The sequence below is a fragment of the Pristiophorus japonicus genome, chromosome 6 (genome assembly GCF_044704955.1).
Source record: "Pristiophorus japonicus isolate sPriJap1 chromosome 6, sPriJap1.hap1, whole genome shotgun sequence".
Taxonomy (NCBI): domain Eukaryota; kingdom Metazoa; phylum Chordata; class Chondrichthyes; family Pristiophoridae; genus Pristiophorus; species Pristiophorus japonicus.
In genome coordinates, this window is record NC_091982.1 from 83,206,432 (window position 1) to 83,350,610 (window position 144,179).

A 144,179-nucleotide genomic window follows, 5' to 3' on the forward strand; every position below is an offset into this window, starting at 1 on the left:
GATCTGGGAGAGGGTGGCATATCAATACCTGTCAGGATTGACGAGTGGCACAGAGAACAAATAACTGAATAGGAACAACAATACTTTGGCAATAGTTGAGGAGAAAATGGTCTTAGCTTTTGTGTTGCTTGAATCCTAACTCTGCTCATGATCCTGATCCGGTGTTCTTTTTTTCCCCCTTGACATAGTGGATGTGAAGCTGTCAGCCAGTCAGATTGTCAGTTTAGATGCTTTGGATAGACATCATCTCACGTTGATTCCACATCATGTTCAGTCTAATTACAAACTGCTGCACTTGGGCTCAGAAAGTTCAGGAGCCAATAAGGTGAGTTTGCTTCTGACTTGTTGATTTAAAGGGAAATATCTTATTGAGAAATGTTATCACATTTATACTCAGAGGAAGGAACATGAGGCATGATTTTACATTTTGTTTCAGTAGCACCTTCCACAGCTCATTGAGCCACGAAGCCCAACATGGTGTCTCTGCATGCAGATTTTCAGAACAGTTTGTTCTTGGGGCTGATTTTCTAATATAATAAAATGGTCCATCCTGAGATTGAGACAAAGCCACATTGGGGGCAATATAATGCTGGGCACTATACCTGACCTAGGTGTGCTCAATGTCCCAGAGAGGAATTACTTTTACTCTGCATTGAGTCTGTGCTATAGCTGTGGCTTGATCTTAACTCTGGGTGGGAAAAAACAGAAAAATGTTCCATTCTTTCATTTCATCACCCTAACCTTAAGTATGCACAAAATTTAACTCAAATACACAATTCTTTTTTCTTGTAATCATTTTGCAATGGACACCGTGGCAGAGAATGAGCAACTTGAGCTCATCTTTTGCTACATGGAGATAAATGAAGTTGATGGGGCGGGGGGGGGGGGGCAAGTGGAGGGGTTCGTGGAGGGGTTTGTGGGTGGGTTCATGAAGGGGTTTGTGGAATGGAGGTGCTAGAGAGCACTCTGTGCAGCAACTGTTTTGATTTTTCCCATCAAAATTGATGTTTGTGGTTTGCAAGTACCCTGAAGACTTCTATCCTATGTTACCTGAGCTCTGGTGCTGTACTAACCAGGAGCCAGAAACAACAGTAGATGGGAATAAATCGTTACTCAAATTGATCTCCATGTCAAAAAGGTGAACTATAGAATTTCAGGCAGAGCTTGTACAATTCTATGACAGAAACCTGATCTGAACTGTATACTCATTAATATCTGATTAAAGAGCAGAGTGTAGGTGGTACAACGACACTGCTTGTTGATGCAACAATGGAGAGCACCACATGCTCAATCCTCTCTAAGTGCACTAGACCTTGGAAGGTAGAGGGAAAGTTAAATGGTGAAGTAGCTGCAAAGTGCTACTGTGCTGCTGCTGCCTGTTAAGCAAAAGTGAGCATTGGCAGAAGTTTGGAAGCGGACGAATGGGACCGAGAGTTACAACAGGGTTATAATTACAACTGAGAGATTGTGCCTTTGTTGGAGGGCAAATACTCTCGAGCAGAAAAATCTAATTTTGGGATGAATGTCAGCTTTGATTAGGCACAGTGACCGATCATTCGAGGAACTCATGAACAGTATCATTATTATAGACATCGTATTTATTTTGCGACCCTGATTTTTGGCCCAATTTGAGTAATCGATTGGTTACAAATATCTATGCACTTTTCCATCTCTCCTTCAGGAATGTCACTCTGCTGATCCTAGGACTGAATAATGCAGGGAAAACTGCAATATTGAAAGGAATACAAAAAGGTAAAGGAACTGTTACACAAAGGCCTCATCAGGAGCATAGACACAATAGTTGTTTTTTTATTTATTATTTTATTTTGAAAGAGAGAGTGTCACTGTCAGAAACCTGGATTCATGGGAAGGCAGGGAGAATTATTTGACAACTCTAAGGCAGAATTATAAGGAAATGAGAGCCACTCATGTGCTCGCATTGAATGAATAAACTCCTCAAGAATAGGCGTCTAGGGACTTGGATTTTATATCGTAGGAAGATGGGTGTGGGCTATCTAATTTAGTAATGGATGAATAAAACTCTTGGAGAAGAGAGCTGAGATATGGAGATTCTCTGCCAGGGGAGATTTCCTACTGAATACTTGTTCTGTATCCAATCTCTCCCTCAAGTTCAGGAAGCATAAGGGGGCAATGCTGGAGTATTGCAGGATTCGAGCATCTCTTTTTGTGCTTACTGGATTATTTATAAGGGAGTGGGATGCAGGCGTATAATAGGAGTTTTATTGGAATACTAATTAATAGCCTTTAGCGTTGCACATGGGAAGTCAAAACTAAGTGCAATTTTGAGATGAATTAGGGTTAAAGGCTAGGGGATAATTGGACCAGGGTGTGCAGATATAATTAAGTCTTCATTATAAAAGCAGCAGTGCCTCAACTCGTGGGGCATGTAATGGCAGTGTGATAACTTTACATAGGCCCTTTCCATTTTGAGTATGGATATCGAAATTTATAATGAAAAGAGTTGACAAGTAGTGCATACAAATGTAGGATTTTTCATGTATATCAAATACATTTGTACCATGCACCTCCACTGGCAGAAGAATATAATTGCACTGTCACAAGTTTTCATAGGCACTTCCCATTATAAATGTGGACATAGGAATTTATAATGGAAAAAAAGGACAGGAAATGCATTGAGATGTAAGATTTTAATATATTATAGAGAGATTTCTACCATTTATGCTAAATGCTTATGTTTTGGGCTAGATATTATCTTATGTTCAAACAGATACATAGGGGAAATTTTAACCCAAAAAAAAGGTGACATTGGGTAGGAAGTTAAAGGGGTAGAAATTTCCCCACACCCTAAACGGGGCGCACGCAACCCGTTTGAATGGTTTGTACCACAGCTACAGTTTAGGTTGCCTCTTGAGCGACATTCCGCTCTTTGTTGATTTTTTTCCCTTGGATCCGGAAGTCGTTCTGAATGGGGGCGGTGACTACACGAGAGGGGCGGATACTCGGCAGTGGCAACATCTGAGGGGCGGAAGTGGGGGCGGTGCGGAGTGACTGCCAGGATGACGTCATCACGGCGCTGCGTCACCACAGCTCTCCCCTTCATTTAAAGGGGAGAGTCTCCACGATTTTAAAACTTCGGCCCACTGGGCCACCAGACAGGGTTTTGGCCTGTTGGTGGCCTGGCCGAACCTGGCGGCATAAATGTTGGGCCGACAGGGCATTGGCCGACAAAAAAAACATGGCGGCAGTGGCAGTGCATCCTCCCCTTTAAGGGAAGCCGCACTGCCATTGCAGAAGGCCACAGCCTCACTGGACCACCGGAAAAATACAGATTTTGGCACTGCCGGGTGGGCCGAAGATTTTCAGAGGGGATTGTCGCCATCAGGGGGTTAAATCGGCGGTGTGAACGGTGATGATGCGATTACCATGGATCGGCAGCAGCGGAGCAGTGGGGGGGGGGATCGGGGCACCACCGGGAAACCTCGGGAGGGAGGGCAATTGGGCTATCAGCGGCCATTCCATGAAAAATCGGCGGCCACTCCACTCTGCAGCGTGGCCGCTGATTTGCGGTGGTAACAGGCCTTAAGGAGAGGGGCAATTTAGGCCACACAGTGTTAAAAATCTGAATCCCAACCCGAACCCACTTCCACCCCACCCACTTCCGGTTTTAATGGAGGCCTATTTAATAGGCCTATTTAATAGATGAGGAAGCTTCCCGGCTCACCCAGGGGTCCAAGCAAATTCCTGCACCCACAGTCCAGGCTGAGGCCGGTGTCTAGTAAGAGCGGAACTGGAAAAAAAAACCTGGTGAAGGCCTCAGGTCCCGTGTCTGAACCGCGGGGACAGGCCCGGGGGAGCGGGGTCACTGGCTGCCATCTTGCTAATGGCTTCATACGTGAGGACAGGCCCAGGTTATGGCGACTGCGTGGCCATCTTGGTGCAGGAACAGGGTGGGCGGGGCTTCAGAGTCCCAGTGACTGGGAGAGAAACAACAACAACTTGTAATTATAAAGTGCCTTTCAGGATCACCGGATGTCTCAAAGTGCAATACAGCCAATGAAGTACTTTTGGAGTACTTCATTTTGGTCTGCGCAGCCCCCGGCCTGCAAGCACCATCGGAGCAGGCCGGGGAGCGGAAGGAGCAGCGTGGCAGCACACCACTCCAGGGAGCAGCATGTGGTGGAGCAGGAGAGCAACGGCAGTGAAAAGGGAAGTCACCAAGGTCCAGGTCGGTGATTGGAACGTGGGCAGGTACATCAGGAGCGGCGAGGTTGGAGCGAAGGAGCAGCGAGAGATTGTAGAGGGACGTGATCGGGGCCCAGGAGAGGCGAGAGTTCGGGGCCCAGAAGAGGCGAAGGCCCAGGGGCAGCACGGGCCAGCCCACACTGCGATATGTGTGCGCGCTAAGTCTGTGCAGCAGAGCTGGTCTCCAGTCGTCTTCGTTAATCCTTGCCATTGGAACAAGACCTAGCTCTGTCAAGCCCGTGTGGTGGCTGGTGTGCAACGGTCACCACACGTTAAAAAAATCCAAGCACAGGCATCTTCCACCCTTGACGATGTAGTTCGGACCTGGAATTTTAGGTCCATCATTGAAACCACCTGTGAACTTTTTGACGTGGAAGCAAGTCATCCTCGATTCGAGGGATTGCCTATGATGATGATGATTAAAATATTATAATGAGGCTCTGTGCCTCAGATTTAACCACCATTTTAAATTTACAGTGGCTGGTCGGGTTTTGCAGGCCTTATGAAACCTGCCAGCTAACGCAAGGTGTGGATTGCTGGATCCCGGAGGTAAGTGCCTTTACCTGCTGGACCCAGCATCCCTGCCTAACCCACCACCCGCGATCAGAGATCCCCAGGAGGCCTCCGATTCCCCCACATTCTCGGCAACCTAACCAGCACCCCCCCCAACCCCAACCCCACACCCGACTGATGCTTTCCAGCTCTCCGATGTCTTCTGTCTTACCCCCCCACCATCCTCCTCTGGCGATGTGCCCCTGAACAGCATCTGCCCCTCTCCCCATTGAACTCCTCTGTCCCCTAAATCATGCTGCTCCACCCACCCCACCGATGTGCTCCTAACCCCTGCTCAGGTGATCCGGCCCTCTGATCTGCTCCTAGCAGCCCCCCGAATCAACCACTCATGGCCACCAATCAGCAGCTCCGCCACCCCCCTCCCCACCGGTGCACTCCTGACCTCCCGATCAACCACTCCGACCCTCCAATCAGCTGTTCCAGGCTCCCAATGTGCTCCTGGCAGCTCCCCACTCCCCCCCCACGCCGCCGATCAGCCACTCCGGTATCCCTGACCTGCTCCTGCGCGCCTCCTTCCCGCCCCCCCCCCCCCCCCCCCCCACAATCTGCCGCTCTGGGCACGGGATCTGCTCCTGACACCCTGCACCCCCCTTATGCTCCTCTGCTCTCCCTCGACGACCCTCCCCCTCCCCCCACCCCCACCCCGCCCCGATCCCTCCCTCCTCTCTGCGATCTAGTGCTGCAAAGCCAGCCAGGCTCTCCATCTGGCTGGCTGCAGGTGGGAAACAGAGGTCTCAAATGCAAATTAGTTAAGTTCGGCTGGGCCTGCGGGAACTGCATTCTCCTGGATTTCCCGACCACTTCCAAACATCCCTTCATCTCGCTCCCAACCAGCCAAAGTATTAAAATTCAGGCCATGGTTCTGCTTGTAGTTTTGGTTTAATCTAAAAATGACATTTTATTCATTACAAAAAAGACCGGCATTATGGGGCTGAAATTGCCCCTCCCAATAATGGCTCTAGCCGCCTGAAAGCAGCGGCCACGTTGCGGCGCAAAATGGCCGCCTTCTTCGCTCCACGAAGGAGCCGCCATTTTATGAATTGCTCTACCTCAGGTTTGGAGCAGTATCCGGGGCCGTCCTGCCTGTTTCCCGCCACGGTGTGCACGCACCGACCCTTTTCCGACAGGTGGGGACCCCCTCGCGAAATTGCCCCTAGGGAAATTGCCCCTTTCCAAAATTGCCCCACGGGAGTGGCCCTGCCGCAGGTTGGTGTCCCCGACAGCTTTTGCTGTCAGTACACAAGCTGTAGCATGGCGGCTCGGCTGCCCTAAAAGGGGAAAGCGCACTGCCGCGGCTGCCATGTTAATTTTTTGTCGGCCGACTACCAGTTTGGCCTGACAGTTATGCCCATGGGTTCGGCTGGGCCACCAACAGGCAGCCTGGCACCCGCTCTTGGCCTGGCCGAAACCCTGTCTGGTGGCCCAGTGGACCTAACTTAAAAGTATGCAGAGCTCGCAGCAGCTCTCGCCTTTAACTGAAAGGATGAGACGTTATGACTTGTCAGCGGGGTGCTGATGACTGGTCAGGGCAGCCAACCCCTGCAAGGGCACTCCCGCCATGACATCCGCCCCGAGCAAAAAAAACCTTACAAGTCCCGAATATCGACTGAATCTCCACCGCAACCCAACTTTAAAAAATGGAATGTGTGCGCCCTGTTTCGGGTGGCGGTCACTTTCTACCTCTATGAGTACGGAGGTTGTCTCTGTACCATCTCTGTAAATAATGCATTTATGATTTTGCTACACATAGTGCATGTAGGAAATATTTCCAAGTAATATACTTCATTATATTATATCTTACTGTAATCCATTAAAAGTGAATCCATTCTGTATAACAATGTATGTTATGTAGGTGGCACATGTACTGGAACCAAATGGTAAGATGTCTACATAGCTTGATTTCCCCCTTTTGTCCTGTGCTGGGAAGTTCCTTGGGGATTCTCCCAAGCGGCCACCATAACTCCTATGGTAGACTGGTGTAAGCCCCAGATATACCATATAAACAGGGTTTCCCCCAATCTTTCCCCAAGGTTTCAGCAGTTGATCAGGAGAACCCGAATCGGGAAATTCCCAGTGTGGATCTCCATTGCTTTTGTATTGGTGAATAAAACTCTCCCATTAACTTGATGATGTTATGTCAAGAAAAAACAGATAAATGGGAGTGATTTCAAGACTACCATCCCATGTCCCGTTTGGATAGTTCTAAAATGCTGTTGTAGTTTATCAGATCATTAGAACCCCTCAATCAGATTATTTTCTATAGTAACAGTGTAGAATTGTAGAATTTTTTACAACCCACTTGACCTCTATCTTACAGTAAAATGCATTGTTTGTTTTCAGCTGAGGCTATAATCATCCCTGTGCTGCAATCATTAAATTAAAAGGTTCCTTGTTGCCCATAATTCATATTGTTAGCAGTTATTACAATGAGGAAAAAAGGTTTCAACAGTTCCACTCCATTTGTATTGTGCTTGGGGTTACATAAGAAATAGGAGCAGGAGTAGGCCATTTGGCCCCTCGAGCCTGCTCCGCCATTCAATAAGATCATGGCTGATCTGATCTTGCCTCAACTCCACGTCCCTGCCCGCTCCCCATAACCCTTGACTCCCTTATCATTCAAAAATCTGTCTATCTCTACCTTAAATATATTTAATGACCCAGCCTCCATTGCTTCCTGGGGTAGAGAATTCCAAAGAATCACGACCCTCTGAGAGACGAAATTCTTCCTCATCTCTATTTTAAATGCCCAACCCCTTATTCTGAAACTGTGCCCCCTGGTTCTAGATTCCTCCACGAGGGAAACATCCGCTCTGCATCTACCCTGTTAAGCCCCTCAGAATCTTATATGTTTCAATAATATCGCCTCTCATTCTGCTAAACTCCAATGAGTATAGGCCCAACCTGTTCAACCTTTCTTCATAAGACAAATCCTTCATCTCAGGAATCAACCTAGTGAACCTTCTCGGAACTGCCTCAATGCAAGTATATCACTCCTTAAATAAGGAGACCAAAACTACGCAGTACTCCAGGTGTGGTCTCACCAATTCCCTGTACAGTTGAAGGAGGACTTTCCTACTTTTATACTCCATCCTCCTTGCAATAAAGGCAAACATTCCATTTGCCTTCCTAATTACTTGCTGTACCTAGAAACATAGAAACATAGAAAATAAGTGCAGGAGTAGGCCATTCAACCCTTCGAGCCTGCACCAACATTCAATAAGATCATGGCTGATTATTCACCTCAGTATCCCTTTCCTGTTTTCTCTCCATACCCTTTGATCCCTTTAGCCGTAAGGGCCATATTCAACTCCCTCTTGAATATATCTAATGAACTGGTATCAACAACTCTCTGCAGAAGAGAATTTCACAGGTTAACAACTCTCTGAGTGAAGAAGTTTCTCCTCATCTCGGTCCTAAATGGCTTACCCCTTATCCTTAGACTGTGACCCCTGGTTCTGGACTCCCCCAACATCGGGAACATTCTTCCTACATCTAACCTGTCCAGTCCCGTCAGAATTTTATATGTTTCTATGAGATCCCCTCTCATTCTTCTAAACTCCAGTGACTACAGGCCCAGTCGATTAGTCCTGCCATCCTAGGAATCAGTCTGGTGAACCTTCGCTGCACTCCCTCAATAGCAAGAACGCCCTTCCTCAGATTAGGAGACCAAAACTGAACACAATATTCCAGGTGAGGCCTCACCAAGGCCCTGTACAGCTGCAGCAAGACCTCCCTGCTCCTATACTCAAATCCCCTAGCTATAAAGGCCAATATACCATTTGCCTTCTTCACCGCCTGCTGTACCTGCATGCCAACCTTCAATGACTGATGAACCATGACACCCAGGTCTCGTTGCACCTCCCCTTTTCCTAATCTGCCGCCATTCAGATAATATTCTGCCTTCGTGTTTTTGCCACCAAAGTGGACAACCTCACATTTATCCACATTATACTGCATCTGCCATGCATTTGCCCACTCACCTAACCTGTCCAAGTCACCCTGCAGCCTCTTAGCATCCTCCTCACAGCTCACACCACCACCCAGCTTAGTGTCATCTGCAAACTGGATATATTACTCTCAATTCCTTCATCTAAATCATTGATGTATATTGATGTATATTACTGATGTAAATAGCTGGGGTCCCAGCACTGAGCCCTGTGACACCCCACTAGTCACTGCCTGCCATTCTGAAAAGGACCCGTTTATCCCAATTCTCTGCTTCCTGTCTGTCAACTAGTTCTCTATCCACGTCAATACATTACCCCCAATACCATGTGCTTTACTTTTGAACACCAATCTCTTGTCAAAAACCTTTTGAAAGTCCAAATACACCAAATCCACTGGTTCTCCCTTGTTCATTCTACGAGTTACATCCTCAAAAAATTCTCGAAGATTTGTCAAGCATGATTTCCTTTTCATAAATCCATGCTGACTTGGACCGATCCTGTCACTGCTTTCCAAATGCGCTGCTATTTCATCTTTAATAATTGATTCCAACATTTTCCCCACTACTGATGTCAGGCTAACCAGTCTATAATTACCCATTTTCTCTTTCCCTCCTTTTTTAAAAAGTGGTGTTACATTAGCTATCCTCCAGTCCATAGGAATTGACCCAGAGTCGATAGACTATTGGAAAATGATCACCAATGCATCCACTATTTCTAGGGCCACTTCCTTAAGTACTCTGGGATGCAGGCTATCAGGCCCTGCGGATTTATCGGCCTTCAATCCCATCAATTTCCCTAACACAATTTCCTGACTAATAAGGATTTCCTTCAGTTCCTCCTTCTCGCTAGACCCTTGGTCCCCGAGTATTTCCAGAACATTATTTGTGTCTTCCTTCGTGAAGGCAGAACCAAAGTATTTGTTCAATTGGTCTGCCATTTGGTACCTGCATGCTAACTTTTTGTGTTTCATATACAAGGGCCCCAGATCCCTCTGTACCTCAGCATTTTGTAATCTCTCCCATTTAAACAATAATTAGCTTTTTCATTTTCCTACCAAAGTGGATAACCTCACATTTTCCCATATTATACTCCATCTGCCAATTTTTTTCCCACTCACTTAGCCTATCTATAGCCCTTTGTAGGTTCTTTGCGTCCTCCTCACAACTTGCTTTCCCACCTATCTTTGTATCATCAGCAAATTTGGCCATGTCCCTTCATCCAAGTCATTAATATAGGTTGTAAATAGTTGAGGCCCCAGCACTGATCCCTGTGGCACCCCACTAGTTACAGTTTGCAAGCCTGAAAATGACCCATTTATCCGTGCTAATATATTATCCCCAACCCCGTGAACTTGTATCTTGTGCAGTAACCTTTTATGTGGCACCTTATCGAATGTTGAGGCACATTGTTGTGACAATGTAGAAAGCATTTCCCCCAATATCTAACCCCTGCTATAAATGACCTGACACAGACAAAGTGGAAAAAGTGTTCCAATTCTCAGAATCTTCACAATGACAAAAATTCACCAATTCTTTTGTGTTATTGTTACTGTTTATCCCACCAGAATCTCCTTACTTAATTCGTCCAAATGGTGGATTTTCCAAGGCTAATCTCATGGTAGATCGGTTTAACGTGACTATATTTGACCTTGGTGGTAGAGAGAAAATCCGAAGTACTTGGAAGAATTATTATCCTGCAGCACATGGCATTATTTTCATTGTTGACTCTACGGATGTGAAGAGATTGGGGGAAGCTGGAAATGTCCTGTCAGAAGTACTAAAGCATCAAAAGATGTCTGGGAAGCCTGTCCTCGTGTAAGTCCTGAAAACTATAAGATCATAAATTTGATAGTAAATATGGTTGGATGATTAAAGGGGCACAGGATTGATAGTAAAGTGTTTGGCAAAGCTTTCGTTGTTTTGTTTATATGTGACTTAACGAAGTAAATGGCATCAACATGTAAAGCCACCGTATCATTTGTGTGTGATACCATTGAAGTTTATATAGAGGACAGTTTTTACGGCCTGTCTCCTCCAAATACACTCCAGTTTCTCCTCCATCTCGCCATCAGCTTATAGCACACTTATATTGTCCACAAGGCCTACCACCTGCTCCTCTGACTTTCCTTCCACATAAGCACCTGCTAAACTCCCCTCCTAAGCCCCCTGCTTCTCCTCAGCCCCATGCGCACTGTATTAACCTTCTCTGTTCTCTATCAGCGATCCTACCTCTTTCAGAACTACTATTATCAGCCCCCGCCATCAAAAATCCCTGGGGAGCTGAAATTGCCCTCAGCGAGAAATTGGGTTGGGCACTTCGATGTATCAGGAAATTTAGTACCTGGCAGGAGTTGGAAGAAAGAGCTGCAAAATTTCGCTCTTTAACTCTGGCGCCGCCTCCCAGCGCTTTGGGGTGCTGTTGGAGGCGGTATCGGGGCAGGATCGGGTCAGGAATGGGGCGGTGTCCATCACCGCCATGCTGAGCATGTCAACACGGCGGCGCTAATGCGTCGCAATGTCCCTCCCCTTCACTTAAAGGGGAGGGATGCTGCGAGGCCTACTTGGACCTCACTGGGCCACTAGTGAGGGTTTCAGCTGAGCAAGCGGCCCGGCACCCAAGAGGCCGCCATTGTCGGGCTGACTCAGGAGTCAACCGACAATGAAAACTAAATGGCGGCCGCGACGGTGCGCTCTCCCCTTTAAGGGTGGCCACACCGCCCAGCCACTGACAGATTCCTGTCGCGCAAAGTTGTCGGGTGCATTGACCGGTGGTGGCTGCACTCCCGCGGGGCAACTTCCCTCGCGGGGCGTAAAATGTGTCGTCACAGGGCAGTAATGGATCGGAGTGCCAGCGGGGCAGAAACGTGGTGCGCAGCAGAAACCCCTTTCTGTCGTCCCTGGCCCGGGGGCAATTGCGGATGGGTTGGCCCTGCCGCCTGCCTCTGGTCGGAAAGGCCTTAGCCCCCGTTACCACTTCTTAGAGACGCTAACAGGCCTTTTTCTGAAGGGCAATTTTCCCCTCCTGATCTCTATACCTGTCACTGTATTAACAATTTTCGCGTTCTTTCCAAAGCTCTGGAATGTGTTGCCTAACAACTGTGCTCTCACTTTTCCCAACACTCCCTCTTCAAGACCTTCCAATTCAACTCTTGCCTTTGCCACAGCACTGAGAATGATCTCCTGTCCAATTGCTGTTTCTCTTTATACTCATTGACCTCTCGGTTGCCTTCAATATCATTCCATTCTTCTCCAATACCTCTACTCTGCATCCATGGTATAGCTTAATTCTGCCAATACCCATTGCATTAATAACATTACATCATCTCCAGTGGCTTCTCTCCACAATCATCTCCATAGGGCTCCAGCCTCAGTCCCTTCCTCTTCCTCATTTACATGCTAAACCTTGGTAACATTATTAAGAAAACATCCGCCTCTACCTCCCTGCCTCATCCTTACTCACCATGCTATTGCTGCATTCCTCAGCTGCATTTCTGCCAGTAAGCCTGGATGATCCAAAATTTCCTCCAATTTAACACCAGCAAAACCAATGTAATTCTGTTTGGTTCCTATCAACATATATACCGGAATTCTATCAACCTTCCCAGCTATCACCTCAGGCTGGTGTGGAACTTTGACATCTTGTTCAACCGCAAGCTATGTTTCCTCCACGACGTCTACTCTATCACCAAGATCGTTTTCTTTCAGCACCGTGTGACTCTTCCCCAATGCTGCTGAGACCCCATTTCATGCCTTCATCTTCTCTAATGTGACCTCCCTGCTTCCACCCTGTACAAAATGCAACTCATTCAAAACATCACAGTCTGAGTTCTCATTAGCACCAAGTCCTGTCTCCTCCATCATCTCTATCGTCTGCAAGTTCCACTGGCTTTCTATGCCCCACTACATTGACTTTAAGTTGCTTGTCCTCACTTTTAGATCATCGTATTGCCTTGTTCCACTCTGCCACACTGACCTCTTCCATCCATACAACTCCACATGCACCCTTCACATCTCTGATATTGGGTTACTCTAATCCTTGTGTCCAGCATTGGTGCCTGCTCGTTCAGTCACTGCACCCTGATCCTCTGGAACTCCCTCCCAGATCCTTCCATCTTGCCAACTCCCTCCCTGCCTTCAAAAACTTACTAAAAATCCTTCTCTTTAACCATGCTTTATCCCACCCGTCACTAAATGTTTTCATTCTTCCTCACTTTTTCCTTCTGCTAGCAATGTGAAGTGCCTTAAAATGTCTCTCTATATGTGAGAAACACTATAGAAATGTAAGTATTCTAGATGTTGAAATTTTAGTGTACAGTAAGTGTACTGAATCGCAATAATTTATTCCAAGTTACAACCCTTTCTCTTTTCAATTTTGGTGTGGAAATAGATGATGTACTGAGGTTGGGATGAAAGCAGATTGAGGTATACTTTCAACTGGTCACTAATTTTAATGGAAAAGGAGATAAGAGAATAAAGGAGGAACATTGCTTTATACTCATGTCTACTTTTAGCTAAGCTTAGCAGACAAGAGGTCAATATTCCCATTGTTAGGGCTGTGTAGAGGGAGTTTTACTTTGCATCTAATCTGACTTGTGCTTGTTTGATGAGACAGTGTAGAAGGAGATTTACTCTGTATCTAATCTATGCTATAATAGAAGAAACAGAATAATGGATGCTTTCCCTGTATATTTAACCCATGGTTTAGCTGATGTGGCCGTCCGTGATCCTAATGCTGACTGCTAAAAATAGAAAAATATTCCAATTCCACTGAAATCCCTGAATCTTGATAAACACATGAATATAAATTGTTTAGGCTTCCTGCATGTAGTTCACTTTTTGAAAACCCAGTTCATATTGATGTGTCAAAGACATTCCATGTGAATGGAAATAATCTGTGGCAATCGGCTTTGCAATTTGGACCAAAAATCTCTCATCTAATTGGAAAGTCAACTATCATTCAATAGTGGAGTTAGAACTAATGGTAGCTCTGACAACTCATCCACTGCCAGACACAACATGCCCTACGGCAATTATCTTCTGATACTGTGAATGTGAAACTTATGCAGCTAAGGTAGATAAGGTGATTAAGAAGACATACAGAATGCTTGCCTTTATTAGCCAAGGCATAGAATACAAGAGCAGGGGGGTTATGCTTGAAATGAATAAAACACTGGTTAGGCCACAGCTGGAGTACTGCGTGCAGTTCTGGTCACCGCATTACAGGAAGGATGTGATTGCACTGGAGAGGGTACAGAGGAGATTTACGAGGATGTTGCCGGGAGTGGAGAATCTAAGCTATGAGGACAGATTAGATAGGCTGGACTTGTTTTCATTGGAAAAGAGGAGGCTGAGGGGAGACCTCATTGAGGTGTATAAAATTATGAGGGGCCTAGTTATAGTGGATAGAAAGGGCCTATTTCCCTTAGCAGAGGGGTCAACAACCAGGGGGCATAAATTGAAAGTAATTTGTAGAAGGATTTGAGGGGAAATTTCTTCACTCAGAGGGTAGTGGAACTCGCTGCCTGAAAGGATGGTAGAGGCAGGAACCCTCACCACATTTAAAAAGCACTTGGATGTGCACCTGAAGTGCCATAACCTGCAGGGTTACGAGCCTAGAGCTGGAAAGTGGGATTAGGCTGGATAGCCTCTTGTTAGCCAGCATGGACACGATGGGCCGAAATGGCCTCCTTCCATGCTGTAAACTTCTATGATTCTTGTATGCATGTGCTAAATTTGACACTCTAATAGGAGTCAGAATGAATCAGCAGTCTTTAATTTGTATGTACAAGCAGAGGTTTGCTACAAGGTTTTTTTCCAACATGTACAGCAACAGATACTGTCAGTCCATTGAAATACTCTTATTTCCCTAAATCTTCACATGTTTTTCTCATTCTGAATGTTTTGTATTTTACTTTTTATTAGACTTGCGAACAAGCAGGATAAAGCTGAGGCACTACCAGAGTTTGACATTGTTGAGCAGATGTCCCTGGGGAAACTGGCCAATGAAAATAAATCCAACTGCCACATTGTAAGTTTCATAAAGTTCCTGTATTACTGAGATGCTACTCCCTTTACTATCACCTTGCAACTTCTATTAATATCTTCTCCAAAAATGTTCGAGTAGAATTTCCTTTGGATGACCCATTGGGTGCCCCTCAGGTACAGCATATCTGAGATGCACTGCAGCCAACTTTACTCACTCAGCCTTTAGTATGGCCTGGCACGTTCCTAAGTCAGGTCGTCCCCTTGGCTGGGCCTAGTGCTTGAAAGCAGGACAGGAAACAGGAGTGCAGCTGCTGACCTGAGAGGCCATGAGCATTGGTACCTTCTGTCTGCCCCAAGACCCCTGTGGACCATCCAGTCTGCAGTGGTTCTGGCGCCAGCCCTATCTCCTGGTGTCTTCAGGCACCCCTCCATTGAGGTGCCTAATGGTCCCATGAAGTATAAAGTGAGGCACTAGGTCAGCAATATCCCCTTCAGCCTCACTAGCATCATTACACTGCGTCTGCACCTACTTCTAGTGCATGTCCCCTGACATAATTTTAGGGAGTCCCAGGATATCCCACAGCAGCACTGTGGGGCAGAGATCTGATATAACAGGTCTCCGCCACTTTCTCCTAAGCATTCCCCAGGCACAATGGATAGGAAAATATACACTTTCTTCTCTGCTTGGGGAATCCCAGGCATAAACACATCAACGTACTGAGCTACTTTGCTGCTGGAGCTATTTCTGGGCACAGTCTTTTTCATTTGATAATAAAGTAATGTGAGGAGGCACGGTCTCTGTGGTGTATTCTTTATGACATCATAACACACAGACTTTACAAGATGGCTCTTAACATAGGAACTTATCAGGTGACCTCTCATCTGATGCCATTATTGTATTTACAGCAATGGCTGCATTACTACAGTAGTCCACTAGATGGAGCTATATATCACACTTCTCCCTCCTTAAAGAAGAAGTAATTATAACAAAATAATCATCATACATAACTTGCATGGTTATACATAACAAAATATATGGATTTATTTTGCCATATTTATAAATCAAACTTAACCACTTGTTTTCTGTTTTGAAGAGGATATCTTTGCTCTCAAACAGAACTTTCCAAACATGGTGTCGAACTTAGACTTATTCTAGGCTGATCCTGAGGAAAGTTTTCCTTCAAGGGATGCCCTTGATCTACATTTGAACTCTTTACAACTTCACACCTTTTGTCTGCCTGACTCGGACTCAGAGTTAAATTCTGACTTTCTCTTGGACTTGTTTCTAGTAAATTTGATGTAGGATATGCTACTGGTACTGTACTTGTAACAAGACTATCTGATAAGTCAGAAATAATCGAATCATTCCAACTTTCAACTCCTTCCACATCTGTAGGTAAAATATGATCAATGTGAACAAACCTAACCGTTCCATGATCAAACCTCCTGACCAAATATGTGCGAGGACCACATATATTCACCACTCTTCCTGGTAACCACTTTACCCATTTATGGTGATGGTTCTTTACTCTCACCTTCTGATTCAATTTCACACTTCTCTCTCTTACTCTACCTCTATCATGATTCTCTTTCTGTCTTCATTGTTTCTCTTCTACTGACTGTGCCAAGTTTTAACAATGAGAATCTGGTTCATGGCTACCCTTTGAGAAACAACTCTGCTGGTCTTCTACCAGTAGTTATATGAGGAGTATTATGATACGTAATTAGAAAATTAGCCAATTTGTCATCCAATGACAACTGCCGTTTCTTTGGATTTGGATCCAATATTTGTTTGATGAGAGCACGTTTTACAAGTTGTACTGCGCGTGCACCATTTGAAGCAGGGTGGTATGGTGGAACCTTGGTATGTTTCACACCATTTCTGCTCGTGAACTGTACAAATTTTTCCGAATAAAATTGTGGTTCATTATCAGACACAATTTCTTCTGAGAGGACATATGAAGAAAGTAATCTTTGCAAATTGTCTACTGTTTTATTATTGTTAATTTCCACATCGGAAACACCTCTACCCACTTTGAATGGCTATCAATCACAATGAACAATTGCTGTCCTTCTAGCTCAGCAAAATCGATATGTAACTTTTGCCACAACTTAGGAGGCCATTTCCATGGCTGTAACGGTACTGATGGTGGTTTCTTGCTTACCGATTGACATGTTGTACACTGACTAATGATGTACTCTATATCTTTATCTGGACCTTGCCACCATAAGTAACTGCGTACAAAACTCGTAGTCAAGCACATTCCCAGGTGCTGGTCATAAAGAACTCCTAATAATTTGGATCTGAATTTTATTTGGGATAATCATTCTTGCACCCCACATGATACAATCTTTATCCACTGATAATGTATTCCTACGAACAAAGTATAGATGAATATCTTCCTCTGTTACCTGGTTTGACCAGCCATTTGCTATGTGATCATACACCTTTGACATCACTGCATCACGTTTGGTTGCTCTACCAATCTCTTCAGCTGTGACTGGCAGTTCATCAATGTATGAAAAATAGAAGACTTCTTCCTTATTGGGTGTAACTTATGATGGGGAAGGCAACCTGTACATAGCATCAGAATTACTGTGATCAGCTGATCATCTGTACTCAATATGATACGTGCATGCTGAAAAATCAAAGCCCATCTCTGCATTCGGGCTGCAGCTAAAGTTGGAACTGGGGACTTTGGATGAAGGCTTACAGTCAGGGGCTTATGGTCTGTAAACTTACAACCATACAACTTTTTGTGGAACTTATTCACCCCAAAAATTAATGCCAAAGCTTAACTTTTGATTTGCGCAAAATTACGCCCGCTGGCACTGAGAGCGCGTGAAGCAAAAGCAATTGGTCTCTCCTTCCCACTACGTAGTACATGAGAGATCACTGCCCCAACTCCATATGTAGAGGCATCACATGCTAGCTTGATCTCCTTAGATACATCATAGTGAACTAACATGGTGCTCTCTACCAACTGGCTTTTACACTCCTTGAATTCTGTGTCGCATTCTTCTGACCACTTCCAATGGACCTGTTTTTTTCAACAATTCATTTAGTGGATGTAACACTGTAGCCAAATTTGGTAGGAACTTCCCATAATAGTTCAAAAGTGTCAAAAATGTTCGAAGTTCAGTGACATTCTTGGGAGTGGGTGCATTTCTAATTGCATCCAGCTTTCCTTTGGTTGGATATAAACCATCTTTGTCTAATCTGAGCCCTAAGTACTCTACTGAGTTTTCAAATAACTCACACTTGCGAGCAGTCACTCATACTCTGTGCTTCTCTAGCCGTTTGAGGATTTCATTCAATATATTATTATGAATTTGCCTGTTTGTTGCGGAAATGAGTATGTCATGAATAACATACTACACCTTCAATGCCTTGCAAAATCTGGTTCATCATCCCTTGGAATATGGCGGGGGCGGAAGACACTCCAAATGGTAGCCTATTAAATTGATATAGGCCTAGATGAGTATTTATAGTCAGGTATGACTTGGACTCCTGATCTAGTTCAAGTTGTAAAAAGGCATTTGTGAGATCCAACTTTGAGAAGATGTGTTTAAAACAAATCTTACACATTTGGTATTGTATTGGGGAGATTACCCTCTAGAACCTGGTTTACAGTTACTTTATAATCACCACACAATCTTACCTTACCATCTGACTTAGGTACAACAACAATGGGTGTAGCCCAATTACATATATCTATCATGGAGATAAAGTTCTCAGTCTCTAGTCTTTGAATTCTTGTTCAACTTTCTCCTTGAGTGCATGTGATATGGGACGTGACTTGCAGTAAACTGGTCTAGCATCCTTCTGTTCTCTGACACTCGCCTTGAAGCCTTGGATCAGACTGCCTGTTTCACAGAACACCTTCAGATACTTCTTGATGACATCATCCTTCGAAGCAAATCTTGTTTCAACACGAAAAATCTCACTCCAATCCAGCTTCAGTGATCCCAACCAATTTATTCCTCGTAAGACAGGCTTGTCTCCTGCCACTACTAAGAGAGGCAAGCTCTGAAATTGATCCTTGTATTTCACCGGTACAGTGATACGACCTACCACAGGACTGTTTTCTCCTGAATAGCCTCGCAGCTCTATCTTGGATTTCTCCATTGGGAAATCATGCAATTTGTCGAGATGTAGTGATTCCAGTACTAAGCTCACAGATGCATCAGTGTCGATTTCCATGGGTATCCTGGTTCCTGCAACATCTACTTGGACGACGATATTTTTCGAATTGCTGTTAGATATCCTCGTGCTCCTAATGATGTGTATCTCTTTGTCCCGTTGCTTTTCTTTCACACTATGTAGTCTCTGGCGATTTCCACTTATAGCCTTGAAAGTTGGTTTACTCTTCAGTCGGCATGCCTTTGCAAGATGCCCAGTTTTCTTGCAGAAGAAACACTCTGCCTTCACATATGGGCAACTTTGAGCAATGTGTTGTCTCAGGCACCGATAGCATGACTTCAATGCTCTGATACCTAGGCCAGTTGCTGAGGCCTTGGGGCCCAATCTCCTTTTTCTTTTAACCTGCAGGCAATTCACCTCAGCTGTCTGACGACTGGAAATGGTATGAAATTCTCAGAAATATTAGCTAAATCAAAAGTCAAGTTAGGAGTTGTCAACAACTTTCTTGTGATCATTTCATTTTTCATCCCATAAAACAAAGCGGTCACGCAATGCTCGGTCCTGATAGTCTCCGAAATTATTGTGAATGGATAGTTTTTTTAATGCTACAATGTACTCACTGATATTCTCGTCAGGTAATTGATTTCATATTCTAAAATTATAACTTTCCGCGATTTCCAAGGGCTCAGGACTATAGCGCTGTTCTAACTTGCTTAGAATCTCTGTAAGTGATGTGTCCTTTGTCTTGTGGGAACAAGCACGTTTTTCAGGGTTTCATGCCCCTCGGGGTCTGCTTCAGTCAGGAAAATAGCCTGTTTTCTTTGTAAAACCACCTGATTACTGCTTTCACCATTGGGGATTTCAATAATACTATTTGTGGTGAAAAACATTTCTAGCCGCTTCACATATGCTCTGAAAGTCTCACGGTCGCATTGGAATTCACCCAAGTGCCCTATTATTCCCATAGGCGCAACCATCTGGACTCTGGCAGTTCAGCCAAGTGTGCTTGCAATTTACCTTGGTTTTTTAGCTGTTCTGCAACACAAAGGACCTCTCTAGTCTCTCTATTGTTTGGCTGGAATCATCCACCAACTAAAATTTCAGCTCGGGAATCCGACTACCCTATCCTCGTTGCCAACTATGGTACATTCTCTATGACATCACACCACATAGACTTTACAAGATGGCTTTTAACACAGGAATGTATCAGGTGACCTGTCACCTGATGCCTTTATTGACAGCAATGGTTGCATTACCACAGTAGTCCACTACGTGTAGCAGTAGTCCACTAGATGGAGCTATATATTACAGTCTCTACATTCAAACACCATATGGGGTACAGTCAGGAGGAAAAAATATGGGCAATAATTGAGGAATCAGCAATTTAATACAGTTGTACCTCTCCAGTCCGGCACCCTTGGGATCTGACCGGTGCTGGAACAGAGAATTTCCCGAACCAAAGAATGTCTTGCTTACCGGTACCAGTGGACAGCGCCCGGGCTCCTTTGTCTGTGTGAGTTCATGCTGGCACCCTGTGGGCGCCTCCCTCAGCACCCGCGCACACACTCACTGACTGACAACTGCTCCCAGCTGATTGCCGAACACACTGATGGCAGCCATTGTAGCCGATGAAAACGTAAAAAAAAATAAACCCGCCATTCTCTCTGACCCAACTAATGCCGAACCACGGATGTTTCAGGATGAGAGAGTCCTGGACTGGAGAGGTACAACCTATACTCAGCAAACTGCAGTGTCCAGTTCAATAATGCTGTGACTGGGCAGCACGCTCACTGAAGGTCATTGATGCTCTGAACAGAATACAGTTTGTACAGGAGGGTGATATCTGCTGTATTTGATGACCATTTCTACTGCTGTGGTAGAATTTCCTTCCCTGTTTCCAGGCACTAGGCCATGCCAGGGCATTGTCTTACAGTGGGGGCACATTAGGACCATACAAGTTACCTAAACCTTCCAATCCAGGCGGGTTCAGGTCTGGTAAGATAAGGGGCCACGGGAAATTCAGCCATACAATGTGTTATCATATGATATGGGCTAGATTGTTGTAATTAGTAACTCATAATGTGCTGTTTTATACTGGGAACAAGCCACTAATAATAAAGAACATCAAGGTTACTGTAAACTTCACATGTTGTGCTTAAATAAGGATCTGTTCCAATATCAATGTAATAAACCTTTCATTTCACTTCACATATTCTGATGCAGTTAACACAGCACAAATCCAAACTCCAAGGCAGAAAAAAAAATTCTCAGCGAATACTAGATATTAATTATTTACAGTGTACATACCTACGTTTGCATTAACATGATTTATTGGCTCAAAAACTTGTAGAGCAATTCGTGATTTGCTTGCCTCCTTTCCCTGTAACCCTTGTGTATCCAGCAGCTCACTCGGATTGGATTTGGTTCACAGTCTTCTCATTATAGCTATGTGCCAGAGGGGCAAAACTAGTATCCTTGCAAAGACCGCAGCCAAGTTTTAAATGTATAGGATGTTCTGGTGACATCTGTGCTTGAAGGCACTAGGCTGTGAAGGGGGACATCTCATGTGTTTTTCATCTATTGTGTCATCTGGGAGAAAGATGCTCAGGGAGACTTAGGGAGAGGAGTGCCACCCCAGGCCAATCTTGTTAATAGCTTGTTTCAGCGAGGCAGTGGCAGAGTCCGAGGAAATAGCTATCCACCATAACAACATGGCTCTTGATCATTACCTGGGGCATTGCATAAATTATAGTCGGCCATGATTCGAGAGCATCTGGAGAATCATCCAATATTAAGGTCAGTCAGACATTCACATTCCAAGTGCACCATTATGGGGCTGTTGGTTCATCAGGTACAGCATCAGGTTAAGAAAGCAAATGGCATGTTGGCCTTCATAGCGAGGGAATTTGAGTACAGGGGCAGGGAGGTATGACTACAGTTGTACAGGGCCTTGGTGAGGCAACACCTGGAGTATTGTGTACAGTTTTGGTCTCCTAACTTGAGGAAGGACATTCTTGCTATTGAGGGAGTGCAGCGAAGGTTCACCAGACTGATTCCTGGGATGGCGGGATTGACAGATCAAGAAAGACTGGATCAACTGGGCTTGTATTCACTGGAGTTCAGAAGAATGAAAGGGGATCTCATAGAAACGTTTAAAATTATGATGGGTTTAGACAGGTTAGATGCAGGAAGAATGTTCCCAATGTTGGGGAAGTCCAGAACCAGGGATCACAGTCTAAGGATAAGAGGTAAGCCATTTAGGACCAAGATGAGGAGAAACTTCTTCACCCAGAGAGTGGTGAACCTGTGGAATTCTCTACCACAGAAAGTTCTTGAGGCCAATATATTCAAAAAGGAGTTAGATGTAGTCCTTACTACTAGGAGGATCAAGGGGTATGGCGAGAAAGCAGGAATGGGGTACTGAAGTTGCATGTTCAGCCATGAACTCATTGAATGGCGGTGCAGGCTCGAAGGGCCGAATGGCCTACTCCTGCACCTAGTTTCTATGTTTCTATGTTTCTATAACAATGAAAGCTGAGGAACTGTATGGCAAAATTTAAAACAAAATTATGAAGATAAAGAATAGGAAGTCATTTTTACAGACAAAAGCTACAACTTAGCACACAGGGAACTCCTCTCAGTTATGGGTATGGCCTGTTTATAAAGTGGAACATGCAACAGCTTGGTGTTGTTATTCTGATGGTAAGCTCTCACCCAACCCTAAACTACTATACCAAACCAGAAGTATATGAATTCTCAGTGCCGACAATCTTTTTTTTTTAAGGAACCATGCTCAGCTACTTTGGACTACGCTGAAAAGAAACTAGACAAGACCATTTTGAAGGGGCTGCGATGGCTCCTGCGTGCTATAGCCAAGGACTATACCGATCTGTGCACACGAGTGCTCCATGATAGCATGACACCAAAGAGCAAAGAACAGGAAAAACCAGAGGGAGCACAGCAAATACGCAGGATACAAGGAGAAAGGTAAAAATATTTTGTGTCAGCCGTGGCTCAGTGGTAGCTCTCTTGCCTCAGAGTCGGGAGGCTGTGGGTTCAATCCACTTCAGAGATTTGAGCACATCATTTAGGATAACACTTCAGTGCAGTATTGAGGGAGGTGCACTGTCAAAGGTGTTGTCTTTCAGACGAGATCTTAAACCAAGATCCCATGTGGTTTCTCGAATGTATATAAAAGATCCCATGGCGCTATTCAAAGAAGAGCAGAGGAGTTCTTCTGGTGTCCTGGCCAAAAGTGCAACATCCCCATCGACAACTTGGGAATCCCTGGCCCAAGACCACCCAAAGTGATAGAAAAGCATCCAGGAAGGCGCTGAACCCTCGAATCTCTTCGCTGAGAACAAGCTGAAGTTCAAGGGTCAACAGCGGAAGGAGCATGTGGCAACCCAGACACCCCAACCTCCTGTTCCTCTAACCACCATCTGCCCCACCTGTGACAGAGACTGTGGGCCCAAGTTTCCCCCCCGCCCCCTGTAAAAACGGCTAAAAAGGGCGCCGAAAAGTTACCTTCCAATTCTCCCCGCTCCTCAGGACGTTTTCAGCCTTGGCATGGCACAGCACATCCAGTGGGGGTGGAATCAGGTCCCGGTGCTGAAAACAGTGCCGGGACCTCTGCACATGCGAGCTAGAGTTTGCGCGCATGTTCAATAGCTCCTCGCAGCCCGAATCCCTGCGACGCTCTGCAGGCTGTGTGGGAGGGGCCCGAAGCATGCCACCCCTAGCCCTGGCCGAATGGGCTCCCTCATCGATGGCCTGCTGCGTTCCCTAAGACTGCCGGGGCTGTGGAGTTGCGTGTTTTGAGCTACCCAGGAATATCCGACATATCCCTCTGCTCAAGCAGAGCCTACAAAGCGGCTGACTTTTTGCATGTCAGATCTGAGCTGCCGACAACCTTCATCACTTGGATGGCTTTGCCAATGGCAGTCAGGCTCATCGAAGATCTGATGTGCCTCGGCCTAATTCCCAAGCTGCCACGTGGGACATCTGCAACAAGTCAGTTCACAGAGACGTGAAGTTGGTTACTGGTGTGAATGGGGCTGAAGCGGAGGATGGCTACTGAGACAAGCAACTTCATCACTTCCCCCCTGGAAAGCCAGCAGCAGAATGAAAGGGCATAGCGTTTATTTTTCCTCTCTGGCCACTCTTCCCCTCCTTGGTCACCAACAGCTTCGGGATGTGGATCGGGAGGAGAGCCGCCAACTCAGCCCGCATCCGGGCAACTTTAGTTGGTTTGACAGAGAGTCGGAGAGCCTTGATGTGCTGCAGCAGTAACGAGCCTCCTGCCCCTAGCCCTAGCCGAAGGGCTTGCCGGTGCACTGCAGTCAGCGAGGAAGGACTTTTTATTTTTTAGTAATTGATTTATTTTTCATTTATTATTGACGATGTTGTGAAGATGTTGTGCTGAAGATGTTGTGATGTTGTGAAGGTGTTTAGTGCTTTGCAGAATCCTCTCACTTTCCTCCCTGCTGCACCCCCCAACCCCCGCCATCTCTGGCTATCTGCGCTGATTTCTTAATTCATCGCAAGATTTTTCTGAGCGGACACAAGTGGCCTCATATGCTGGGCTAAATTAGTTTGGAGTAACCTTTGGCTGGCTAAACTTGCTTAAATGGCCAAAACAGGCGTAGGTGGCTGGTAACTTTTGGAAAAAAAAACGAAACTAAAAAAAACCTAACTAACTCACTTACACTGGAGCAAATTAAATGGGGAGAATTGCGATTTTTAAGTTACTCCAAAAAAATCTAGTTGCTCCAAAAAAAACGGAGCAACTCCTGGGGAAATTTAAGCCCCATTAAGTCCCACATTGGACTCTTCAGTCACCTGAGAACTCATTTTAAGTGTGGAAGTAAGTCACCCTTGACTCTGAGGGAATGCCTATGATGATAATGATGATGATAATTATCCCTCAACCAACAGCTAAAAAACCCCAAATGATTTGGTCATTTATTTAATTTGTGTTTGTGGGGACCTTGCTGTGCACCAACTATCTGCTGCATTTCCTCTGTTACCATAGTGATTACATTTAAAGTCTTCATCGGCTGTTAAGTGTTTGGGACATTATATTAATGCAAGTTCTTTATTCTTTCTTTCTATTTGAGAAAAAAAAATCAAGATTGTATATTCCCACTGACTCAGCACAGTCTCTCTCCCCTCACACAACAATTACTTGCATTTATAGAGCACATTTAATGCAGTTGATTAACAGCACAAAGCCTTCACAGAAAGGGAATGGATAGCAAGCAGTAATATAAAGGTTAGGGATGGTGACTGGAAACATGGTGAAATCATTTTTTTTTAGGCTTTTGAAGGTGGGGAGAGAGGTAGCAAGCAAAGGGATTCATGGAGGGAGTTCCTAAGAGTAGAGCCCAGATAGCTGACGGCACTACCATTGATGTTAGAACAAAGGTTGGAGAAAGTTCAAGCTCATCCATGTGGTAGCTATGAAATCCAGGATGGTGGCAGAGGGGGATAGCTGGGTGTAATCAGACAAACTGTGCAAGCTGCAACCATGTCTACAGATAATATTGCTAAGAGGAAACATATAGATGAGGAAAAGGAGGGGATCAAACATAGAACCCTTAGGTACTCCTAGTCCTACTGTGACTTCCTGAGGGCAGAAAGAGAAGCTAATGCTAGAAATATGTTGCCAATATTGGGCTAGGTAGGAGTGGAAGCAAGTGAGTATAGTTTCACAGAGGTAGACCCTGTAGGGAGGTTCTAGTCGATGATGGACTGATCAACATCTCCTACAGCATAGAGACGATGAGGAGCACAAGAAGGAATAGTGGATGTTGGTCAAAGTCACTGTGGATCTTGTTGATAACCAGCATGGTCTTGGTGTTGTAGATGGAAGACCGACTAAAGGGACTCGAGGAGGGGTAATGGTTACATGCTCAAGGACCACAGAGACTAAAAGGGGGTTTAAGAGGGGGCAATAATTGGAGAGGGTAGAAAGGTTGAGGGTGGACATTTTGAGGAGCAAGATTAGAACAGCAGTTTTGAAGGGGAGAGCAAGAGTTTCTGTGCAAAAGTTGCTATCAACAAATTGGAACATAGGAACAGGAATAGGCCACTTAGCCACTTGAGCCTGTACCGTCATTCAAGGAGATCATGGCTGACCTATGACCTGGCTCCATATACCTGCCTTTGCCCCTTATCCCTTAATATCTTTGGTTAACAAAAATCTATCAATCTCAGATTTAAAATTAACAAGTGACCTCACATCAATTGCCATTTACAGAAGAGAGTTCCAAACTTCTACCACCCTTTGTGTTAAAATGTTCCCTAACCTCTCTCCTGAAATGCTTGGCTCTAATGACCCCTAGTCCTCGACTCCCCAACCAGCAGAATAAACACAAACTGGAGAGAAATAGGTATTGAGTGCTGTATTAGTTCTTTAAAACTCATAACCGTCCTGCTCTTTTAAGATAATTAAGGCTGGGAAAAGTCAATGTGTGGATTCTGTTGCAGTCAATACTCTTCCTGGACAGAGTGGTTAGACAACCCCATCTAGTGGTCAGCACTCTAAGCAGGTCTCCATGTCACTGAGGTGTAATTAAGAAAATGGATAAAGGATTGCCTAATGGCTCAATAAATACTTTACTTGAATGGATGACAAATGTTATTAGCTTTTTCAGGGATGTCAGTCCTGTGCTGTGCAGTAAAAACCTTGGTTAATGGGCTATTATTAGCAAAAGTATGTTTTTATGTATTGACCATGCGACTCAAAAGTATGGGTTCCTAGGAATTGAGGAAGGTTTTTTTTCTGCTCTCTGTTTTCTAATCTTCTTGTGTCATGACTTTTCCTCGACAGACGATCTGCTCCTAGGCCCCAAAAAGATGCTATTCTGTAAGCTGCCACTAGGAGGTGTATAAAAAGACCTCTGAAAGGGGTGACTACAATTTATCCTCCATCCCTGTGGATAAATCCACTGTTCGTTCATTGGCACTTCCGTGCAGTAACCACAGCTAAAATGAGAACTTCTGTAAACCGAGTGTGTGGACGATAGATTTGCCAACTCTGATTGGACATATTTCTGGAGGTTTCATCACATGACCTGCTGTCCCGCCCAATCAAACAGCCTTTCTTTCCATCTCTAATATTTTTATAACTAACAAAGAAAGTAATAAAAACGCACAATTCTTTTAATGCCCCTATCTTTTTTTTCCCTCGGTTAGTCGAAGCAGTGTCCAGAAGATTAATGTTTAATTTCTGGAGACTCCGGGACAATCCTGGTGTGTTGGCAACCCTGAGGGAGGATCATGTTCTATCATTGCATGGTGTACTGCGCACTGTACGCTGAAGTTCAGAGTTACTGTTAAGGAATACTTAGCGTAAGGTCACATTGTCCAGAATATGTCGAAAACCTTAGTTCTAAGCACAATTCTTTTTTAAATTCCCTGGCCACTATGTGCTTGTCATTTCTGAGACCAGGCACTAAAGCATAATTCATGCTGGCAGCTTCATGCTCAGCATCCAGCCATGAAGGTTAGCTGCTGGATTTGTGTGTAAATGCACTGTGTGGATTGAAACCATACAGACTAGCAGGATCCCACATTCAAACCCTGCTCGACATTGAGATAACTGATGTCAGCCAAAGCAACAGCGAGGGTGCTATTATTGACCTTAGTGTCCCTGTGCTGCTTTTAGTGAGGAAAGGGTTTAGTTGAAATTACATTATGGAAAAATAGCCCAATAGCACTAATTTTCCAGGTTCAAACGGGAAGTAGGCCATTTGAGGTACTGGAGGGGAACTGGAATCTGTGGGATCATACTGAACATCAGTTGCTACATTCAGAAGAGAGAGAAAATTGGCGAGGGTGGGATGGGGGGTGGGATGTGAAGAAATCATTTTTTTTTCACAGAATAGCTATAGAGAAGGGCTGTATTTAGCATGTACTCAATAATGGTCCCAGTGGCAGAGATGAGAACTCGTGTCTCTAAATCCTAGGTTGACATCCAGCGAGGTGCTGGTACCTTATGGGAGTAGAGTTACAATCCCCCCACACCCCTCCGACCGCCCAACCACCACCACAACCACATCCCACCTAATGTATCTAGCCAGTCTTCTTGGTAGTGGGTTGAGTCAGACTACTGACTTGTCCACATAAAAACAGCCCAGAGGGCGATCTACTCCCTCATAAAAACAGTGGAAGAAATGGTTTTCCTCATGTGCCGCTTGGTGCAGAAGAGAAAAGCAGAAGAAGAGATAAACCCATCACATGATTTTATCCTTGGGCAGTCATTTAATTGTGCATAGACATTTTGTGTAAGAACTTAATATAGTGTTTAATTCAGAACACTTGTCAGCTTGGATTATGCTCCTGGCTTTAAGGAACATTCTGCAGAATATCCAGTAAGACATTAGCTCTTTTATTTTGCAGGAAAAGACAGACCAGAGTTGGATTGGAGAAGCAAAAGATGCAACATCTTAAAGACCTTGAAGCCACACCTCACACAAAGACCGACCCTTTTAAGCGTATAAATAATGCCATCAGTGCTCAGGTATGAAGGTAAAGGTAGATTATCAGCTAGGTGCTGCACTGCAGGGTTTAAGTTTTTCACATAGCACATTTGTTAATTTATTAACATAATGTTTATGTAAAATTCCTTCATGTGCTATTTTAATGCAATAGTTAACCAGGTTACGTACAATGTACAGAAACAGGCCATTCAGCCCAATAGGTCCATGTTGGTGCTGTGCTCCACACGAGCCTCCTCCCAGTCTTCTTCATCTAACATTATCTATTCCTTTCTCCCTTGTGTGTTTATCTAGGCTCCCCTTAATTGCATCTATGCTATTCACCTCAACTACTCCTGTGGTCGCCAGTTCCACATTCTAACCACTCTCTGGGTAAAGGTGTTTCTCCTGAATTCCCTATTGGAGTTATTAGTAACTATCTTGTATTTATGGCTCCTAGTTTTGATCTTGCCTACAATCATTGAATCACAGAAAGTTACTCCATGTAAGGAGGCCATTTGGCCCACCGTGCTTGTGCTGGCTCTTTGAAAGAACTATCCAGTTAATCTCATTCCACTGCTCTTTCTCCATAGCTCTGAAAATGTTCCCCTTTAAGTACTTATCCAATTCCCTTTTGAAAGTTATTATTGAATCTGCTTCTATCAACCTTTCACACAGTGCATTCTAGATCATAGCAACTTGCTATGTAAAAAAATGTCTCCTCATCCCGCCTCTGGTTCTCTTGCCAAGTGGACACATCTACTCTACGTCTACCCTATCAAATCTTTCATAATATTAAAGACCTACATCAGATCACCTCCCCAGGGCATTAAAAAGTACACATTGGGGCTTTGTGCAAGGGTGGCTGATGGTGAGTTGAATAATGAGGTAACACACAGGTACCACTGAATATTTTTATATTCTGATGCCAAAATCTCAAGGTAGATACAGATGAAGAAACCCACATACAGATGAGGACAGTCAGCATAGATTTGTTCAGGGAAGGTCGTGTCTGACTAACTTGATTGAGTTCTTTGGGGAGGGAACAAGAAGGGTCGATGAGAGCAGTGCGTTTGATGTAGTTTACATGGATATTGTTGTGTATGGAGAAAGAATTAGACTGAACACTGTGAACTCAAAGTAAAGTGTGATCTTAGTCTTTTATTGCAGGTCTCCAGAGTGTCTCTCCTACCTGTGAAGCCTTCTTAAGTACCTGTGCTCCCAAGGGATTATAGGATCCCTTGGGACTCTGGGGGATGAGCCCTCTGGTGGCTGTACAGAGTAAATACAAGTCCAGATATATAACAACATTCACCCCCAAAGTCAACAGTGTAACTATTTACAACGTGAGTCGATCTGGGGCCCTTCTTACCCTGGTTGATTGTCTCGGTGTGAAAGCTGATGTTGTTGAATCATTTGTTGGGCCCTCGCTGGGCTGCTGTGCAGCTGGCCTTGCTGGGCTGCCTGGTGTGTTGGGCCCTGCAGGGCTGCTGTGAATGATGGGTTCTGCTTCGTGGTCAACCGTGGTGCCGGTGGGCGGATCAAAAAAGGTGGGGTCTAAGGTGGGTTGCTCAGGATAGTCCGTAAATCTGAGTTTGATTTGGTCCAAGTGTTTCTGGTGAATGAGTCCATTTGAAAGTTTGACCCGAAACACCCTGCTCCCCTCTTTGGCGACGACAGTGCCGGGAAGCCACTTGGAACCTTGTCCATAACTTAATACAAATACAGGATCATTGACTTCAATCTCGCGTGACACATTTGGGCTATCATGTATAAGAACATAAGAACATAAGAACATAAGAATTAGGAACAGGAGTAGGCCATCTAGCCCCTCGAGCCTGCTCCGCCATTCAACAAGATCATGGCTGATCTGGCCGTGGACTCAGCCCCACTTACCCACCCGCTCCCCGTTACCCTTAATTCCCTTATTGGTTAAAAATCTATCTATCTGTGATTTGAATACATTCAATGAGCTAGCCTCAACTGCTTCCTTGGGCAGAGAAGTCCACAGATTCACAACCCTCTGGGAGAAGAAATTCCTTCTCAACTCGGTTTTAAATTGGTTCCCCCGTATTTTGAGGCTGTGCCCCCTAGTTCTAGTCTCTCCGACAAGTGGAAACAACCTCTCTGCCTCTATCTTGTCTATCCCTTTCATTATTTTAAATGTTTCTATAAGATCACCCCTCATCCTTCTGAACTCCAACGAATAAAGACCCAGTCTACTCAATCTATCATCATAAGGTAACCCCCTCATTTCTGGAATCAGCCGAGTGAATTGTCTCTGTACCCCCTCCAAAGCTAGTATATCCTTCCTTAAGAAAGTTGACCAAAACTGCACGCAGTACTCCAGGTGTGGCCTCACCAATACCCTATACAGTTGCAGCAGGACCTCCCTGCTTTTGTACTCCATCCCTCTCGCAATGAAGGCCAACATTCCATTCACCTTCCTGATTACCTGCTGCACCTGCAAACTAACTTTTTGGGATTCATGCACAAGGACCCCCAGGTCCCTCTGCACCGCAGCATGTTGTAATTTCTCCCCATTCAAATAATATTCCCTTTTACTGTTTTTTTTTCCAAGGTGGATGACCTCACACTTTCCGACATTGTATTCCATCTGCCAAACCTTAGCCCATTCGCTTAACCTATCTAAATCTCTTTGCAGCCTCTCTGTGTCCTCTACACACCCGTTTTCCCACTAATCTTTGTGTCATCTGCAAATTTTGTTACACTACACTCTGTCCCCTCTTCCAGGTCATCTATGTATATTGTAAACAGTTGTTGTCCCAGCACCGATCCCTGTGGCACATCACTAACCACCGATTTCCAACCCGAAAAGGACTCATTTATCCCGACTCTCTGCTTTCTGTTAGCCAGCCAATTCTCTATCCATGCTAATACATTTCCTCTGACTCCGCGTACCTTTATCTTCTGCAGTAACTTTTTGTGTGGCACCTTATCGAATGCCTTTTGGAAATCTAAATACACCACATCCATCGGTACACCTCTATCCATCATGCTCGTTATATCCTCAAAGAATTCCAGTAAATTAGTTAAACATGATTTCCTCTTCATGAATCCATGTTGCGTCTGCTTGATTGCACTATTCCTATCTAGATGTCCCGCTATTTCTTCCTTAATGATAGCTTCAAGCACTTTGTTGAAGCCGCCTGCTTTCTACCTGTTCATGTAGATCAGGGTGAACTAACGAGAGCTTGACTTAAGTGCTCTTTTCATGAGCAGTTCAGCAGGTGGGATCCCAGTGAATGAGTGGGGTCTCGTGCGGTAGCTAAGCAGGACTCGGGATAGGTGAGTCTGCAGTGAGCCTTCAGTTACCCTCTTCAAGCATTGCTTGGTGGTTTGCACTGCTCTCTCTGCCTGACCATTGGACGCTGGTTTAAATGGGGCAGATGTGACATGTTTGATCCCGTTATGGGTCATGAATTCTTTGAACTCAGCACTGGTAAAACATGGCCCGTTGTCGCTCACCAGGACATCGGGTAAGCCGTGAGTGGCAAACATGGCCCGCAGGCTTTCAGTAGTGGCAGTGGATGTGCTAGTCGACATTATCTCACATTCAATCCACTTGGAGTACGCATCTACAACCACATTTTACCCAAGAATGGGCCTGCAGAGTCGACGTGTACCCTAGACCACAGTTTGGAGGGCCAAGACCATAAACTTAGCAACACCGCCCTGGGTACATTGCTTAACTGTGAGCATGTATAAAATCTGTGAACGCAGGACTCTAAGTCCGCATCGATACCGGGCCACCATACATGGGATCTGACTATCGCTTTCATCATTACGATACATGGGTGCTGGGTGGGTACTATGGAGATCATTGATGAAGGTGTTTCTGCCCTTCTTGGGTACCACTACTCGATTGCCCCACAGAAGGCAGTCTGCCTGCATAGACATTTCATCTTTGCGCCGCTAGAACGGCTTTATCTCTTCCTGCATTTCCACTGGGACACTGGACCAGTTCCTGTGAAGCACACAGCTTTTGACTAGAGATAATAAGAGGTCCTGACTTGTCCAGGTTTTGATCTGCCGGGCAGTGACGGGTGATTGCTCACTCTCAAATGCTTCTATGGCTAGATCTGCGGGCTGCGCCATTTCCACCCCATGGTGGGCAATGGCAGCCTACTGAGAGCATCGGTGCAGTTTTCTGTGCCTGGCCTGTGGCGGATGGCGTAGTTGTATGCGGAGAACGTGAGCACCCATCTCTGGATGCCGGCCGATGCATTGGTATTTATCCCTTTATAAGTGGCTTATAGTCAGTTTCCAATTCGAATTTTAGCCCAAAAAGGTATTGATGCATTTTCTTTACCCCATAGACACACGCTAATGCTTCTTTTTCAATCATGCTGTCGGCTCTCTTGGCCTTAGACAGACTCCTGGATGCATAAGCAACCGGTTGCAGTTTCCCGAAATCATTAGCTTGTTGCAATACACACCCGACGCCATATGACGATGCATCACATGCTAATACCAAACACTTACATGGATCATACAACACAAGCAATTTGTTTTGAGCATAACAATTTTCTCGCTTTTACAAAGGCATTTTCTTGGCTTTTGCCCCAAACCCATTCGCCCCCTTTTCGTAGTAAGATATGTAGTGGTTCTAGCAGGGTACTGAGACCCGGTAAGAAGTTACCAAATTTGTTCAAGAGTCCCAGAAACGACCGCAGCTCCATCACATTCCGTGGCCTTGGTGCGTTCTCGATTGCCTCTGTCTTCGCGTTGGTGGGCCTGATGCCATCCGCCGCAATCCTCCTTCCCAGGAACTCCACTTCAGGTGACAGGAAAATGCACTTCGAGCGTTTTAACCTGAGCCCCACGCGGTTGAGTCGACTAAGAACCTCCTCCAGATTCTGCAGGTGCTCCACTGTGTTCCGACCTGTGACCAAGATGTCGTCCTGGAAGACGACAGACTTCAGTAAACTTTCCATGTTTCTCTGGAATATCGTCACGGCTGATCGGATTCCAAACAGGCATCTGTTATAAACAAAAAGACCTTTGTGTGTGTTGATGCAGATGAGGGCCTTCAATGATTCCTCCAGTTTCTGTGTCATGTAGGCTGAAGTCAGATCCAGCTTCGTGAACGTCTTTCCTCCCACCAGCGTTGCAAAGAGGTCGTAGGCTTTTGGTAGTGGGTTTTGGTCCTGCAGGGAGAAACGATTAATAGTTACTTTGTAATCGCCACAGATTCTGACGGTGCCGTCTCCCTTGAGGACTGGGACAATAGGACTGACCCACTCGCTGAACTCGATCGGTAAAATGATGCCCTCACTTTGTAGCCGGTCTAGCTCAATCTCTACCCTTTCTCTCATCGTGTACGGTACTGCTCTCGCCTTGTGATGAATGGGTCGCGCCCCCAGAATTAGGTAGATCTGCACTTTTGCTCCTTGGAATTTCCCGATGCCTGGTTTGAACAGCGAAGGAAATTTATTTAAGACCTGGGCACACGAAGTATTGTAAGCGGGCAATAGCGCTCGGATGCCGTCCCAGTTCCAACGTATCTTTCCCAGCCAGCTCCTGCCGAGCAGTGTGGGACCATCGCCGGTACCACCTAGAGTAGTAGCTTGTGCACCGCTCCATCATAGGAGACCTTTACGGTAGCACTGCCGATTACAGGAATCAGTTCTTTTATGTAAGTTCTTAGTTTCGTGCGAATTGGAGTTAAGAGTGGCCTTGAGGCCTTGTTGCACCATAACCTTTCAAAAGTCTTTTTGCCGATGATGGACTGGCTTGCGCCCGTCTCCAGCTCCATTGACACCAGGAGTCCATTTAATTCAACTTTCAGCATTATCGGGGGACAATTCGTGGTGAATGTGTGTACCCCATGTACCTCTGCCTCCTGTATCTGAGGCTCTGTTTCGTCGTGATCCTCCTCTGCAACATGGTGGTTGGTGGTGTCCCATTGTTCCACAGTCCTTGCAAACGTATCCTTTGAATTGGCATGAATGGAAACGATGATCAAGGTGTTAATGGTCTTGCATTCATCACCCTTGATGGTGGACTCTGAGACATCTGCGGATGTGCAGCTGCAGGCATGTGTGACCTGTCCTGTACATTACGATTCGAAAACAACATCACTTTGTTCAAGTACTTGTAGCAGCACTTGTATGTTGAGAGATTTGCTTCGTGTTGTCACTGGTGGCTATGAACGCTATGGCCTTACTCAAGGTTGGGGTCTCTACATGAAAAGTTTGCGAAGTATGGTTTCGTGGCCAATGCCAAGTACGAAAAAGTCTCTGAGCATGTGCTCCAAATGTCCATCAAATTCGCAATGTCCTGCAAGGCGTCTTAGCTCGGCGACATACTCTCCACTTCCTGGCCTTCAGACCTTTTGTACATGTAGAACCGGTACCTCGCCATCAGAACGCTTTCCTTCGGGTTCAAATGCTCTTGGACCAGTGTGCACAAATCGTCGTACGATTTCTCCGTGGGTTTTGCTGGAGTGAGTCAATTCTTCATGAGGCCATATGTTGGAGCCCCACAGACGGTGAGGAGGATTGCCCTTTGTTTGGCAGTGCTCTCTTCCTCATCTAGCTCATTGGCCATGACGTATTGGTCGAGTCACTCCACAAAAGTTTCCCAATCATCTCCTTCCGAAAATTTCTCCAGGATGCCCACTGTTCTCTGCATCTTTGGCTTCGCTATCTGTATCTCGTCACCAGTTGTTGTGTATGGAGAAAGAGTCAGACTGAATACTGTGAGCTCAAAATCAAGTGTGACCTTAGTCTTTTATTGCAGGTCTCCAGAGTGCCTCTCCAACCTGTGAAGCCTTCTTAAGTACCTGTGCTCCCAAGGGATTATGGGATCCCTTGGGACTCCGGGGGATGAGCCCTCTGGTGGCTGTACAGAGTAAATACAAGTCCACACATATAACAAATATTAGCAAGACTTTTGACAAGGTCCCACATGGTAAGCTAATCAAAAAAGTATAAGCCCATGGGATCCAAGGGAGAGTGGCAAATTGGATCCAAAATTGGCTCAGAGGCAGGAAGCAAAGGGTAATGGTTGAGGGGAGTTTTTGTGACTGGAAGGCTGTTTCCAGTGGGGTTCCACAGGGCTCAGTCCTCGATCCCTTACTTTTTGTAGTATATATTAACAATTTAAACTTAAATGTAGGGGGCATGATAAAAAAAATTGCAGGTGATACAAAAATTGACTGTGTGGTTGACAGTGAGGTGGAAAGCTTTAGACTGCAGGAAGATATCGATGAAATGGTCAGTTCGGCAGAAAAGTGGCAAATGGTATTCAATCCAGAAAAGTGAAATGGGAAGAGGCAACAAGGCAAGAGAATACACAATAAATGGGAGGATACTGAGTGGTGTGGAGGAACAGAGGAACCTTGGAATCTATGTCCACAGATCCTTAAAGATAGCAGGACAGGTCGATAAGGTAGTTAAAAAGGCATACGGAATGCTTTCCTTTATTAGCCGAGGCATAGAAGGCAAAGAGCAGGGAAGTTATGCTAGAACTGTATACAACACTAGTTAGACCACAGCTTGAGTACTGCGTGCAGTTCTGGTCACCGCATTACAGGAAGGATGTGATTGCACCTGAAAGGGTGCAGAGGAGATTTACGAGGATGTTGCCAGACTGGAAAACTTTGGCTATGGGGAAAGATTGGACAGGCTGGGGTTGTTTTCCTTGGAACAGAGGCGGCTGAGGGGAAATTTAATTGAGGTGTATAAAATTATGAGGGGCCTAGATTGATGGGATAGGAAGAACCTATTTCCTTTAGCAGAAGGGTCAATAACCAAGGGCATAGATTTAAAGTAGTTGGTAGAAGGATTAGAGGGGAGATGAGGGGACATTTCTTCACACAGAGGATGGTGGGGGGTCAGCATCTCACTGCCTGAAAGGGTGGTAGAGGCAAGAATCCTCATCACATTTAAAAAGTACTTGGATGTGCACTTCAAGTGCTGTAGCCTAAAGGGCAACAGACTTAGTGCTGGGAGGTGGGATTAAGCTGGGTAGCTCTTTTTTGACTGGCACGGACATGATGGGCTGAATGGCCTCCTTCTGTGTCGTAATTTTTCTATGATTCTATGATTCTATGGGCTCAAGTTTCGAGCCGCGCCTAGAACGGCGCAGTCCCGACCTGGACGCCGTTTTTCGCGCCACAAAGTGCGCCTAAAAAAAAACTCCATATTCTCCACCTCCCTGCAGGTCCTCTGGCCCTCGGCACAGCGCAGCAGGAGCTGTAGGGGCGGAGCCAGGTCCCTGCGCCGAAAACAGTGCCGGGACCTCTGCACATGCGCGCTACAGTGGGCACACAAGTGCAGTAGCTCCAGGCGCCGAACTGTGTGGGAGGGGCCCGAAGCACGCAGCCCCTAGCCCTGGCCGAATGGCCTCACTGGGGCTGCATGAATAAGGCTCCTCCCACGCTCAGCTCCTGCTTCCTCCCGACCCGACTCGACTCTCGCTTCCCGCCTCCGGACCGGACCCGACACCCGCTCCCCCCACCACCCCACCCCCCGCCTCCGGACCAGACCCGACACCCGCTCCCCCCCCCCCGCCCCGCCTCCGGACTGGATCCGACCTGACCTCCCTCCCCCCGACCTGACCTCCCTCTCCCTCCCTCCCTCCCCCCAACCCGAACCGAACCGACCTCCCTCCCACCACCCCCCCCCAACCCAACCCAACGCCACCTACCTGTAAATCTGGTGCTGGGGACGGGCCCTGCCCAAAGTCTCGGGCCTGGCCCGTTCAGCCTCCCTCCCCCTTCTCCTTCCCCCCCACCCCCCCCAATCTCCTTCCCCCCCACCCCCTCCAATCTCCTTCCCCCCCCAATCTCCTTCCCCCCCAATCTCCTTCCCCCCCAATCTCCTTCCCCCCCAATCTCCTTCCCCCCCCACAATCTCCTCCCCCCCAATCTCCTTCCCCCCCAATCTCCTTCCCCCCCCTCAATCTCCTTCCCCCCCAATCTCCTTCCCCCCCCACCAATCTCCTTCCCCCCGCCAATCTCCTTCCCCCCCAATCTCCTTCCCCCCCATCATCTTTCTCCCCCACAATCTCCTTCCCCCATCTCCTTTCTCCCCCTTCTCCCCTTTATCCCCTTCTCCCCTCCCTCTCCCCCCTCCGCCTTCTCCCCGATCCCTCCCCCCTCCCCGTTCTCCCCATCCCTCCCCCTTCCCTCCCTCTGCTCCCCCCCTCTCCCCCTCTACCCACCTCCTCCCCTTCCCCTCGCTGTCAGAAACACAGACACTGACAGACAGAGAATGAGAGACACACAGACAGACAGAGAGATAGAGACACTGACAGAGACACAATGAGGGGGGCATCCCAGCACGCTGTTGGAGGGCTCCCGGTGCTGCAGTCGGTAAGTAGAAAATGTTTTATTTATTGATTTAAAAAAAAAATAATTTCTTATTAATTTTTTTTGATTGATTTATTAGTTGATTTATTGATGTATTTATCATTTATTATTGATGATGGCTCTTTATTTGTAAAACTGAAGTGTTTAATGTTTGTAAACTTCTCTTTAAACCCCCCCCCCCCATTCCCTACGCCTGATTTGTAACCTACGCCTGATTTTCTAAAGTGTAGACAAGGTTTTTTCGAGCGTACAAAAACCTTCACTTACTCCATTCTAAGTTAGTTTGGAGTAAGTTTTCACTGACGAAACTTCGAAATCAGGCGTAAGTGGCCGGACACGCCCCCTTTTGAAAAAAAAATTCTGTTCCAAAGTGAAACTGTTCTAACTGACTCGAACTGGCGCAAACTAAATGACGAGAATTCCGATTTCTAAGATGCTCCGTTCTACACCAGTTGCTCCAAAAAATCAGGAGCAAATCATTTGGAAACTTGGGGCCTATGAACCTACATGGCCCAACTTAGCTCCTCCACCCAGAAAGCTCTTACAGTCACTCCATCACAGCATCCAACTATTTCAAATGATTCCATGGTTTTCATCTCAACCGCCTTATCCAGATGTCGATTCCACCTATTGATTGCTGTGCGAAGAAGAACTTTCCAAATCTACCTTTAACCAGTTTGAACCTGTGCCCCCTTGATCTACTATCATGGTTTGAAATAGTGTTCCTTATTTATACTTTTATTCCATCAGCTATCTATAATATCACATCTCAGTCACCTCCTTTCAAAGCTGAAAAATCCGGATTTCCTCAGAACTCAGTCATCTGATGGTCAGGATCAGCCTGTCTGGCTATTTTCTATTTTCTCCAAGACTTGAACATTCTATATATAACAGCCTTATCATCACTTATTCCCCAGGTATTTTGAGAGATGATTGGGTGAATAGAAACATAGAAACATAGAAAATTGGTGCAGGAGTAGGCCATTCGACCCTTCGAGCCTGCACCACCATTCAATAAGATCATGGCTGATCATTCACCTCAGTACTCCTTTCTTGCTTTCTCTCCATTCCCCTTGATCCCTTTAGCTGCAAGGGCCATATCTAACTCCCTCTTGAATATATCTAACGAACTGGCATCAACAACTCTTTGCGGTCGAGAATTCCACAGGTTAACACTCTCTGAGTGAAGAAGTTTCTCCTCACCTTGATCCTAAATGTCTTACCCCTTTATCCTTAGACTGTGAACCCTGATCCTGGACTTCCCCAACATCGGGAACATTCTTCCTGCATCTAACCTGTCCAGTCCCGTCAGAATTTTATATGTTTCTATGAGATCCCCTCTCATCCTTCTAAACTCCAGTGAATACAGGCCCAGTCGATCCAGTCTCTCCTCATATGTCAGTCCTGCCATCCCGGGAATCAGTCTGCTGAACCTTCGCTGCACTCCCTCAAAGCAAGAACGTCCTTCCTCAGATTAGGAGACCAAAACTGAACACAAATATTCCATAATGAATGTCTTATATCCAGAAACTAGCAGCAGCAATGAATACCTAGTTCCAAAGGTTAAATTTGCAATATCTCAGTGTAAATGAAAGGGTTAGGTTTTATTGCAAACTTAACACTTAGTCTGTTGTAAACCCACACTGCGATATGTGTGCGCACTCAGTCCGTGCAGCAGGGCTGGTCTCCAGTTAGTCTTGGGTAATCCTTGCCACTGGACCAAGACCAAGCTCTGCCAAGCCCGTGTGTGGCTGGTGTGCAATGGCCACCATACATTAAAAAAAAATCCAAGCACAGGCACCTTCCACCCTTCACGATCCAGTTCGAGATCTGGAATATTAGGTCCTTCATTGAAACACCTGTGAACTCATCCCTTTTTGGCGTGGAAGCGGGTCATCCTCGCTTCGAGGGACTGCCTATGATGACTTATATTGTGTGAGGCATTTTTACACTATGTATCAGGAATGCACCACTGGAAGGTGTGGTGGAAGCAGATTTAATAGTGACTTTCAAAAGGGAATTAGATATATACTTGAAAAGGAAACATTCGCAGATCTATGTGGAAAGAGCAGGGCAATGAGACCAATTGGATAGCTCTTTCAAAGAGGCTGCATAGGCACGATGGGCTGAATAGCCTTAGTCTGTGCTGTAAGATTCTATGATATTCGCCATTAGGATTCCTTACAGAAATCACACAGTTGCATGCTGCTACACTGGGTTGTAGCTTTGCTCTTGTGCTTCCGTCAATCTGTTGAAAGGAGGAACTGAGTGGAACACAAGAGCTTTCCTTTGGAATGGGAGGAAAATCAGTAAAGCAAGATCCCATTCTTGCACATCTTCTGGCAGGAAATCAGGATGACAAAGGGATTCATCATAGGCAGTCCCTCGAAATCGAGGAAGACTTGCTTCCACTCTAAAAATGAGTTCTTAGGTGACTGAGCAGTCCAATACGGGAATTACAGTCTCTGTCACAAGTGGGACAGACAGTCGTTGAAGGAAAGGGTGGGTGGGACTGGTTTGCCGCACGCTCCTTCCGCTGCCTGCGCTTGTTTTCTGCATGCTCTCGGCGACGAGACTCAAGATGCTCAGCGCCCTCCTGGATGCTCTTCCTCCACTTAGGGCGGTCTTTGGACAGGGACTCCCAAGTGTCAAGGAGGCTTTGAGGTTGTTAAGGATTGGGAGGAGGCTGCCCATCCATTGCAAGGGCTGACCTATGTTATATGATACAGGGGACCTCAAAAAGTGAGAAAATGTAAAATCTGCCAAAAATTAAAATAGACTGATGTTTATAAATTTCTGGTACAAGTGTTTAATTTTCACTTCAGGTGATGGTGATATTTTCACCAGTCCCTTTGGTGATAAATTCTTTGGATGGGGTACAATGATGCCATTCACATTCAGCTCTCAGCTGTACACTGAGGGATATACACTGCTGAGGCCACAGTGAATGCGCATCACACTGTGAAATTGTAATTCTGAATAATTCTCCTCACTGTTATTGTAACAGAATGAAGAAAAAGTCAAGAATGCATTTGTCACTAAGAAGAGAAAGAAGAAATTCAAGTTTGGTGGAAGCAATTTGAGTTTGACCGCAAGTACTGGACTGCCCGGTGAAAGCAATTCCTCCTCAGACATGAGTAACAATGCACTTGTATCCTACAAAGGGAGGAGTGAGAGAGGTGATGGAAGTGTCCCATGGCCTACTCAGCCAGACAATTCTCAGCAAGCAGAAAAGACGCTGATGCCAAGCTCTGCGAACACAGAAGCCACCACAGGTATAATAGCATTCCCTGCTTGCTGCACACCCGGAATCTAGACAAAAGGCCTTTTGTAAAACACAAGGAGAATGACTCTCCCTCTGCTATGTAATGGCACTGGGTTCACTACATTCAAATTTTATAAAATTGCTTCAAACCTGAAGAAGTTTGGTCCTTAGAAATTTTATATGGGAAGGACTGAGAAATGGTTTGCTCTTCCTTTGGAGTTTTCCAGAATGGACAGGAGCTTGATTAGTTGATAATAACTTCATCAATTGGGAAGATATGAATTTATATTGAATTTTATTGTGTCTTTCACAAGCATTTCGAACAGGACTGTTATGTAGGAAAATGCAGAGCAGCCATTTTGCACACAACAAGATTTCTCAAACAGCATGGAGATGAATGACCAGTTAATCTGTTTTTGCTGGTGTTCGTTAGGGAAAAATAATTTTCCAGGATACAAAAATAACTCTCTGCTCTTCTTTAAATAGTGTCATGGAATCTTTAACACTTTGACCCAAAATTGTTTCTGCTCACTGCTGACTTATTGAATTTATTGTAGCATTTTCTGGAAAGCCTTCAATTCTGTATGTTGCCGCATTTTATTTGAAGATCACTTACATTTGCTTATACCTTTAATATTCACCTAATTGCGGCCTTGTTTTAATTCTCATCTGAAGGTCAACACCTTAAACAATGCAGTACTCACAGTGTTGCCCTGAGTGTCAGACTAGATTATGTACTTAAGTCTTAGAGTGGGGACAAGACAGTAATACCCACTGGGCCAAACTGACATATGTCAAATCAGGTGTGCACTTGCCTGGTGTAATCTCTATAGATGTATTCAATCCACAGAAGACTTCAGTACAATATGAACTTCCTCTGCATTGTTGCTGTACACCAGAGGGTGTCCTCATTAGTGAGTCAGTTTGTTATAGCTACCTACCTGGATACCGACTTATCTAAATACAGTTTCTTTAGTTTTCATTTTCTTGCTTAGAGATATAATTAACACAGCCCTAATCAAAGTCACAAATGACATCCTCTGTGATTTTTGAACTTGGTGCACTATTCCTCTTCTGCTTCTCGACCTCTCTGCAGCCTTTGACACAATTGATCACACCATCCTCCTCCAATACCTCTCTTCCATTGTTCGGCGAGGGTGACTGCCCTCGCCTGGTTCCACTCTTATCTATCAAGTCATAGCCAGAGAATCTCATGGAATGACTTCCCTTCCTGCCTGCACATTGTTACCTCTGGAATCCCCCAAGGATCTATCCTTCCCCCCTCCTTTTTCTCATCTACATGCTGCCCCTCGACAATATCATCCGAAGACATGTCATTAGGTTCCACATGTACACTGACTCTACCTCATCACCACCTCTCTCAAACCCTCCACTATCTCGGTATTGTCAGACTGCTTGTCCATTTCTGGATGAGCCTCAATTTTCTCCAATTAAACATTGGGAAGACCAACTCCATTGTCTACTCCCATCCAAACTCTGTTCCCACACCATTGATTTCATCCCTGTCCCTGACCACTGTTTCAGGCTGAACCATACTGTTTGCAACTTTGGCATACAATTTGATCCTGAGCTGAGCTCCCAACCCAATATCCTGTCCAGCACAAAGAACACCTACTTCCACCTCAATAACATCCACGGTCTCTGCCTCAACTCACCTGCTGCTGAAATCCTCATTCATATTTTTGTTACCTCCAGACTCAACTATTCCAATGCTGTCCTGGCCGGCCTCCCACCTTCTACCCTTCATAAACTTGAGTGCATCCAAAACTCTGCTGCCCATATTTTACCTGACACCAAGTTCTGTTTACTTATCACCTATGTGCTCGCTGACTTACATTGCCTCCTGGTCCACCAAAGCCTTCATTTTAACATTCTCATCCTCGTCTTCAAATCCCTCACTAGCCTTGCCCTATCCTATCTCTATAACCTCCTCCAGACCTCTACGTTCCTCCAAGTCTGGCCTCTTGTGCATCCTCCATTCCCTTCATGCCACCATTGGCGGCCATGCCTTCAGCCGTCTAGTTCCTAAGCTCTGGAATTCTCTCCTTAAACCTCACTTTCTCCATCTCTCTCTCACGCTTTAAGACCCTCCTTAAAACCTGCCTCTTTGACCAAGCTTTTAGTCACCCGTCCTAATATCTCCTTCTTTGGCTCGGTGTCAGAATTTGTCTGATTCCGTTCCTGTGAAGTGTCTTGGGATATTTTCCTACGTTGAAGGTGTTATACAAATACAAGTTGTTGTTGAAATCAAATCATTAAAATGACCACTCAATTAAAATAACTGATTAGATGTAATGGCAGAGCTGGAAGCAGTCAACAGATAGGCGCAGCATATTTTTGATGCACATCCTAGTGATCACTCTCATTTACTTTTAAGATGTGCCTATTCACTGTCATCTTTCTAAATTTATTGAAGCCTTATATCACGCCCCCGATTCTGTATGTTGTAAAAAAAATTGTTTAAAAACCAGTTCCATTTCTTTATAAAGATTCCTGCTTGTCATTTGTCCTCTATTTAAAGTACAGTTTAGGGAGTGGAGGTAGATCAGCACAATAAATGAGAACTTATATCGACATTATAAATCAGAATACTTCAAGTTTAATAGCGTCAGCTAATTCAAAGTTCATCCACACAAATCCCATAACTCACTCTTTGAACTCCATCAGGGACTCATAAGCAATTTACAACAAAGAAGGTTTGTTTATACTGTCACTGAGTTATGTGTCAGGGGCCCAGATAACATCAGAGAAGGGGAATGCATTGTAAATTAAATTAGGTCCTGAAAGCTGAGGTTTGTTTGGGATTACTAGATGATGAGATTTAATTATTATAATGTTGTCTGACAGTATTTGAGAAGTCAGAGTAAACAACAATGTGCTTTGTTGAAATTTGGATTTAAGATCATGGTCAAATTTCATAATTTCATCTCTTTAAAAAAAATCTGGTTTAGATTCGGAAAAGAAAAACAAAAGGAAGAAATTAAAGAAGAAAAGCACAAATAAAATCAATTCAGCTGACACCAAAGATGATTTTTCCAGAACTGTGGACTTAACTGCACCTCTGGGTAAGGATGCAGCACATGCTCAACACTCCAGCAATTGATTTAAATGGCTGATATATACAGAGAATGACATAGAATTACAAAGAATATACAGCACAGAAACAGGCCCTTTGTCCCAAACAGTCCATGCCGACATCAATGTATTTTTCTTTTTTATGCTCCACTCGAGCATCCTTCCATCTTCCCTCATCAAACTCTATCAGCATAACCCTCTATTCCCTTCTCCCTCATATGTTTATCTCATAGGCAGTCCCTCGGAATCGAGGAAGACTTGCTTCCACTCTAAAAATGAGTCCTTTGGTGGCTGAACAGTCCAATATGAGAACCATAGTCCCTGTCACAGGTGGGACAGATAGTCGTTGAGGGAAAGGGTGGGTGGGACTGGTTTGCTGCACGCTCTTTCCGCTGCATGCGCTTGATTTCTACATGCTCTCGGCGTTGAGACTCAAGGTGCTCAGCGTCCTCCCGGATGCACTTCCTCCACTTAGGGTGGTCTTTGGCCAGGGACTCAAGGTGTCAGTGGGGATATAGCACTTTATCAGGGAGGCTTTGAGGGTTTCCTTGTAACGTTTCCTCTGCCCACCTTTGGCTCGTTTGCCACGAAGGAGTTCCGAGCAGAGTGCTTGCTTTGGGAGTCTCGTGTCTGGCATGCGAACAATGTGGCCTGCCCAGCGGAACTGATCAAGTGTGGTCAGTGCTTCAAGGCTGGGGATGTTGGCCTGCTCGAGGACACTAATGTTGGTGCGTCTGTCCTCCCAGGGGATTTGCAGGAGGCATTGTTGATGGTATTTCTCCAGCAACTTGAGGTGTCTACTGTACATGGTCCATGTCTCTGATCCATACAGAAGGGTGGGTATTACTACAGCCCTGTAGATGATGAGCTTGGTGGCAGATTTGAGGGCCTGGCCTTCAAACACTCTTTTTCTCAGGCGGCCGAATGCTGCACTGGTGCATCTAGCCTCCCCTTAAATGCATTCATACAGTTTGTCTCAACTACTCCCTGTAGTAGTGAGTTACATATTCTCACCAGTTTCTGGATAAAGAAGTTTCATCTGAATTCCCTATTTGATTTCTTGGTGACTATCTTATATTGACAGTTTGTAGTTTTGCTCTACTCTGACCGGAATCTTCCCAGCCCTGCGAGTGCAGGTTTGGAGACTGGCCCGCTGTCAAAATGGCCCTGACTGACAGTGGTTCAGAAGTCTGCTCTGAACTCACCTCCGTGTCAGTTTCTCAAGTGACGGATCTGCATACAGATCGCAGACCTGACAGCAAGCGGCGGGCCAGTTAACTAAGATGCTTAATAGGTACTTTAAAGGTATTTAAAAGGACTTTAACCAGGCACTTACCATTTTACCAAGTTTTCACTGAGTTTGACATCCCTTGGGTTTCACGCCAGTTAAGTGTATCGGGTTCTCAGTAACTCTTTATTGCTTTGACTAGTTGACAGCTGCAGAGGTGGTATAAAAGCTACCATTTCACAGCTGTTCACTTTCCAATGTCAAAAGCTGACACCTTCAGGATTTGGAAGTAACTTTTGAACTGTATGCAGTTTGGAAGTATTTGCAGTGGACTCTCTATCCACTATCACTTTCTTGCAGCAACCTCGCTCACCATTGACTGATCACTTCTGTCATCTCACCCTCACCTGCCATTTATTCCAGCAGCATGGTGCCCTTGCAAAACTCTCACCTTGGTCCTCAGAATCACACCACGATCAGCCCCAACACCGACATCACTAAACAAATCAGCATCACCAACAACCACACCAACCTTCTCCACAATCACCTGATGCTGCACAGGACACAGGGCATCAGCACCCGACCACATTGCTGCCCAAGATATCAGGGATGACCTCACCATGGCCACCTTCATTTCACTTGACGCTGTACATCCTGGCTGCCACATGATGCGCCAGGTTGGCACCACACCACACCAGCTTCATAAAGCATCCTTGCATTGCCCAAGCCATTCCTTTCACATTCAGTACCATTGTTGGGTAGCCTTATGTCTCACCATTCACTACAACTCACTAAGCCACTTCCAAAGGTGCACACAAATCTGTCCAAGAACATAAAGTGTTGAAAATAAAGATTTCAATGTTTGACAACACATCAACCTAAACTTTACATGAACATTGGCTAAAGGAGCCTTGTGTGTTGTTAGTTGGATTGATTGGGCAAGGATGAGGGTGAGTGTGAAGGCTGGCTAGTGAGATGGGGATGTGATAATGTAGATAGAGAGGGAGGGATGGGTGGAAGTGCAAGGTAGGTTGATGTGAGTAAGGATGTGCAGGAGTAGGGTAGGGAAGGCAGAGTGATGGGGATGTGATGAATAGCACAGCAGAATGAGGTTGAGTGCGGCTTTGCAGTAACGTTTCGTGATCTACTGAGATCATTGAAAGGTTTGCGCCACTGCAGCCAGATCCTGCTGATGACATCCTGCTTGTGCCCTCCTATGCACTGTGCAACCAGGCTGTGTTGGTGACCTGGGAAGGTCTCTGCTGCCCATTGGATGGGAAGAGGACCTCCCTGTGTGCTGTGTCTCCCTCCATAAGCATCCAAAGGGAGTGATGGGAGAGCCTGGGTGCAGCCATGCCCATCTGTGCAGTGCTTGTCAGTGTTTGCAGCACCTCAATGCTGCAGAACACTAACAGAACAACTCTCAAAATGAATGTGGGTACGGTCCCTTTAAGGAAACTGGCAAATTACGTCATCAGACCCGCTTCCTGGTAATTGGCCGGGAACCCCGCAGGGCTGGCTTAACAAGTCCAATCTAGGAAAAATTGTTTCGAGAGGGTGGGCTGCAGAGAGGAGCAGGTTCCCCACATGCCACCGATGCCGGCCGCATCGGACTCACCATGGTTGGTGAAATCGCGGCCTCTGTGTCTACTCTATCAAAACCTTTCAAATTTTAAAGACCTCTATTAGGTCAACCTCAGCCTTCTATTTTCAAGAGAAAAGAGACACAGCCTGGTCATCCTTTCCTAATAGGTATAACCTTGCATTTTTGGTATCATTGTTGTACATGATTTTTGCACCCTCTCTGGGTGGCCTAATAGAGTGCCTCTATTAGGTCACCCATCACTCTCATCTTTTCAAGCGAATAGAGACCCAGAGATTAGCAGGACAAGGTGAATCAAGCTTGTCTGTTGGAACTGTAGTCATAATAGATAGGTCTGCTGGGACCTAAGAGTTTCGTTAGTGCTTCCCTAATGGCTTAAAATGAGCAAAAGCCCTGCCCATGGTGGAAATAAGCCATACCAACCAGGAAATCCCAAAGTTCATTCTCCAGTTTTTCCCGGAGGTAGCTAATCTCAGGCAAAGTGGGGGTCATGGTCCTGTAATTGGCTTTAGCTCCCCTGGGCTAAGGAGTAAAATAATCAGCCACAGTTCAAGCTCCTAATCACTATCTTGTGACTCTTGCTGAACAATGAATGTGCAGGGAATTTAGGTGAGGAGAAGATCAGGCTCATCTACGAATCTGTCCATGGTTGAATAGCTTGTTGGCACTCAGTCTAGATCTGTACTGGGATGATGGATACTTTGGTGGGGTTCCATAGTGCTATCAGCCAACACCTTCGGAGGAAAGAAAAGATTTTCATGGAATGGATAATTTAAGAAAAAGATTAGTAGGACTATAAACATCTCAGATTTGGATTTTAGCACTTAATCATCAGTAATGTGAACTGATAAATCAGAAATGACTGTGTCTAGTCTTCAAGGTTAGAGAAATGAGAAGTTATGTGTACCAACTGATAGTTCAAATAGCAGCTGGAGCCCTACATGAAATGAATTGGGCAGGTCAGCCCAGTGGTTTTAAGCCCAGACCACAAAGCTGCTCCTAATTAACATTCAATTAGCAATTTCATTCAGAAGAGCCAAAATGATGGCTGGTGTAGAAATGGAAATATTCATACTGGTACAACTGAGTTGCTCTTGCCGATGGGATTTGGGCAAATTATTAGGAATAATAGGAATTTTACTTGAATTATATCTCTTGTGGTATATCTCACCTCGTAGTGTTGATGCTGGCACCAGGTGACAAAAGTGTGAAAGTACTTCAGCAACTCTCTCCTAATGAACAAAAGCTTTTAGCAAAACTTTTTAAAGAACTGTAAAGAAAAAGATGTAGATGATTTTCAGTTAGGGCTCTGAGCTATTTAAAGGGATAATAAATCTTGTAAGACAGGGTGAGCAATGTAACATTGAGCTGATTGGTGGATATCCAACATGGCAGCTGTGATTTATCTCACAACTTCTTTTAGATGAAATTCAAGGATTTGTTTTAGAAAGTGTTTCAGACTGTCAGCTGAGTTCCGTGGGCATCACTCTGCTGGATAACAAAAGTCCCATTCTCTCTTTCAAAATCCTGCCACAAACCTTTTCCCCTTCCCCTCAATTATATACTGCTTCCTGGCCACTGTCTCAGGTTGAACCAAACATTTTGCAATCTCGCCAATCTGGTCGACTTTGAGCTGATTTACTGACCCCATATCTTCTCCATCACAAAGATTGACTACTTCCATTACTGTAACATCGCCTGCCTCTGCCCCTGCCTCAGCCCATCTGCCACTGAAACCCTTATTCTTGTCTTTGTCACCATCCAGATGCCATCACTCCTTTTCCTGGATGGGCTCACAGTCTCCATCTCAGTCCAAAACTCTCTTGCTTTCATCTTATCCCACACCGAGTCCTACTCATCCATCATCCCCATCCTCACTGACTTACATTGGTCCCAGATCCCCAATGTTACAAAATTAAAATTCTCATCCTCGAGTTTAACTCACTCTCTGGCCTCACCCCTCTCTATTTCTGTAACCTCCTCCAGCCCTACAACCAGTCATCTGATTTCTTTGTTCGTCTGACTCCATCCTCTTATGCATCCCCCCTCCCTTTGCCCCAATTGGCAGGCATCCCTTTAGCCTCCTATGCTGAAATCTCTGGAATTCCCTCACAAAACATCTCTGCTTCTCCAGCTCTCTCTTCTCCTTAAAACCCACCTCTTTGATCAAGCTTTTCATCACCCTCCTAATCTCCTTATGCCGCTGTGAAGTGCCTTGATACTTTTTCTATGTTAAGGAGTGCTCAATAGATGCAAATTGCTGTTGATGAAGATGATATTGTCTCATTAATTGGTTGTAAAACTGATAGCAATTACAAACCGTTTGTAACCTGAACAGCAATGGGATTCCGCCCACTAAGGGACACAATGGACATGATCTTCACCATGCGGCAGATACAAGAGAAATGCAGGGTACAGCACCAACCCTTGTGCATGGCCTTCTTTGACCTCACAAAAGCCTTCGACACTGTCAACCATTAGGGATTATGGAGCGTCCTCCTAAGATTCGGCCGCTCTCAAGCGTTTGTCACCATCCTCCGTCTGCTCTACGATGACATGCAAGCTGTGATCCTGACCATCGGATCCACCACAGACCCATTCCACATTTGAATCGGGGTCAAGCAAGGCTGTGTCATTGCACCAACGCTATTCATGATCTTCCTTGCTGCAATGATCCATTTCACCCTCAGCAAGCTCCCCGCTGGAGTGGAGCTAAATTACAGGACAAATGGGAATCTATTCAACCTCTGCTGCCTCCAGGCCAGATCCAAGGCCATCCCATGCTCCGTGATTGAATTACAGTATGCAGATGATGCCTGCATCTGCGCACACTCAGAGGCCGAACTCCAAGCCATCGTCAACACCTTCACTGAGGGTACAGAGCATGGGCCTTACACTAAACATCCGTAAGACAAAGGTCCTCTACCAAACTGCCCCCACCACATAGCACTGCCCATCGATGATCAAAATCCATGACAAGGCCTTGGACAATGTGGACCATTTTCCATACTTTGGGAGCCTACTGTCAACAAGGGCAGACATCGACAACGAGGTCCAACACTGCCTTCAGTGCACCAGTGCAGCCTTCGGTCGCCTTCAGAAGAGAGTGTTTGAAGCTCAGAACCTCAAACCCGGCACCAAGCTCATGGTCTACAGAGCAGTGATGATACCCATCCTCCTATAGGGCTCAGAGACATGGACTATGTACAGCAGGCACCTCAAAACACTGGAGAAGTACCACTAATGCTGCCTCAGCAAGATCCTGCAAATCCATTGGCAGTATAGGCACACTAACGTCAGTATCCTTGCTCAGGCCAACATCCCCAGCATCGAAGCACTGACCTTGCTTGATCAGCCCCACTGGATGGACCACATCGTCCGCATGCCTGACACGAGACTCCCAAAACAAGTGCTCTACTCGGAGCTCCAACACGGCAAGCGAACCCCAGGTGGGCAGAGGAAACGCTTCAAGGACACCCTCAAAGCCTCCTTGAAAAAATGTAACATGCCCACTGACACCTGGGAATCCTTGGCGCAAGACCGCCTAAGGTGGAGGAAAAGCTTCCGGGAAGTCACTGAACACGTCGAGTCTCTTTGCCGAGAGCAAGCTAAAGCCAAGCGTAGACAGCGGAAGGAGCGTGCGGCATCCCAGGCCCCGCACCCACCCATTCCTTCAATCACCGTTTGCCCCACCTGTGACAGAGACTGTAGGTCCCACATTGGACTCTTCTTTCATCTGAGAACTCATTTTTAGTGAGGAAGCAAGTCATCCTCAACTCTGAGGGACTGCCTATGATGATGATGAATTTGCTTTCATAATAAAATTCACTGCATTTTGAAAGTAGTTCATTGTGTGAAATATTTTGCGATGTTATATAAATCCAAGTATTTTAGTTTTGATTATTTTCAGCATCAATTAGACAATAAACTGACAGACCCTGCTAACACAAGTAGTCTATTTTACTGGCAGTAAATTGTGAATAAACCTACAATATGATGTTTCAATACATTCCTGGATTGTAACTGCCAGCAGACTACCAGCAGGTGAGTTCATTTCTCACCCGCCTGCAGCAGAATGAGACCCAGCCGATTTTAACGGCTAATTTAAAACCCGCTGGTCCTCTTCCCACCTGTTTTGAGCGGGGAGTCAGTGGGAAGGGGCAGAAAATCGTGCGGCCCAGAGTTCGCCTGCCGATGTAAGGTGGGAGCCGGAACCAGGTCCGAGGGCATCTCGCAGAGATCTCACGTTCAGGAAGCGGGGAGGAGTCCAGGCTTGGGTGGGGCGGGGGGACGCTAAGCTATCCATGTGGGGCCCAGAGGAGCTCCTGTCCCTCCTGGCCCCCACAAAAGTAAAGGAAAGCACTTACCATTTTCAGATCATGATACTGATCATGAGCAGAAACCCTGATCAACTCATGTACACAGAGGCCAATTGTAGCACTGGCTGGCATCAGCTAACACAGTATAGAGCAAGAGTTGTACCTGGGACCTAACTGACCTGCATGGCTTACCTGTTCTCCAAATATATTGGCTGAGCCAGCAGGGAAGGCTGTAGTAACCTGTAGCTCTACACACACCAAAGCTCCTATCAGTTGGGATGGATTCAATATTAGGTTATAGAGGTGAAAGGATGGTTCTGTAACCCACTGCAACCATTAATCTTCTGAGTATAAATATTTTAGACAGCAGTGAAATTCCCAGTTCACTGATGTTGAAAATGGTGATGTCACACTGCTGCAGCAGACAGTGATTTGGTTAAGATATGTTGCATCAGAGTACAACAATAACAACTTGTATTTATATAGCACCTTTAACATAATAAAATGTCCAAGACAATGTTACGGAGGTGGAAATAGGTGGTTTTAGTTGTGTTGCAGATATGTGGCCGGAAGCTCATTTCAGGATCAAATATGACACCTAGGCTGTGATCAGATGCTTGGGAGAGGGATGGAGTAGGGAGGAGCTTTGTCCTGCTTCTAAATTTTTCTCTACCTGGCTTATGACTGTTTGACTCAACAGTGTGGAAAGAGCTGACCCTGAGCTAGAGTACTTGATGCTAGTATTTGGTGTCCACTCTCACCCTTGTGGACATAAACAATTACCGTCACTTCACACAACATAATTGGATATAACTTAGGGAAGAAGTTGAAAGATTGTTGGAAAATGAGCTATTCATAGTTTTTTTTAAACAAATATACACTGAAACCCTCTGTAAATTTCAATTTTAACTGTTAACTAATTGAAGGATACACAAGATTTCATAACAGGCACTTTAGATTCATCTAATCATTTTGTTTCCTTTTTATACCTTTTAGATCTCTACAGAAAAGCACTTCTTGCATTAAAGACCAGACCACGAGCTAACGACTAGGTAGTTTGTTCAATTAAACAGCAGGGATGAGTATCCTAAGGAACCGGATCTTCCCTCGCTGGATAATATTCACACTGGACAATATGGGCAATTGTTACTGTCATTTGAAGCCCATGCTTTCTTGAACTATGTCCATCTTTGGAGATGGTTAGGAAGGATACCCTTCAGTCAATGCATTAAACTATCTTCTCTGTAGGATCTAAAGAAGATATTGACAAATCATGCAAATTAGTAATCAGGAACTATGACAAATGTGTTTGTTCGTGATGTCATCAGATGCTGCAGGAGACCTGAGACCCTGGATGTCATCCAGATCAGATAGCGATCCAATGCCGCTCCACAGGCTCAGTTTCTTCCTGTATGTACAACGCTATACTGTCTATTCCATTTTATGTTGCCACATTCATTTCTTTCTCTTCGTCTATTGCATTTTGTATTCTTTGTTTCTTGCTTAATGTGTTTAGAGGGAAAAATGTTGACCTGTTGCATAATCTTTAATGTTATAAAGAGAGATACCTAAATATCTACTAGTGTCTCTCAGTCTTTCTATATTCTAGAGTTTCATGGTCAGAAGAAGTCTGGGAACAGCCATGTAGGAACATAGGAACAGAGTCGAGAAGGCCATTCAGCCCCTCAAGCCTGCCCACCATTCAATGAGATTATGGATGATCTGTATCTTAACTCCATCCACTTGCATTGGCTCCATTTCCTTTTATACCCTTGTCTAGCAAAAACCTATCGTTCTCAGATTTAAAATTATTAATTGAACTAACATCGACTGCATTTTGTGGGAGAGAATTCCACACATCTATCATCCTTTGCGTGAAGCAGTGTTTTCTGACTTCTCTCTCGAATGGCCTGGCTCTGATTTTAAGGTGATGTCCTCTTTTCCTAGACTCCCCCACCAGTGGGAAAAGTTTCTCTCTATCCTTTCAATTCGTTTCAAAATCCTAAAAATCTAATCAAATCACCCCTTAACTTTTATATTCCAGAGAATACAAACTTAATTTATGTAATATCCCCTAATCTAACCCTTTAAGCCCTGGTAACATTCTGGTGAATCTGTGCTGCACTCGTTCCAAGGCCAATATATCTTTTCTAAGCTGTGATTCTTAGAACTCCAGATGTGGTCCAACCCAGGGCTTCGTATAGCTGTAGCAAAATATCCTCCGCTTTATATTCTGGTCCTCTAGTTATAAAGGCTAACAGTCCATTAACCTTTTTGATCATTTTTTGTACCTGGGTACTACATTTTAATGATCTGTGTACATGGACCCTTAACTCTCTTTGGACTTCCACTGTTCCTAGCTTTTCACCATTTAAATATTACTCGGATCTGTCCTTGTTTGGTCCAAAATGGATGACCTCACACTTAACTGTGTTGAAATCTATCTGCCACAGTTTCGCCCACACATTTAATCTATCAATGTATCTTTGTAATGTTATGCTCCCATCTACACTACGTAGTGATGTGATTAAAAAAAAACCTACCCAATGGCATGAATTGAGATTGCTGCCAACATATTTCAGGTCAGTTTCAGAAGATTTTTGTTCCCATTTCCAGTTGGCCCAGTACCCCCCATTATTATGCCAACTACTATCCAAAAGAAAAAGCAAGACTTGTATTTAAAAGCTAAGGAGAACTTTTATGTTAGCACAATGAAATTACAATTTACAAGCCTCTCTTTATAATTAATTTCACAACTCAAGAATATCTGCCAATAATAGAAAAGACTCAGAGGAAAACTATGGAATAAATTCTGTGTTCTGAGTTTCATGGGGAGTTTTTCTGGTTGATACAATGTGTATATTTCTTACTGTTATGTTTCACAATGAGGACAGACTCTTAGAGCTATGAATAGTTTTCTAATGCTACTAGAAGTGTCAGCTGGTAGCATTCATGCCTCTGAATCAGAGGTTATGGGTTTAAGCCCCACTGAACATATTGCAGAACTGAGGGAATGTTGCACTGTTGGAGGCGCCATCTTTTAGATAAGACATTAAAACAAAGCTGCTTCTGCCTGCCAAACAATTTGAAGAGCAGAGAGTTCTTCCGGTGCCTTGCTCAATGCTCCTTCCTCAATCACCACCAAAAACAAATGAACTGCTTTTGTGGCACTTACTTAGCTGCCCTGTTTGCCCACATAACAACAGTGATTGTACTTCAAAAAAATAATTCATTGGTTAGAACATCAGTGCCCATTCCTCCCTCTCATGGTTAAGCTGCTAGACAAACACAAAATGTTTCTCTTTCTTTCAATAACCCACATCGCTCTCCACAGTAACTTGGCACTATTTTAAGGGATTCCTTTTCTGTGGCAAGGCCGCTATGTTCAGCGTGGTTCAAGTTTCCCTGTAGAGGATGCTGCACTGAACTGGATCTCTAATCACCGTAAGTTGCCCACTAAAAATCTGGGGCAGCTGTAAGTGTACTGAATGATGAGCGCTGCTCATTCGCCGCTGACTGCAAAATCCAGGCCATTGTGTCTTAGTGCAACATCCTAAAGTGTTTTACAGCCAATTAATTACTTTTTAAATGTAGTCACTGTTGTAGGAAAACGTGGCAGCAAATTTTCACAAAGCCAAGTACCACAAAAAGCAAAGAAATAAATGACCAGATAATTTACTTCAGTAATTGTGCTTGAGTTGATCTGGACACTTGGAGAATTCACCTGCTCTTCTTCAAATAGTGCTGTGGGATCTTTTACATCCATCTTGAGTGTAGATGGGACTCCCACAGTGCAGTACTCACTCAGTATTGCACCTAGAATATGTGTTCATGTTTCTGAAATGGGGTGTTAACCCACAGACTTCTGATTCAGAGCTGAACATGCTGCCACTGAGCCAAGGCTGACAAAGTTAACAGATATTCCAGTTAACAGTTTGAACGGTAATTCTGCTTTGCTGGTGACCTCATGCAATTAATATTTCTCAGTCTCTGTTACAGTAGAATTAAAAATGAGAGTTCATAAATAAACTACTGTTAATAATAACAGTAGCATAGTGGTTATGTTTTTGGACTAGTAATCCAGAGACCTGGACTAATGATCTGGAGACGTGAGTATAAATCCCACCACGGCAGTTGGGGGATTTAAATTACGTTTATTAATTAGATCTGGAATAAAAGCTAGTATCGGCAATGATGACCATGGGCTCAATTTTGGTCAGGAGTTGCTCTGTTTTTTTTTGGAGTAACCTGCTTTTTCTGGCATAACTTAAAAATCCCCAGTTTCCACAATCAATTTGCATCAGCATAACTCACTTAGTTACATTTTTTTAGGTTAGTTTTTTTTCAGAAGTGGGTGTTAGCAGCCACCTCTGCCAGTTCTGCCCATTTAGGCAACTTTAGCCAGCTAATAGTTACTTCATTTCTACTTAGACCAGTGTATGTGGCCACTTGAGAAAACTCTCGCGGAGAGTTAAAGGAATCGGCGCAGGTAGGTACATCGGAGGCCATTCGGCCTGGGATAGGGGCGGGAAGCGGAGAGAGCCAACCAAGCTTTACCTGTAGAAATTTTTGCAAACAAAAACTACTAACAATTCTATAAGAAATAAAAAATTGAAGTCCTAGCTTCCTCTTCAAACTGCAATTCACCTTTCTGCACTCGGCCAGGGAAGGCAGCGGGCGGGTGCGGGAGGCCACTCGGCCAGGGCTAGGGGTGGGCAGGAGAACTGATAGAAATCACCGGCAGGCAGGAGCACTATCAGTTCTCCTGCCCGCCCCTAGCCCAACAAAGGAGGTAGAATTTATGAGATAGAGAATTTTACCTAAAGGAGCCCCAATTTCAGTGAGGGAGAGATAACAAGAGCAACACAGATTCGAAGAGAGGGAATGATGTAAATTCAGCACCAATGAGATGGCAAAATAGCGGCAACATGAGGAGAAACAGCACAAGGCTGACGAGAGGGAGGAAGAACATCGCCACACTCTAAAACTACATCTGTATTTTGACAAATTGGGACTGTTGTTGTAGACTTGCAGCGCTATTGCACATGCGCGGACATCACTAACCACCACTGCGCATGTGCAGACGTCCCGGCACATTTTCCAGCGCAGAACGACAGGCCACGCTGTGTGACTGCAGTGAAGAGGCCAGACAGTGCCCAAAGTTCCAACATTTTTTTTCGCCGCATCTGGGAGCGTACATAAGCGCCGCAATTCCGGTAAGTGCGCCGAGAAACGGGCTCAGACAAAATTGAGCCCATGAAACTATCGGATTGTCGTAAAAACCCACCTGTTTCACGAATGTCCTTTAGGGAAGAAAATCTGCCATCCTTACCTGGTCTGGTCTATATGTGAATCCAGACCCACAGAAATGTGGTAGACTCATAACTGCCCACTGAAATGGCCTAGCAAGCCACTCAATAGTACTAAACCGCTACGAGAAACGATAATAAGAATAAAACCCACCTAGGCGCCGGCTTCAGATACAACAACAGCACACCCAACCCAGTCGACCCTGCAAAGTCCTCCTCACTAACATCTGGTGATATTTGCCAAAATTGGAAGAGCTGTTTCACAAACTAGCAAACAACTTGACATAGTCATATTCACAGAATCAAACTTTTCAGCCAACATCCCAGATTCCTCCGTCATCATCCCTAGGTATGTCCTGGGTGACTGGACAGACCCTCCAGAGGTGTTGGCATAGTGGTACACAGTCGGGCGGGAATGGCACTGGAAGTTATCCCTGGGTATGTCCTGTCCCATAGGCAGGACAGACCCACCAGAAGTGGCAACACAGTGGTATACAGTCAGGTGGGAGTGGCTCTGGGAGCTGTCAGCATTGACTCCGGACCCCATGAAGTCTCATGGCTTCAGGTCAAGCATGGGTAAGGAAACCTCCTGCTGATTCCCACCTAACGCTCTCCCTCAGCTGATGAATCAGTACTCCTCCATGTTGAACACCCTTGGAAGAAGCAGGAATACAGAATGTCCTCTGGGTGGGGGACTTCACTGTTCATCGCCAAGAGTGGCTTGGTAGCAGCACTACTGACCGAGCTGGCTGAGTCCTGAAGGATAGTGGTGAGAGAACCAACACAAGGGAAAAACCTACTTGACCCCATCCTCACCAAACCATCGGTCGCAGATGAATCTTCCATGACAGTTTTCGTACTAGTGACCACCACACAGCACTTGTGGAGACAAAGTCACATCTTCACACTGAGGACACTCTCCATTGTGTTGTGTGGCATAGATTCAGAACATATCTAGCAGCTCAAAACTGGCCATCCCTGAGGCACTGTGGGCCATCAGCTGCAGCAGAATTATATTCCATCACAATCTCATGGCTCGGCATATCCCTCACTCTACCATCACCATTAAGTCAAGGGACCAACCCTGGTTCAATGAGGAGTGCAACAGAGCATGCCAGGAGCAGCACCAGGCGTATCTAAAAATCAGGTGCCAAACTGGGGAAGCTGCAACACAGGACTATAGGAATGCTAAACAGCAGAAGCAGCATGCTATAGACCGAGTTATGTGATCCCACATCCAACAGATCAGATCAAAGCTCTGCAGTCCAGCCACATCCAATTGTGAATGGTAGTGGGCAATTAAAAAACTACCGGGAACAAGAGGCTCCATGAACATCCCCAGCCTCAATGATGGCAGAGCCCAGCACGCAAGTGCAAAAGACAAGGCTGAAGCATTTGCAACCGTCTTCCGTCAAAAGTGCCAAGTGGATGATCCTTCTCTGCCTCCTCCTGAGGTCCCCACCATTACAGAAGCCTGTCTTCAGCCAATTCGATTCACTTCACGTGATATCAAGAAACGGCTGAACGCATTGGATACAGCAAAGGCTATGGACCCCAACACCATCCCGGCTGTCGTGCTGAAGACTTGTGCTCCGGAACTAGCTGCGCCTCTAGCCAAACTGTTGCAGTACAGCGACAACACTGGCATCTACCCAACATTGTGTAAAACTGCCTAGGTATGGGCATCAGGTCCAGGGGACTTGTCCACCTTTAGTCCCATTAGTTTGCCTAGTACTTTTTGTCTAGTGATAGTGATTGTTTTAAGTTCCCCCCTTCCAATAGCCCCTTGATTATTAATTATTGGGATGCTTTTAGTGTCTTCTACCATGAAGACCGATGCAAATATTTGTTCAAAGTCTCTGCCATTTCCCTGTTACCCATTATTAATTCTCCAGTCTCTTCCTCTAAGGGACCAATGTTTACTTTAGCTACTCTCTTCCTTTTTATATACCTGTAGAAGCTCTTACTGTCTGTTTTTATATTTCTTGCTCATTTAGTCTCATATTCTATCTTCCCTCTCTTTATTTTTTTTTAGTCGTCCTTTGCTGGCTTCTAAAAATTTTCCAATCCTCTGGCCTTCCACAAATCTTTGCAACATTGTATGCATTTGTTTTCAATTTTATACCATCCCTTACTTCCTTAGTTAGCCACGGATGTTTCATCCTTCTCTTAGAGTCTTTCTTTCTGACTGGAATATATCTTTGTTGAGAGTTATAAAATATCTCCTTAAATATCTGCCACTGCTTATCTACCGTCTAAAGCTTTAATCTATTTTCCCAGTCCACTTTAGCCAACTCTGCCTTCATACCTTTATAATTGCCTTTATTTAAGTTCAGGACACTAGTTTGAGACCCAACTTTTTCACTCTCAAGCTGAATTTGAAATTCAACCATGCTATAAACACTCTTCCCAAGAGGATCCTTTACTATGAGATCATTAATTAATCTTGTCTGATTACACATTACCAGATCTAAAATAGTCTGCTTCATAATTGGTTCCACAACATATTCTTCTAAGAAATCATCCTGAATACACTCTATGAACTCTTCCTCAAGGCTACCTTTGGCAATTTGATTTGTCCAATCAATATGAAGATTAAAATCGTCCATGGTTATTGCCGTACCTTTCTTACAAGCCTCCATTATTTCTTGATTTATACTCTGTCCTACAGTATAGCTACTGTTAGGGGGCCTATAAACTACTTCCACCAGTGACTTCTTTCCCTTATTATTTCTTATCTCCACCCAAACTGATTCTATATCTTGATCTCCTGAGCCAATATCATTTCTCACTACTGCATTGATTTCACCTTTTATTAACAGGGCTACCCCACCTGCTTTTCCTTTTTGCCTATCCTTCCGAAATGTTAAATACCCCTGAATATTCAGCTCTCAGCCTTGGTCACCTTGCAACCAAGTCTCTGTAATGGCTATCAGATCATACACATTTATTTCTATTTGTGCCATTAACTCATCTATCGTGTTATGAATGCTGTGTGCATTTAGATAAAGACCTTTTAATTTTGTTTTTTTTATCATTTTTCCCTACTCTGACCCCACTTTCTGATGCACTCATGTCTATACGCTCTGTCTCTTCCTGTCACACTCTGATTATCATTACCCCTATCATAACCCTCCAAAAACTCCAAGTTCCTCTCCAGGGCAATTAGGGATATGCAATAAATGTTGGCCTTGCCAGTGATGCCCACATCCCGTGAACAAATTTTAAAAAAACCTGCACTATTGCCTTTTCCTTTCTCTTTGACTTTTTAAATTTCCGCACAACTGATCCCTCCCATCCACTATTTAGTTTAAAGCCCTATCTACAGCCCTAGTGTTCGATTCACCAGGACACTGGTCCCAGCATGGTTCAAGTGAAGCCCGTCCCAATGGAACAGCTCCCTCTTATCCCAGTACTGGTGCCAGTGCCCCATGAATCGAAACCCATTTCTCCCACACCAATCTGTGAGCCATGTGTTCATCTCTCTGATGTTATTTACCCTATGCAAATTTGCTCGTGGCTCAGGTAGTAATCCAGAGATTATTACTGTAATCTATATAGCGTCACCTAGTGGTAATGCAGCCATTGCTGTATTCACAATAAAGCTTCAGGGACAGGTCACCTGACGAGTTCCTGAGTGAACAGCCAACTTTGGAAGTCCATGTGTTTGTGAGGTCGTGCAGAAGATATCACATTGGCGATGAAGGATCGGACTTCTGGATAACCCAGCTGGAATTTTTGTTGGTGGATGATTCAGCCAACCGACAGAGAGACTTTGAGGGTTTCTTTGTTTTGATTAACAACTAAAAATCCACGATAAATTACAAGCACATTTGGCTGAACTGGAGAGTCCAGAGGGCTGCTACTATGGGAAAAATAGGGCACTTGGGTGAATTCCATTGTGACCGTGAAACTTCAGGAGCTTATGTGGAGTGACTAGAATTTGTTTTCACTGCGAATAGTATCATTGAAGTTCCTAATGATGAATGCTGTAATCGGGTGGTGTTGGAAAGAAAATGGCTATTTTGTTGACTGAAGCAGGCCCCTAGGTGTATGAAACCCTGAAAAATATGTTTGTTCCCGGCAAGCCAAAGAATACATCACTTATGGAGATTCTAAGGAAGTTTAGAGCAGCACTACAGTCCAGAGCCCCTGGAAATTGCTGAAAGTTAGCATTTTGGAATACGAGATCAGTTAACTGACAAATGTATCAGTGAGTATATTGTAGCATTAAAAAAGCTATCTATTCGCCGTCATTTTGGAAACTTTCAGAACCGAGCATTGCGTGACCACTTTGTTTCTGAGATGAAAAATGAAGCAATCAGAAGAAAGTTATTGACAACCCCTAACTTGACTTTTGATTTAGCTTGCCAGACAGCTATGTCATTGGACATGTCCGACCAATACTCCTGAGAATTTCGTACCATTTCCAGTCATCAGACAACCGAGGTAAACCATCTCCAGATTAAAAGTAAAAGGCAGTTAGGCCCCAAAGTCTCAGCAACTGGCCAAGGTAACAGAGCATTGAAGTCATGCTATCGGTGCCTGGGACAACACATTGCTCAAAGCTGCCCATATATGAAGGCAGAGTGTTTCTTCTGCAAGAAAACTGGGCATCTTGCGAAGGTATGCCGACTGAAGAGTAAACTAACTTTCAAGGCTATAGGTAGAAATCTCCAGAGATTACATAGCATGGGAAGAAAAGCAACAGGACGAAGAGATACACGTCATCCGGAGCACGGGGGTATCTAACAGTGATTCGAAAAGTATCATCATCCAAGTAGATGTTGCAGGAACCAGGATACCCATGGAAATTGACACTGGTGCATCCATGAGCATAGTACTGGAATCACTATATCTCGACAAATTGCATGATTTCCCAATGGAGAAATCCAAGATAGAGCTGCGAGGCTATGCAGAAGAGAACATTCCTGTGGTGGGTTGTATCACCATACCGGTGAAATACAAGGATCAATTTCAGAGCTTGCCTCTCTTAGTAGTGGCAGGAGACAAGCCTGCCTTACTAGGAAGAAATTGGTTGGGATCACTGAAGCTGGATTGGACTGAGATTTTTCGTGTTGAAATAACATTTGCTTCGAAGGATGATGTAATTAAGAAGTATCTGAAGGTGTTCTGTGAAACAGGCAGTCCGATCCAAGGCTTCAAGGCAAGTGTCAGGGTACAGAAGGACTCTAGACCAGTTTACTGCAAGCCACATCCCACACCATATGCACTCAAGGAGAAAGTTGAGCAAAAACTCAAAAGGATAGAGACTGAGAACAATGGACCCAAGTTTCAGGCACAGCCAGAGACAGGGGGTGGGAAGCATTAAACACAAAGAACTCCAAATTTTTGGAGCAACTAGTTTAGTTTGGAGTATCTTAGAAATCGCAATTCTCGCCATTTAGTTTGCTCTAGTTCTAGTGAGTTAGTTTTGTTTTAGTTCCGTTTTCTTTCCAAAAGGGGGTGTGTCCAGCGACTTAGGCCTGTTTTGCAAGTTTGAACTGTGAAAAGTTACTCCAAACTAACTTAGAATGGAGTAAGTGTCCACTTTTGTAAGTTCTGAAAAACCTTACCTAGAGTTAAGTTCATTGCAGGCACAGCCAGAGATAGGGGGTGGGAAGCATTAAACACAAAGGACTAAAGCATTAAATCACTTAAAATGGCCTAAAACCTCTTGCGATGATATTTTGCCATATCTGCTGAGTGTGGACAGTTGTTTCTCTTTTAATAAATAAGCAAGTGTAGGCTCCTGGCTGAGGCAGACACATCAACACCTAATTGTGGCTAAGCTGATCCTTCAGAAAAGATCATGCGTCCAACTGGGAAGCATTAAACACAAAGGACTAAAGCATTAAACACATCACATCAACACCTAATTGTGGCTAAGTTGATCCTTTGGAAAACATCATACCCCATTAGTCCAACCTATTACTTGAATAACTCACCTCGGATCTCTCATTTATAAGAACTAACTGTTTGGCATTAACGTGCCTCTGTCAGGGACTGACTGTTAGAGTAATGTGGTGTAACCCATCCTAACCCACCACTGTCTCTCACACCCCCAACAGCACTCTTCCCCCCTCCCCCCCCCCCCCCCCCCACCCCACCACCCAACCCTTTGCTCCGTGAGTTCCTCCTCACTCCTACACCCCCAACACCACTCTTTCCCCCACACCCTCCGCCCCCAACCCAACCCCTCGCAGCCAGCAGCAGGACTGATCTGTGCGTCTCAGTTACTATAGGGCAATCAGTCGCTGGCCTCCTCGGCCCACGGACACCCATCCCACTGCAGCAGGAGCGATCTCCAAGCCACGACACGTCACACCAACATGCCCCTCGGTCATGGCATAACTGAAGGGGTGAGGAATGTCTATCTTTTGCAGGTGTTCTTAAATGTTGTGTGGTGATATGATAATGGATCATGATTCAGTTTTAATATATAATAAACTTTATTGAAACATTTGCAATGTACTTTACTTTAGTGTAATAACAAAAGCATTTTTGTCATGATTCAGTTTCAATGTATAATATATTTCATTGAAATCTTTACAATGTACTTTACTTTAGTGCAATAAAATTATTCTTGTATCAAAATTTACTTTGATATGACTCTTAAAGTTTTAAAGTTACAAAACTTATTAAACAATTTCAATTTGTGAGCAAGATCACTGAAAAACCTTAAGATAACTTTTAGCGCAGTAAATTTAAGCAACTTATTAAATGTGAGAACATTTACATTCTAAGATCACTTAAAAACTCTAAGATCACTTATATACTTGTAAAGTTACAAAACTTAGTAACAATTTCAATTGGAAAACAGTTACAACAGTGGCATCAACAACTACTACATCAACAACAGCAGCAAAGAAAGGCTGCAGCTAGCTCTCATCCACATCGCGGTGAATGTGCACTGTCTCATGGTGGGGGGGGGTGGGTGGGGGGGTGAGGTGGTGGTAGGGGGGAGGGGTGGGGGGGAGAGAGGGGGGGCCCAGATTGGGTCTCTACAGAGGCTGATACAGGGATTGCAGAGGGAGTGGCATTTGATTGGCCGAGATTTGTGCCCTTATTGCAGCAGCTAACTCCCTGATGGTCTCTGCCAACGTTTGCACTGCTCCTGAGATTCCCGCACACAGTTCACGTGGCATAACTGCTATTTGTCCAGACAGTGCTGTTAACTCATCACCAACCCCTCTGATGGTGCCCTCGAATGAATGGGTAAGGCCATTGCCTCCATACCCAAAGCAATAACCTGAAGCGCATCTGTTGAAACTCAGGAGAGCCTATTTGGATTCTCCTTCCTCTCACCCCGGCTCTGCCTCGCGGCACCCCTCCAGTGCGAGGCGCAGGATGGGACGGTGGGGCCCTGGGTGATCCATGCTGCATTCCACCTCCACCACTGTGACCCGCTTCCTCTGATAGTGCGGCCCTGTGTATTACAAGCTACATTCCACCACCACCACTGGGACCCGCAACCTCGGAAGATGTGAAACCATGGAACGTCGGACCAGAGCTTACATCACTAAACGCAGATGGGTACGTGAGGAGACAATGGCATGCCATTGTCTTAACATCAATACATTCAGACACAAGGTGTAACACACACACACACAGTGTTAACATCAATACACACACAGTGTAGCACGCACACAGTGTTACACCAACACACACTCACAGTGTACCATCAATACACGCACACAAACAGTGTAACACAAATACATTCATTTACAGTGTAACACCAATACATTCACACACACACACACACACAGTTTATCACCAACACACACACACACAGTGTAACACCAACATATTCACACACAGTGTAACACCAACAAACACACACAGTGTAACACCAACACACACACACACACACAAAGTGTTAACACCAACACACACACACACACCCACACACAAACAATGTTAACACCAACACACACACACACACAATGTTAACACCAACACACACACACACACACACACACACACACAGAGTGTAACACCAACACACACACACACACACGCACAGTGTTACACCAACACACACATACACAGTGTTAACATCAATACATTCACACACACAGCAGTTATCATGGGCAACTTTAATCTACATATTGATTGGGCTAACCAAACTGGTAGCAATGCGGTGGAGAAGGATTTCCTGGAATGTATTAGGGATGGTTTTCTCGACCAATATGTCGAGGAACCAACTAGAGAGCAGGCCATCCTAGACTGGGTGATGTGTAATGAGAAGGGACTAATTAGCAATCTTGTTGTGTGAGGCTCCTTGGGGAAGGGTGACCATAATATGGTAGAATTCTTTATTAAGATGGAGAGTGACACAGTTAATTCGGAAACTCGGGTCCTGAACTTAAGGAAAGGTAACTTCGACGGTATGAGGTGTGAATTGGCTAGAATAGACTGGCAAAGGATACTTAATGGGTTGACGGTGGATAAGCAATGGCAAACATTTAAAGATCACATGGATGAACTTCAGCAATTATACACCCCTGTCTGGAGTAAAAATAAAACAAGGAAGGTGGCTCAACCATGGCTAACAAGGGAAATTAAGGATAGTGTTAAATCTAAGGAAGAGGCATATAAATTGGCTAGAAAAAGCAACAAACCTGAGGACTGGGAGAAATTTAGAATTCAACAGAGGAGGACAAAGTGTTTAATTAGGAGGGGGGAAATAGAGTACGAGAGGAAGCGTGCAGGGAACATAAAAATTGACTGCAAAAGCTTCTATAAATATGTGAAGAGAAAAAAATTAGTGAAGACAAACGTAGGTTGGATTCAGGTGAATTTATAATGGGGAACAAAGAAATGGCAGACCAATTGAACCAATATTTCGGTTCTGTCTTCACAAAGGAAGACACAAATAACCCTCCGAATGTACTAGGGGACAGTGGGTCTAGTGAGAAGGAGGAACTGAAGGATATCCTTATTAGGCAAGAAATTGTGTTAAGGAAATTGATGGGATTGAAGGCCGATAAGTCCCCGGGGCCTGATAGTCTACATCCCAGAGCACTTAAGGAAGCCCTAGAAATAGTGGATGCATTGGTGATCATTTTCCAACAGTCTATCAACTCTGGATCAGTTCCTATGGACTGGAGGGTAGCTAATGTAACACCACTTTTTAAAAAAGGAGGGAGAGAGAAAACGGGTAATTATAGACCGGTTAGCCTGACATCAATGGTGGGGAAAATGTTGGAATCAATCATTAAGGATGAAATAGCAGGGCATTTGGAAAGCAGTGACAAGATCAGACCAAATCAGCATGGATTTATGAAAGGGAAATCATGCTTGACAAATCTTCTGGAATTTTTTGAGGATGTAACTAGTAGAGTGGACAAGAGAGAACCAGTGGATGTGGTGTATTTGGACTTTCAAAAGGCTTTTGACAATGTGCCACACAAGAGAATGGTGTGCAAAATCAAAGCACATGGTATTGGGGGTAATATACTGACGTGGATAGAGAACTGGTTGGCAGACAGGAAGCAGAGAGTCGGGATAAATGGGTCCTTTTCAGAATGGCAGGCAGTGACTAGTGAGGTGCTGCTGGGATCCCAGCTATTTACAATATACATATAGATGAAGGAATTGAGTATAATATCTCCAAGTTTCCTTTGACACTAAACTGGGTGGCAATGTGAGCTGCGAGGAGGATGCTAAGAGGCTGCAGGGTGACTTGGACAGGTTAGGTGAGTGGGCAAATGCATGGCAGATGCAGTATAATATGGATAAATGTGAGGTTATCCATTTTGGGGGCAAAAACAAGAAGGCAGAATATTATCTGAATGGTGGCAGATTAGGAAAAGGGGAGGTGCAACGAAACCTGGGTGTCATGGTTCATCAGTCATTGAAGGTTGGCATGCAGGTATAGTAGATGGTGAAGAAGGCAAATGGTATGTTGTCCTTCATAGCTAGGGGATTTGAGTATAGGAGCAGGGAGGTCTTACTGCAGTTGTACAGGGCCTTGGTGAGGCCTCACCTGGAATATTGTGTTCAGTTTTGGTCTCCTAATCTGAGGAAGGACGTTCTTGCTACTGAGGGAGTGCAGCAAAGGTTCACCAGACTGATTCCAGGGATGGCTGGACTGTCATATGAGGAGAGACTGGATCAACTGGGCCTTTAGTCATTGGAGTTTAGAAGGATGAGAGGGGATCTCATAGAAATGTATCAGATTCTGACGGGATTGGACAGGTTAGATACGGGAAGAGTGTTCCCGATGTTGGGGAAGTCCAGAACCAGGGGATATAGTCTTAGGATAAGGGGTAGGCCATTTAGGACTGAGATGAGGAGAAATTTCTTCACTCAGAGAATTGTTAACCTATGGAATTCCTTGCCGCAGAGAGTTGTTGATGCCAGTTCATTGGATATATTCAAGAGGGAGTTAGATATGGCCCTTATGGCTAAGGGGATCAAGGGGTATGGAGAGAAAGCAGGAAAGGGGTACTAAGGGAAAGATCAGTCAGGATCTTATTGAATGGCGGTTCAGGCTCGAAGGGCCGAATGGCCTACTCCTGCACCTATTTTCTATGTTTCTCTGTTTCTATGCCGCATCACAACTTAAAGCACTACGCAAGAATGGGGGGTGGATGAAAGAGTGAAATGTTGAATGAGAACTCATAGTATTGTCTGGATGAGTGAGGCCCTGCACTATGGACTGATCCATATTACGATCAACATTTTGAATACATACTCATGCCTCCCCATCTCCCCCCCACCGCCTTGGTCTTGATTGCATGCATCTGAATCTTCTTCTGAATCTTCCGGATTGGCATCATAGAAACATAGAAACATAGAAAGTAGGTGCAGGAGTAGGCCATTCGGCCCTTCAAGCCTGCACCACCATTCAATATGATCATGGCTGATCATGCAACTTCCGTACCCCATTCCAGCTTTCTCTCCATACCCCTTGATCCCTTTAGCCGTAAGGGCCACATCTAACTCCCTTTTGAATATATCTAACGAACTGGCCTCAAGAACTTTTTGTGGGAGAGAATTCCACGGGTTCACAATTCTCGGAGTGAAAAAGTTTCTCCTCATATTCGGTCCTAAATGGCTTACCACTTATCCTTGGATTGTGACCCCTGGTTCTGGACTTCCCCAACATCGGGAACATTCTTCCTGCATCTAACCTGTCCAATCCCGTCAGAATGTTATATGTTTCTATGAGATCCCCTCTCATTCTTCTAAATTCCAGTGAATATAAGCCTAGTCAATCCAGTCTTTCTTGTTCTGCAAAATATAACCGTACAGTCAAATGTTTAGCAGCACAGGAGTGGACAGGATGGGTGACATGAGTAGTCTCGCACGTAGCAGGCCAGGCAGCAGGTTGATTTGAAAGGTCACGATGCATTTTCAGGACTTACCCTCTCCCACACCTGTGGGCCCAGCTTGTGCAGTAATGATTGCTTTTCTCCAGGCACGACTCATCAGGGCAGCAACCCTCTGTTCCAAGGGTGTCAGTTGGTGCAGATTTGGCGGGCCTCCTCCTGTTTGTGTTCTTTCCCTTTTGTTGTGAGCCAATTTATTTTGCAAAGATGAAAATATAACTTTTTAGAGAGGATGCCTTTCTGCTGGGTGGGACATATACAGCTGGTCACATTTACAATTGCAGTTCCATTGCAAAGAAGAAGATATTACTTATACTAACGACTTGACCAAGGTCCTGCCATTTCTTTTTACACTGGCTCCCAGATCTCCTGGTATTCACCACTCCGCAGTATTTGTCTGCAACTAGGTCCCAGCGTTTCTTGATTTCTTTGGGTCCCACGCTTGTGCGGCCTCTGTTGCTGGTGTCCAGCTTCTGTCATCTCCCCTCAATGACATTAACTAGTGTCTCTGCTTCTTCATGCAAGAAGTTCTTTATTCTCGCATTGCTGTACTGGATTTACACTCAGTGATTTTTAAAAACACACAGTCCTTACCTTGCATGCACCTGTGCAGCACTCCTTTGCACTCCAAGAATCACTTAAAGACTTTTCACTCCTTCCCTTCCTGCACCCAAAAATCACAAAGCTCGCTTTAACAGAGTGCCACGTTCTCCCTTTAAATGACCTTGCATGCACCTATGCATCATCTTTGCAGCACTCCTTTGCACTCCAAGAATCAATTAAATACTTTTCACTCCTTCCCTAACTGCACCCAAAAGTCACAGCTCACTTTAACAGAGTGCCACGTTCTCCCTTTAAATGGCTGATTGCCAAGGTCGAAGACCCATTGCGCATGCACGCACGCTATAAAGCGCATGTGCAAGGCTGCCGACATTGCAAACCACACTGGGCCCTAGCCCAGCCCCCCTGCCGACTACGAGGATACTTGCTCCGCCCCCCCTCAGCCTCTGATGCGCCAAGCGACGGGAATTCCAAGGTAGGTTTTCGGCGTGCTTTTTTTTCCTAAACAGCCGACGTAACTGACGGCGATGCACCGCTCTATTTACCAGCTGAAACTTGGGCCCATTATCTCTAAGCTAGATCTATGTAATTGGGCTACACCCATTGTTGTTGTACCTAAGTCAAATGTCTACTTACAACTTGAATTAGATGAGGAGTCCAAGTCATGCTTGACTATAAATATTCATCTAGGCCTATATCAATTTAATAGGCTACCATTTGGAGTGTCTTCTGCCCCCGCCATATTCCAAGGGATGATGAACCAGATTTTGCAAGGCATTGAAGGTGTAGTATGTTATTTAGATGATATACTCATTTCAGCAACAAACAGGCAAATTCATAATAACATATTGAATGAAATTCTCAAACTGCTAGAGAGATACAGAGTACGAGGGACTGCTCGCAAGTGTGAGTTATTTGAAAACTCAGTGGCGTACTTAGGGCTCAGAGCAGACAAAGATGGTTTATATCCAACCAAGGGAAAGCTGGATGCAATTTGAAATGCACCCAATCCAAGAAGGTCACTGAACTTTGATCATTTTTGGGTCTTTTGAACTATTATGGGAAGTTTCTACCAATATTGGTTACAGTGTTACATCCACTGAATGAAATGTTGAAAAAACAGGTCCATTGGAAATGGTCAGAAGAATGCGACATAACATTCAAGGAGTGTAAAAGCCAGTTGGTAGAGAGCACCATGTTAGTTCACTATGATGTATCTAAGGAGATCAAGCTAGCATGTGATGCCGCTCTGTATGGAGTTGGGGCAGTAATCTCTCATGTATTACATAATGGGGAGGAGAGACCAATTGCTTTTGCTTCACGCACTCTCAGTGTCAGTGAGCGTAATTATGCACAAATTGAAAGGGAAGCTTTGGCATTAGTTTTTGGGGTGAAGAAGTTCCACAAAAAGTTGTATGGTAGTAAATTTACCATCATTACGGGCCATAAGCCCCTGACAGCAATCCTCCATCCAAATCCCCAGTTCCAACATTAGCTGCAGCCCGAATGCAGAGATGGGCTTTGATTTTTGTCAGCATGTACGAATGATATTGAATACAGATGATCCACTGATCACAGTAATGCTGATGCTATGTCAAGATTGCCATCGCCATCACAAGTTACACCCGATAGTGAAGAAATGTTCTATTTTTCATACATTGATGAACTGCCAGTCACAGCTGAAGAGATTGGTAGAGCAACCAAATGTGACCCAGTTAAAGGTAGATGATTACATAGCAAATGGATGGCCAAACCAGGTATCAGAGAAAGATATTCATCCATTCTTCATTCGTAGACATGAATTATCAGTCGATAAAGATTGTATCATGTGGATTGCAAGAGTGCTTATATCAAATAAATTCAGGTCCAAATTATTAGGAGATCTTCATGACCAGTACCTGGGAATGTGCTTGACCAAGAGTTTTGCATGCAGTTACTTATGGTGGCCAGGTCTAGATATAGTTATAGAGTACATCGTTAGTTAGTGTACAACATGTCAATTGGTAAACAAGAAATCACCATCAGTACCATTCCAGCCATGGAAATGGCAACGGTTACCTATCAATTTTGCTGAGCTAGAAGGATAGCAATTGTTCATTGTGATTGATAGCCATTCGAAGTGGGTAGAGGTGTTTCCAATGCGGAAAATAACAAGTAAAACATTAGATATTTTGCGAAGATTATTTTCTTCATATGGCCTCCTAGAAGAAATTGTGTCTGATAATGGACCACAATTTTGTTCAGAAGAATTTGCACAGTTCACAAACAAAAATGGTGTGAAACATTACAAGGTTCCAATGTACCACCCTGCTTCAAATGGTGCAGCAGAGCGCACAGTACAAATTGTAAAACGTGCCCTCATCAAACAAATGTTGGATCCAAATCCAAAGAAACAACAGTTGTCATTGGAGCACAAATTGGCTAATTTTATAATTACTTATCATAATACTCCTCATACAGCTACTGGTAAAACACTAGCAGAGTTGTTTCTCAAATGACAGCCATGAACCAGATGCTCATTGTTAAAGCCAAACTTGGCACAGTCAGTAGAAGAGAGACAATTAAGACAGAAAGAGAATCATGATAGAGGTAGAGTAAAAGAGAGAATTGTGAAATTAAATCAGAAGGTGAGAGTGAAGAACCATCACCATAAATGGCGTAAGTGGTTACCAGGAAGATTGGTGAAGATATGTGGTCCTCGCACATATTTGGTCATGGACAGGTTAGTTTTGTTCACATTGATCATATTTTACTACAGATGTGGAAGGAGTTGAAAGTTGGAATGATTCGATTATTTTTGACTCATCAGATAGTGTTATTACAAATAAAGTACCAGTAGCATATCCTACATCAAATGCATTAGAATCAAATTCAATTGAAAGTCAGAAATTAAGTCTGAGTACAAGTCAGGCAGACAAACAGTCTGAAGTTGTAGAAATTTCAAATGTAAATCAAGGGCATCCCTTGAAGGAAAACTTTCCTCAGGATCAGCCTAGAATGAATCTAAGTTCAACACCATGTTTGGAAGGTTCTGTTCGAGAACGAAGGTATCCTCTTTGAAACAGAAAACCTATAGTTAAGTTTGATTTTTAAATATGTATCTTTTGTTATGTATAACCATGCAAGTTATGTATGATGATTGTTTGTTATAATTACTTCTTCATTAAGGAGGGAGAAGTGTAATATATCTATAGCTCCACCTAGTGGACTACTGTGCTAATGCAGCCATTGCTGTATCCACAATAATGCTTCAAGGGCAGGTCACTTGATAAGTTCCTGAGTGAACAGCCATCTTTGGAATCTGTGTGTTTGTAAGGTCGTACAGAAGATATCACAATTACCTTTGTGGTTCTACTTTTTAATTTAGCTCCTAACTGCTCATACTCCCTCAGCAGAACCTCTGTCTTTGTCCTACCTATGTCATTGCTACCTACGTGGACCATGACAACTGGATCTTTCCCCTCCCAAGTTCCTCTCCAGCCCAGAGGCGATGTCCTTAACCCTGGCACCAGGTAGGCAACACAGCCTCCGGGACTCACGCTCTCAGCTGCAGAGAACAATATCTATCCTCTTAACTATTCTGTCCCCTACCAATACTACATTTATTTTTACTCCCCCAACTTGAATGGCCCCCTGTACCATGGTGCTGTGGTCAGCTTGCTCATCCTCGCTGCAGTCCCTGCTCTCGTACAGGGAGTAAGAACCTCATACATGTTGGACAGGAACAAGGCTGAGGCTCCTCCAATGCTACATTCTGAACCCCATACCTGCCTCACACATAATCACACCCTCCTGTCCTGGACCATGGACAAAATTTGAATTATTTAACCCAAGGGGTGTGACTGCCTCCTGGAACACAGCGTCCAAGGAACTCTCGCCCTCCCTGATGTGTCGCAGTGTCTAAAGCTCGGATTCCAGCTCATCAACTCTGAGCCAAAGTTCTTCGAGCTGCCAACAGTTACTGCAGATGTCGTCACCGTGGATCAAACTGGTGTGCACCAGATCCCACATGCTGCAGCTGCAACACATCGCCTGCCCTGCCATCTTGAATGTATTTTATTTAATTAATTAGGTTTTCAAGTTTTGAAAATTCAATTATCTGTGTATAGTTTTACTCAGTCCTTGACATTAAGGCATAATTTGACCAAGTATGGCATAAAGGAGCCCTAGTAAAATTGAAGTCAATGGGAAGCAGGGGGAAAATTACCTAACACAAAAGATGATAGTTGCAATTGTTGGAGGCCAATATTTTCAGCCCCAGGACATTGCTGCAGGAGTTCCTCAGGGCAGTGTCCTAGGCCCAATCATCTTCAGCTGCTTCATCAATGACCTTCCCTCTGTCATAAGGTCAGAGGTCAGGATTTCACTGATGATTACACAGTGTTCAGTTCTATTCACAACTCTTCAGACAATGAAGCAGTCCATGCCAGCATGCACCAAGACCTGGACAACATTCAGGCTTAGGCTGATAAGTGGCAAGTAACATTTGTGCCACATAAGTGCCAGGCAATAACTATGTCTAACAAGCGAGAGTCTAACTACCTCCCCTTGACATTTAACGGCATTACCATCACCAAATCCCCCATCATCAGCACCCTGGGGGTCACCATTGACCAGAAACTTAACTGGACCAGACACATAAATACAGTGGCAACAAGAGCGGGTCAGAGGCTGGGTATTGTGTGGTGAGTGTCTCTTCTCCTGACTCCCCAAAGCCTTCCAAAAATCAGGATGGAATACTCTCCACCTGCCAAGATGAGTGCAGCTCCAACAACACTCAAGAAGCTCGACACCATCCAGGACAAAGCAGCCCGCTTGATTGGCACCCCATCCGCCACCTTCAACACTCACTCCCTCCACCATTGGTGCACTGTGGCTGTAGTGTGTACCATCTACAAAATGCACTGTAGCAACTCGCCAAGGCTTCTTCGACAGCACATTCTAAACCAGAAACCTCTACCACCTATGTCATGTATTCAACCAGCATTGTAACCCATGTATAAACTGACCTAAGTTGTACACCGTGAGAACACTGACCACTAGGTGGTAGACACTCCTAACCTGGACCTTCAGGTATAAAAGGGGAAGCTCCACCCACCTTCATCACTTGAGTGCTAAGGAATAAAGGACAGGTCACAGACTGACCTTCTCTCAAGCATGGGCCTTGTGTGCATTTATACTGTGTAGTAAGGACATATCAATGGCGACGAGAATGGGATTTAAACCACGCGAGCATGGTCACTAGCAGAACAGATGAGAGGTACTGTGTTAAGGAATGGTTGGGACAGAGATTCAACATTGTTAAAGCAGCACACAGTTCTCCAGGCAGACAAGGGCAGTCAGGCATGCCCCAACATGTAGTCGAACCCAGAGGGGGAGTTCGACAGAGACAATGGCAAGCTGAACAGCGATTCACGCCATTGCAAGGGACAATGCGGCCAGTAATGGGGCCATCAACACCTGTTAATGGTGCACTCAAGGATAATAACAGGGGCAGTCAGGGACGATCGACTGGCAAGGGACCTTTTGTTTCAAACCGCAACTCATGCTGGAGGCATGGAGGCATACATTCAGCCGGAGTTTGCAGAGATGAGCAAAATACCTGCAGAAATTGCAGAAATGGACACTGGGGGAAATCGCTGGAAGCTGAAGTTCAGCGAGTTCATGTGGAGCACGTATACAGTTCATACACCAGGACGCCACCGATAATGATGAAAGTGCTCCTCAATGGCATCCCAGTATCAATGGAGTTAGAAACGGGTGCCAGCCAGTCCCTGATGGGTATCAAACAGTTCGAAAAGTTGTGGGCATCCAAGACCAGGAGGCCAAAATTATCGCCGATTGACGCACAGCTACGGACTTACACAAAGCAGATCATTCCGGTGCTAGGCAGTGCCACGGTAGTCGTGACCCACAAAGATTCGGAGAACAGGTTGTCACACTGGATTGTCCCAGGGGACGGTCCCGCACTACTGGGGAGGAGTTGGCTTGCTGTCATGAACTGGAAATGGGGCAATGTCAATGCAATTTCCTCTGTGGAGCGAGTATCATGCTCACAGGTCCTGGACAAATTTGACTCATTATTTCAACCCGGCATTGGCACTTTCATGGGGGCCAAGGTAGTGATTCACATAAACCCGGATGCCAGACCAGTACACCACAAGGCCAGAGCGGTGCCGTACGTGATGCGGGAAAAGATAGAAGGCGAATTGGACCGCCTGTTGAGGGAAGGCATCATCTCACCAGTCGAATTCAGTGACTGGGCGAGCCCGATTGTGCCGGTGCTCAAGGCGGATGGGTCGGTCAGGATATGTGGCGATTACAAGTCCACCATCAATTGGGTGTCACTCCAAGACCAGTACCCGCTACTGAGAGCGGAGGACCTCTTTGCGACGCTATCCGGTGGCAAACTGTTTTCAAAATTGGACCTGACCTCAGCTTACATGACCCAGGAGCTGGCGAGTGAGTCGAAGAAGCTGACCACCATCACGACACACAAGGGGTACAACAGATGTCCGTTCGGGATTCGTTCGGCCGCCGCGATCTTCCAACAAAATATGGAAAGCCTCCTCAAGTCGATTCCAGGGACGGTGGTTTTTCAGGACGACATCCTCATTACGGGTTACGATACTGAAGAACACCTCCACAACCTGGAGGAGGTGCTATGCAGACTGGACCGGGTAGGTCTGCGACTGAAAAAGGCAAAGTGCGTCTTCCTAGCTCCAGAGGTAGAATTCCTGGGGATGAGGGTAGCAGCAGACGGGATCAGCCCTACTGCATCCAAGATGGAAGCGATCCAGAGAGCACCCAATCCCCGTAACACGACGGAGCTGCGTTCATTCCTGGGGCTTCTGAACTATTTTGGTAACTTTCTTCCCAAATTGAGCACGCTGCTAGAGCCGCTACACGTGCTCCTACGCAAAGGTCGCGAATGGGTCTGGGGGGACAGCCAGGAAAGGGCTTTTAATAGAGCACGCAATTTGTTATGTTCCAACAATCTGTTAACCCATGTAAGAAACTTGTGTTAACGTGCGATGCGTCGTCCTATGGTGTCGGGTGTGTGTTGCAGCATGTCAATGCCAAGGGTCAGTTACAGCTGGTAGCTTATGCCTCCAGGAGTCTGTCCCAGGCAGAAAGGGGCTACGGGATGGTAGAAAAGGAGGCGCTCGCATGTGTATATGTGGTAAAGAAAATGCACCAGTACCTGTTTGGCAGGAAATTTGAGCTGGAGACAGATCACAAACCCCTAACGTCCCTTTTGGCCGACAACAAGGCCATAAATGCAAACGCATCGGCCCGCATACAGAGGTGGGCACTCACGTTAGCTGCCTATGACTACACAATTCGGCACAGACCGGGCACCGAAAACTGCGCTGATGCACTCAGCAGGCTCCCACTAGACACCACTGAGGGGGCTACCGAGCATAGTGCTGAGATGATCATGGCTGTTGAAGCTTTCGGAAGCGAAGGCTCACCCGTGACAGCCTGTCAGATTAAAGTCTGGACAAATAGAGACCCGCTATTGTCTCTAGTCAAGAAATGTGTCCTGAATGGGGACTGGGCAGCCACGTACAGGGCATGCCCTGAGAAATTTAAACCATTTCACAGGCGCAAGGATGAACTCTCGATTCAGGCCGATTGCCTACTGTGGGGAAACCGCGTAGTCATGCCCCAGATGGGCAGAGAGGTGTTCATCAGAGAACTCCACAATGGGCACCCGGGCATTGTCACGATGAAGGCAATTGCCAGGTCACACGTTTGGTGGCCAGGGATAGACGCAGATCTGGAACTTTGTGTTCGCAGGTACAACACGTGTGCCCAGCTGGGCCATGCGCCCAGGGAAGCCCCCCTTAGCCCCTGGCCATGGCCCGCCAAGCCTTGGTCACGCATCCATGTGGACTATGCAGGTCCTTTCATGGGGAAAATGTTTTTGGTTGTAGTAGACGCCTACTCCAAATGGATCGAGTGTGACATTTTAATTTCAAGCACATCCTCTGCCACGGTAGAAAGTCTACGGGCAATGTTCGCCGCCCACGGTCTACCGGACATCTTGGTCAGCGACAATGGCCCGTGCTTCACAAGCACTGAATTCCAGGACTTCATGGCAGGCAATGGAATTAACCATGTTAGAACGGCACCGTTCAAGCCGGCCTCAAACGGCCAGGCAGAATGAGCAGTGCAGATAATCAAACAGGGGATGCTCAGATTCCAAGGGGGTTCCCTACTAACCCACTTATCACGCCTCCTGTTGGCCTATAGATCCCGACCACACTCGCTCACAGGGTTCCACCTGCAGAGCTACTAATGAAAAGGACGCTCAAAACCCGATTATCCCTTATATACCCCACCATGAAAGAAATTGTCGAGAGCAGGCGCCAGTCACAATATCACTACCATGACAGGAATGCGAGGGCGCGATGTGTTGATGTAAATGATCCTGTTTTTGTCCTCAACTACGCTGCAGGGCCCAAATGGCTCGCAGGCACTGTGGTTGCCAAAGAGGGAAATAGGATTCTGGGAGTTAAACTTACCAATGGACAAATCTGCCGCAAACATGTGGATCAAACAAAAAGGAGGTTCAGCAACCCCATAGAAGAAGCAGAGGAAGAACACGATATAGAGTTCACTCCACCACAGGTGACCGAACACCAGAACCAAAGGGAGGAGAGCCCAGCCACTGTGGGCAGTCCGGACAGGCCTGAGGCACTGCAAACAGCAGACACTCAGGCCAGCACCCAACAACCGGAGCCCCAACTCAGGCGCTCTACAAGGGAGCGTAAACCACCAGAGAGACTCAACCTGTGATCCCAATAAGACTTTGGGGGGGGAGGTGATGTCATGTATTCAACCAGCATTGTAACCCATGTATAAACTGATCTAAGTTGTACACCGTGAGAACACTGACCACTAGGTGGGAGACACTCCTAACCTGGACCTTCAGGTATAAAAGGGGAAGGTCCACCCACCTTCATCACTTGAGTGCTAAGGAATAAAGGACAGGTCACAGACTGACCTTCTCTCAAGCATGGGCCTCGTGTGCATTTATACTGTGTAGTAAGGACGTATCAAACCTAGAAGGACAATAGCAGCAGGTACATGGGAACACTATCACCTCCAAATTCCCCTCCAAGTCGCACTACATTCTGACTTGGAAATATATTGCCGTTCCTTCATCGTCGCTGGGTGAAAATCTCTCCCTAACAGCACTATGGAAGTACCTTCACCACATGGACTGCAATGGTTCAAGAAGGCAGTTCACCACCACCGTCTCAAGGGCAATTAGGGATGGGCAATAAATGCTGGCCTTGCCACTGACACCCACATCTCTTGAACAAATAAAAAAAGTTTACCTTGTATATGCATTATACTTTTCATTATTTCATATATTTTTATTCAGATTCTTTTAAAGCTTCCTATTTACATTATAAATTGCTGGACTATTATGGGGCCAAAATTTATGATGTCCCACTGACACCCGTTTCTCTGCAGTATTCGGGCGGTCCGTGGCTCTCTCACCGTCCGCTGCCGCTGCGATCCTCCAGCGCGACTTTGATGGAAATGTAGCGGGCGGCAACGGGAGCAGCATGTAGCGGGCGTCAGTGGGTAGTGCAGGCCATTAGACTTAGCAAAGATCGGAGATCGAGTTCTGCGCCTGCGCGATTTTTTATTAAAGTCATTGAAGTTATTGCCGGGGGAGTGGGCTGAGGATTGATGAGTGAGTGTTGAGCTCAGGAACAAAAGAGGCTGAGGGAGTGAGCTGGGGATTGGAGGGTGAGTGTGGAGCTCAGGACTACAAGGGGCTGGGGGAGTGGCTTGGGGATTGGTGAGTGAGCGTAGAGCTCAGAACCGCAAGGGGCTGGGAGAGTGGGCTTGGGATTGGTGAGTGATTGCGAAGCTGATAATCTGAAGGGGTTGGGGTAGTGGGTTGGGGATTGACAACATAAAATGATTGATCTCAATTGGACTGTGCTGGAAGGGCTGAGAGTGTGTAATTCCAAGTAGATCTGAGGAACTTTTTCATGAGAAGGGTCTGTACCATCCGCTTAAGATCGGCTAAGATCAGGTAAGACCTTACTTTTCAGGAAGGTATTTAGGGCGGTCAGTAAATGGATCTTAGTGATCAAATTTGTGTTTTTGGGGTCTTCTCTGATGGGCAGGCAGTATGGACTACTGCCGGCCGTACATATCTGATGAATTTACCACCGCTGGGACTGTGGGCGGTAAGTGGGCAGTAATTGATTTTTTTTGATCAAATTCACGTTTCTGGGCGGTAAGTGGGCAGTAATATGATGAATTTCCAGCCCAATCACTTTCTTAGTAGTCAAAGGTTGCCCATATATGAAGAATGGACATTTGGGTAATGTAACAAAGGGTTGCAAAACCCAATGGGGCTGAAATTGGTCGACATACCGGCTAAAAATGTAATTTTCCTCAAAAAGCTCCTACACACCGCCGACATACCGCCCGGCGGAAAATTAATCAGTGACACACCACCTGCCCATGCAGACCACAAACATACTGTCCAAAAGTACAACATTCGTGACTTACCACCAACATACCACTGGAGCTGCATACTGTCCTGGAAACGATGGTTTTAAGTCGATCTTAAGTGGGCGGTATGTACACAAAGCTGGCAGCTTTGTTTGATCTTTATAGTTCTCCACAGTATAATGTATTTTTAAATGGATAGTAATATGTTCTAGTGTTAGGCAATAATATAAATGTTCTAATAAAGCCTTATTTACTCCTTTATTAATTAACTATAATAAAAGTTTTAGTGTCTCTCACCCCACAGTCTCTCTCACACCCCCAGTCTCCTCCACCCACAGCGATCTCTTCCCCCCGCTCAGCGATCTCCGGCCCCAACAGTGATCTCTTCCCCACCCCACAGCGATCTCTTCCCCCCGCTCAGCGATCTCCGGCCCCAACAGTGATCTCTTCCCCACCCCACAGCGATCTCTCCCCCCCCCACAGCGATCTCCCCCCCCACAGCGATCTCTGCCCCCCCATAGCGATCTCCCCCCCCACAGCGATCTGTTCACCCCTGCAGCGATCTCCCCCCCCCCACAGCGATCTCTTCCTCCCCCCCACAGCGATCTCTCCCCCCCCCACAGCGATCTCCCCCCCACAGCGATCTCGCCCCCCCCACAGCGATTTCTTCCCCCCCCACAGCGATCTCTCCCTCCCCCACAGCGATCTCTGCCCCCCCATAGCGATCTCCCCCCCACAGCGATCTGTTCACCCCCACAGCGATCTCCGCCCCCCCCCCACAGCGATCTCACCCCCCCGCCCCACAATGATCACGCCCCCCCACGGCGATCTCCCCCCCCCCCACGGCGATCTCCCCTCCCCCCCCACAGCGATCTCCCCCCCCCCCACGGTGATCTCCCCCTCCCCACAGAGATCTCCCCCCCCCACGGTGATATCCCCCCCACCCAAGCAATGTCCCCCCCCCACAGTGATCTCCCCCCCCCACAGCTATATCCCCCCCCCCCAGCGATCTCCCCCCCCCACAGCGATCTCTACTCCCCCCATACCGATCTCTCCTCTCCCCCCACAATGATCTCTTCCCCGCCCCCCCACAGCGATCTCCCCCCCCCCCCCACCTCCACACAGCACTCTCAGGCCGCTCCACAGTGCTCTCAGGTCAGCAGTCTCTGACCTCTCATCGGTACCTCCTGGGGGGCGGAGCTTCAAAGCAGTATGCGCGTGCGCACAACTCGGGAGCCAAAGATTCCCGAGTCAAAAGGCCTCTCCGCCGCACACCGCCGGCTGTACTCGCTCGGCTTACCGCTGCGAAAAATTCGATGAAATTCCCGCCCACTCAGCCCCAGCGGTACCGGCCGGTAAAAAATGACGCACCGCCCACAGATCGCCGAAAAACGGGCGGACCATGTGTTTGACCAATTTCGGCCCCAATGAAATGTTATATGTCACTGCCTTCTGGACAGGAGGGAGAAAAATGTAAGGGAAGATGCATTATAAATTTTCTTTCGCAAAGAGATCAATGTTCCCAGTTGTTAATTAGACTTCAGATTTTCGTTGCTATTTTTGTTGTATACTTTCTTTTATACTCACACACAACTGAAACATTCATAGTATATTATATTAAGTTAAGATACAAATGAAGTACAGAAAAACTGCTCTAAAGGAAAAGTAAACTTTATATGGAATGCAGCATTTTCCCTTTGCACCTTTCGTGCTTGTGATATTCCAGTTTTGTTTCTCAGTCTCTTTTCTTTTGATTTTCTCTCTTCCTTGTCTTTGCATCTTCTTGTCTTTTTTTTTCATTCTTCGATGCCCAATTTGGGGACCCTACAGGAAAGCCATGGGGCCCGGAATTTCCTGAAAAGTTGCGCCATAGCAGGCTTTCCAGGAAATGATGGCGTCGGAGAGAAAGCAGAGAGTAGTAAATGGTTGTTTTTCAGACTGGAGCGAAGTATACAGGGTGTTCCCCAGAGGTTGGTATTAGGGCTACTGCTCTTTTTAATGGACCTGAAATTCCAGTCGGAGGCTTCCTTCGGACAAACACCTCCGATCTTTAATGAATTTACCTGGTGGTCCCGAAGTCACCTGGGATTCCGGTGGAGAGGTCTTCTCTTCCCAATCTTCGGAGCGCGCTCCCGTCCTTGAGGTTCGTACGCAGAAGGTGCAACTGCACAACTAATCAGGTACAGTATTCTCATTAATAGCAATGAGAACTCCGTATCTACGAGTTCTCATTGCTATTAATGAGGGGGAAAAAAACAAACACATCAAACACAACATAAAAAATAAAAAACACATCACACATAATTAAAATTAATTGAAATTAAAGTTCATTAAATATTTTAGAAAAAAAATATATGGGAGGGATTTTTGTTTAAAGTGTTTTAATAGGGTTTAAAATAAACTTACCTTAGTGGACAGGGTTTTTAACATAAAGTTTTTAATTTTTATTTTTGTGTGTTTTAAAACTCATACGCTGGTAAAGTAGGCTATGCGCCTGCTTTTACCAGGCACAAGAGTTTTAAGGACATTCACTGGGCAAGAGTTGACAAATAGCCCAATCTCGCCCGTGTGAATGTCCTGGCAGCGGGGATGCGGAAGATCTGTCAAGCCAAAACTTGACAGAGTGGAAAAGCCGGTTTACGGCGCATGTGCATTGCGCGCCAAAAAACGGCTTTTGCAGGGCCTTGCCGAGTCCGTACATATGGACCTGGCGAGGCAGGAATTTCAGGCCATTATAAATTAATTACCTGGACTTGGGTATACGGGGCATAATTTCAAAGTCTGCAGAAGACATGGAATTCGGAAATGTAGTAAACAGCAAGGAGGATAGTAACAAACATCAGGAGGACATAGACAAATGGGTGAAATGGGCAGATATGTGGCAGATGCAATTTAGTGCAGAGAAGTGGGAATTAATGCATTTTGCGAGGAAGAATGAGGAGCGGGAATAAACCAAATGGTACAATTTTAAAGGGGGTGCAGGAACAAAGAGACCTGGGGGTGTATACGCACACAAATCTTTGAAGGTGGTAGGACAAGTTGAGAAGGCTGTTTAAAAAGGCATGCAGGATTCTTGACTATATAAATAAATGCACAGAGTACAAAAGCAAAGAAGTTATGCTAAACCTTTATAAATCACTGGTTAGGCCGCAGCTGGAGTATTGTGTCCAATTCTGAACACAACACTTCAGGAAGAATGTCAACACCTTAGAGACGGTAGAGGAGATTTACTAGAATAGTACCAGGGATGTGGGACTTCATTTACATGGACAGACTAAAGAAACTGGGGTTGTTCTCCTTAGAGCAGAGAAGATTAAGAGGCGATTTAATATAGGTGTTCAAAATCACCTCCACAGTATAGATTTTGATAGAGTAAATAAGGAGAAACTGTTTCCAGTGGCAGAAGGGTTGGTAACCAGAGGACACAGATTTAAGGTAATTGACAAAAGAACCAGGGGCAAGGTGAGGAGAATTTTTTTATGCAGCGAGTTGTTATGATCTGGAATGCATTACCTGAAAGGGTGGTGGAAGAAGATTGAATAATAACTTTCAAAAGAGAATTGGATAAATGCTTGAAGGGGGAAAATTTGCAAGGCAGGGGAATGAAACTAATTGGATAGCTCTTTCAAAGAGCAAGCACAGGCACTTACGCCATTCCTTACGCCACACCAAATATTTCCTGGGACCTTCTACGCCACTCCGCTGTTACCTTCGGTGAAACAGTGTGAATTTACGTATCATGGCTCTGTCCATGGCAATGTCTAATTGTTCCATTAATGCTGCTTTGATCGTCGCTGCCACTTCGACTGAACTAAAAGGGCCCTGGTGATCTCGCAGCGATGTGATCTGTATTGAAAAAAAGAAAATTGCTAAGTTTCATTTGGGAACTTCAACAAGCTCAAAAAGGCACTTGCTTAGTAAGTGTCAAATGAACATTTTTCAATATATTTAGTAGAATAAACACTCAGGGCTGGAAATTCCCCAACCTTGCGGCGGATTTTTCGCCGATATTTCGCTGGTTTTGGCGGAAAACGGTGTGACGGAAAATTCATTGAAATCTTGCGTCGGCGGTTTTTCAATACTGCTGGGGAGCAGACTGCCGGCGTGTAAGACTGGAAAAAGTGCTTTTGACAGGTATTTGGCTCGCAGCGCACCTGTAGATAGGACGGAAAAAAAGGACTGGGAAAAAACTACAAGGCAGCCCTTGGAACAGCGGTAAGTATGAAAACCTGCAAGTAAGGTAAGTTAAAGATTTTATTTTTTAATTATTTTGCAGCGATTCGATAGAAAAGGATCTTGAGAATGTTTTGTGATTATTTAGTTTTTGTTTTTTGGAATTCTTTGGGGGTGTTTTCTGTTATGTATTTAACCCTTGGCAATCTGTATCACACCACCACCAGAAGGCCTACCTGTTGGAGTCCCAAGGGATCCCAGCATCCCTTGGGAGCATTGTATATAAGCAGGCCACCTACGAGGTACCTGCACTCTGGAATCTAATTAAAGGAGCTAAGGTCACACTTACTCATTGCTTACGGTACTCAGTTTGATCCATTATTATGAGCGTAACAATTGGCGACGAGATAACGAACAACCACGCGAAAATGCAAAGAACAGTTGGTATCCTGGAGAAATTCTCAGAAGGGGATGATTGGGAGGCCTTCGTGGAGAGACTCGACCAATACTTCGTGGCCAACGAGCTGAAAGGGGATGAGAATGCTGCCAAACGAAGGGCGATCCTCTTTACCGTCTATGGGGCAACAAGCTATGGCCTCATGAAGAATCTTCGAGCTTCGGTAAAACCAACAACCAAATCCTATGAAGAATTGTGTATGCTGGTTCGGGAGCACCTAAATCCTAAGGAAAGCATTTTGATGGCGACGTATTGGTTCTACACGTGTCAACGGTCGAAGGGCCAGGAAGTGACGAGCTACGTCGCCGAACTAAGGCGCCTTGCAGGACATTGCAAATTCGATGGATTCCTTGAACAAATGCTTAGAGACTTTTTTGTGCTTGGCACTGGCCATGAGGTAATCCTTCACAAACTATTGACTATTGAAACACCGAATCTGAACAAACCCATAACGATAGCCGAGGCATTTATGTCCACTAGCAATAACACCAACAAATTTTTCAGCATAAAGAGGTTTCGGCCAGTACTGTGCAAAAAGTAATGTCGTTGTCGAGCAGGAATATACATGGCAGAACGTACACGCTGGTTGCTGCATGACCTCAAATGACCCAGAGTCCGCCATCAATCGTTAATGCGAGGCAATTAACATCTTGTTGATGTTGTGGAGATGATCATCGGGCCCATCAATGCTGCTTCAAGCACTATGCGTGCAACGGCTGCAGAACAATGGGACACCTCCAGCGAATGTGCAGGCGAACTGCAAACTCTGCAAACCACCACATTGCAGAGGAAGATCGATCCATGGTGGATCAGGTTGAACTTGAGACTCGAACCGAGGAGGCAGAAGTGTACGGGGTACACACCTTCACCACGAAATGGCTACCAATAATGTTAAAAATTGAACTGAACGGAACTCCAGTATCCATGGAACTGGACACGGGTGCGAGTCTGTCCATAATGAGCAAAAAGGCTATGGTGCAACAAGGCACACAGGCCATTCACATCAAGCTAAGAACTTACACCAAAGAATTGATCCCTGTAGTTGGCAGTACAGAAGTCAAAGTCTCCTATGATGGAGCAGTGCACGAACTCCCACTATGGATCGTACCAGGGAATGACCCCACATTGTTTGGCAGAAGCTGGCTGGGAAAAATCCGCTGGAACTGGGATGACATCCGAACGCTTTCGTCCATCAACGACGCCTCATGTGCCCAGGTTCTGAGAAGATTTCCATCGTTGTTCGAGTCAGGCATTAGAAGTTTCTTGGGGGCGAAAGTGCAGATCCATTTGGTTCCCAGCACAAGACCCATCCACCACAAGGCACGGGCGAGACCGTATATGATGCGAGAGAAAATGGAAATTGAGATGGACAGGTTGCAGTGAGAAGGCATCATCGTGCCGGTGGAATTCAACCAGTGGGCCAGTCTGATTGTCCCGTTACTCAAAGGTGACAGCACGGTCAGAATTTGTGGGGACTATAAAGTAAGGATTAACCGTTTTTCGCCTTAGGACCAGTACCTGCTACCCAAGGCAGATGATCTATTTGCAACCCTGGCTGGGAGAAAGACATTAACCAAGTTGGACCTGACCTTGGCCTACATGACGCAGGAGCTGGAGGAATCTTCGAAAGGCCTCACCTGCATCAACACGCACAAAGGTCTGTTCATCTATAACAGATGCCCATTCGAGATTCGGTCGGCCACGGCAATTTTCCAACGGAACATGGAGAGCCTGCTAAAGTCAGTTCCACGCACCGTGGTTTTCCAGGATGACATACTGGTCACAGGTTGGGACACCATCGAACACTAGAAGAATCTGGAAGAGGTTCTAAGTCAGCTAGATCGTGTGGGACTCAGGTTGAAATGCTCGAAGTGTGTTTTCCTGACACCAGAGATCGAGTTCGTAAGAAGAAGGATCGCAGCAGACGGCATCAGGCCCACTGACACCAAGACGGAGGCCATCAAAAACGCGCCGAGACCACAGAACGTGACAGAGTTGCAGTCGTTTCTGGGACTCCTCAACTATTTCGGTAATTTCTTACCTGGATTAAGCACCTTGCTGGAACCCCTACATGTGCTCCTGCGCAAGATGACTGGGTATGGGGGAATTCACAAGATGCTGCTTTTGAGAAAGCCAGAAATCGGTAATGTATAACCCATGTAAACGATTAGTGCTAGCTTGCAATGCATCGTCATATGGGGTCGGGTGTGTGTTACAACAGGCTAATGAATTGGGGATTTTGCAACCGGTCACTTAAGCATCCAGGAGTCTGTTCAAGGGCGAAAGGGCCTACAGCATGATTGAAAAAGAAGCTCTGGCGTGCGTTTACAGGGTGAAAAAAATGCACCAGGATTTGTTTGGTCTCAAGTTTGAGCTTGAAACTGACCATAAGCCACACATATCGCTATTCCCAGAGAGCAAAGGGATTAACACCAATGCTCTGCCTACATCCAAAGATGGGCGCTCACCCTGTCGGCATACAACTATGCAATCTGCCACAGCCGGGCACAGAAAACTGCGCTGATGTTCGCAGTCGGCTACCATTGCCCACCACCAGGGAGGAAATGGCACAGTCTGCATACTTGCTCATAGTGATGGATGCATTCTAAAACGAAAAGTCACCCGTTACGGCCCGCCAGATCAGGACCTGGACCAGTCAGGATCCTTTACTGTCCCTGGTAAAAAAAACTGTGTCCTCCATGGAAGCTGGTCCAGTGTCCCAGCAGAAGTGCAGGAAAAGATTAAGCCATTCCACAGGTGCAAAGATGAAATGTCCTTGCAGGCGGACTGTCTTTTGTGGGGTAACCGCGTGGTCTTGCTCAAGAAAGGCAGAGAAACGTTCATCCGTGACCTACACAGCACCCAGCAGGCATTGTAATGATGAAAGCCATAGCCAGATCCTATGTGTGGTGGCCCGGCATCGACTCAGATTTAGAGTCATGCGTGCGCCAGTGCAACACTTGCTCTCAATTGAGCAATGCACCCAGAGAGGCACCGCTAAGTTTGTGGTCGTGGCCCTCCAAACTGTGGTCTAAGATCCACATTGACTATGCGGGCCCATTTCTAGGCAAAATGTTCTTGGTTGTCGTGGATGCTTATTCAAAATGGATTGAATGTGTAATAATGTCTGTGAGCATATCCACCGCCACCATCGAAAGCCTACGAGCCATATTTGTCACACACGGCCTGCCTGATGTCCTAGTCAGCGACAATGGGCCGTGTTTCACCAGTGCTGAATTCAAGGAATTCATGACCCGCAATGGGATCAATCACATCTGCTCCGTTCAAGCCCGCATCCAACGGCCAGGCAGAACGGGCAGTTCAGACCATCAAGCAAAGCTTGAAACGAGTGTCGGAATGCTCCCTGCTCGACTGTCCCGAGTTCTGCTCAACTACAGCACCAGACCCCACTCGCTCACCGGGGTTGCCCCCAGCCGAACTGCTCATGAAAAGGGCGTTCAAAATAAGACTCTCTCTTGTCCACCCTGATCTCCATGATCACGTTGAGGACAGGCGGCATCTACAAAGTATGTACCATGATCGCGCAAATTTGTCATGCGATATTGAAGTCAATGATCCTGTGTTTGTACTCAATTATGGACATGGTCCCAAATGTCTTGCTGGCACAGTCATAGCCAAAGAAGAGAGTAGGATGTTTCAGGTCAAATTAGCCAATGGACTAACATGTAGAAAACATTTGGACCAAATCAAATTGCGGTTCACTAACAGCTACGAGCAACCCGAAGAGGACACCACCAACTTCGACCCTCCAACACACACACACAGTGGCAACCCACATCATGGTTGACCATGAAGCCGAACTCACCATCCTCAGCAGCCCGGCAAGGCCAGCTGCCCAGCAGCCCAGTGAAGAACCAATCAACTCACCCACACCTGCATCTGTCCCGAGATGATAGATAAGGGAGCAAAAAGCCCCAGATCGTCTCACCCTGTAAATAAGTGTATTATTGACTTTACGAGGGAGTGATGTTATGTATTTAACCCTTGGCAACCTGTATCACACCACCACCAGAGGGCCTACCTGTTGGAGTCCCAAGGGATCCCAGCATCCCTTGGGAGCACGGTATATAAGCAGGCCACCCACGAGGTACCTGCACTCTGGAGTCTAATTAAAGGAGCTAAGGTCACACTTACTCATTGCTTACTCATTGCTCAGTTTCATCGTTTATTATGAGCGTAACATTTTCCTCCCTTGGCCCAACTTGCAGCGGTGTCGGCCTCGGAGAAAAGTTGCAGAAAATTCACGATTTGCGCCACGAATCCTCGTGCAATGCAGATCTTTACCACTGGGCGCATTTTTTACCGAATGTTGGGCCTTGGAATCATAGCGGAGTCATAGTGGTATTTTTGGCGGAAAAATACCGTTATGACCAAAAATTGAATTTCTAGTCCACAATTATCGCTAAGAGGCAGAAAGGCTAATAACAATCAGAGGTAATACAATCAACTTTAGGTTTGTGATTGTCGGGGTTCTCTGGGACTGGGGTAGCAGCAGTACTACCTGCCATAGGGTACACTCTCCTGAGTAGAGTAGAAGCTGGTGGAGCTAGATTCCGCAAGGGGAAAGGGTTACACCTCGTCCCCCCATACACCCCATTGTCTCTTTAAAATAATGAGATGGAAAACGTATGGAACTACAGTCCGAGCAAAGAATCGTTATGCAGCAGTGACCTGCAGGCTGAGCTGCCAGCCATCCATTATTCAGGCTATAAACTTCCCTATTACCTGGGTGTAGCGAATTGTAACAAATCCCAAACGACTATCTGAAATTAGCTTGTTTTATGGTCATGTGGGGAGTGGCAATCTTTGTGGACTTCAAACTGTTCTTAAACAATGCACCCAGAGATTCATTTTCATTCCAGTGGAGCATTGGGAGAATTATACCGTAAAGTGTGTGCTTAATACTGAAATTCTAAAAATGTTGCTACTCCGTGTTATCGTTGCAGTGATTGTGATGATGTTGGCTGGTACATCTACTGAACAAACTTCGGAGTCTCGATCTTCAGACCTCAATATCACGAAAGGTGAGTACTTAATATGACGATATTGTAGGACAGGAGTACATTATCAGTGTAGAAAGTCTTTTTTCTTTAGAATCACTGGGGAGCTTTTTTACATATACAAGTTTCAGAATGTGAGGTGCACAAAAAATTCTTTGTTAAAATAGGTCTTCCTGGGCCCCACAGGAATAACTTATCTTTCAGTGCCTCTACTTCTTCCCCAACAGGTTTTATTGAGCTGAACTCCAACAGCAGGTCTCCATAACAATACAGCATTAAAGTGTTGTCTGGGTCCTATGTGTTGTGTATCTGTAAAGCATGCACTCCCATGTTCTACCACCAGGGAGCGCATCCCCTGAAGTCCCAAGGGAGCCCAGCATCCCTTGGGAGCACTGTATATAAGCCAGCCCCTAAGGCCTGTTACTGACTCTGGAGTGTCTTAATAAAGACTGAGGTCACTGTTATTTTAACCTCCCTGTGTGCAGTCTCATCTGTGTTATGAACACAACAACTGGCGATGAGTACACGAATCCAATGCAAAGATGCAGCAAATTGTGGGCATCCTGGAGAAGTTCTCGGAGGGTGAGGACTGGGAAGCCTATGTCGAATGGTTAGACCAGTACTTTGTAGCCAACGAGCTGGACGGAGAAGGAAGTGCTGCAAAAAGGAGAGCGGTCCTGCTCACGGTCTGTGGGGCACCGACCGACAGCCTCATGAAGAATCTTCTGGCTCTGGTGAAACCCACAGATAAGTCATATGAGGAGCTGTGTACACTGGTTCGGGAGCATCTTAACCCGAGGGAGAGTGTGCTGATGGCACGGTATCGGTTCTATACGTACCAGCGATCTGAAGGTCAGGAAGTGGCGAGCTACGTCGCCGAGCTAAGGCGACTTGCAGGACAATGTGAGTTTGATGGCTACCTGGAGAAAATGCTCAGAGACATTTTTGTACTGGGCATTGGCCACGAGACCATCCTACGAAAACGTTTGACTGTAGAGACACCGACACTCAATAAGGCCATTGCGATAGCACAGACTTTTATGTCCACCAGTGATAACACCAAACAAATCTTTCAGCACACAAGTGCTAGCAATGTTCATCAATTAACTGGAACTGTGTTTGCGAGCAGAAATGTACATGGCAGAAACCACAAGTCTGCAACTGCTAGCAGACCTTAAGTGACCCAGATGATTCAGAGTCCGCAACAAAGGATGAATGCAAGGCAATTCACACCTTGTTGGCGTTGTGGAGGCTTCCATTCAGCCTATTCATGCTGTTTTCAAAGGGTATGTTTGCAAGAGTTGTGGAACAATGGGGCACCTGTAACGAGCTTGCAGATGAGCTGCAAGCTCTGCAAAACCTGCTAACCACCACGTGGCAGAGGAAAATCAGTCCATGGTGGACCAAAGCAATTTCGAGCCTCAGAGAGAGGAGGCAGATGCTGAAGTACACGGGGTGCACACGTTTTCGACGAAATGTCCACCTATAATTCTCAACGTAAAATTGAATGGCTTACCCGTAGCCATGGAACTGGACACTGGCGCTAGCCAATCCATCATGAGTAAAAAGATGTTTGAGAGATTGTGGTGCAACAATGCACTCAGACCAGCCCTGAGCCCTATCCACACAAGACTGAGAACGTACACCAAAGAGCTTATCACTGTCATGGGCAGCGCCATGGTCAAGGTCACCTACGAGGGAACTGGGATGACATCCGAGCACTATCACATGTCGATGAGGCCTCATGTACCCAGATTCTTAACAGATTCCCTTCTCTTTTTGAGCCAGGCATTGGAAACTTTTCCGGGGCGAAGGTGCGGATCCACTTGGTCCCCCAGAGGCATGACCCATTCACTATAAGGCGCGAGCGGCATCTCACATGATAAGAGAGAGATTGGAAATCGAGCTGGACAGGCTGCAACGCGAGTGCATCATCTCCCCAGTGGAATTCAGCGAGTAGGCCAGCCCGATTGTTCCAGTACTCAAAAGTGATGGCACGGTCAGGATTTGTGGCGATTATAAAGTAACTATTAATCGTTTCTCGCTACAGGACCAATACCCGCTACCTAAGGCAGACGACCTATTTGCGATGCTGCCAGGAGGCAAGACATTCACCAGGCTCGAACTGACTTCGGCCTACATGACGCAGGAGCTGGAGGAGTCTTCGAAGGGCCTCACCTGCATCAATACGCACAAGGGACTGTTCATCTACAACAGATGCCCGTTTGGAATTCGATCAGCTGCAGCGATCTTCCAGAGGAACATGGAGAGCCTACTCAAGTCGGTACCATGCACGGTGATTTTTCAGGACGACATATTGGTCACGGTTCGGGACACCGTCGAGCACCTACAAAACCTGGAGGAGGTCCTCCAGCGACTGGATCGCGTAGGGCTGCGGCTGAAGAGGTTGAAATGCGTCTTCATGGCAACAGAAGTGGAGTTTTTGGGGAGAAAGATCACGGCGGACGGCATTCGGCCCACAGACACCAAGACAGAGGCTTTCAGGAATGCGCCCAGGCCACAGCACGTCACGGAGCTGCGGTCGTTTCTGGGACTCCTCAACTATTTTGGTAACTTCCTACCGGGGTTAAGCACCCTCTTAGAGCCCCTACATGTGTTATTGGGTAAAGGTGAGAATTGGGTATGGGGAAAAAAACAAGTAATTGCTTTTGAGAAAGCCAGAAACATTTTATGCACCAACAAGCTGCGTGTATTGTACAACCCATGTAAAAGACTTGTGCTAGCATGTGATGCGTCGTCGTACGGAGTCGGGTGTGTATTACAACAAGCTAACGTTGCGAGGAAGTTGCAACCTGTCGCCTATGCCTCCAGGAACTTGTCTAAGGCCGAGAGGGCCTACAGCATGATTGAGAAAGAGGCATTAGTGTGTTTGTGTTCGGGGTAAAGAAAATGCATCAGTACCTGTTTGGCCTCAAATTTGAGCTGGAAACCGATCAGAAGCCCCTCATATCCCTGTTCGCTGAAAACAAGAGGATAAATACTAATGCCTCAGCCTACATACAAAGGTGGGCACTCGCGCTATCAGCGTATAACTATACCATCCGCCACAGGCCAGGCACCGAGAACTGTGCGGATACTCTCAGTCGGCTACCATTGCCCACCACGGGGGTGGAAATGGCGCAGCCTGCAAACTTGTTGATGGTGGCGCAGCCCGCAGACTTGTTGATGGTCATGGAAGTGTTTGAAAATGATAAATCACCTGTCACGGCCCGCCAAATTAGGACTTGGTCCAGCCACGATCCTCTGCTGTCCCTAGTAAAAAACTGTGTACTGCATGGGAGCTGGGCCAGCACCCCCGTTGAAATGCAAGAGCTAATCAAGCCATTCCAGTGGCGAAAGGACCAGCTATACATTCAGGCAGACTGCCTGTTGTGGGGTAACCGCGTAGTGCTACCCAAAAAGGGCGGGAGACGTTCATCGCGGATCTCCACAGCACACACCCAGGTATAGTAATGATGAAAGCGATAGCCAGATCCCACGTGTGGTGGCCCGGTATTGACTCTGACTTAGAGGCCTGTGTACGGCAATGCAGCATGTGTGCTCAGTTGAGCAATGCGCCCAGAGAGGCACAACTAAGTTTGTGGTCCTGGCCCTCCAGACCATGGTTGAGGATCCATGTCGACTATGCGGGCCCGTTTTTCGGTAAAATGTTCCTGATGGTGGTGGATGCTTTTTCAAAATGGATTGAATGTGAAATAATGTCGGGAAGCACCGCCACCTCCACCATTGAAAGCCTGAGGGCCATGTTTGCCACTCACGGCCTGCAACACAAACAATCAAACAGAGCCTCAAACGAGCCACAGAAGGCTCACTCCAAACCCACCTGTCACAAGTACTGCTCAGCTATCGCATGAGACCCCACTCGCTCACAGGGGTGCCCCCGGCTGAGCTACTCATGAAAAGGACACTTAAAACCAGACTCTCACTGGTTCACCCCAACCTGCATGATCAGGTAGAGAGCAGGCGGCAGCAACAAAATATAAACGATGGTCACGCCACTGTGTCACGGGAAATTGATCTGAATGACCCTGTGTATGTGCTAAACTATGGACATGGTCCCAAGTGGATCGCGGGCACAGTGATAGCTAAAGAAGGGAGTAGGGTGTTTGGCGTCAAACTAGACAATGGACAAATTTGCAGAAAGCACCTGGACCAAACGAGGCTGCGATTCACAGACTGCCCTGAACAACCTACAGCAGACACCACCTTTTTCGAGCCCACAACACACACCCAAAGGATCAACGACAGCACACCGGACCAGAAAATCGAACTCATGACGCCCAACAGCCCAGCAAGGCCAGGCTCACCCAGCAGCCCAGCAGCCCTGCAGGGCCAACAACACGCCAGCCCAGCGACGGCACAGCCAACACACCAGAACAGACATTTGTACCGAGGCGGTCCAACAGGGAAAGAAAGGCTCCCGTCCGCCTCACCTTATAAATAGTTTTCACTTTGACTTTTGGGGGGGGGGGGAGTGATGTTGTGTATCTGTAAAGCATGCACTCCCATGTTCCGCCACCAGGAAGCGCATTCCCTGAAGTCCCAAGGGATCCCAGCATCCCTTGGGAGCACTGTATATAAGCCGGCCCCTAAGGCCTGTTGCTGACTCTTGAGTGTCTTATTAAAGACTGAGGTCACTGTTACTTTAACCTCCCTGTGTGCAGTCTCATCCGTGTTAGGAACACAACACTATGTACATCATCAGACTCCGATTAGCATATAATTAATGAGGCTTCCACCTAAGACAGGCGAGTGCTTCAGCCGCCGGCAAAACCAGGAGAGCGAAACCTGCTGTGGGACGAGAATGGAGCAGCAAATACAGACATTCGATTTTAACTCCTGTTCCGCCCACTCTCCGCTGGACAGAGAGAGCTAAAATTCCACCTCCAGTCCTCAAAGCATATTGGGCTTCTCATGGTGGCATTCACCGCGTGTGGATAAAACAGGCAAAACCCCACATTCTACCACAGCATAACAGCACTCAGCTGCCTCACTGTGCTGCTGCCATTATACCAACTACTTGTTTTGAGATCAGAAAGATTAGAGATTGATTAGAGATTGTGAACAGTTTTGGTATCCTGACCTAAGGAAGGATATATTTGCCACAGTGCATAAAAAGGTTCACCAGACTGATTCCTGGAATGGGGGGGATTGTCCTATGAGCAGAGATTGAGTAGACTAGGCCTATATTCTCTCGAGTTTAAAAGAATGAGAGGTGATCCCATTGAAATATTCAAAATTCTTACAGGGCTTGACAGAGTATATGCAGGGAGGATGTTTCCCCTGGCTGGGAAGTCTCGAACCAGGGGTCACAGTCTCAGAATAAGGTGTTAGCCAGTTAGGACTGAGATGAGGAGAAAGTTCTTCATTCAGAGGGTGGTGAATCATTGGAATTCTCTACCCCAGACGGCTGTGGAAGCTCACTCATTGAATATATTTAAAACAGAGATCGATTGATTTTTGGATATTAAGGGAATCAAGGGATATGGGGATAGTGTAGGAAAATGTTGAGGTAGATCAGCCATGCTCTTATTAAATGGCGGAGCAGGCTTGAGGGGCCAAATGACCTACTCCTGCTCCTAATTCTTATGTTCTTATGAATTACCTCCCCTAAGAATAATGGGGGTAAAGTACAACTTCAGCAGGGGCGCAAAATGGGCCCCGTTGAAGACAGGCTGGGTGAATAACAGGCTGCCAATCTGCTCCTGCCCATTTTTGCATGGCTGTCGAAGTAATATTTTACCCTCAATATTTCCAGCTGATAAATCTAGGGGATATTGTATTCTTCACAACTATATAGGAAGCTGTTTTTCCTGTCAACTTTTTTCTTTTATATTTTCATAATTTTCTTTCAGATGATTGCAAAAATATTCCTGACTATGAAATTTGTTTAAAGAACACATGTCCAGAATATATGCCTTGCTATTGCAAGGAGAAGAAAGCATACTGCCGGTAAATATATATTCCCAAATGGATATCAATAATGAGATCAAATTTTTAATGTTGTAAATCCTCAAAATGTTCTTCCTAATAAAGATATGCAAAGTGAATATTTGTTAATGTTGGCATTAGGTCATTTAGATTATGATTTCACAAAGTATCCAATTCACACTCTGGGTAACGGGCTAAATTTTGCTGAAAAATAATGGAGTCTGAACAACGCACGTGTTATTATTGCACAAATTGGCCAGCAATTTGTAGCAAGGGAGCGAGACGTCAATGATTGCAAATCATCACAGATTGCTGGCCAATTTACCTTTTGCTTCACAAAAACCACATCTCATCCTTCACCGCCCCATTATTTTCATGAAGTTGCTGCATTTGCACATTAATTGCCCTTTTAACTCGCCATAAAACGTTAAATCTGATAATTATTAACAAAAGTACCCTTTAGACAATGTGATAAATGTTAATAACTGCCAAACAAATTCTCTTCTCTAGACAGTAAATAATTGTGTGTGAAGTCTCATTACTTCAGATTGTGAATTGTTTTAGGAGATTTTTTTTAAAGTCAAATTTTAAATTTTAAACTTTTTTTTGTAATTCCCTGTTGTGCAAGCGGCAATTTCACTAGTCATGTGACTAGTAGTTGCCTGTGACGGTTCCTGAGTTAAATACAAAATTACACACTAGACAAATGACAGTATCGTTAATGTTCATTTAATACAGGAAAAGTACAAGACTCGCTACTTGTACTCTATAATTCTCCAATACAGAAGAAGTACAAGACTCACCACTTATACTCTAAAGTTACTCAATACAAAAGAAGTACAAGACTCACTACTTATATTCTATTTCACTCTGCTTATCTCTGCAGAAAGACGTTCCAAGGGGTGTTCCTTTCTATTAAAAATACTAATTCTGTTCCACTCTGTTTAACTCAACTCTGTTTAACACTGCAGACAAGGCATTCCAAAAGGTGTTCCTTGCCGCTCAAAATACTCTGTTTAACTCAACACTCTCTCATAGTTACCCAAAACATCGTGGGTGATCAATCCAGCCCTGACACTGTTCCTTCAAGGGTCGCTCCCTGGTCCCTGCTTCTGTCGAGTGTTGGTCCCGGGTTCTCGCTATGGACTGTCCAAATTTGTTTGTCTTTATACCTTTTTTGTCCCTTTGTTAATCATATGTGTTGCTAATAATTGCTTGTTTCTACAAGATATAGAGACATTCTGCTGTTATCTCAACTTGTCTCTCACCTCCAAAAGTTATTACCAAGTTGGGAGTCTCCCTTCCCATGTGTGACAATTATTTTGATCCATGGAATTATTTCTTATCACCCCCCTGCTGTGGCCACAGCTGGTCCTATGATGGTGGGTAATTCCCTCCTGTCCGTTGGTCTTCAATCTGTTATTCCTAGCCTGACCTTTTGTTCGGTCATTAGCAATTGCTGGAACTTTGTTAATTGGCATTCAGTATTTGGCTTTATTATCCTGTAGCTTCCCAGCTGTTTTACAACTTTACCTCATCTCTTATCTCATTGACCCTGAGATTAATGCCTGCTTGTTTTTTGTGCGAGAGTTTATTAGTTTTTTAGACCCCAGGTCTGAACTAACTTCTTAAGCATTCCTGATATTTCCACATTCCTTTCGATCAATTTTTTTCTCTCGCTCTCTTAATCCGATCTTCCTTTCTCTCTCTTTATTTCTCTTTCTGTACCTGATTTGACATTGAAGTCCTTCCTCTGTTTATTTCTCAATCCTTAAATCTCATTGGTTAAGGAGATACACTGTTTGTCCCGTTGTTGACCAAGGCCCTCGCTACACCGTTATCAGCTCGCACTTCCAGAAAATTTGTGGGGGAAATTGCCAATACTTCCTGTTTTCCATGAATGTTTTCCATCAGTCAGAGAAGCTGCACGGGGCTCAGATCAGTCCTCACATTGAATGGTACCTTCAATTATGGTGACCAAGGTTATAAAGGCAGATAAATCCCCTGGACCTGATGGCTTGCATCCTAGGGTCTTAAGAGAAGTAGCGGCAGGGATTGTGGATGCATTGGTTGTAATTTACCAAAATTCCCTGGATTCTGGGGAGTCCCAGCAGATTGGAACACTGTAAATGTAATGCCCCTTTTTAAAAAAGGATGCAGACAAAAAGCAAGAAACTATAGACCAGTTAGCCTAACATCTATGGTTGGGAAAATGTTGGAATCCATTATTAAAGAAACAGTAGTAGGACATTTGGATAAGCAAAATTCGGTCAGGCAGAGTCAGCATGGATTTATGAAGGGGAAGTCATCTTTGAAAAATTTGCTGGAGTTCTTTGAGGATGTAATGAACAGGGTGGATAAAGGGGAACCAGTGGATGTGGTGTATTTGGACTTCCAGAAGGCATTTGACAAGGTGCCACATAAAAGGTTACTGCACAAGATAAAAGTTCACAGGGTTGAGGGTAATATATTAGCATGGATAGAGGATTGGCTAACTAACAGAGAACAGAGAGTCAGGCTAAATGGTTCATTCTCTGGTTGGCAACCAGTAACTAATGGGGTGCCACAGGGATCAGTGCTGGAACCCCAACTATTTACAATCTATATTAACGACTTGGAAGAAGAGACTGAGTGTAACGTGGCCAAGTTTGCTGACGATAAAAAGATGGGAGGAAAAGCAATGTGTGAGGAGGACACAAAAAATCTGCAAAAGGACATAGACAGGCTAAATGAGTGGGCAAAAATTTAGCAGATGGAGTATAATGTTGGAAAGTGTGAGGTCATGCACTTTGGCAGAAAAATCAAAGAGCAAGTTATTATTTAAATGGAGAAAGATTGCAAAGTGCCACAGTACAGCAGGACCTGGGGATACTTATGCATGAAACACAAAAGGATAGTATGCAGGTACAGCTAGTGATCAGGAAAGCCAATGGTATTTTGGCCTTTATTGCAAAGGGGCTGGAGTATAAAAGCAGCAAAGTCTTGCTACAGCTGTACAAGGTATTGGTGAGGCCACACCTGGAATACTGCGTGCAGTTTTGGTTTCCATATTTACGAAAGGATATACTTGCTTTGGAGGCAGTTCAGAGAAGGTTCATTAGGTTGACTCCGGAGATGAAGAGGTTGACTTATGAGGAAAGGTTGAATAGGTTGGGCCTCTACTCATTGGAATTCAGAAGAATGAGAAGTGATTTTTATCAAAACATATAAGATTATTAGGGGGCTTGACAAGGTGGATGTAGAGAGGATGTTTCCACTGATGGGGAAGACTAGAACTAGGGGGCATGATCTTAGAATAAGGGGCTGCCCATTTAAAACAGAGATGAGGAGGAATTTCTTCTCTGAGGGTTGTAACTCTGTGTAATTCACTGCCTCAGAGAGCTGTGGAATCTGGGACATTGAATAAATTTAAGACAGAAATAGACAGTTTCTTAAACGAAAAGGGGATAAGGGGTTGTGGGGAGCGGGCGGGGAAGTGGAGCTGAGTCCATGATCAGATCAGCCATGATCTTATTGAATGGTGGAGCAGGCTCGAGGGACCTTATGACCTACTCCTGTTCCTATTTCTTATGTTCTTATGTAAGATACATTTAATATTTAAGCTCTGAAGTTGCACAGAGGAGCCGTGAAGTTGACTCCAATTGTTCAATTTCAAACTTGTTCCACATACCTCTTCTTGTGTGCAATACAGGTGAGCCATCACTCCCCATGAATTGAAATGAATAATCTGGGATAGTGTGCCCCAGATAAACCCCTATTTAGTCACTGGATGAACTGTAGGAGGTTAATTGCATCTCACATCACTTCAGAAGATTGGTACTATCAGTCATGCCAAACACACAAACTAAACTATTAGATGGGTTTACACACAGAAGCAGCAGTTTAGCTGAGATGTTGACCTAATTTTAATCTTGCCCAGTGGGAATAGTGCAGATGGGAGTTTAAAATGGTGGCCAGTCGAAAGCCGCTGGATTCCTGCAGCATTTCTGCCACGCCGCCATTTTAGCAGAGTGACTATTTATCCGAACTTTCCCAATGAATGCGCAGAAGCGAGAGTTAGGACAAATAGTCACCGACTCTGCGCCCCCCCTCCCCCCCACCAAAATGCAATTTACACTAACCCTATTCTGCGCATGCGTCCTTCTATCTCTCCCACCCTCCCCCACCATTGCCCAACGCCCAATCCAAACTGGCCCTGATCACCACATTGCAGTCCCGAGCCTCAGCGGCAGTTTGAGTGAAGAGTGCAGTTGGCGGGGAGAGAGAGAAGTGGGGCAGTGGGGAGAGAGAGAAGTGGGGCGGCAGGGAGAGAGAGAAGTGGGGCGGCAGGGAGAGAGAGAAGTGGGGCAGTGGGGAGAGAGAGAAGTGGGTCGGCGGGGAGAGAGAGAAGTGGGGCGGCAGGGAGAGAGAGAAGTGGGGCGGCAGGGAGAGAGAGAAGTGGGGCAGTGGGGAGAGAGAGAAGTGGGGCGGCAGGGAGAGAGAGAAGTGGGGCAGTGGGGAGAGAGAGAAGTGGGTCGGCGGGGAGAGAGAGAAGTGGGGCAGTGGGGAGAGAGAGAAGTGGGGCGGCAGGGAGAGAGAGAAGTGGGGCGGCAGGGAGAGAGAGAAGTGGGGCAGTGGGGAGAGAGAGAAGTGGGGCGGCAGGGAGAGAGAGAAGTGGGGCGGCAGGGAGAGAGAGAAGTGGGGCGGCAGGGAGAGAGAGAAGTGGGGCGGCAGGGAGAGAGAGAAGTGGGGCGGCAGGGAGAGAGAGAAGTGGGGCGGCAGGGAGAGAGAGAAGTGGGGCAGTGGGGAGAGAGAGAAGTGGGGCGGCAGGGAGAGAGAGAAGTGGGGCGGCAGGGAGAGAGAGAAGTGGGGCGGCAGGGAGAGAGAGAAGTGGGGCGGCAGGGAGAGAGAGAAGTGGGGCGGCAGGGAGAGAGAGAAGTGGGGCGGCAGGGAGAGAGAGAAGTGGGGCGGCAGGGAGAGAGAGAAGTGGGGCGGCAGGGAGAGAGAGAAGTGGGGCGGCAGGGAGAGAGAGAAGTGGGGCAGTGGGGAGAGAGAGAAGTGGGGCGGCAGGGAGAGAGAGAAGTGGGGCGGCAGGGAGAGAGAGAAGTGGGGCGGCAGGGAGAGAGAGAAGTGGGGCGGCAGGGAGAGAGAGAAGTGGGGCGGCAGGGAGAGAGAGAAGTGGGGCGGTGGGGAGAGAGAGAAGTGGGTCGGCGGGGAGAGAGAGAAGTGGGGCAGTGGGGAGAGAGAGAAGTGGGGCGGCAGGGAGAGAGAGAAGTGGGGCGGTGGGGAGAGAGAGAAGTGGGGCAGTGGGGAGAGAGAGAAGTGGGGCGGTGGGGAGAGAGAGAAGTGGGGCAGTGGGGAGAGAGAGAAGTGGGGCGGCAGGGAGAGAGAGAAGTGGGGCAGTGGGGAGAGACAGAAGCAAGGTGGCAGGGAGAGACAGAAGCGGGGCAGCAGGGAGAGAGAGAAGTGGGGCAGTGGGGAGAGAGAGAAGCGGGTCGGCGGGGAGAGAGAGAAGTGGGGCAGTGGGGAGAGAGAGAAGTGGGGCAGTGGGGAGAGAGAGAAGTGGGGCAGTGGGGAGAGAGAGAAGTGGGGCAGTGGGGAGAGAGAGAAGTGGGGCAGTGGGGAGAGAGAGAAGTGGGGCAGTGGGGAGAGAGAGAAGTGGGGCAGTGGGGAGAGAGAGAAGTGGGGCAGTGGGGAGAGGGTGAAGTGGGGCAGTGGGGAGAGAGAGAAGTGGGGCAGTGGGGAGAGGGTGAAGTGGGGCAATGGGGAGAGACAGAAGCGGGTCGGCGGGGAGAGAGAGAAGTGGGGCAGCAGGGAGAGAGAGAAGTGGGGCAGTGGGGAGAGAGAGAAGTGGGGCAGTGGGGAGAGGGTGAAGTGGGGTGGCAGGGAGAGACAGAAGCGGGTCAGCGGGGAGAGAGAGAAGTGGGGCAGCAGGGAGAGAGAGAAGTGGGGCAGTGGGGAGAGAGAGAAGCGGGGCAATGGGGAGAGAGAGAAGTGGGGCGGCAGGGAGAGAGAGAAGTGGGGCAGTGGGGAGAGAGAGAAGCAAGGTGGCAGGGAGAGAGAGAAGCGGGTTGGTGGGGAGAGAGAGAAGTGAGGCGGCAGAGAGAGAGAGAAGCAGGGCGGTAGGGAGAGAGAGAAGCAAGGTGGTAGGGAGAGAGAGAAGCGGGTTGGTGGGGAGAGAGAGAAGCGGGGTGGCCAGGAACAGTACAAGTGAAGAGTCAAACGGCACGATAATGTGCTCCGTGAGGAGAGAGACACGGGGTGGAGAGAAAGATAGAGAGCTTGGGGGGAGAGAGAGAGCTTTGGGTGGGGGATAGAGTGAGCCTGGGGGGGGAGAGAGAGAGAGAGAGCTTGGGGGGGGGGGGGGAGAGCGAGAGAGCTGGCGGGAGGAGGGGGAGAGACAGAGAGAGCTTGGGGGGGAGAGAGAGAGAGAGCTTGAGGGGGGAAAGAGAGAGACACAGGTGGGGGAATCGGAGGGAACTCAGGGAAGACGGATCACGTTCTTCCAACCCTCTGGTGCATGCAAGCTCGGTGCATGTGTTACAATGGACATTGATGGGGTCGCTGGGCAGTTCTCGTTACACATTCTAGAGGAACTTCAGGGTGTGGCTTATCCTCCAAGGAGATCAATCAGCAATAGGAAGTCACGACAATCACTATTCACTTCATACCTAATAAACCTGTTAACAATCTGCACACAATGCCCCATCTATGGCGGGCGTGGGGAGTGGGGGTAATGGACTTCGGCTGTGGGAGGCAGCATACGTGCTGGGGTAAGGGTCTTCAGCTGGCGGAGGCAGCACTTGCACTGGTGTAAGGGACTTCGACTGGGGGAGGGATGCACTTGCGCTGGGGTAATAGACTTCGGCTGGAACTTGGTGGCTTTTGGAGATCTATCCTTTGGCTTCTGAAGTCAAAATGGATCGAATAACAAATTGGAAAGTCAGTCAGAACTTGGGCTCAGCAGTTCCAGTTACACATCCCAGAGGAACTTCAGGGTGTGGCTTATCCTCCAAGGGGACCAATCAGCGATAGGTCATGTGATAATAGAGATCCAATCAGAGAAACATCTGGCTTTCAGTTAGTACAAATAAACGCATCCCCATTTTAACTGCCAGGATTCTGGCTGTGTGAAGGCTGCCCTCCACAGGTAGGTGGGGGTCTAATTAAAATGTAGAAATTGTGGCCCAAAGACATTGCTATGGTGCCGCGATTGTAACTTAGAGTCATGGGTGCCCTGTACAGCGCCAAAACCGCCAGCGAAACCAGGCAGCAACGTGGCCAGAAGACACCAAATTAATTTTTAAACTTTTTTTGGAAAGATTCCTTGGGAGCTAGGAGAAGCAGGAGTAGTCCTCTGGGGCCCCACAAAGAATTCCTTGTGCCTTTCCCTCCCCCCGACTACCACTGGCTCTGCAACCCCACTCCAAGCACTTACCTTAAATGGGGACTGCACCCTTGGATTCCCGGCAGCGACCTGCTCTCGCTTCAATTCCCACACCCGCCCACTGACCTGTACATCATTCAGGCTGGTTTCAGGTGGTAGATGGGGCAGACACATTAAAATGAGGCTCCGGGAGTTAAAATGGCCCAGGTATCATGCCGAGGAGTTTGTGGGGAACTCCTGCTTGCTCACTCACCCTGAACGTTTCCAGAGTTAAAATTGGTGCTTTTGCATCAATTTAAATAGAGTAGTCTGGAGCCAGTTCATCAAGGGTTAAACGGGAGCTGTTGAAAATGTCCTTGCTGAACTTATGATAAAATAAATGCTTTTCAGAGAGCCAATTGTCGGGTTCCTCAGTGAACCAACAGAATACGGTATTTGCAGGATTTAAATATGAGGCTAAGTTTGCCACATTGCTGACAGAATCCTTTTGAGAGAATCTACTAGCCAAAGGACCTGATTGCTATCTGCCATATGCTCTTAATATTTTTAGCATGAATTTTTGTGTTTATTAAGGTCAGGCTTTTTAAATCTACTTCAATTATTGTTAACTACCACTTGGAAGAATATCCATAGCTTCCTTACTTCAGTCAAGCCCAACATCTAATATTTGCTTAAAGTCAGATTTTACAAGATCAACAGATAATTAAGGATGAGAATGGTCTTGCAATACATCCTAGCTCATTTATCCTGTAATGGAAAAAATACCTTTTTCCATTTTTGAAACCTCCCTAGTCCCTGCCCCAGTAACTCCAGAAAGGATATGTGTGTCTTTATGTTGTGAAACAGCTCACACTAAGAATGATTAAAGCTTCCTAACTTTATTTCAGACCCTTACAGCTGGCAGAGGAAAAGGATTATCAATCCATTACTGTGGTTCGGGTTCAAGCACAGTTTGAAAGGAGAGAGTTTTAACCTGCTGTCCATTGAATATCTCAACCCTTCATAAGAACATAAGAACATAAGAAATAGGAACTGGAGTAGGCCATTTGGCCCTCCGAGCCTGCTCCATCATTCAACAAGATCATGGCTGATCTTGTACCTCAACTCCACCTTCCCGCACTATCCCCATAACCCTTAATTCCCTTTAGAAACATAGAAATATAGAAATTTACAGGGCAGAAGAAGGCCATTTTGGCCCATCGTGCCCGCGCCAACCAACAAAGAGCCACATGGCCCTCGGTCAGCAGCCTTGAAGGTTACAAATAAATCTATGAACAATGGCAGATAGGTAAAGAGCATCCAGCCCAACCAGTCCACCTGGAGCCGTGCGATCTCCTGGAAGAGGCAAAAAAAAGATAAAAACCAAGGCAAATAGGGAAAAAAATCTGGGAAAATTCCTCTCCGACCCATCCAGACGATCAAAACTACTCCAGGAGATCACTCTGGCCGAATTAGATTCCCTGAAGTACTTACCATCGTATCTGCACCAGTCTAATCCCACTTACCAGCTCTAGGTCCGTAACCCTGCAGATTACTGCATTTCAAGTGCCCATCCAAGCACCTTTTAAATGTGGTGAGGGTTTCTGTCTCTACCACCTTTCCAGGCAGTGAGTTCCAGACCCCCACAACCCTCTGCATGAAGAAGCTTCCCCTCAAATCCCCTCTAAATCTTCTACCAACCACCTTAAACCTTTACCCCCTCATAATTGACCCCTCCACCAAGGGAAATAGGCCCTTGCTATCCACTATATCCAGGCCCCTCAAAATTTTATACACCTCAATGAGGCCTCCCCTCAGCCTCCTCTTTTCCAAGGAGAACAAACCCAGCCTATCCAATCTATCCTCATAGCTAAGATTCTCCATTCCAGGCAGCATTCTCGTAAATCTCCTCTCCACCCTCTCCAGTGCAATCACGTCCTTCCTATAATACGGCGACCAGAACGGCATGCAGTATTCCAGCTGTGGCCTAACCAGTATATTATACAATTTAAGTATAAACTCCCTGCTCTTGCATTCTATGCCTTGGCCAATAAAGACAATCATTCTGTATGCCTTCTTAACCATCTTATACACCTGGCCTGCTACTTTCAGGGATCTGTGGGCAAAAACTCCATGGTCCCTTTGTTCATCTACACTTCTAAGTGGACTACCGTTTAATGTATATACCCTTTCCTTATTAGCCCTCCCCAAGTGCATTACCTCACACTTCTCTGAATTAAATTATATTTGCCACTGTTCTGCCCACCTGACCAATAGATTGTTCCCAAAAATTTATCGACCTCTCTCTTGAATATACTCAACAACTGACCACCCACAGTTCGCTGGGGTAGAGAATTCGAAAGATTCACAACCCTTTGAGTGAAGAAATTTCTCCTCCTCTATCCTAAATGGCCGACCCTTTATTTTGAAACTTGTGACCCCCTTGTTTTAGATTCTCCAGCCAGGAGAAACATCTTCCCAGCATTAACCATGTAAAGCCCCTTAAGATCTAACTCCATATACCTGCCTTTGGACCATATCCCTTAATCCCATTGGTTAACAGAAAGCTATCAATCTCCGATTTAAAATTAACGATTGATCTAACATCAATTGCTGTTTGCGGAAGTGAGTTCCAAACTTCTACCACCATTTGTGTGTTGAAATGTTTCCTAATTTCACTCCTGAATGGTCTGGCTCCAATTTTTAGACTGTTCCCCTTAGTACTAGAATCCCCAACCAGTAGAAATAGTTTCTCTCTATCTCCCTATCTGTTCCCCTTAATATATTGAAAACTTCGATCAGATCACCCCTTAACCATCTAAATTCTAGGGAATACAACCCTAATTTGTGTAATCTCTCCTCGTGACTTAACCCTTTATGTCCAGCTATCATTCGTGTAAACCTATGCTGCATTCCCCCCAAGGCCAATATATCCTTCCTAAGGTGTGGTGCCCAGAACTGCTCACAGTACTCCAGGTGTGGTTTAACCAGGGTTTTGTCTAGCTGCAGCATAACTTCTACCCCCTTGCATTCTAGTCCCCTCGATATAAAGGCCAGCATCCATTAGCCTTTTTGCTTATTTTCTGAACTTGTTGATGACATTTTAATGATCTATGTAGCTGGACCTCCAAGTCAAAGAGGTATGTTTTAAGGAGCGTCTTAAAGGAGGAGAGAAGGGTAGAGAGACAGAGGTATAGAGAGGGAATTCCAGCCTAGGCAGCTGAAAGCACAGCTTCCAATGGTGGAGCAATTAAAATTGGGGATGCAATAGATGCCAGAATTGGAGAAGTGCAGAGATCTCGAAGGCTTGTAGGGCTGGAGGAAGTTACAGAGATAGGATGGGGCGAGGCCATGGCAGGTTTGAAAACAAGAGTGCGAATTTTTAAATTGTGACGTTGCCGGACCAGGAGCCAATGTAGGTCAGCGAGCACAGGGGTAATGGGTGAACGGAACTTGGTGCGAGTTAAGATACGGACAGTGGAGTTTTGAATGAGCTTAAGTTTAAGAAGGGTGGAAGATGGGAGGCCGGCCAGGAGAGCATTGGAATAGTCATTTACATGAACGATTTGAAGATAAAAACATAAGAATTAGGAACAGGAGTTGGCCTTACAGTCTCTTGAGCCTGCTCTGCATTTCAATAAGATCATGGCTGATCTTCAACCTCAACTTCACTTTCCCGCCTAATTTCCATATTCCTTGATTCCCATAGAATCCAAAAAAATCTATCTATCTCAGCCTTGAATATACTCAACGATTCAGCATCCTCGGCCTCTGGGGTAGAGTATTCCAAAGATTCACAACCTTCTGAGTGAAGAAATTCCTCTTCATCTTAGTCTAAAATGGCCAACCCCTTATCCTGAGACTATGCCCCCTAGGGTCTAGACACTCCAGCCAGGGGAAACAACCTCTCAGTATCTACCTTGTCAATCCCCCTCAGAATCTTATATGTTTCAATGAGATCACCTCTCATTATTCTAAACTCCAGAGCGTATAGGCCCAATTTACTCAATCTCTCATCCCAGGTATTTGGACTTGGGAATCGGAAGTACAGTTTTAAAATTTGCATATGACACCAAACTGTGGGTGTATTTAGTACAGAGGAGGACTGCAACAAAATACAGGAAGAAGTTAATAAATTAGCAGAATGGGCATGTAATTGGCAAATGAACTTCAATATGGAAGGCCACATAATCTTTGGAAAATAATGGGGTAGAGGAACAGGGGGATCGGTGGTGGTGAGGGGTGGTGCGGAGATGGAGGCAAGGGTACAGATATGCAGACACTAAAAGTAGCGACACAGATTAATAAGGCCATTAAAAAAGCAAACAAAGCACGAGGTTCATTTCTGGAAGGATAGAATTTAAAAGCAGAGAAGTTATGTTAAACTTGTATAGTACCTTGGTTAGACCACACTTGGAGTACTGCGAACAGTTCTGGTCTCCATATTATAAAAAGGGTATGGAGGCACTGTAGAGGGTGCAATGAAGAGTTACTAGAATGATACCAGAACTGAGAGGTTATACTTCTCATGGAACATTGAACAGGCTGGGGCTCTTTTCTCCAGAAAAGAGAAGGGATGACCTGATAGAGGTCTTCAAGATTATGAAAGGGAATGATAGAGTAGAGATAGAGAAGATGCTTCCAATTGCAGGAGACACCAGAATAAGGGACCTTAAATATAAGATAGTCAGTAATAAATCCGAATAGCATAGATGCGTTCAAGGGGAAGTTAGATAAGCACATGAGGGAGAAAGGGATAGACAGATATATTGATGGGGTTAGATGAAGAGGTGTGGGAGGAGGCTTGTGTGGAGCATAAACACCGGCATGGACCTGTTGGGCCAATGGCCTGTTTCTACTTTGTAACTTTGGAAGAAGGAGGTCATTCACCCCATCATACCAGTGATGGTTCTTTGAAGTCCCACTACGCTACTCTTTTCCCATAGCCCTGCAAATGTTTCCTTTTCAAGTGGCTATCCAAATACAACACATTCCTACCAAAGTCACAAGCTCAATTAAAAATTCCCTTACTTTCAGTCAGTTTGTACGATTAAAGTCCCTTGGACTGGATGGACTCTTGGTGTCTGTGCTCTTAAGCATCCCTCATTATAATCGCTCAACCATCAGTGGCCGTTTCTTCAGATGCCTAGGCTCTAAGCTCTGGAACTCCTTCCCTAAAACTCTCTGCCTCTCTACCTCTCTTTTCTCCTTTAAGGCAGTCTTTAAAACCTACCTCTTTGACCAGTCATCTGCCGTAATTTCTTATTATGTGGCTCGGTGTCAAATTTATGTCTTATAGCACTCCTGTGAAGCGCCTTAGGATGTTTTACTATGTTAAAGGCGCTATGTAAATACAAGTCGTTGTTGTTATGGTTTGAATACACCACTCTTGATATCTGCCTTAAAACTCCAAGTGCCAGAGGATCACAAATACCATGGGGCAAAATGTGCAACACAAAATAATATTGGGCATCCTAAAAGAAAGGACTTGTTGCTTCGATCAATCAGAAGTTTCCTTCTCATCTGCACTTCAGATTTGCTGTATATCCTGCTATCTATCCACACAATGAACATAGAAACAGAGACGGTAATTTGAACCCCCAAAAACAGGTGGGTTGAGGCTCGGGTGAGATGTAAAAATTTTTTAAATCTCAAACACGACGCCAACCTGCTTCCAACCGGCCCACTTCTGAGTTTACCGGAGGCAGGATGGGGGCTGGGCAGCCCACCTTCTCCTAAGAGGTGGGCTGGCCATTTAAATGTTATAATGAGGCTGCATGCCTCAGATTTAACCTGTGTCACAGGTTTAACCCTGACCGGTCAGATTTCCCAGCCTCGAGAAACCTGGCAGCTCAAGGGATGTGAGAACAGCTTCGGTGAAAAGGGAAGTGCTCTTACAGTACTGCTTGTAGGCCAGGAAGAGTAGGGGTACTTCCTCCCAGTCCACCAAGCTAGCACCCTCCCCTGCTATCGCACCCTGTCTATGTCCTTTTGCAGATTTTTTATGCCCCCTCACACATTGCTTTTCCTCCCATCTTTGTATCGTCAGCAAACTTGGCTAGACTACACTCAGTCCCTTCTTCCAAGTCATTAATGTAGATTGTAAATAGTTGGGGTCCCAGCACTGATTCCTGCAGCACCCCACTAGTTACTGGTTGCCAACCAGAGAATGAACCATTTATCCCGACTCTGTTCTCTGAGTTAGCCAATCCTCTATCCATGCTAATATATTACCAACAACCCCGTGAGCTTTTATCTTGTGCAGTAATCTTTTATGTGGCACCTTGTCAAATGCCTTCTAGAAGTCCAAATACACCACATCGACTGGTTCCCCTTTATTCACTCTGTTCGTTACATCCTCAAAGAACTCCAGCAAACTTGTCAAACATGACTTCCCCTTCATAAATCCATGCTGACTCTGCCTGACCGAATTTTGCTGATCCAAATGTCCTGCTACTGCTCCCCTAAGGTTTGGTTGGGACACACAACACCCTTTCGAACTATGCGGTAGTCTTAAAGATGTGTGGGCTGGGATAAATGTTCACCAATTACCCCTCTGGCTTACTCGCTGCTTCTCCCGATGAGGCGTATCTTCTGGGTCTTCAAATCCAGTCTCAAGGTCAGCTTCCCAGTCGAAGTAGTAAGGCTTTCTGGTGTTTCTTCTCTCTGTCCCAGATGGAGTGCTCAGTCCCTATGTGTTGAACAAAGCAAGCAGGCGTAGAATAGGGGAGAGTGTGAGGGATGGCATCCAAAACTGCCTCTCTTATACTTGCAAAAATGCTTCTTCTCGTGCCAAATGTCCACCTGTCCTTCCCCTGAGGCTGTGCAACTGAAAAGCAAAACCAAGTCTCTGGCCTGTTTCTTTGTCAACTGGGCTGCACCGCGATGTGTGGCTCTGATGAGTCTGTGGTCGAATAGCTTTCCTTTGTCTTTCGATGGCCTGAAACCCCGATTTAATGTCTTACTGATTGCAAGACAAAAGGCCTGTCCATCAACCATTCCTGCCATTGATTCCTTGTCCACCTGATGTGTATTCCTGTGGGGCATGTTTGGACCTGCCCCATGTCAGTGATGTCTGCTCTCTGCAGTAACAGAAAATGTGTCCAAGCAATGTCCCAAAACTTTAAGTTTTTGTTGTCGATGTTTTCGCCAAATCTTACAAAACAATGAGCATAAATATCTAGGCTGATGCTCCAGTGCAGTACCGAGGGAGTGTTGCATTGTTGGAGGTACCGTCTTTCGGATGAGACATTAAACGGAGGCCCCGTCTCCTCTCTCTTGTGGACATAAACGATCCCATGGCAATATACAAATAAGAGCAGTTATCCTCAGTGTCCTGGCCTATATTTATCCCTCAGCCAATGTCCCTAAAAAAGATTATCTGGTCATTATCACATTGTTGTTGTGGGAGCTTGCTGTGTGCAAATTGGCTGCCGCCTTTCCGACATTACAACAGTGACTACACTTCAAAAAGTACTTAATTGGCTGTAAAGCACTTTGTGACGTCCTGAGGTTGTGAAAGGCGCTATATGAATGCAAGTCTTTCTTTTTCTTCTAATCTGTGCTTGTTAGACCATTTTAAAATTACATTGCTACAGCTATACAAAATATTCAAAATATGTTTTCTAGGTGTACAAATTTTAAAGGTCCCTTGGGGGATTACTGGAATTTGGGCTCCAAATGTGACCAGCAGTGGAATACCCGTGACCTGATTCTGGTGGCTGTACTTCCTGGAGTTTGTCTTGCTATGATTGTTGCTGTCTGCATGCATTGCATCTACAGCTGCAAGAAACGGAGCTACCTTGCAAATGCCAACAAAAGGTGAGTCATGTATCATTAGTTTACGTGCTGATCAAGCTGGGATTGTTCCCAGATCAGTAGAATGACCTACGTAATCAAATCTGAGATGTTCAAGTAGCATATAATGTAGTTTGTAGCTTCCCTTTTGCAGTCCCTAATATTGTAAGGATATTTGTTAATGAGTATAGAATTGCGTCAAAGCAGTAAACTTAATCTATTCAGGAAAAAATTCTCCAGACTCACCAGGAAGTCCTTTGATCTGCTTGCCTTGCACACCAAGTAACTGAAAATAAATAGGGCGGGGGGAAGAAGTTCAGCCACAACGAATGAAAGAGGGCAAAGTAACTTCAGTGGTACACCAACTCCTGCTCGTCATACACGGGGCAATCAGGAGAGGAGTCAGTGAAATGGCTCAGCAGCATGCTGGAGACCTCTACGTCGTGTAGGACCCTCTACCCCTAGGTCGGCAGCAGTTCAGGTGAGAAGACACGAAAACAGGCGTTTAGGGTGGAAGCAGAACAAACCAACCTTTCTAGTGACTGCTTGACAAAAGTAATCCCTTGGTCATAAAGCATTTGGAGCGAGGAAGGAATTTATCCTAGAGTATACTTTCTTTTAACATTGTTAACACAAACATTAATATAATAAACTGCCTACTGGTTCTCTAATGCATGCATTGTTTTGCCATGATTATGCACCTCTCATTGTGCAAACTTGAGCATCAGGGACACAGACCTTAAAAATCAGGCACAAATGGCCAAAAAAGTAGCATGAATATTCAACTATTTTTGATCTTTTATTTATGTATTTTTTAATGGGTTTTGTTATGGTTTACACAACTTCCAATATAAATTGGGAGTTTTAGACTGGTATATCCAATTTTTTTTTCCCATCACACTTCTAATCAGAGGGATTAACTCATTGAGATCGATTTTCACTGACTTTGCCTGGCCTTTGCAGGGTGTAGCGGCCTCAAAATGGGATCGGTAGCCTTACTACCCCATTAACACCGGCGATGCGGCTGGCTCAATTTCAAAAGAGGCCTACCAACGGGTGTTCAATGCACCTGCCTGTGTCAGAACACTAGGCCTGTTTTAATATGGAAATCGGGGTCTTTTGATAGAACTAGGACCCCCAAGTTGTCATTTTTGGTCTGAACTGGTTGCAGCATGCATCATGCACACTCCAACCAGTTCCACAGACGATGAAATCAAAGAGGCCCGGCTAAGGTAAGTGGTAAATTAATTTTGTTGGCCCGAAGGAGCAGGAGTGCTCCCATGGCATCCTACAGAATTAATCTGGGTCTCTGCCGCCCTGGGCGCCCTACCCTGGCAGGTGGGTCCACTGTTCTGGGATTAAAAAAGCCAGATTTAGCAATGTAAACGCAGGGAGCTGGTACATGGGTGTCTGTTTCTGGTGATCCAAACTAAACAAGTGACAGTGTGATAATGTCCCGGAACATCATTTAAAGGGGATTTCAGGGGAAATTTCTTCACCCAGAGGTTGGTGGGGGTCTGGAACTCACTGCCTGAAGGGTGGTAGAGGCAAAAACCCTCACCACATAAAAAGTACTTGGATGTGCACTTGAAGTGCTGTAACCTACAAGGCTGCGGACCAAGAGCTGGAAAGTGGGATTTGGCTGGATAGCTCTTTGTCAGCCGGCACGGACACGATGGGCCAAAATGGCCTCCTTCCGTGCTGTAAATTTCTATGATTCTATGAACAACAGTTTAAGCTTGGAAGAGATTTTTTAATTTGCAAATGCAGGATATTGGGAAAAGATTATTCAGTTGTAAAATCGGAACCTTTCAATTAAATTGGGACAGCTGAGAGGTATGCACAATGTGGATGTGTTTTAATCCTTCGTTTCTTTTTCCATGTTAATAAATGGTTCTCATTTTTATTTAAAATGAAAATCTTCTGACAGAAAAGAAGAATTAACTAGAAGTAAAACCAGATCTATACGTCCTGTGACGATCAGCAATTACCAGAACACAGCCTTTGTGAATGATCAAAACTACCACCACGCATCAAGTCAACAGCAAAATATGGTAAGGCTGCAATGGTATTAGTTCAGTCAGTATAAAGATATGTTCCAAATGTGCCGAGAGCCACTGAAAATCATATTATTTTAATTAACTGGCTGGGAATTTCCTTGGAACTGCTCCTGATCCACCGCCATAACCTTGTCCAAAGAGTGACGTAAACCTTTCCAAAACCCCGCTGCCCTGTGTGCTAAACTCGCACCAAGTCTCGTTCACCCATCACCCTGTGCTTGCTGCCCGTGTCCTAAACTCACACCAGGTCCCATTCACCATCACCCTGTGCCCGCTGCCCATGTCCTAAACTCACACCAGGTCCCGTTCACCCATCACCCTGTGCTCGCTGACCTACATTGGCTCCCAGTTAAGCAACACCTTGATTTTAAAATTCTCATCCATGTCCTTGCCCCTCCCTCTGTAATCTCCTCCATCCACAATACCTCCCGAGATATCTGCACTCCTCTAATTCTAGCCTCTTGAGAATCCCCAATTTCAATCGCTTCACCATTGGAGGCCGTGCTTTCAGGTGCCAAAGCCCTGAGCTCTGGAATTCCCTCCCTAAACTTCTCCACCTCTCTACCTCACTTTCCTCCTTTAAGGTGCTCCTTAAAACCTATCCCTTTGACCAAGCATTGAGTCATCTGCCCTAATATCTCCTTATGTGGCTCGGTGTCAAATTTTGTTCTATAACACTCCTGTGAAGCACCTTGGGACGTTTTACTACGTTAAATACGCTATATAAATGTAAGTTGTTGTTGTGTTGTTGTAAACAGAGTGACCGTCGTACTTTTGGCGAAGTTAAGGTGGTGGAGCCAGGGCAGCTCCTAGGAAATTCCTGTCCATTGTATTTGGATGGCATGTAACTTAAACCTTTTAAACTGCCAGTCAAAATTATATAACACTAAATCTGTACTTTCACTATTAAAAACAGCCACAGGATTCCTGATAGATGATTGCTGCTGCTGTGTGACTAAATTTCAGGAAGCATTTCATGATATTGAAACTAATTGTGAGTTCTTTAAAATGCATATGGACATTCATACAAAGGTAGACCTGATGTAAGCATTATACTGTGGCTTGGTTCCCCAGGGCCATTACATAACACTTGTTAGATATGTTTTTGGTGATACTATTCTAATCACCTAAAATGGGAATGCAACTGCGCAAGAAATTTAAAATGACCAGGTCGCTGTGATATCAGCCCTTATGGGTCAATCCAGTCTCCTATCACCTCCCTGCACAACCACCTTCAGGGTTGGGGGTCAGATCTGGGAAGGAGAGGCAGGTTAGGAGAGGTAACAAAGTCAAAGCTATAGGTTTTAAGGAGGCTGGTGTTAAGGAGGATTTTGAAGATGGAGAAGAGGATTATAGCAAGGTGATTAAGGGAGGGTGGGTTCCAGAGTATTTGACAAATTGGTTGAAGACACTGACACTGATGGTAGAATGGTGGGAGGGAAATAGACAGCAGGCCAAAACTGGAAGAGTGGTGGGTGCTACAAGGCATAGCACTGGAGGAGGTTGTCGAGCTGGAAGGGTGAGGCTGTGGAGGGGTTTGAAGACAAGATTAAAGAATATAAATTGATATGTTGATGGATGGGAATTTGGCAGAATTAGGGTCTTAGTTGAAGAAGATTTTGTGCATGTAGCAGAGTTCGGGATGAGTCGGAGTTTATAAAGTGTGAAACTAAGGGCTCTCCCATTTTAGTGTTAGCAGAAACACTTTGGACTCTCATTAAATACATTACTTATCCAAACAATGCACAAGTCATGAATATCATTTTGGGTTGGACTCTGACACGAAGCCTCTGCTTATCATATAAAAATCTAAGCGTTGTAACAAGCTTACTGTAAATGTTGCAGCTCAAATATATCCAAATTATTCACAAACATTACACTGGTTTCACCTATTTTTTAAAAAACAAAATGAAGTATATGAATGATTGCACATTTCAAAGGTATGAATGATCAAGTAGATACCATGCTGGTGTGTTTGTGCTGGGAGAATTAAGGAATGATTGTGGAAGGAGATACCAGTCAAAAAGGCTCCCCTTCTCATACTATTCAGAGCAACTCTGGCAGCATAGGAAGAGGCAGAATCAACAGAATCTGTGGAACTGTGTCTGGTGTGACAAAGAAGGTCAGATGGAAGCAGAAAGCTCAGTTGGAAGTTAGAGAGAAAATAGGTGATTAAATAACTTTAAAACATCTACTACTACTCAGTAGAAGTAATGCAAATCCATTAGGTTTTTAAGTGCAAATGCCTTGCATGATAATGGAAAGCATTTCAAGATTTATAAATAGTTCTGTGTTTAAACAGGAACCACCAAATTAAATGTGGATACAGGCAGGAAAATAGCATAATGTTAATCTATGAAATTGTGAACCACTCCTGGATTTGAGTACATAATCTAGGTTGGAGCTTCAGTGCAGTATTGAGGGAGTGGGAGTGCTGCATTGTCAGAGGTGCCATCTTTTAGATGAGTTATTAAACTATGACCCCATCTGCTTATTCAGATGAATAAAAAAAAATCCCGTGGCATTATTTGAAAAAAAATCAGGGAATTCTACGATCTATATTAACGACTTGGAGGAAGGGACTGAGTGTAACGGAGCCAAGTGTGCCAACATACAACGATGGGAGAAAAAGCAATGTGTGAGGAGGACACACAAAATCTGCAAAAGGACATAGGCTAAATGAGTGGGAAAAGATTTGGCAGATGGCGAATAATGTTGGAAAGTGTGAGGTCATGCACTTCGTCAGAAACAAATCAAAGAGCAAGTTATTATTTAAATGGAGAAAGATTGTAAAGTTCTGCAGTACAGCGGGACCTGGGGGTACTTGTGCATGAAATGCAAAAGGTTAGTATGCAGGTACAGCAAGTGATCAGGAAGGCCAATGGAATCTTGGCCTTTATTGCCGAGGGGATGGAGTATAAAAGCAGGGAAGTCTTGCTACAGTTGTACAGGGTATTGGTGAGGCCACACCGGGAATACTGCGTGCAGTTTTGGTTTCCATATTTACGAAAGGATATACTTGCTTTGGAGGCAATACAGAGAAGGTTCACAAGGTTGATTCCAGAGATGAGGGAGTTGACTTATGAGGAAAGGTTGAGTAGGTTGGGCCTCTACTCATTGGAATTCAGAAGAATGAGACGTGATCTTATCGAAACGTATAAGATTATGAGGAGGCTTGACAAGGTGGATGCAGAGAGGATTTTTCCACTGATAGGGGAGACTAGAACTAGAGGGCATAATCTTAAAATAAGGGGCCGCCCATTTAAAACTGAGATGAGGAGAAATTTCTTCTCTCAGAGGATTGTGGATCTATGGAATTCGCTGCCTCAGAGAGCTGTGGAAGCTGGGACATTGAATAAATTTAAGACAGAAATAGACAGTTTCTTGAACAATAGGAGAATAAGGGGTTATGGAGAGCGGGCAGGGAAGTGGACCTGAGTCCATGATCGGATCAGCCATGTATTGAATGGCGGAGCAAGCTCGCGGGACCGTATGGCCTTCTCCTGCTCCTATTTCTTATGTTATGTTCTCCTAGTACTCTGGCCAACATCCAGCCCTCCATCAACAGGTCATCTGGTCATTTATCTAATTTTTTGTCTTTTGGGACCTTGCTGTGCGCAACTTGTTTACCTCCAAAACAACAGTGACTGTACTTCAAAAAGTAATTGATTGGCTATGAAGCGTTTATGGATGTGAAAGGTGCTATATAAATGCAAGTTCTTCCTTTCTGTATTGTGTTTTTTGTCTGATTGATATTAGCTACTTAAATTCTTGGAGACCATAGGATTAGGATGACATCACTGATCACTCTAATATCTGAGGGTTCAAATCAAGGCTCACTTACCAGTCAGGGTGGAGGCGAGCAAACTCAATCAGAAGAGGGAGCAAACAGGGGCATGAAAGTAGGAAAACGAGAAACAAAAGACAATGAAAGCAACAGAAAGTGAAAAGACAAATTTATAAATGTTCTTTATTCTAAGCTTGGAGCAAAATATCTTATAGCATGTTCATGGTTTCTATACTATTCCTGGTGCAATCAACTGTAAACAGAAAATAATCAGGAAACACAGCAAGGAAATGCAGAGAAAAAAAATTGAAATTTGCAAGAAAGATCCATTCTTGATGTTGAAATCCTGATTAGAGATTAGTTTATTGCAGAGGCATGTTGAGTCAAGTACGATAGAAACAAATTAATATGAGTCTCAGGAAGGGCGAAAAGTAAAAGTAACATCTGACATCAAACAGTTTTGTCGGAAACAGACAGAATCACAGAAAAGCAATGCACTGAAAGTAGAGTTTTACTATGTTATCTAACCATCTATCCTGTACTTTTGACAATATTGCACAGGCCTTCCCACTTAAGACATAATTAAGAGCACAATGTCCAAAAAGGTTGAGGTTCTCTGTTGACTCGAGGTTATATCTATGTATTTTGGCATTAGTTCATTATAAATCTGTTGTATATATAATAGTTTATGCACTGCACTTTGAATTGACTAAATAGCTGTTCTGTAATCTCAGAAATGGCACTGTTTCATATCGTAAGGTGTCTATCTATTACCAGTCTGACTGCTTAAATCGAAGTAAAATCTCTCATGACAATGTCACTACCTGTTAAAATTAGTTTATCAGGGGGAGTTGGGGGTGATGTGGTGGGAGGTAGTAGATTACCTCTATTTGTGGGTTCAGGTTACTTAAATGCCCCATATGCTCTCCAGTGCAGGTTTCCGCCCCCCCTGCCCACCATCACCATCACCTCCCTCACTAGGCTCTGATGCCTAGAAGTGGGGGAGGAAAGTCCCTTGTTGCTGCAGTTTGAAGAAGCTTGCAGTAATGGCAATGGCTATCATGGTTGGGCCTTCCTGCTGCCATTCAAAGAAGTCCTTCAGCATCAATCGTTGCCCTGATATTTCTGCAAAATAAAGAAGGATTTAGGTGTCCCGCTGGTGATGCTAGAGGAAAATGAGACAGAGGTAGGAACGCAACAAGGCACATTCCCAAATTGCTTTCCATCACCACCCACCAGATCCACTGAAAAATTGACGGTGAGGGGAGACGGGCAGCCTAAGCCACATACATAATTTCAATATGCATGATCCAATATGATTGGCTCAGAAAGATTTCTGGAAAGCAATTGAGGTTGGGACTATGAAGGAGACTGTGCTATAAAGGCCACTGATATTAGACTGAGGCACATAGAGCCTGAGTTACTATACTAAGAACCAGAATGAAACAGCTAGCCCATCATGGGCTTTGTCATTTTTCCACAATGCTACTGAAGAGGCACTTTACTGTTCCATTCATTAGTCCTTTGGCTCCATAATTACTGTACTAAGATGCATTTGTGGGGAAAAAAAATACTCTGCGTGCCCAACTCAAGTTGTTCAATGTTTCTTTTTGTTACAAGGTTTACCCTCAGAGAATCCCAAAGGTGAATACAGCTCACTTAGGCCAGATGGAACATATCCATGATGCACAAGTGATGTATATTCCCAAAGCTAAGTTCAGGTTTGGCATTTTTTGTGTCGTGTTTGTTCTTTTCTTTGCAAAATTAGATCAAAAAGTGTAAATATTTGGCTCTGCATCAGCTGCTATATAAACGTTATAATGATATAAGCAGAATGAATTTAATGCAGGGAATCATTGGCCCAGAAATCCCAGCCTCCCCAGGTCTGTATGGAGTTTCTACGGATCCAGGAAGGCATCGGAAAAGCTGGCTTTCAGCGCACAACGCGCATGCGCTGAAACCTGGCTTTTCCGATCTGTCAAGTTTCTGGCTTGACAGATCTCGCACATATCGGAAGCGAGGAAATTTGCAAGGGCAAGATTGCGGGATTTATGCATATCTTGCCCAGCAAATGTCCTCAAAACTCTTGCGCCTGATAAAAGCAGGCGCATAGCCTACTTTTACAGGCGTAAGAGTTTTAAAACACACAAAAACATTGTAAAATAAAATTTTAAAAACATGTTATTGTTATAAACCCTTCCCACGACGGTAAGTTTATTTTAAACCATAATTTAAAAAACTTTTTCAAAAATCAGTAAAATATATCTTTTTTAAATACATAAATAACTTTCATTTAAATTAATAAAAATATGTTGTGCATTTTTTTCTATCTTTTATTATTGCATATTAGTGTTTTGGGGGCTGTTTCTCATTCATAATAATGAGAACTTCAACTTACGGATTTCCCATTATTATGAATGAGAATATACTATACCTGATTGGCTGCCCAGAGCCATGTGATTCCAGCTCCAGGCCTGCGCATTTTTCCAACGTGAACGCGCTCTGTTGCGCAAGAAGAGGAGACCTCGACTCCGGGATCTCTGGCGAGGATTCAAATTCCTGGGGCATTGGAACCGGTTCTGGGGGAGGTGGGATCAGTACAAACCGAACGGTCTGCACCTAGGCAGGACCAGAACCAATGTCCGAGGGGGAGTGTTTGCTAGTGCTGTTGGGGAGGAGTTAAACTAATATGGCAGGGGATGGGAACCAATGCAGGGAGACAGAGGGAAACAAAAAGGAGACAAAAGCAAAAGACAGAAAGGAGATGAGTAAAAGTGGAGGGCAGAGAAACGCAAGGCAAAAAACAAAAAGGGCCACTGTACAGCAAAATTTAAAGGGTCAAAGTGTAATAAAAAGGCAAGCATGAAAGCTCGGTGCCTCAATGCAAGGAGTATTCGGAAGACAGGAGAGAGCTCTGAGCTAGTTAGAATGGGTGAGAGCTCAGATGAACAGGATCCCAAGAAAGAATGCAAAAGGCAGTAGGCAACAGAGCAGAGTAGCACTGGGATAAGTGTAAACCACAAGGTGATAGGAAGGAACAATATGTATGAATATAAAGGGGCTGCAGGAAGGGTCAAAAATAAAAATCATGGTTTAAAAACTAGTATTAAAACACTCTACCTAAACGCACACAGCATTCGAAATAAAGTAAATGAGTTGACGGCACAAATCATTACAAATGGGTATGATTTGGTGGCCATTACAGAAACGTGGTTGCAGGGTGGCCAAGACTGGGAATTAAACATACAGGGGTATCTGACAATTCGGAAAGATAGACAAGAAGGGAAAGGAGGTGGGGTAGCTCTGTTAATAAAGGAGGATATCAGTGCAGTTGTGAGAGACAATATTGGCTCGAATGAACAAAATGTTGAATCATTGTGGGTGGAGATTAGAGATAGTAAGGGGAAAAAGATACTGGTGGGCGTAGTTTATAGGCCCCCAAATAATAACTTCACGGTGGGGCGGGCAATAATCAAGGGAATATTGGAGGCATGTGAAAAAGGAACGGCAGTAATCATGGGAGATTTTAACCTACATATCGATTGGTCAAATCAAATCGCACGGGGTAGCCTTGAGGAGGAATTCATAGAATGCATACGGGATTGTTTCTTAGAACAGTATGTTACAGAACCTATAAGGGATCAAGCGATCTTAGATCTGGTTCTGTGTAATGAGACAGGAATAATAAACGATCTCCTAGTAAAAGATCCTCTCGGAATGAGTGATCACAGTATGGTTGAATTTGTAATACAGATTGAGGGTGAGGAAGTAGTGTCTCAAACGAGCATACTATGCTTAAACAAAGGGGACTACAGTGGGATGAGGGCAGAGTTGACTGAAGTAGACTGGAAACACAGACTAAATGGTGACACAATTGAGGAACAGTGGAGGACTTTTAAGGAGCTCTTTCATAGTGCTCAACAAAAATATATTCCAGTGAAAAAGAAGGGCGGTAAGAAAAGGGATAACCAGCCGTGGATAACCAAGGAAATAAAGGAGAGTATCAAATTAAAAACCAATGCGTATAAGGTGGCCAAGGTTAGTGGGAAACTAGAAGATTGGGAAAATTTTAAACGACAGCAAAGAATGACTAAGAAAGCAATAAAGAAAGGAAAGATAGATTACGAAAGAAAACTTGCTCAAAACATAAAACCAGATAATAAAAGCTTTTACAGATGTATAAAACGGAAGAGAGTGACTCAAATAAATGTTGGTCTCTTAGAAGATGAGAAGGGGTATTTAATAATGGGAAATGTGGAAATGGCTGAGACCTTAAACAATTATTTTGCTTTGGTCTTCACAGTGGAAGACACAAAAACCATGCCAAAAATTGCTGGTCACAGGAATGTGGGAAGGGAGGACCTTGAGACAATCACTATCACTAGGGGGTTAGTGCTGGACAGGCTAATGGGACTCAAGATAGACAAGTCCCCTGGTCCAGATGAAATGCATCCCAGGGTATTAAAAGAGATGGCGGAAGTTATAGCAGATGCATTCGTTATAATCTACCAAAATTCTCTGGACTCTGGGGGATACCAGCGGATTGGAAAGCAGCTAATGTAACGCCTCTGTTTAAAAAGGGGCAGACAAAAGGCAGGTAACGATAGGCCGGTTAGTTTAACATCTGTAGCGGGGAAAATGCTTGAAGCTATCATTAAGGAAGAAATAGCGGGACATCTAGATAGGAATAGTGCAATCAAGCAGACCCAACATGGATTCATGAAGGGGAAATCATGTTTAACATAGAAACATAGAAAATAGGTGCAGGAGTAGGCCATTCGGCCCTTCTAGCCTGCAGCGCCATTCAATGAGTTCATGGCTGAACATGCAACTTCAGTACCCCATTCCTGCTTTCTTGCCATACCCCTTGATCCCCTTAGTAGTAAGGACTACATCTAACTCCTTTTTGAATATATTTAGTGAATTGGCCTCAACAACTTTCTGTGGTAGAGAATTCCACAGGTTCACCATTCTCTGGGTGAAGAAGTTTCTCCTCATCTCGGTCCTAAATGGCTTACCTCTTATCCTTAGACTGTGACCCCTGGTTCTGGACTTCCCAAACATTGTGAACATTCTTCCTGCATCTAATCTGTCTAAACCCATCAGAATTTTAAACGTTTCGATAAGGTCCCCTCTCATTCTTCTGAACTCCAGTGAATACAAGCCCAGTTGATTTGTCTTTCTTGATAGGTCAGTCCCGCCATCCCGGGAATCAGTCTGTTGAACCTTCGCTGCACTCCCTCAATAACAAGAATGTCCTTCCTCAGGTTAGGAGACCAAAACTGTACACAATACTCCAGGTGTGGCCTCACCAAGGCCCTGTACAACTGCAGCAACACCTCCCTGCCCCTGTACTCAAATCCCCTCGCTATGAAGGCCAACATGCCATTTGCTTTCTTAACCACCTGCTGTACCTGCATGCCAACCTTCAATGACTGATGTACCATGACACCCAGGTCTCATTGCACCTCCCCTTTTCTTAATCTGTCACCATTCAGATAATAGTCTGTCTCTCTGTTTTTACCACCAAAGTGGATAACCTCACATTTATCCACATTATACTTCATCTGCCATGCATTTGCCCACTCACCTAACCTATCCAAGTCGCTCTGCAGCCTCATAGCATCCTCCTCGCAGCTCACACTGCCACCTAACTTAGTGTCATCCGCAAATTTGGAGATACTACATTTAATCCCCTCATCTAAATCATTAATATACAGTGTAAACAGCTGGGGCCCCAGCACAGAACCTTGCGGTACCCCACTACTCACCGTCTGCCATTCTGAAAAGTATCCATTTACTCCTACTCTTTGCTTCCTGTCTGACAACCATTTCTCAATCCATGTCAGCACACTACCCCCAATCCCATGTGCTTTAACTTTGCACATTAATCTCTTGTGTGGAACCTTGTCGAAAGCCTTCTGAAAGTCCGAATATACCACATCAAATGGTTCTCCCTTGTCCACTCTACTGGAAACATCCTCAAAAAATTCCAGAAGATTTGTCAAGCATGATTTCCCTTTCACAAATCCATGCTGACTTGGACCTATCATGTCACCTCTTTCCAAATGCGCTGCTATGATATCCTTAATAATTGATTCCATCATCTTACCCACTACCGATGTCAGGCTGACCGGTCTATAATTCCCTGTTTTCTCTCTCCCTCCTTTTTTAAAAAGTGAGATTACATTGGCTACCCTCCACTCGATAGGAACTGATCCAGAGTCAATGGAATGTTGGAAAATGACTGTCAATGCATCCGTTATTTCCAAGACCACCTCCTTAAGTACTCTGGGATGCAGTCCATCAGGCCCTGGAGATTTATCGCCCTTCAATCCCATCAATTTCCCCAACACAATTTCCTGACTAATAAGGATTTCCCTCAGTTCCTCCTCCTTACTAGACCCTCTGACCCTTCTTATATCCGGAATGTTGTTAGTTTATTCCTTATTGAATACCGAACCAAAGTACTTGTTCAATTGGTCTGCCATTTCTTTGTTCCCCGTTATGACTTCCCCTGATTCTGACTGCAGGCAACCTACATTTGTCTTTACTAATCTTTTTCTCTTTACATATCTATCGAAACTTTTGCAATCCATCTTAATGTTCCCTGCAAGCTTCTTCTCGTACTCCATTTTCCCTGCCCTAATCAAACCCTTTGTCCTCCTCTGCTGAGTTCTAAATTTCTCCCAGTCTCCGGGTTCGCTGCTATTTCTGGCCAATTTGTATGCCACTTCCTTGGCTTTAATACTATCCCTGATTTCCCTTGATAGCCACGGTTGAGCCACCTTCCCTTTTTTATTTTTATGCCAGACAGGAATGTACAATTGTTGTAGTTCATCCATGCGGTCTCTAAATGTCTGCCATTGCCCATCCACAGTCAACCCCTCAAATATAATTCGCCAATCAATCCTAGCCAATTCACGCCTCATACCTTCAAAGTTACGCTTCTTTAAGTTCTGGACCATGATCTCTGAATTAACTGTTTCATTCTCCATCCTAATGCAGAATTCCACCATATTATGGTCACTCTTCCCCAAGGGGCCTCGCACAATGAGATTGCTAATTAATCCTCTCTCATTACACAACACCCAGTCTAAGATGGCCTCTCCCCTAGTTGGTTCCTTGACATATTGGTCTCGAAAACCATCCCTTATGCACTCCAGGAAATCCTCCTCCACCGTATTGCTTCCAGTTTGGTTAGCCCAATCTATGTGCATATTAAAGTCACCCATTATAACTGCTGCACCCTTATTGCATGCACCCATAATTTCTTGTTTGATGCCCTCCCCAACATCACTAGTACTGTTTGGAGGTCTGTACACAACTCCCACTAACGTTTTTTGCCCTTTGGTGTTCTGCAGCTCTACCCATATAGATTCCACATCATTCAAGCTAATGTCATTCCTAACGATTGCATTAATCTCCTCTTTAACCAGCAATGCTACCCCACCTCCTTTTCCTTTTATTCTATCCTTCCTGAATGTTGAATACCCCTGGATGTTGAGTTCCCAGCCCTGATCATCCTGGAGCCACGTCTCCGTAATCCCAATCACATCATATTTGTTAACATCTATTTGCACAATTAATTCATCCACTTTATTACGGATACTCCTTGCATTAAGACACAAAGCCTTCAGGCTTGTTTTTTTAACACCCTTTGTCCTTTTAGAATTTTGTTGTACAGTGGCCCTTTTTGTTCTTTGTCTTGCGTTTCTTTGCCCTCCACTTTTTCTCATCTCCTTTCTGTTTTTTGCTTTTGTCTCCTTTTTGCTTCCCTCTGTCTCCCTCCATTGGTTCCCATCCCCCTGCCATATTAGTTTAACTCCTCTTCAAAGCACTAGCAAACACTCCCCCTAGGACATTGGTTCCGGACCTGCCCAGGTGCAGACCATCCGGTTTGTACTGGTCCCACCTCCCCCAGAACTGGTTCCAAATCCCCAGGAATTTGAATTCCTCCCTGCTGCACCACTGCTCAAGCCACGTATTTATCTGCGCTATCCTGCGATTCCTACTCTGACTAGCACGTGGTACTGGTAGCAATCCCGAGATTACTACTTTTGAGGTCCTACTTTTTAATTTAGCTCCGAGCTCTTTAAATTCGTTTCGTAGAACCTCATCCCTTTTTTTACCTATGTCGTTGGTACCAATGTGCACCACGACAACTGGCTATTCTCCCTCCCTTTTTCGAATGTCCTGCACCCGCTCCGAGACATCCTTGACCTTTGCACCAGGGAAGCAACATACTATCCTGGCGGCTCGGTTGCGGCCGCAGAAACACCTATCTATTCCCCTAACAATTGAATCCCCTATCACTATCGCTCTCCCACTCTTTTTCCTGCCCTCCTGTGCAACAGAGCCAGCCACGGTGTCATGAACTTGGCTGCTGCTGCCCTCCTCTGATGAGTCATCTCCCTCAACAGTACTCAAAGCAGTGTATCTGTTTTGCAGGGGGATGACCACAGGGGACCCTTGCACTACCTTCTTTGCACTGCTCTTCCTGCTGGTCTTCCATTCCCTATCTGGCTGTGGACCCTTCTCCTGTGGTATGACCAACTCGCTACACGTGCTACTCACGTCATTCTCAGCATCGTGGATGCTCCAGAGTGAATCCACCCTCAGCTCCAACTCCGCAACGCGGACCGTCAGGAGCTGGAGGTGGATACACTTCCCACACACGTAGTCATCAGGAACACTGGAGTCGTCCCTGAGTTCCCACATGGTACAGGAGGGGCATAACACGCGACCGATCTCTTCTGCCATCACTTAACCTTTAGATAGGCAACAATAATGTTAAAGTTTACTCACTGTTAAAGAGACGAAAGAAAAACTACTCACCAATCACCAGCCAATCACTTACCCCTTTGGCTGTGACGTCACCTTTCTGTTTCTTTTTACTTCTTTTTTGTCTTCTCCCTGTAGCTACACAAGCACGCCTTTTATAGGCCTCCGACCCCGGACTTGCGCTGCTCCAACTGCCGCCGCCTCACTCTCCCGCTGGGCCTTTTATAGGCCTCCGACCCCGGACTCGCGCTGCTCCAACTGCCGCCGCCTCACTCTCCCGCTGGGACTTGTATAGGCCTCCGACCCCAGACTCGCGCTGCTCCAACTGCCGCCGCCTCATTCTCCCGTGAGTTTAAATTAACTAATTTACTGGAATTCTTTGAGGATATAACGAGCATGGTGGATAGAGGTGTACCGATGGATGTGGTGTATTTAGATTTCCAAAAGGCATTCGATAAGGTGCCACACAAAAGGTTACTGCAGAAGATAAAGGTACGCAGAGTCAGAGGAAATGTATTAGCATGGATCGAGAATTGGCTGGCTAACAGAAAGCAGAGAGTTGGGATAAATGGGTCCTTTTCGGGTTGGAAATCGGTGGTTAGTGGTGTGCCACAGGGATCGGTGCTGGGACCACAACTGTTTACAATATACATAGATGACCTGGAGGAGGGGACAGAGTGTAGTGTAACAAAATTTGCAGATGACACAAAGATTAGTGGGAAAGCGGGTTGTGTAGAGGACACAGAGAGGCTGCAAAGAGATTTAGATAGATTAAGCGAATGGGCTAAGGTTTGGCAGATGGAACACAATGTCGGAAAGTGTGAGGTCATCCACCTTGGAAAAAAAAATAGTAAAAGGGAATATTATTTGAATGGGGAGAAATTACAACATGCTGCAGTGCAGAGGGACCTGGGGGTCCTTGTGCATGAAACTCTTTTGAGTCCTTGTGCATGAATCCCAAAGAAAAAAAAAAAAAAAAAGTTAGTTTGCAGGTGCAGCAGGTAATCAGGAAGGTGAATGGAATGTTGGCCTTCATTGCGAGAGGGATGGAGTACAAAAGCAGGGAGGTCCTGCTGCAACTGTACGGGGTATTGGTGAGGCCATACCTGGAGTACTGCGTGCAGTTTCGGTCACCTTACTTAAGGAAGGATATACTGGCTTTGGAGGGGGTATAGAGACAATTCACTTGGCAGATTCCGGAGATGAGGGGGTTACCTTATGATGATAGATTGAGTAGACTGGGTCTTTACTCATTGGAATTCAGAAGGATGAGGGGTGATCTTATAGAAACATTTAAAATAATGAAAGGGATAGACAAGATAGAGGTAGAGAGGTTGTTTCCACTGGTCGGGGAGACTAGAACTAGGGGGCACAGCCTCAAAATATGGGGGAGCCAATTTAAAACCGAGTTGAGACGGAATATCTTCTCCCAGAGGGTTGTGAATCTATGGAATTCTCTGCCCAAGGAAGCAGTTGAGGCTAGCTCATTGAATGTATTCAAATCACAGATAGATAGATTTTTAACCAATAAGGGAATTAAGGGTTACGGGGAGCGGGCGGGTAAGAGGAGCTGAGTCCACGGCCAGATCAGCCATGATCTTGTTGAATGGCGGAGCAGGCTCGAGGGGCTAGATGGCCTACTCCTGTTCCTAATTCTTATGTTCTTCTGTTCTTATAAAAGGTCGGTGCGCATCTTCTGTCCTATTTTTAGTCCGCGGGATAAAGAAACCAGGATTTCTGGGCCAATAAAAAGTATGGACTCATCCTATCACACAGATAAAGCACTTCATTCTGAAATGAAACCAAGAAACTAGTTCAGTTTAGTCACTTTGGTATTGGAGCTAAATTCCATTGTCAAAATAGGACTGCGAGGCCAAGGAATCTCTTGTGTTACTGTTGTAATCACCAAGGATTAAAAGCCTCACCATAGCTCCTCAATCATTCAATTGGGATCATGTTTTTGCTGTCATTAATGCTTTTAATTGCGATGCTTCTTTCACTGCGTTTTTGTACTTTAGGTAATCCAGACCAAATTTTAAGACAGACCTCAGATAGTTTAAATTCAATGGTCATGGAGTATATTGATGTTTCATTCTGGAAGCTTGATGCTAGGAGGAATTAGTTTATCTCTTTTGAATAAAGGCAATGGCCAGGTTATGGAGGAATGGATGCCTTAATTCAAATATAAATGATGACTACGTTACACAGGGTCAGATCTCTGAAAACCTGCTACACTGAGGATTCAGTGTGATCTCAGTCACTGTGGATAATTGCCCTCTGGTGGTGAATTTCTACACACGCTAACAGATTTGGGGCCCAAAATTCCACATTGTATTTTTTGGCGCTATTTAAGATTAACGGCCTATTTTTTAAGCCGAAGTATCGGCAAAAAAAATCCGAAGTTTCGCCATTTTTCTCTTTGAATTTGGGGCCGCGCAGAAAGACCTTAGCATTTGTGGGTGGAGCTAATTGATAGCGCTGAAAAACTGAGGCCCCGTTCTGCGCATACCCAAGCAGTTAGGTTTCCAAGGTAACGTGTAATTGTAGAGCTTTACTCTGCAGCTAACCTGTGCTGATTTTTCCCGTGCCGACCCACTGAGATTTCCAGCATTTTCTGTCCCTATCCCTGGCTGAAAGGTCCCACTGCTGCCACCCCTATCTCTGGCCAAAAGGAACCTCGCTGTCGCACCTCTCCCCGGCTTGGCTTTCACCTCCCCCCCACCGGGCTTCTTTGGAAGCCCAGCGCCGAGCTCCTGTGTCTGGCCGAGGGAGCGATCCTGTCAGCCGACACGCCAGCCCTGTTTACCTCGAGCCCGGTGAGCAACAGTTCGGTGATAGAACTTCAACTCGCAATTTACTGAAATAAATAAAGTTTTTCTTTTCCTTCCGCACAAACAAATATTTTTAATCAGTTTGGATATAATATAAGTCTTGTTCCGTCCCTCCAAAAGCTATAACTTAGCTCCGATAAACAAGATGGGATCTATAACGCTGATTTCTATCTGACTCCAATTTGGTACGGTAAGGTTTTTCAAGGCGGTCCCCAGTGCTCCCAGTGCCATTTTTTTTTAAATCCTTATTGGCGAAACTCGCAATAACAGGCAAAAATGGTGTAATGGGTGGGTTTGACCCCGAGTGACGTCATAAAAACCTTAACCAAAAAAATCGCCCATTACTTGTTCAGGACAGCATTATACCCTTGGCAAAACTTGCAAAATTAAGTTAGTTCCAAAAAAGATTGATAGCTCCAATTTGGAGCTAAATGCTGGTGAATTTTGGGCACTTGAGATTGCAGAATATAATACTGCACCATTGTCAAATTCCATTTTCATACATATAATTAACAAAGAACATTAAAAAGCATCTTAAAGGGAAATGTAAAAATTCGGAATATTTGTGCTCCAGTAAGCCTCATCTTTCACAAAGAACGCAGTACTTATGATAACACAGTAGTCCAATGGAATCTTATAACCTAAAGGAACACAGTAGCATTTTAACAATAATTAATAACGTTATTTTCTTTATCAGTTACCATCAGCCTGAATCGAATATATTCAGAGAGAATGTTTCACCTCCAATGAGACAAGCTAGTTCTTCATACTATGACAGCCAACCTTACATCCAACCATACCGCCCAACAAATGAATATCCTGAGCAGGTCCATGGGATACCTCATACAACATCCATTAAGAGACCTGAGGTAAGCTGAACAAATCAATCCCTGCAATAGCATTGTGCACCTAAGCTGCTTTTAGACAATGTTTCTGGAATCTCCTGCATCATCATTGAACAATACTGGCATCTCAGATATACATAATCAATCCTACTTCATAAGACGATGCATTTCCTGGGTGTAAGTCATATTTCCAAAAGAAAATGGAATTACATACAGATTGGGCTAACCAAACTGGTAGCAATACAGTGGAAGAGGATTTCCTGGAGTGTATTAGGGATGGTTTTCTAGACCAATATGTCGAGGAACCAACTAGAGTGCTGGCCATCCTAGACTGGGTGATGTGTAATGAGAGCAATCTTGTTGTGCGAGACCCCTTGGGGAAGAGTGACCATAATATGGTAGAATTCTTTATTAAGATGGAGAGTGACACAGTTAATTCAGAGACTAGGGTCCTGAACTTAAGAAAAGGTAACTTCGATGGTATGAGACGTGAATTGGCTAGAATGATACTTAAAGGGTTGACGGTGGATAGGCAATGGCAAACATTTAAAGATCGCATGGATGAACTTCAACAATCCCTGTCTGGAGTAAAAATAAAACGGGGAAGTTGGCTCAACCATGGCTAGCAAGGGAAATAAAGGATAGTGTTAAATCCAAGGAAGAGGCATATAAATTGGCCAGAAAAAGCAGCAAACCTGAGGACTGAGAGAAATTTAGAATTCAGCAGAGGAGGACGAAGGGTTTAATTAGAAGGGGGAAAATAGAGTATGAGAGGAAGCTTGCTGGGAACATAAAAACTGACTGCAAAAGCTTCTATAGATACATGAAGAGAAAAAGATTAGTGAAGACAAACGTAGGTCCCTTGCAGTCAGAATCAGGTGAATTTATAATGGGGAACAAAGAAATGGCAGACCAATTGAACAAATACTTTGGTTCTGTCTGCACGAAGGAAGACACAAATAACCTTCTGGAAATACCAGGGGACCGAGGGTCTAGTGAGGAGGAACTGAAAGAAATCCTTATTAGGCGGGAAATTGTGTTAGGGAAATTGATGGGATTGAAGGCCGATATATCCCCGGGGCCTGATAGTCTGCATCCCAGAGTACTTAAGGAAGTGGCCATAGAAATAGTGAATGCATTGGTGATCATTTTCCAAACAGTCTATCGACTCTGGATCAGTTTCTATGGACTGGAAGGTAGCTAATGTAACACCACTTTTTAAAAAAGGAAGGAGAGAGAAAACGGGTAATTATAGACCGGTTAGCCTGACATCAGTAGTGGGGGAAATGTTGGAATCAATTATTAAAGATAAAATAGCAGCGCATTTGGAAAGCAGTGACAGGATCGGTCCAAGTCAGCATGGATTTATGAAGGGGAAATCATGCTTGACAAATCTTCTAAAATTTTTTGAGGATGTAATTAGTAGAGTGGACAAGGGAGAACCAGTGGATATGGTGCATTTGGACTTTCAAAAGGCTTTTGACAAGGTCCCACACAAGAGATTGGTGTACAAAATTAAAGCACTAGTATTGGGGGTAATGTACTGACGTGGATAGAGAACTGGTTGGCAGACAGGAAGCAGAGAGTCGGGATAAACGGGTCCTTTTCAGAATGGCAGGCAGTGACTAGTGGAGAGCCGCAGGGCTCAGTGCTGTGACCCCAGCTCTTTACAATATACATAAATTATTTAGATGAAGGAATTGAGTGTAATATCTCCAAGTTTGCAGATGACACTAAACTGGGTGGCGGTGTGAGCCGTGAGGAGAATGCTAAGAGGCTGCAGGGTGGCTTGGACAGGTTATGTGAGTGGGCAAATGCATGGCAGATGCAGTATAATGTGGATAAATGTGAGGTTATCCACTTTGGGGGCAAAAACATGAAGGCAGAATATTATCTGAATGGCGGCAGATTAGGAAAAGGGGAGGTGCAACAAGACCTGGGTGACATGGTACATCAGTCATTGAAAGTTGGCATGCAGGTACAGCAGGCAGTGAAGAAGGCAAATGGTATGTTGGCCTTCATAGCTAGGGAATTTGAGTATAGGAGCAGGGAGGTCTTACTGCAGTTGTACAGGGCCTTGGTGAGGCCTCACCTGGAATATTGTGTTCAGTTTTGGTCTCCTAATCTGAGGAAGGACATTCTTGCTATTGAGGGAGTGCAGCGAAGGTTCACCAGACTGATACCTGGGATGGCGGGACTGACATATGAGGAGAGACTGGATCGACTGGGCCATTATTTACTGGAATTTAGAAGGATGAGAAGGGGTCTCATAGATATATATAAAATTCTGACGGGACTGGACAGGTTAGATGCAGGAAGAATGTTCCCGATGATGGGGAAGTCCAGAACCAGGGGACACAGTCTAAGGATAAGGGGTAAGCCATTTAGGACTGAGATGGGGAGAAACTTCTTCATTCAGAGAGTTGTTAACCTGTGGAATTCTCTACCGCAGGGAGTTGGTGATGCCAGTTCATTGGATATATTCAAGAGGGAGTTAGATACGGCCCTTAGGGCTAAAGGGATCAAGGGGTATGGAGAGAAAGCAGGAAAGGGGTACTGAGGTGAATGATCAGCCATGACCTTATTGAATGGTGGTGCAGACTCGAAGGGCCGAATGGCCTACTCCTGCATCTATTTCCTATTTTCTATGTTTCTATCTTTGTTTTAGCTTTGCTACCTTCAATTTTAAACAAATGCATTTCGATGCCGAAGCAATATTAATGACCTGTGCTGCAAAAATCATGAGATAATTATAACGACTGAGGTATAATTAAGGTACTATATATAGGCTTAGTCTTGAAATGCTGCAGAACTTTCACATAATGAAACTTTTAGATTCACTATTTAATTATTTGAATTATTTCTTCAGAAGCAGTATAAGGCATGATAAGCTTAAATCAGAAGGTGGGATTACTCTGGAAAGCCTCATCATGTTTTTGCTTTTCAGATTCAAGTTTTGCCTCCAATAGGACCCAGACAAAGTTTCCAAAGGGAACAATTATATGAGCATCCAGGTAATCAGCAATTCCACAATCCTGTCAGATATGGAAGGCCTCGATATTAAGGAGCGGAGATACTGTAAACAAGGGAATCTGACCTCTTTGAAGCACGGGCAACACCAGGAACATTTGCTCAGTTAGCAAAATAATTCAATTAAAAAAATCAATACATAAATGAACCATCAATAAATATTGCTGTAGTGAAATGAAGTATCATGCTGGAGATCATGGACCAGTGCTCTCTACTGAAGTGAAAAGTGACAAATAAAGATTTTCTGCATGTTCTACTTTTGAAAATTTGTCCTCATGTTATGTGCTCTTGTTATGAGGGAGTTAGCACAGGGAATGTGACTCTTTCCTACTTCAGCTACAAAAGCCCTGATTTTAAATCCCAGAGGGAGTTGTGCGGGTGATGGTCGAGGTGGAAGGGAAACCAAATGCGCCTCCACAGCATGAGGCCTGGGAAATGTTAACTCCTGGGCCTCCTCTGCATGGGCCTTGTCAGTCCCTGTTTAACCTGGTGTGAAGTGCAAGCTGGTCGACGGGCAGCAGCAGGATTATGGGCAGCAGGACATCACCGCCGGGGTCCTGGAGGAACGGTCCATGGGAGTCAGGTATGTGGTTAGGAGGGGAGCAGGGGAGGGGGGGTCAGGAGGCCCTTGCGGTTGGGGGAGGGAAGCCCAGGGCAGGGAAGGTCCATGGTTTCCCTGTGGGGCCCGGAGGAGTACTCCTGTTCTTCATGGCCTATAAAGAAACAAAATAATGGCCACAATTAATTTAATGGAAGGGAAAGTCAGGCATGGTGCATAACAGGCAGCCAATCCTCTACCGCCTGTTTTCTGCCTCGCTATGGAAGTTAAAAGGTACTCCTAAGTATCGGGTTGCTGCCTTCAGGGAGGTAGGGGTGGGAAGAATACCTGTTTCCTTTCATAAATATTTTTTCCGCATTCTGCATTGGTTATAGCTGATGGCATTGGTCTCTGTCTGAGGATGTCTTTTTATGAGATTATTGATCTACTGAAGAATTTTTAACCAACAATGTTAAATAAATCTTTCTTTTTCTGATATAATATATATATAATAATTTAATTTCTTCATTGAGCTGCAAAATAATCATTACAAGGTAGCTAATGAGAAGCATGAGTGTCAATTAGTACAAATTAGACAATCCATAAATCTACTGTCATTTTCTCAATGTAATTGTATTTAGTGGTAAATTCACTAACTATTAAAGTTATATTGCTCTAGCATCAACCATGTACATCACACTGATATTTTTTAATTGCATTTTCATTTGTCCTCTCCTGAAAGTAGTGACTCTGGCTGGGGAACGGTTCCACTGGCATTAGCAGTCCTTTGGTGCTTCCTCTAACTGGCCATTTTTCAGACATATGTGTTAACTTGGTTCAGTGGTTGCACTGTTGTTTCTGAGCCAGATTGTTGAGGGTTCAAGTCCTGCAACGCTAATATTGTAGTGTAAAACATACAAACGGAAATGATAGACTGCAAAAGATCAACTGGTCCATCTAGCCTGTGCTGTACAGTTGTGATGACTTACCGGTATACATTATGATGCAGACACTCCCAACCCAGCCGCAGCCATGTAGTCTTCTGGGAGAGATGCAAAAACAGATAAAGATCTATGTAAATGTGGAGTCAGAGCTTGACCAGACTCCAGAAAGAAGCAGTGTGAGAGCCTCTGGAGAAAGGACTTGTGCACATAAATCTAGGCTGACACTCCAGTGCAGTGCTGAGGGAGTGCTGCACTGTCAGAGGTGCAGTCTTTCAGATAAGATGTCTGCTTTCTTAGATGGATGTAAAAGATCCCTTGGCACTATTTTGAAGAAGAGCAGGGGAGTTTTCCTGGTGTCCTGGCCAATATATATCCCTCAATCTGCTTACTGTGACACCATATTGAGTGTAAAACCAAGGTGGTTTCAAAAACCTGCTGTATAAAGTGGATGGCTTGGATACTTTTTACACTTAAATTAAATATTTAATAAATGCAGACACTACCACTGCACTGTCTAATCGATTCAAATGTAAATGCTGGGATGGGAGCTCTGTGCACCTGCGTAAAACTGCTTGTGCAGAACTTCCTCCTGAGCAGGAGAAAACTCACCCAGGGTACAGCGGAGATGAAATCCAAACCGCGACTACTGGTCTCAGGTAAGTAGGTGCAACGTAAATGCACCTTTAGACACAAATAAAAATCAAAACAGAAACATAGCTCTATCGGCATCTAAAAAAAAGAAAAGGTTAACATTTTGTATCCCATGGTAGTATTTCGAAAAAGAGCAGTGGAGTTATCCCTGGTGTACTGGACAATATTTATCCCTCCATCAACATAACAAAAAAACAGAATATCTGATCATTACAGGGTATCACAGTACTATTTGTGGGAGCTTGCTGTATGCAAATTGACTGCTGCGTTTCCCACATTACAACAGGGACTACGCTTCAAAAGTACTTCATTGGCTGTACAGCGCTTTGAGATATCCAGTGGTCGTGAAAGGTGCTATATAAATACAAGTCTTTCTTTCTTTCTATATTATTCCTTGAAAATCAACTGTTTGTTACCAACAAGTTTTCCAAAATGGAATGCAATAGCCGTTGATATCCACACAGAGAGTTGGTGTTGGGGGGAAATATTTGATCGAGAACTGAATAAAGTCACTTCCTGGAGTGTTATCAATTCTGTAATCTTATCTTGCTTTCCAGATGAATGTTGCAAACTAAGGTTTATGATATCTTAAACATTCAATTATATTACTGCCATGTAATCATTTCCTACATTATATATTCAAGGTAGTGAATTCCCCTGTAATTCATTACCAAACAATGGTCTGGTAATACTGCACATCATTCAGCACTAATCAAAGGTTCCTTTACATAATGCATCACTAAGTCAATATTCATTAAGGTCCTAGATCATATGTTACCTTGAAATGACAACCGAAATGCTGCAGCACAACTGTAATAAAAATTGTAAAGAAACTGCAATAGCTTCTGTAGATTAAAAAAAGGCAACAGATTCTTGCTGGGGAATTCAGAGCAATGATCCAAGCTCATAGTTCAAATGGTGAACATAAGCTGCTCCATTTTCACTGACACTCTGCTATGGTATCTTAGCCATTAGTTCGGATAGCTGCCTTGCAGTTCATTAAGAGGTATCCATTATATTGTGTTTATCAGTATATCTGTAATATGGAGTTGTCCCTACTGAAGTAACAGTCACGACATTTCAACCATACAATCTCCAGGAACTGATAGTGCACATGACAAGACAATCTTGTGCCAAGATACTAATGATAGCATTTCACTCACCAAAAAAATGACCTTCGGTATCTATAACTGTAGAATGAATTGCAATTTTAACAATATGCCAAATTTATGGATGGAAGCAATTCTCACCAGACTGTGTCTGATTTAGCTATTTTCAGAAGCCTGCATGCCCAGCGTTTCAATGACATGGAAAAGCAGTTGCACTACTGATTTGTCATGTAACAACCAAAGAATGATTCATTGTTTACTTTTTTTTTTAAAGTCACTTATTAAAAAGAGAAGTGAACCAGTTATTTCCAGGAAAGTCAAACATGTCTTTTGGGGCAGCAGGGGAATTTCCTTGGTGAACTATTTATAACAAAACCATAAAGGTGAGCATAAAGAACACTTTACAATTTTGCTATGAATAGTGAACAAAGTAAATCTTCCCCACGGTACATGCTGTGGTCAGTTGGGACATAATTTCACAAAAGGGCCTGAAACAGATGTTAAGCCCCTGATTTGCACAGGGCGCCCTTATCGATATGGCATGCGGCACACTTCCAGTGTGCACTGAGCCTGCACACGCTGCACACTATATTGGGCTCTGTAGAAATAATGGGTGTTGCACAATCACATTTCGAAACCAGTATCTTTTTTGCCCATATAGCTTTCAGCCATTCTTTCCCTGCTGCAGTACTGGGGTAATCATCCCATAAAATGTTAGTCAGACATAGGGTTGCAATATTGTGCCTGCAATTCTGCAACCCACACTCTGTGTGAGTATAGCTCTCTATTCTGATTGTGGGCTTGTGAAATAACTCATGGGGCTGGAAATTGGCCAGTCTTGCGCCTGTTTTTTCGGCGCTATTTCATCACTTTTGGCAGAAAAAGGTGACCAGGTAAATTGGTCAAAGTGTTGCGCCTGCAGTTTTGAAATATGGGGACCGCCATCATGCAAGACGAAAAAAAGCGCTATCGCTTTAAATTGGCCGTTCGGTGCACCCCTATTCTGCGTGAAAAAAACCCACCTGAAAAAAGCCTGCATTGCAGCTCCAGAAACAGCGGTAAGTATGAAGACCTGCAAAAAAGGTAAGTTAAAGTTTTTATTTTTAAATTCTTTTTCAACGATTCGTTAGATAAGCATCTTGTGAATGTTTTGTGATTTTTTTATTTTTTGTGATTTTTTTTGTGTGTTTTCCCCCCTCCCAGAGCTTGTCTTTTAGCGATAATTGGCCTCGGACTAAAGTTGGTGAGGACTGTGGTCTCTGCCGCGAATCCTCGTGCAACGCCAATTTTTACCACTGGGCGCATTTTTTTGGAAATTCTGCCCCCTAAATATTTACTGGAAGTTTCAGGCAGTAAGATAAGCCATTTCCCTTCTGGTTACTAAGGTCCTTGAAGTTACTTGACTCCTGCAAAGCAATCACAAGATAGATATGGTTGAAAAGGCCATTTTATCCATGCTAGCTCAACCATCCAGAAAAAAGCTTTAAATGTCCTCCCATCTCCCATCACAAAATCCAACTTTTAAAGGATTCCACGTGTTTGTCCTCCACTATCCTACCCAGAAGTTCATTCAGATTCTGATTACCCATGTAGGAAGAAGAATTTTCTGACATTAGTTTTAAATTTGCCAGTCATCCATTTAAACCTGTGCCTCCTTCTCTTACCAAGTGCTTAACATGAAGAAATGCTCTGGATTTACCTTTCTATAGTTGACAATTTTAGACCTTTAAAAAATGTTGATTAGTGGAATTTTTGGTGAAAAATGCCAGAAAAAATACCACTATAACCAAAAGACCAATTTCTAGCCCATATTAGCATGTAAAAACAAATGACTCCAAAGGGATATGAAACTAAGGGCCCGAACTTGCCCAGTTTTGTGTCTCCGGAAGGCACTAATGGGATGCAAAACTGTTTTCGTCTGGGGGTGGGGGGGTGCTCTTGTGAATTTGCGTGGGAGTTAGCGGAGGCACTGACATGGTAGCGCCCCGGGCCGACGCACAACCAGTGATTACGTCATCGCCATACTCGCCGACCCCTTTCTGCCCCGCGGTGGAAATTAGCTCGCACCCCGCGAGGCTACCACGAGTGGTGTCAGCGCTAGCCTTGCAGGTTGCGAACCTGGCCGACATCCACTTGCGGTGCGGAAGTTAAAGGGAGGTGTGGAGCGCCGCGCGCCGCCATTTGGATATTTGGCCGACTCATCAGTTGGCTCATATTGCTCCTTCATTGTGTGGTCTGGGTCATCATCGTGCAGCCCGGCAATCCATTTGGGTGCTGGGCTGTGGCCACGGCACCACGCCACCCTGGTGACCCAGTGGAGGCCATCAGAGCCCGGCGGAGTGCGCATCCCCATTGAAATGCATCCGTGCTATGCGGAGCAGCCGCCGAATCTGCCCCAACAGGAAGTGGAAGAGCATGACATTGTGCTCCACTTCCTGTAAGGGGCGGTAACCACAATTTTGTGACCAGAGCTGGACTTCCAAACAGGGCGCTGGGAAATTTTGCCCCCTAAATATTTACTGGAGGTTTCAGGCAGTAAGATAAGCCATTTCCCTTCTGGTTACTAAGGTCCTTGAAGTTACTTGACTCCTGCAAAGCAATCACAAGATAGATATGGTTGAAAAGGCCATTTTATCCATGCTAGCTCAACCATCCAGAAAAAAGCTTTAAATGTCCTCCCATCTCCCATCACAAAATCCAACTTTTAAAGGATTCCATGTGTTTGTCCTCCACTATCCTACCCAGAAGTTCATTCCAGATTCTGATTACCCATGTATGAAGAAGAATTTTCTGACATTAGTTTTAAATTTGCCAGTCATCTGTTTAAACCTGTGCCTCCTTCTCTTACCAAGTGCTTAACATGAAGAAATGCTCTGGATTTACCTTTCTATAGTTGCACTATCTTCTCTTAAGGAGGTGGCCTTGGAAATAGTGGATGCGTTGACAGTCATTTTCCAATATTCCATTGACTCTGGATCAGTTCCTATGGAGTGGAGGGTAGCCAATGTAACCCCACTTTTTAAAAAAGGAGGGAGAGAGAAAACAGGGAATTATAGACCGGTCAGCCTGACATCGGTAGTGGGTAAAATGATGGAATCAATTATTAAGGATGTCATAGCAGTGCATTTGGAAAGAGGTGACATGATAGGTCCAAGTCAGCATGGATTTGTGAAAGGGAAATCATGCTTGACAAATCTTCTGGAATTTTTTGAGGATGTTTCCAGTAGAGTGGATAAGGGAGAACCAGTTGATGTGGTATATTTGGACTTTCAGAAGGCGTTCGACAAGGTCCCACACAAGAGATTGATGTGCAAAGTTAGAGCACATGGGATTGGGGGTAGTGTACTGACATGGATTGAGAACTGGTTGTCAGACAGGAAGCAAAGAGTAGGAGTAAATGGGTACTTTTCAGAATGGCAGGCAGTGACTAGTGGGGTACCGCAAGGTTCTGTGCTGGGGCCCCAGCTGTTTACACTGTACATTAATGATTTAGATGAGGGGATTAAATGTAGTATCTCCAAATTTGCGGATGACACTAAGTTGGGTGGCAGTGTGAGCTGCGAGGAGGATGCTGTGAGGCTGCAGAGCGACTTGGATAGGTTAGGTGAGTGGGCAAATGCATGGCAGATGAAGTATAATGTGGATAAATGTGAGGTTATCCACTTTGGTGGTAAAAACAGAGAGACAGACTATTATCTGAATGGTGACAGATTAGGAAAAGGGGAGGTGCAAAGAGACCTGGGTGTCATGGTACATCAGTCATTGAAGGTTGGCATGCAGGTGCAGCAGGCGGTTAAGAAAGCAAATGGCATGTTGGCCTTCATAGCAAGGGGATTTGAGTACAGGGGCAGGGAGGTGTTGCTACAGTTGTACAGGGCATTGGTGAGGCCACACCTGGAGTATTGTGTACAGTTTTGGTCTCCTAACCTGAGGAAGGACATTCTTGCTATTGAGGGAGTGCAGCGAAGGTTCACCAGACTGATTCCCGGGATGGCGGGACTGACCTATCAAGAAAGACTGGATCAACTGGGCTTGTATTCACTGGAGTTCAGAAGAATGAGAGGGGACCTCATAGAAACATATAAAATTCTGACGGGGTTAGACAGGTTAGATGCAGGAAGAATGTTCCCAATGTTGGGGAAGTCCAGAACCAGGGGTCACAGTCTAAGGATAAGGGGTAAGCCATTTAGGACCGAGATGCGGAGGAACTTCTTCACCCAGAGAGTGGTGAACCTGTGGAATTCTCTACCACAGAAAGTTGTTGAGGCCAATTCACTAAATATATTCAAAAAGGAGTTAGATGAGGTCCTTACTGCTAGGGGGATCAAGGGGTATGGCGAGAAAGCAGGAATGGGGTACTGAAGTTGAATGTTCAGCCATGAACTCATTGAATGGCGGTGCAGGCTAGAAGGACCGAATGGCCTACTCCTGCACCTATTTTCTATGTTTCTATGTTTCTATGTTTCTACATCTCTACTTCTAAGAAATCTCCTCTTAATTGCCTCCTTTCAAGGCTGAAGAGCCTGGTTTTTTCCAGCGTTCCTCATAATTCAATCCTGGTGCTGAGTACCATTATAATTTTTCACCTTTGAATCATTTATGCTGCTTGAATGTCTCTCTTGTGTTTCAGTGGCAAAACTGGGCAAGATGCTGACTGGCAAGAGCATTATATAATTTTAACACAACATCCTCTAACTTGACTTATTTATCTATAGTGCAGCATCATATTTGCTTTGTTGACTACGGCTCTGCAGGGACTGTTCATGCCAAATACCAATTCATACTTCTAGTTCTCTTAATGTCAGCCTTAGCTGTTAGTTTTCAAATTTACCAGTTGTAGCATATTCAGTATTTCTCTGACATTCTTTGAGTATTAATGTACTGCTATAGTCCTGAACTGCAATTAATCTTTATGCAAATCGTTATTAACATTCAGATGAATATATGACCATACTGATCTGACTGTGTCTGTACTATACCATATCTAGCATTGCGCATCAAATTAATTTGTAAACAATAAATTGCTCTACAGTACAGATCCCAATCTTCTTAATATTAAATAAAACGAGCATATTACACAAGATGTGCCTACCTACACTCGACACCTCTTGTTTGCCATTAGTATTGAAGAGAAATCTATCAATTGTTCCATAGAACGAACCTTGCGATCTTGTAGCAGTCTTGTAGATGCTCTTTGTAACATGCCTAGTCCTAGGGAAGTCGGCTGTAAGAAAATCAAAGACCAAAAATCTTTTAGGATTTAGTAAGAAAGACTTGTATTTATATAGCATCTTTCACGACCACCGGATGTCTCAAAGTGCTTTGCAGCCAATGAAGTACTTTTGGAGTGTAGTCACTGGGAAATGCAGCAGCCAACTTGCGCACATCAAACTCCCACAAACAACAATGTGATAGTGATCAGATAGTCTTTTTTGTTATGTTAATTGAGGAATAAATATTGGTCAGGACACCGGAAATATCTCTCCTGCTCTTCTTTGAAATAATGCCATGGGATTTTTTACGTCCACCTGAGAGGGCAGACAGGGCTTCAGTTTAATGTCTCATTCGAAAGATGGCACCTCTGACAGTGCAGCACTCCCATAGCACTGCACTGGAGTGTCAGCCTAGATTTATGTGCTCAAGTTCCTGGAGCAGGACTTGAACCCACAACCTTCTGACTCGGAGGTGAGTTTGCTACCCATTGAACCACAGCTGACATAGTACATGAATAGATAATGTCAGTCAACTAGACAGTGGAAAATAAAAATGAAATGTCAAGTAATGCATTGCAACTGAATAGGAGTAAAATACTGAATGTGTTGCCTAGGCAATAAACTGAATAGTTTCTTTATCATCAGTTTTATAAAATCTATTCATGAGGTCGTAAACATATGCATGGCAAGGTTGACAACAGTCGCCAGGAGTGATCTATTCGGGTGATCAAACTAGTATGCACATGTGAAGATGCAGCAGGTAAATGGAAGGAGCATAATTATTGTTTATTTGAAAAATAAAACATGAAATGTAAAGCAATACTTAACAACCATGTTGGTTGTTGGAAATCAAATTTGTTTCTTTGTAAAATGTAATGTATCGACATTTCCTACTTCCTCCCTACATGTGCCCTGGTAAAGCCCTTCCCTGAAGTTCTATATTTGAAAGAACATACATATCAAATAATGTATTGTACTAAAGTATTTTACATTACATTCACGATTTAAATTTCAACGGACTGACTGTAAGTATTTTTGTTATTACTGGCTACATTGTCCTAGTGATGTAACAGTTACTTGTTTAAATGAAAAGCTAGTGGCCCAGAATTTGCAGTAACCCCACCCGCTGTTAGTTAGACTTACCCTTGTCCGTTTATTCTTCATGACAGTTTGCATTGCAAGTTGCTGGAAGTGCGAGATAGAAATGGCACTGCGCCCTCTACAAAGTATCCGAACCTGAGTGAATAGGGCAAGAAACTGTATGCCTCCTTAACCAATCAGATTGAAGGATTGTGAAATTAACAGCACAAAGACTGAACAAGGAAATGTAAATTAGAATTGTGAATTAAAATCAGGTACTGAAAGAGAAATAAAGAAGGGGAAAGAAAGATTGAATGAAGAGAGAGAGAAAAAAGAGACCAACAGAAAGATTTAAAAAATGTAAACATTTTTTAAAAATCTCCAACAACAATTAAAACCTGAAGGAATGCGACTCCATACTTGCAAGTTTATTTTCAGTGCCAGAGAGTTTTTTTGGCACTAATTAACATTTAGCACATTATTAAGAGGGTTCATACACTTGAAATGACTTGACTTAACTTGGATTACCTCAAGTTTACATAGGCTAGAAAGTGGCGAGTTTACTTCGTATCTACTGTACAAGTATAAGAACTTCACGCCGTTCAACAACAACAATAACTTATATTTATATAGTGCCTTTAATGTAGTAAAACATCCCAAGGCGCTTCACCGGAGTATTATGAGACAAAACATTTGACAGCGAGCTACATAAGGAGAAATTAGGGCAAATGACCAAAAGCTTGGTCAAACAGGTAGGTTTTAAGGAGCTTCTTAAACTAGGAAAGAGAGGTAGAGAGGCGGAGAGGTTTAGGTAGAGAATTTCAGAAAGCAACAGAAGGCATGGCCACCAATGGTTGAGTGATTATAATCAGGGATGCTCAAGAGTGCAGAATTAGAGGAGTGCAGATATCTCAGGGTTTGTGGGGCTGAAGGAGATTGCAGAGATAGGGAGGGGCGAGGCCATGGAGGAATTTGAAAAACAAGGATAAGAATTTTGAAATCGAGGTGTTGCTTAACTGGGAGCTAATGTAGGTCAGCTAGCACAGGGGTGATGGGTGAGTAGGACATGGGCAGCCGAGTTTTGGATCATCTCAAGTTTACGTAGGCTAGAATGTGGGATGCCAGACAGGAGCGCATTGCAATAGTCACGTCTAGAGGTAACAGTGGCATGGATGAGGGTTTCAGCAGCGGATGAGCTGAGGCAAGGGCAGATGGGTGATGTTACAGAGGTGGAAATAGGCAGCCTTAGTTACGCTGCGGAAAAGTGGGCGAAATCTCATTTCCGGGTCAAATATGGCACCAATGTTGTGAACAGTGCGTTTTGCCTAAGACAGAAGTTGGTGAGAGGGATGGAGTCAGTGGCTAGGGAATGGAGTTTGTGGTGAGGACCAAAAAAAATGGCTTCGGTCTTCCCAATATTCAATTCAAGAAAATTTCTGCTCAACCAGAAATGGATGTCGGACAAAGAGTCTAACAATTTAGAGATTGTGGAGGGAATCGAGAGAAGTGGTAGTGAGGTTGATATGGATGTCATCAGCGTACATGTGGAAATTGACGTCGTGTTTTCGGATGATGTCGCCAAGGGGCAACATGCAGATGAGAAATAGGAGGGGGCCAAGGATAGATCTTTGGGGAACACCAGAAGTACCAATGTGGGAGTGGGAAGAGAAGCCATTGCAAGTGATTCTCTGGCTACGATTGGATAGATAAGAATGGAACCAGGCAAGTGCAGTCCCACCCAGCTGAATGATGGTGGAGAGGCGTTGGAGAAGGATAGAGTGGTCAACTGTGTCAAAGGCTGCAGACATCAAAAAGGATGAGGAGGGATAGTTTGCCTTTGTCACAGTCACAAAGGATGTCATTTGCGACTTTGATGAGAGTTGTTTCAGTACTGTGGCAGGGGCAGAAGTCTGATTGGAAGAATTCAAACATGGAGTTGCGAGAAAGATGGGCACGGATTTTGGAGCCGACAACACATTCAAGGACGTTGAAGAGGAAAGGGCGGTTGGAGATGGGGCGGTAGTTTGCAAGGACAGAGGGATCAAGCGTTGTTTTTTTGAGAAGGGTGATGATGGCAGATTTGAGGGAGAGGGGGACAGTACCTGAGGAGATAGAACCGTTAACAATGTCAGCTAACATGGGAGCCAGAAAAGGAAGTTGGGTGGTCAGCAGTTTGTTGGGAATAGGGTCAAGGGAGCAGGAAGTGGGTCTCATAGACAAGTTGAGCTTGGAGAGGTCATGAGGGGAGATCGGAGAGAAACTGGAGATAGATGTGAGGTCAAGGCTAGGGTAGGGGGATCCTTAGAGGAAGTTTGGCCTGGTGGGCTAGGCGAAGGATAGGAAAAGGCAGAGGCCGTTGAACTGATGGTCTCAATCTTAGAGACAAAGAAGTCTATGAGCTCCTCACACTTATTGTCAAAGGTGAGGGTGGAGGCAGGGGAGAGGGGTTTAAAAAGACGGTTAGCAGTGGAGAATAGGAACCAGGGTTTATCTTTGCATTCCAAAATGATTCTGGAATAGTGAGCAATTTTGGCAGACTAGAGCAGAATGCGATAATGCTTTATGTGGTCCAGCCAGATCTGGCAGTGATTGGCTAAATCAGTTGTCCGATCAAATCTGCGTCCCTTGGACTTAAGGGAGTGAAGATTAGAGGTGTACCAGGGGGAACGGCCAGGGTGAGAGAGTGTAATTGATTAACAGGAACTAGGGCATCAAAGCTGGTGATCAAAGTGTGGTTGAACAGATCAGGAACTGAAGAAATATCATGGTGGATGGAGAACCAAAGGCTGGACAGTTAGGAGTTCAGCAGTTGTAAGAGAGTTTGGAGAGAGTTTTTTCCAGGGGCGGACACAGAGGCGGTAGAGTTGGGGCGGCGGGGGGGGGGGGTGGGGTGGTGGGGGGCGGCGGTGGAAGGGAGATGTGGGTGGAGAGTGATATAAGGAAGTGGTCAGAGATGGTCTTTTCTGCAATTGACACGATGGGAGTAGCGAGGCCACGAGAGATGGCAAGGTCGAGGGAGTGGCCGTGATATGGGTTGGGGAGTTTACATGGAGGGAGAGATTAATGGAGGATAGGAGGCTAGAGAACTCAGTGGAAAGAGAGCATGATGGTCAATGCACTTGAACGGGGAGCCCGACAGTGAGATGCCATTTTCGCAAAGCTAATGATGTAGCGCACATTTCTGGCAGCAACCTTTTGATTTCCACTTTTAATTAACATCTGTCCTCACCTGAGTTTGCTGTGGCATGTGCGAATAAATAATGTGGTGCGTTATTAGCCTCACCATTATCTTGACATCAAATTTTGGTCCATTATGTTTTGGAGAACTCGTTGGACAATTTTGTCCATGGTTGAGTTGGCTTATTGTCCTATATATTGAGATTCATAGGTTAGCATTTACATTGAACATAGAATTTATATTTCTTGAAACTATCTTTGTGTCTACATGATGTAAATCCAATTTGATCAATCATATTTACAAAATTAGTCTCTCCTTATAGGGATACAGCTGCTGGAATGCTGGGGATGGGGGAGAAAGCCATTCTTTTAATTGATGCAGAGAATCTGTAGTGAACCATTTGATATTCTCCATTGCACTGATTACTGCCTGCAGAATATTGCTGAAATCAAAGATACTCTAGATCCCATGAGTTTCTG

General features: G+C 45.0%; 1 protein-coding gene across 3 annotated transcripts; it reads left to right on the forward strand.

Moving 5' to 3' along the window:
* Nucleotides 1-3,295: 3,295 nt before the first annotated feature.
* Nucleotides 3,296-52,697, forward strand: LOC139265180 (ADP-ribosylation factor-like protein 13B). Of its 3 annotated transcripts, none has more exons than XM_070882107.1 (8): nt 3,296-3,388; nt 10,309-10,558; nt 14,666-14,771; nt 22,657-22,859; nt 28,278-28,398; nt 40,702-40,969; nt 43,932-44,045; nt 52,202-52,697. In XM_070882107.1, the coding sequence occupies exons 2-8, from the start codon at nt 10,359-10,361 to the stop codon at nt 52,255-52,257; spliced, it is 1,068 nt and encodes a 355-aa protein (XP_070738208.1). In that variant the 5' UTR covers nt 3,296-3,388; nt 10,309-10,358; the 3' UTR covers nt 52,258-52,697. The 3 variants fall into 3 exon arrangements, with proteins under 3 accessions (XP_070738208.1, XP_070738207.1, XP_070738209.1); XM_070882106.1 differs by lacking the exon at nt 3,296-3,388 and adding an exon at nt 6,413-6,485; XM_070882108.1 differs by lacking the exons at nt 3,296-3,388; nt 43,932-44,045 and adding an exon at nt 6,413-6,485.
* The last annotated feature ends 91,482 nt before the right edge of the window (nt 52,698-144,179 follow it).

Coding starts and splice junctions, on each gene's coding strand:
- LOC139265180 (XM_070882106.1), top strand. CDS start 6,440: ATGTGTGCGCCCTGTTTCGGGTGGCGGTCACTTTCTACCTCTATGA. Junction 22,860..28,277: donor CGCAGGATACAAGGAGAAAG/GTAAAAATATTT, acceptor TTTATTTTGCAG/GAAAAGACAGACCAGAGTTG. Junction 40,970..43,931: donor GAACACAGAAGCCACCACAG/GTATAATAGCAT, acceptor AATCTGGTTTAG/ATTCGGAAAAGAAAAACAAA.